This window comes from Lissotriton vulgaris, chromosome 9, assembly GCF_964263255.1.
Source record: "Lissotriton vulgaris chromosome 9, aLisVul1.2, whole genome shotgun sequence".
NCBI lineage: Eukaryota > Metazoa > Chordata > Amphibia > Caudata > Salamandridae > Lissotriton > Lissotriton vulgaris.
Genome location: NC_141697.1, coordinates 709679435 through 709823613, shown reverse-complemented (window position 1 = coordinate 709823613; position 144179 = coordinate 709679435).

The following is a 144179-nucleotide window of genomic DNA, read 5'->3' as shown; positions in this document are numbered from 1 at the left end:
GCGGGAGGTGGTTATCACCTCGCTTCTGAGACCGGATAAGGATCCCACCTCCTGCGACTCTTACCGCCCACTCTCCCTTTTGAATTGTGACGTCAAGATCCTCGCCAAGGTTCTGGCCACACGACTTTCACTACTCATGACCAGACTTGTCCTACCTGATCAGTCTGGATTTGTGGTGGGCAGGTCTACGTCTCATAATCTCCGCACCCTTTTCTCCCTGCTCCGCACAGTCCACCCTGATATCCCTGTGGCAGCTGTGTTCCTGGACACCTCCAAGGCGTTCGACTCTGTCGAATGGCCCTACCTCTTCTCGGTCTTGGCCAGCATGGGTTTCCCTAAAATGTTCTTGGCCTGGGTGCGCCTCCTACACACAGATCCCACGGCAAAAGTGCTGATAAATGGAAAATTGTCGCCACCCATCACCCTTACGAGAGGCACCCGCCAGGGGTGTCCGCTCTCGCCTCTATTATTCACTATTGCAGTGGAACCTTTGGCTTGCCGTCTACGCCAATTACACCGAGCAGGAGCGGTACAATGTCTGCAGCGGCAAATCGATGTATCCCTCTATGCGGATGACATAACGCTGTACGTCAAATACCCGGATCAACACCTTAATCCCCTGCTTCGTGAGTTTGTCCTTTTCGGAGGTCAGTCGGGCGTTCACATCAATTGGTCTAAATCGCAATTTTTTCCTCTCACTGATGCTGTGCACGACTTCCCCCATTGGTGTGGTGCCGTGATGATCTCAGATATCTTGGGATTCGTATCGCGCGCACCAAGGACGAGACACTCCGCTCCAATTATGGCGTAGCCGTGACCAAACTCACTGCCTCCGTTGATAGGTGGATCACGTTGCCTCTCTCCATGGCTAGTAGAGCTTCCCTTATAAAAATGATATTATTGCCCCGATTCCTGTACCTTTTCCTCAATATTCCCTACTACCCAGGTGCCTTTTTCTTCGGGACACTTCGCACGGAGCTGCGCAGACTTTTTTGGGGTGGTAAGTCTCCCCGTTTGAAGTGGTCGACATTGACCCTACCCTACGACCAAGGGGGGTTTGATGTCCCCGATTTCGAAACGTACTATTTATGCGCGCAGGCGCATTACGCCTATCATTGGATGGCCCCTACTCCCTTCATGCCACACATAGCGGTGGAGGACTGGATAGTACACCCCCTCCCGCTGAATGGCCTGCTGCACTGTCCCGAGACTTCCATCACCACTTCGAATACCTCGGTTTCCTGCACGCTGGATGCATGGCGTCGCATTGCTCGGCGACTGCTCTGCACGCTGCCCTACTCCCCCAAACTTCCTCTTAATTATCATCCACGTCTTGCCTTGCTATCGGAAATAGGGTTTCGGCACCTTTGTGGCAAGCTTCTTATCGCCTGCTGGGGAGATCTGTTCCACGACGGACTTTTCAAATCAGCCGATCAATTTTTTGGAACGCATAACCGTTCGTCCCTTGACCTATTTTACTATATCCGACTACGTGCTGGGATGCGTGACATTCTACCTGACTATCCTGATGAGCCTGCGACCCTGCCGCCACTACATTATCTTTTAGAGTCACAGGATGGGACCCATTTGGTCTCTGGGCTCTACCGCCAGTTTCGCGGGGCTGCTCCTTTACAGGCTTCTGCTGCCCGGTTGCACTGGACGGCGGAACTGGGAACAGATGTCTCGGATGACCAATGGAAATACTGCTGCGTATTAACTTCCCGCATCTCGGCCAGCTGCAGATTGAAAATAATACATTATAAATTCCTTCAGAGGATATATTACACGCCGGTCCGGAAATTCAGGTTTGGACTGGCCGATAATGATCGCTGCGAACGTTGCCGTGCTGAACATGCTGATTTTCTCCACCTGGCATGGTCCTGCCCCCAGGTTGCAGACTACTGGCGACAGGTCATCGAAGCCGTCGCGGAAATGGTAGATGAGGAGGTTCCTGCGGACCCTCTGGTAGCCATCCTTGGATATACCAAGCAATTACCTAGGGGATGCAGAAAATTCATTGACATAGCATTGCTCTTGGCCAAGAGACGTGTCGCTTGCCGCTGGAGCAGGGGCAGAGCTCCCAAGTTCAAGGACTGGCTAACTGACTTAACATACTGCCAAGACCAGCACACCACCTTTGCTGAGCTGCTGCCTCTCTCTTGCCGGCCTGGGAACATCTGGGATCCACTGGTACACTATTTGCTTAAACGCTCACCAGACGATGTGCAGTCAAGCGACGCACCCGACACTCCCCAGCTACAGTGACACTTTTCTAGACATTGCCTGTGACCCTGGATATACAGCGCTGCCTTCTTACCCCTTTCTGTGCCTAAGCGTCCTCCCTGTGACATAGGCGGATGGTCCCGCCTCTGGTAAACTATGTCCTTCATACCCTGCTGATCCTGAGATTGCACCCCGCGAACTTCCATTCACACTAGAAATCAAGACTAGGACAGTCACTTTCCCCGCGCAGCGCCACCTGCCAAGACGGCCGCGATACACCACTACCATACACTAACGCAACACAGTCATGCGACACCTCTTAGTTTGTTACCTCGTTGGGATGTTTCGTGGTTCTCGTTTCACAAACAACAAAACAATAGTGAGACTACTCTCTCGCTCAAAAAATCTGTTCGACTGCTGCTCATCCTCGCTTGGCCTGCTCCACCGGATACTGATGTGACACAGCGACACCCTATACTTTGCCGCCGGGCCCCCGGGATGCCGGCTCCCAGGCTGTGTATTGTTGCTTCTCCATTGCTGCCGGCCTCCGGGTTGTAGGCGATCAAAGCTGTGTATCCTACTACTTTTATCTCAATAAAGCAGATTTGAATACCAAAAAAAAAAAAAAAAAAAAAGTAATGGGCAATCTTGCCCCTATTTTAATCAACCCTCTTATTTCCATCTGGAATTCCTCCTTGACCCGTGGTCAATTTCCCTCAGTCTGGAAACATGCTAGGCTACTTCCCATCCTGAAGAAACCTGATGCTGGCCCTTCACAATTCAGCAACTATCGACCGATTTCGCTTTTGCCCAAACCTGCCAAAGTGCTGGAGAAGGTAGTTCAGAAACAACTGGCTCAGTATTTAGAAACAAATCAGTTGCTGCACGATTCTCAATCCGGTTTTAGAACCGGCTACAGCACCGAGACTGCGCTGCTGGAAGTAGCAGAGACTATTAGGGAATCAGTGGATAGGGGCGAGGAGGCCATGCTGGTCCTCCTCGACCTGTCCGCTGCATTCGATACTGTATCACACGACATACTTACAGCCCGTTTACAACAGTTAGGGATTGGTGGTACAGTCCTGGCATGGATCAAATCCTTTTTGTCCAGACAGTCCCAAAGGGTACTGCTGCACCCATTTGAATCAGAGGACAAACCCCTCATGTGCGGTGTGCCTCAGGGCTCCGCCTTAAGCCCTCTATTATTTAACGCATACTTGGCCCCGCTTGCCAGGGTAGTTGAGTCTTGGGGGGTCAGGGTGGTCTCATATGCTGATGATACTCAGCTTGTTTTTTCATTCAGAGACCATTCTGACTCCCTCTTCTCCAACTTCAGAAACTGCCTTGGCAATATCTGCGCATGGATGGCTGCTAATCATCTGGCCCTAAATACGGACAAAACTGAGGTTCTCTTTTTTAGTCAGAAATCGTCTCCCCCCGCAACCTTATGGTGGCCTACCGTCCTGAACCCCCCGCCCATACCAGTGCAGTCTACTCGCAACCTTGGCTTCCTATTTGATAACACCTTGTCTTGTAAAGCCCAGGTCAATAAAGTCACTGCGGCCTGTTTCAATAAGCTGCGTATGATCAAGAAGATTTTTCCTTATCTCCCCCAGACCTCCCGCAAAACGGTTGTCCAGGCACTTATTATGGCACATCTTGATTACGCCAATAACCTATATGCCGGCGCCCCCTTTATCTTATAGACCGACTACAAATCGTTCAGAACGCGGCAGCAAGGCTTATTGGAAACATCCCCTCCCGCAACTCGGTCAGAGGATATCGGGATGAGCTACATTGGCTTCCCATAGCCCGACGCATTGATTTCAAAATCCTGATCCTTGCCTTCCGGGCAATTCATGGAACTGGCCCGGCCTATTTGAGCAAAAGACTCAAAATATCGTCCTCAGTAAGACATCTGAGATCAAACAGCCTTCGCTTACTGAATGTTCCTAGATTCAGGCTTACCCGTAGTGGTGGCAGAACATTCACCGTTACAGCAGCCAAACTCTGGAACAGCCTACCTCTGGACCTTAGGTTCATTGAGTCTGAGCAAGTCTTCTGACGCAAACTAAAAACCTGGTTGTTTACCAAACACTGATTAAGAACTCCTCTGCAGCCCATGATCTTTCTTTTGGATGGATCTGAACCAGGCAACCCTCTCTTGTGATTAACCTGTAATCTTAGCGCCGGGACACCCCCGCTGGAGGTAGCCGCGCGCTTTATAAGCTTCTTAAATAAATAAATAAATAATAAATGGGTGTGAGTGGCTATAAGTGTGCGTGAGTGGGTGTGTAATTAGCTGTATGGGTGAGTAAGTGGATGTGAGAGTGGATGTATGGGCGAATGAGTCGCTGTGTGACTGGGTAAATGGGTAAGTGAGTGGTTGTGTGAGTGGCTGTATAGCAATCTTTGAGATGTGCCGCTGCTTGCACTGTTGGGCTCACTCTGTGTCACTAAAACTGCTGCACCCTGGTTACGCACCTGAATTTATTGCTGCTGGTTCTTGATATTTAGAAACCGCATGCTAATCTCTGTGAAGTGGCCTGCTCACACTCCTGGGTCCACTCCGGTGTCACTTGAGCTACTCAACCATGACTATGCAGCTGAATTTATTGCTGCTGTTACTTGATATTTACAAAGTGTTTGCTAATGTCTGTCTAGTGGGCTATTCGCAGTCTTCTACCCACTCCTGTCTCACTGCACCTGCTGCACCATGGCCAAGTATCTACATGTATTGCTGCTGTTACTTCATATGTAAAGGATTTGTAGATTTGTTTAAACAAATGTTTAAAACTGCGAATCTGTCACAATTCTTCCCGATACTTATAATCTGATAGGGCGAAAGGTTTGCAAAACCATTGTGTATTTTGGCACACTCAAAAACATATATAGACCATACAAATCTAATGTTTGAGGTAAGTGATTATCTAAAATAATATAGAAATGTATAAAGTAATTAGGAAAAATTGTTTAAATATATTTTCCGTAGTTGCTGTATCCCAAATCCCAGGTGAGACAGGAACAAATGGATTTTATTGGTTAAAGCAGCTTTCAAGCATTGCAGGAAGTTCCCTCCCAGTTTTTTCATCCTTTAGGAGTAACTGTCATAATTCACACTTGTACATCTGCATTCAGTTTTGTTTCACATTTGGTGTTTTTTTTGCTACTTTTTTAAAAACACACATTGGTATCTCCTACTCAAGATCCTTCACAGAAGCTTGGAAGTTCCTCTTCTGATGGAATTAAATTGTTTTTCAATTCCAAGGGGTGAGCACAAAGGGACGTCAATGGAATCATTCCTTCTACATCCTCGGATGTGCGTCATTTGGCACCAGGAGATATTTTAACAACTAATGCTCCAGCTACATCAATGATCCCGACAGGAGCTCCTAACCTTGCAAACATCAGCGCTCATTGCACAATCTGCAATTAAGTATTAACTGTCAATGAGCAATCCATCCCTGCCATTATTGATGCAGCAAAAATTCACAAGTGCACAAGTTGTGCGCCTTCTATTGCTATATATTTTTACAGACACTATTGCTGAATATTTAACTAAAAACACCAAAAATAAAATAATAAAAAAGAAAAAGACTATAAAACTAAAAACTAAAATGTTCCTATTGGAGCTACCTTTTCTGGTTTAAAGAAAGACAAACTATGTTTTCTATGTTTGTTAGTGTGTGAGTGTCTTTATAGGTGAATGAGTGATGGTGTCAGTGGGTGTATGGGTGAGTGAGTGGGTGTGTTAGTGGCTGTATGAGTGAGTAAGTGGTGTATGAACCTGTGAGTGGCAGTATAAATGAGTAACTTGGCGTGTGAGTGGCTGTATATGTGTGTCCTTGTCTATGTGTGTGGCTTTATGACTGAGTTAGTGGTTGCATGAGTGACTGTATGGGCGAGTGAGTGGGTTTGTGAGTGTTTTGTGAGTGGTATGTGATTGGCATGGGAGTTCCTATAATAGTGTTTCAAAGGATGGATGAGTGAGTGAACGGGTTTGTAAGTGCCTGTATGGCTGAGTGAGTGGGTGTGTGCTTGGCTCTATGGGCCTGGTTGGCTGTGTGAGTGGCTGCATGTGTGAGTTAGTGGTTGCATGAATGACTGTATGGATGGGTGAGTGGGTTTGTGAGAGTTTTGTATGTGTGAGTGGGTATGTGAGGGGCTGTATGTGTTGACTGAGTGGGTGTGTGAGTTGTTGTATGAGTGTATGAGTAGCTGCATAGGTGAGTGAGTAGGTGTGTGAGTGCCTTTATGGCTGAGTGAGTGAGTGTATTGTTGGCTGTATGTGAGAGAAACTGGTTATATGAATGAGTTAGTGGGTATATGAGTGAGTAGGTTTGTAAGTGTTTGTATGTGTGAGTGGGTATGTGAGTGGGTGTATGAGTCTGTCAGTTTATATAGGAGTGGCTATATTTGTGACTGAGTGGGTGTGTGAGTGGTTGTATGGCAGAGTGAGTGGGCATGTGGTTGGCTGCACAGGGGTTTGACTGACTGTCTGATTGGCTGTATGAGTGAGTTACTGGGTGCTTGAGTGACTGTATGGGTGAGTGTGTGCTTGAATGTGTGAGTGGATGTATGTGTTGACTTAGTGAGCATGTGAGTTGCTGTATGAATGTATGATTGGTATATAAGTGGCTGTATAGGTGTGTTAATGTGGATATTGATGCATTTGTCGACAAAAACAAACTATGGTCTTTATTAACAGAATCACTCATTCTGAACTCCACATCCATCTCAGCACGCAAGTAAGTGGTCAGTCAGGCCGTTAAAGGTGCATAGCTGGCAGGAAAAAACTCAAGAATGAAACTCTTGTTCAATTCCACAGCAACATTACAATTGTGAGGGTAGACTGCACCAATAAAGAACACTTGACCGCTGGGGGTACGTACTCCTAAAAAAACATAAAGTGAGATGCCACATGAGTTAGGAAAACATAGCCATTCAGGGTCTAGCAGACATAGTGATCACACGCTCCCCATGCCAGACATCGGGACAGATTCACCACTGGTCACACTGTGCCCACGCAGATCAAGACCCACCTGTAGCAACCATTAGCCATTATTTTATGATCATAAAGGCAACAACCAACATTCCTGACCATATATGCTACACTGTGAAACCTCTTATTTATATTGTAAATTTGTATATAAGAAACCTCAAACTCAATGCAAATTAAGACAGTCCTCAGACCTGTAATTGTTCTCCTGGTCGAACTGTTTAATTAAACAAACTGATCCTGTTTGGCCGAACACCTCTTGTCATGTGTTTTTAAAGGAAATTAGAGCCCGAGCAACATTTTGGCAAGCCAGATAGAAGGAATTGGGACTTCGTACCCTACTGCAGCTGAAGGAAGGTGACCCTGCCCGGAAGGATTCACTCTGTGCAATGAGAAAGGTAGGCAAACACTGCAAATGAATGGAAGTTCTGCTGAATCCACGGGCGGATGTCCATCCTGAAGCAGAGACTACATCCAAACCTGAAACACTGTCTTCTAATACATTTGGTGTATGGCAAACTAGGGAAAAGAGTAAAAAGATAACCTGAGCACCCTGCCACTGGAAGGGTCTGGCATAGTACCTATTTTATATGTCCCAAATGTATGATTCGTAAGGCTGTCAAGGAGGTGTTCCCAAAGAAGTCACCTGCATTCGATATCTGACCACTAGCTTAGGAGAATATTGTGCAAAGCTATGTATAGCCCATCATAAACTCCCAGGATGCTATTTTTCTGATACAGCTTTCCTGATTGGGTGTAGTGGTCACCTCAGTAACATAGTTTTCTAGATCAATGGATTTCTCTGTGCTAAACAGGGCTCCTAACACCATTATTATCTAAAAAGAGTGAGGGAGGTGCAGGTCGCTTGGATGTTGGGCGTGAGACAGGGTATAAGTTGGACCCCCTGGGTGTGAAATAGGGTGTAATTTGGACTTTAGGGAAAACTTGGACCAGGAAACTGGACGTACCTTCTGTGTGGCCAAGAGGGGCTAGCAGACATAGTCTTAATACATTTTATTGTCCTTGACTACCACCTTTGTCAAGGAGTGGATAGAGGCTTATTATTCTGCTCACATAGGAATCTGTTCCACGCTAATCTTTCTATGCTAGACAATACATTGCAATGAATAAATAAGGCCCTAATTATGATGCCGGTCAGTCGAGCAACTGACATGCATCAGTTTCACATCCATTTACCTAATGCAACTTGTGCAGTGGGCGAAAAGGGGCTGCTGCACAACCTGCATTAGGAAAACAATGTTTGGAAACATCCATGCACTGTGTGGCAGGCACTGGTGCCTGCCACAAGTTGCATGGATGTTTGGGTGGGCACAACAGGTGCCCCCCATGCCTCTTAACGGAGACTCCCCAAAGTCCGTTTTTTCTTCCCTTCTATGGTGGTTGGAATACCATGGAAAGGCAGACCAAAAGGGTTGCCTGAGCAGGCAAAACCTTTATGTAGGGATTACATTCCTACCACTGGGCCGACAGGCTCCTTGAGCCCTTCAGAATAACTGAGGTCGGTCCCTCCGCATGCTGCCTCTGCCCATCGCATCATAATGCTGCGGGCGGAATGCAGGGGCAGATGTTGGTCGAATCGCAACCAAAAGGCCGTCCGTTGCGATCTGACTGACATCATACTCAGGCCGTTAGTGTTTTTTGACAAAGTAATCATTTTCTGTCAACAGGTATTGAAATGTATTATTATATGTGATGGTATTACCTTGATTGTCTTTAAAAATTGAATCATTTCAGATTTAGTGCAGGTTTTATTCTAATGTACAGCATATTTGCTATGTGTTACCATACTACATATGCAGTCACATCTTGTTTTATTGAAAGCTTGTTCGAACTGTTTTGAAGTCAAAAGTGTAAGTGCTGAGCTCATATTAGATAATTTGCAAGAGTTCCCTACATATGAATTGCCCCTATGGTTTGACAAACTAAAATAGGACAACATCAATTGAATTGTACTATCCAACTTAATGAACTTGTCACAGATTGCCCACTAAGGCATATGGAAAATAGGTTCCCCAAACAAATACAAAGACTTAATACATTTTACCAAGAGTGGCATTTACACACAAAGGCACACACATATCCCTAGCCTAAGGAGGGAACCCTTGACACCAGGGAACTCATTTACAAGAAGCTTGCGCCTCCGTTGCAGCATTGTTTTTCATGCACCGACGGGGATTTCTTTGCTCCATATTCACAAGGTGATGCATCTAGGCAGATGTGTCACTTTCGTGGGCTTGCATCTGTTTTTACCTTTCTTGGAATCAGCTATGTCATGTCAGAATTAACATATGCAAGGTAGCCATTCCTAAGTAAAATCCCTGTAAAATGACACAGAGGTATTTATGACTTCTCTGAAAAGTGACTTATGACCTGGAAGTGGCTGCTGCTCTTGTATTGCATCTAAATTCCTATGCCTCTAAAACCCAGGCGTGGGAATGACGCATTGGCTGTGGCATAGTAATCTGCCCGGCTGAAGTCACTTCCAACAATGTAATGTGCGAGGAAATCATGACCCCTCCAAAGTTAACTACACACATAAGGTTGGTAACATAGTAAATGTCACACTACACAACATATATGACTTGTATCAACACCCATAGTAGTCTCACACAATATTTCACACATACATAGGTACAGTGGTACACAGAAGTATACTATGTCCACTTGTATGCGAGACATGCAGAACGAATGTAATAGAGTTCAAGGTGAGTTTTTCACCTTTTCACACTCTATCACATTGTTCCCCATATTGTAGGCTACTTGTGTCCGTCAATACTGACGCATCACCTCCGTTTTTTTGATGCATTGCTTCAGTTGAGTTAGTCTAATGTCCAAGACCAGCAATGTGCCACTTTTGGGCCTCATGCCTTGCAACAACCTCCCACAGATCTTCAGTATTTCTGATGCATCGATGGGTCCTTGTGCCATGGAGCCCCATATTGCAAATACAGACAGTGCATCCATGGCATCGTAAGGGTTTTTGCTGCAGGCACAAGTAATTTTGGGGCATCAATGCCCTATGGCAGCTATGCTTGATTTCTAGTAAATAAGGCCCCAGATAGGCAGGTCAGAAAGGACACAAAAGGGAGGCAGTGCAGAATTGTGGCCTATCTTTGGAGAGGGTCAGTCTGATAACCCTACAGAGCAGAAAGCAAGCAAGACACATGCACCTCTCCGACCATATGCTGGGATGGACGTGCTCCCCTACATTAGGGTACTCAAACCCTAAAGTAGTAAAGCCGACTAACCCTGCACCAAAAGAAGGTCAGACAGGTCCAAGCCTGAGAAATATAAAAGTAAGTAAGCTGTCAGCACAGCCCACATTTCTAGGCAAAGTCCCCAAAAGCTCAACTCCATGTCCAACAATCTTGACACATCAGGTAAAATACACATTCCCACTACTAGGTCAGGTGAGCGTAAAAGCATGTCAGGGGAGTTTGTGGCAATCCTAGACAGTGTTTCCATGAGCTCAGAGGATGGAGGAAGCCCCAGTCCCCCGGGAACTGATGATGAAGGTGGGGCCACTGGGTTTGCTGAGGGAGCCGAGGAAGGTTCAGAAAGTAAATTTGAGGGTGAGACACGAACGGAGGCTCAAGAGAGAAAAGGCATGCAACAGGAAGTTAGAGAGAGGTTACGGGGCAGTGTTTCAAGTTTCAAGTTCAAGTTTAGTTTATTATGTTTTGGCTCTCAACTGAGGGCCACATAAAACACATACAATTATACAATAATAGTTACAAAGGAAAACATAGGTTACAGAGTTAGAGAACCATAGCTTATTCACTGGTTGAGCAGTCAACTAGCTCTTCTCCATGAAACATTTAATAAATATCTAAAAACCCCTTGAAGAAATTAAAAATTCTAAAACAGAACATTTCATTTGGCGGACAGTAAAGTGCATGGAAAATAGTTTTAACATTTAAAATTCCCAGTTGTAAACAAATTGGTTTTAGCCACTTAGAACGCAAAGGGCGCAATACCGGACAAATAAACAAGACATGATTACGATCCTGTATAGCATTACTACAAAGGTTGCATATCGGGGATACACCATACCATTTCGCAATGAGGTTATTAAGGGGGAGCAGATCATGTCTTAAAAGGTACCACAATCTACGGACTCTATGGGGAATATTCCAGGTAAGATATTGTTGGGCCAGTTTTGATGTATATGTACTTAACAGTAATTGCCTTTCTTTATTCCCTTGTTTAGCGATCATGTCCATTTTGAAACTGAGTTCCCATGAAGCGCATTTTAATTTAGACTTTAGTTCAGCAGGAGTAAGTGAAAACAATGAGCCTTCATCCAACTCTAGCAAAACTACAGCTTTTCTAAAGTTCTTAACCAACATAGAGAACTCATTAAAGTGGCCCAGAAGTTCTTTTTTGATAGCATCCCGTAAGGTATCTGGGTTACTTCTCGCTAAACAAGCCACCCACCTTACAAGGGCAGTCAGCCCCTGTACCCAACAACTACTGAGTCCGAATTCCAGCCTGCATGCAGAGACTGAGCAAGCTGTATTTAAAGAGGAAATTCTTCTTAGCACCTTTCCTTCTATTTTTTGCAGGAATCCCCAATAATTTAGCTCCACTAGTACTAATCCATAAAGTAATGTGGCGGGGATCTTTGCTCTAAATACCTCTAGAAATAGTGTGAAGTGTCTCTTCCCTGTAGCGTTATACAGGGAACATAACCCCATACCATGAGCCAGTGCTTTATGTGCATTGTGCTCAATGTGGGGTTTCTCGCTTAAATTTGCTGAGATGATTTTACCTAAAAAGGTATAAGTTTTAACCACCTCGAGTTTTTGCCTTTCTATGGCCCAACAATAATTTTCAGATCTACATTTTTTCTTTCCAAAAATGCACATTATTTTACTTTTCGAGACGTTAATCTTCATATAATGTGCTTCTGCAAATTGATTTAATGCCTGCAGACGGTTGGACAAGCCCTTTGGAGTTAGATCTCGGACAAGGATATCGTCCGCATACATTAAAACCGATATCGCTGATTCTCCAATTTTTGGGGCTTGCCCCTCACAAGCAGAGATGAACTTAGGAAGGTCTGCCGTATATAAAGAGAATAATGTAGGGGCCAATATACACCCTTGTTTCAAACCATTTGGGGAAGGTATGGATTGTGAGAGACCTCTCTCTCCACCATACAACACCTTGCACCATGTGTTCGAGTGAAGGGCCTTCACAAGTTCAAGAAGCTGTATTGGCATACCTAAAGCTGCAAGCTTTCTCCACAGCGTTGGACGATCTACTTTGTCGAACGCTGTGGAGAAGTCTATAAATGCCACGTATATTCCACCACCTCGAACACGTACATATTTATCGGTAATCACCTGCAATGCTGTTAAATTATCTAATGTTCCATGATCTTTACGAAATCCAGTTTGTTCCAAAGGTAAAATACAATTAAATTCTATCCAATCATTAATCAAAGTTAAAAGATATTTAGCGAACACTTTTCCTATTGCATCCAATAAAGCTATTAGACGGTAGTTTGCTGGATTCTCCCGTTCTCCCTTTTTAAATAGGCGAATTAATATGCTTCCTCTCCATGAGTCAGGGACAGATCTAGAAAGGAGACATGCATGAAATATTGGAAGAAGGATCTTGCTCCAGGAGTTGACATCTTGTTTCAATAGGGACATGGGTAGTTCATCAGGACCCATAGCTCCGGAAGAGCGCATACTCTTTAACACAGAAGCTATGGTTTTCTCGGTTGGAAGCTCTATATTATTTTTGCTATTCAGAACTAAGTCCCCATTGTCACCCACTGCACCATTAGAAGCATACAAACCAGATATGAATCTTATCCAAATATCTTCAGCAATAGCAATGGGAATAGGGGTGGTTCTTACGCCACATCCCTTCCCTATTATTGACCAAAATTCTCTGGAATTTTTAAAGGCCAATGCTTCTCTTAACCTAATCCAGAGGGAATCTTCTTTATCTCTTTTTATTTTTATTTTCAGTCTGACCCTCCTTCTTCGTAGTAGGGCTAATTTCTGTGCATTTTCCTTTGTTCTACTTAGGTACTGAAGCCTCACAAGTTTATTTATCTCCTTATTTAAGGGTAATAGTATACTAGGAGGGGAATACGACTTTTTGATATTTTTTGTTTTCTTAGCTAACATAGTAACCTTTTTCTTGAAATTTTCAAAGTTTAGAAATTCCCTACCTTGCCATTCTTCTAATTCCAGAATGGTTTGAGCTAGTATATTTTGGACTTCCTTCATACTGGTAGGGTCCCAGAAACACCTTCCAGATTTGGAATGAATAGAGACTCCTTTGTTAATTATAGACCAGGAGTCTGTATCTGGAGGTTGTAGCGAAACAGTTAAGTTAATCATGTTATGATCACTTAAGGAAGACTGAGAAATCCTTATATCTTGAATAAAGGAATACGTATCATAGTCCGTGATCACGTAATCCAAGATGGATTCACCCCTAAATGAGCTATGTGTAAACTTGGCAGGAATGTCAGAAGGCATCCTACCATTTGCAATTAGACCCTCAAAATAGCTAAGTTCTTCGAGTAATATTTTTCCCCTTTTATTAGATTTGATGTTACTAGGAAAAATTGCTTGAGGTATATTATATGCTTCTTCCTTGTAAGAATTTCTAAACATATCTATGCTTGCATTAGAAACTTTGCTATTTAAGTCACCCATAAGCAAAATAAAAGGAGGCTGATCCTGCTCTAATAATTGTTTTACATAAGAAAACATTCGCTTCAAAACAACATTAAAAGTATCTTCAGGGGAAATATAAGCATTTAAAAGTACAAGAGAAGAACGATTTCCTACTGTCCCTATATTATTAATAGTTATGGACTGGAAAAGATTACTGCTGTCCTTGTAGTGGGAATACTGCCATTGTAATGTATTTAATAAAAAACAGGCGATTCCACCCTTTGCATGGCCTTTCTTTTCAGATGTAGCGGCAGCCTCAAGGACCATATAGTCTTTTCCTCCATATATACTGTTTTTACACCATGTTTCCTGTATACATAACACATCAACGTGCAAAGATAATACAAATTCTAATTTCTCAGAACAATTGTGTAAACCTGCGGCATTCCAGGATACTATTTTTAATTGACTTTTAAAGATGTTGAAACAGTCTTGGGTTGTTCGATGTATTATTAGACAGAACTCCTGGTAGCCAATTCCATAACTGATTATCTTCTGTAGGAGGCTTATCCGTATTCACAGAAAGGGGGAGTATCTCAGAAACCATGCGTTTGCCTCTGGATACCCACATTTTTAGGTCTTTACTGTAGGAATAATGATCTTCCTTCCCACAACCCATTTTAAAGGCTTCTTCTCTGGGAGAAAAACGTTTTCCGTTGTTAATAAAAGGTAGCACATCGATCCCTCTACACTGAAATGCTTCTGCTTGTTGGAGAACTAAATTGGCAATAATTTTGGAACAAAATTTTACTCGTGCTCGTTGTTCGCTTCCAACCCTTATTATAGAGACCAGGTCAATGTCACTAGACAGGATAAGTTTTTAACTTTCAATGTCTTTGAAGGAATTAATCAACCATGATCTATTCAAGTTTAGGTCAGAGTCAAATAAGGGAAGGAAGTCCAATGTCAAAGTATCAATACAGAGGTTAGAAGTTTTTAAGGGGACACAAGTGATATTTGTGGGTTCCTCAACAATGGGGCAAAAATTAGGAGCAAATGGGTTAAGTACCCTTTTTTCAATATTAGGATTATTTCTTGTGGCCTCCTATGCTGGTTCCATAGAAATTATATTGACAGCTTTAGAGTTTAATGGTCCCTCTTTCATGATACTGACAGCAGGTGGATCTTCTACAATAGAGTTAATAGCAGAAACAACAACCACATTGGAGGAAGTATCCAATAATGATCTATCTACAATATCTATTACATCACGGATTTCTGTATCAATGTGCTTTTGAAAAATGATTTGTCTCTGTTTTTTCTTATTATGCTTTCGAGTAGGTTTCCTATTTTTTCCCTTATACTTTCTACTTTTTACTTTTACCATCCCTTTAGACAATACAGTTCCTTCAGAATCTTTTACATCCTGATTAAAAATAGGAAAAAGATCTATCACGACAGATTGGTTGGCCTCTGCCGAGCTTACTTCCTTCAGAGATGGTTCGGGTTCTTTTCTCCTTTGTGAGGGGAGTAAGGGAGGAGCCACAGAGGGCTCATGGATATCAACCTTTAGCAACTTCACCATTTGTGCATTTTTACTCAATGTAGGATTACTGACCAAGTCCTTCTGGTCTGCAGCTTCAATATGATCGGTAGCCCCAATCTCAGAATTTTTAGCAAGCAATAGTTTCAATATTTCTGTAACCGAGTGCAAAATGCAATCAGAGCTCCCGACAAATTTACCTAATAGAAGAAGTATGGAGGCGAGTAAATGTTCGAGAGCTATCAGAGATTCAGAAATAGGTTTTTCATTTTTTGGTTGTTCGGATGCAATGAGAGAACAAATCCCAGATAGATTGAGCTGCGGGGAGTTCAAATTGCTCTGCAACGAAAAAATGTCATTTGATGTCATAGAAGGAGTGCTACTGTATAACAATAAACCCGATGGTGTTGCTCCATTTGGAGTTTTATTGGTTTTTGATTGTTCCGGTATTTTCTCATCCAAGTAGCGACCACAAAGTTCAAGATCGATACTAGATGGGATAGAGAGGTCATTTATATTCATTTCCTCATTTTCTGTGTGTTTAGAAGTCATGGACTGAGGAACTTTGGGATGTGCTTTAGTAAGATCAGAATTAGAGCCTTTAGATATCCCTACTAAGGGGGTTGAATTAGTATTTGGAAGAGAAGTAGATATATTTTTTTCTATAGTCAACTCGGGATTAGTAATCTTCACTGCTTCAAACTGTGTATCAGCCATAGTTGACGATGGATCGTTAGAAATAATTGGCACTTCCGTAGATTTATTCACTGGTTTTTCCCAAATTTTCAACAACTGCATCTGTCCTTTCAGTAGAACGCTATTTTCGTATTTATTCCTTAAAGAATTTGATCTAGTTTTTATACAGGACCTTCCACCTAGTACTCTACCGGAGCGTAATGTCTTTGTTGTCATAGTATAAAGGTAAAGTATAAGTAGCACAACTACAAAACACTTATCAGTTTATTGAGATCAAAACCAAAATAACGGGGCCCAGCCCAGCCCACCTCGGCCACTGAGGGCCCGCCCTTTGCCCGGGCTTAGCCCGGCGACGCCCGCGCGCGTTCCGCGATGCGCGGACCTTCAGCGCAATTGTAGCCAGGTGAGGGGGGCGTGGTGGGGAGTTGTTCCTGGCCAAGATGGCTTGTGGGCAATGTGGTTTCTCTCACTCTCCAGCCGCCTGCAACCCACACACGAGTGTTTCCCGCGAAGCGGGAAACGCGAGCAGTTCTTCACCAGCGCTGCCAGGTAGCGCTTTCCGAGTGACGGCGCTGGAAATATGTTCAAGAGCGTTTCACCAGCTATGCAAAATTCGCTACAGCATCCAATTCAGCAGCCTCAAGAGAGTTCTCCCGGGGCAGTGCACTCTCCTCCTGAGGAAAGCGAAGTCAGTTACAGGGCGATGCACGAGGAAGAGTCAGAAGTTAATGAAAGACCGTTAGCGGGGCTCAGAGCTTCAATACTCAGGCAAAGGAGAGGGGTTGCCAAGAGATAAGGAACGGGGCAGCTTGGTACTTACTCATCTGTGATGCGGAAATAACAAGATGGCATCGGTGCGCGCACAGAAGGGGAGCAGCAATGAGGATACGGTTTGCTTTTTATGGGTGGGCAACAAGGATCGGCAAACCCTGAGGAAAATAATAGCTAAGAGGGAAGGCGAGACCTTTGTGTACCCGTTTTGTGAATTGCTAGCTGAATCGACTGCGGCGAGTGGCCACTATAGCAGGTTTGTTTGCGGGAGCATCATTTGGGCCTAAAGACATGTCAGTGGAGGAGGAGGACTGCATCAGGCATGAAGGAGGAAACCCTAAGTGGGACTTCTTCTACATGTAGCGATGCCTTGTAAAATGAAAAATGCTATGTCGAGGGTAGACCCTTAGAGTCACCTAGTGTGAGAATGTACCTGTCACTACAGAAGTGAGCAGCGGGGATTATATACGTGCCATCGGCCCAATGAATAAAGAGGGCTGAGAACCATGGTACTGCCATTGCAAGATGGGGCAGGGGATGTATTATATGCTTCTAGAAGAACCCTGCAAGTTTTAATCTAGCGATAGGAGAAATTCAGAGCCTGCTAAGCAGTCTAATTGGGGAGCAGACTACAACAGTGTTCGTCGAGCTCGCATTCCAGAAATCACGCTAACAGATACTCAGCACAAATCTGGACCACATTGAGGGAAATATTTTCTGACTGCCCAGATGTAGGAGGGCTAATAGCAGAAACCATGAAGCCAGAGGAAAGCATAAACGATTTCGTGAATAAAATGAGGGAGTGACGGGAACAGGAAACCGGACAGCCGTGGACAGATGTGTTATGTTATGTGATAACTTTTTACACCGGTCTGTTTCTTGGCGCTAAACATAAGAGTAGCCTAGGTCCTGCTGAGTTATTTGTATGCCTGAACAAAAAGCCATGTCTTAAGGAGTCTCCTGAATGTCAAAAGGTCTGTACAGGATCTGATGTCAAATAACACCTAAACTAGTAATCACACCCTATATGTAGGCTAAGGTATTACTATAGATGGAGCAACATTCCAGTTACACAGAGCAAACCCTAAACTGATATATTTCATGTGATGATGAAACAAAAGTAGACACCATTAAAAAAATGTAAATGCCCAGGGTCACACAATGTGGTCAAGTGGAAGCTCAATTTGATACAGGCTTTTCTAGTTTCTGGTTGTACTATTTGGCCAGGGCATGGTTATCTCTTTCTTACTCCTACTTTAAATCAGAGGTTAATGCTTTGTGTTTAATTGTCATCCAATCTTGCATTAATTCTGCCACCTACTCTCTCTGCAACCATCCAACTGTTCATTAATTCACAGAGTCATGCCATCCTGTCTCCAAAGCCTATATATACATTTGATTATTGGAAAAGGTTCTGTAATAGATCATGCTGTGTAAAATTCACCGTATTTCCAAGTTTTATCGAAATTGGTATTGAAGTAGAAGCCCCCCCTCCCCTAAAAAACATAAAACGTCCCTTATAGTGTTCAGGCTTGCTGTCTAGAGCTGGGCTGGCAAAATTTACCATGGCTACTTTTTGTTTCTTGTTCGGTCCTGATTGCAACACTATTTGAACAGGCGTTCGTTTTGCTTGAAGTGAGGGCATGGAGCCCTCATGATACAACCATTCGCCTCCCCAACCACTATGTGACTCATCCCCCAACTCCTCCAGTACAACCTTCGCCTGAACCCACCATCACAACGCGAGTCAACACTTACAAAGTTGTGTTAAGAATTGAGTGTGCGGTTGCTCTCCCCATTTCTCGCAGCCCACCTCTTTGCCTGTTTCGAACACAAAATTCTGCTTGACTTTTAGCTTCTATTTTTGTCTACTTTGACCAGGCACGGTGGGTCCATTGGGGCGTGGGGGCGTAGCCCCCGCCCGCAGCTCCCTCTGCATCTCTGAACTGAAGTAAACTCTCAGTTTACTTAAGTTCAAATACGCAGAGGGAGAACTGATAATCATGTCAGTCAGCATGACGTCGGACCGCCCACCCCCTTCTGAGTGTGAAGGGGTGGGCGGTCTGGCGCCATGTTGACTGACATGATTGTCACCAGGGGCAACAGGCAGCAGCACAACACATGTGCGCATGAGTGGGGACGGAGGGTGAATTTTTAGCCAGTGCCCAGTCATGTGCACTTGTGTTTGTACTTGTTTGCGCATGCCCATTAGAAGCCCGAAGGCCACAGGCGAAGATTAACCGTGCTCTAAGCCAATCCTAGCGCTGCTGGCAGCGCCAGAATAGGCTGAGAGGGATAGCCAGTCCGCTACAGTTCATGAAGGCGCCAAGGGCAGCAGAGGGGGGGCGGACCGGCTGTGAGGTAAGTTTTTCTTCTTTTTTTTAATATTTAATTCCCTTGGTGCAACACGAAGGTGCCCCTTCTGAACTTCTGGGTTTCTATGTTCAAAATATTTTATTAGTTTTTGCATAGATACATAAACAAAGACAATACAGAAAACAGTGTTATAAATCAAAAATACCTAGAAATTTAAAATCATACAATAAGTAATTTCATCAATGGCTAACAAATACAATAGGTAATATAATATTCTAGAGTCCAATAAACATAAGAGGAAAGGGGAAACAGGGAACTTCTGGGTTTCTAACTAATTATATGTAGATTGTATTATAAATGTCCCATTTTTCCCCAGTTTGTTTTCAAAATTCATAGGGCGACCGCGCCCACACCCCAAACAATCTTCAAGGTCTTTAGGCTCGATTGTTTCACTAGTGTTCTTTTGCCAGTTTTAGAGGAAAAATACGCCACACCACTTTCAAAGTTCACCAGCCGCCACTGACTTTGACCAGTATGCTAACAGAAAATCTGCAAGGATTTCAATCAAAATCCTCTGCTGTTTTCTAGCTTTAAATAAAAAAGGAAGAAACAGGAGAGAAAAATACCTTTAATCTCATTAAAAACGATCTCGAGCGATTTTGCAGTTTATAAGAAATTAACGGCCCGCCTTCTGGTCAGTAAGATGAACACCTTGCAAGGACGCGATGTGTTTCTTTGTGGTGTGTCCGATGCAAGACATTGTCTCTAGTGCCTAATTGGGCACGGAAACCTATGTTTGGGATCTGGGGCTTATTTTTCATTCTCAGACTTTCACCCAAAGAGAAACTGAATGAGGAGAATGAGATTACAGGAAAAAAGAGTACAAAGGTTATTAAAAAGAACCTGCAGGTGTGAGATAAAGAAACACAAAACCTAGGTTGAGGGGGGAGGGGAAGAAAGAAGCACGAGGTGGCATGAGGCTATGTAGCCTTTGTATACCACATTCTGGGCAATCAGAAGCAGAGGTGATGGAACTTAAGGAAAACCTTAGGCGTTATATTTTTTAAATCAAGTATTGATTTCCTCACAATAACCAAAATGTGCTTCGACTTGCAAATTTTGAGTTTGCGATGACTCACACCTATGTACAGCTAGCACCATACTGTTTCTGGGGGGTTTTAATGAATACGGAATAGATCTTCGCTTCACACTGAAGTCTAAATGAGCGAATCTTATCATGCGTTATGCTTTGCGGTTGACTTTTGCAGACCACAGAAATAGTGCAAGTTCCTGACAGCTCTATATCTCGGCTGTTGTTGTCATTGTGACTGAAGGTATGGGAAGCCCGCTGTTTCATTACAATGTCCCGCAGAGGCATTTCTAAAAAGTTGACCGAGCCATTGTAAATTAAAAAATCCCAATGAAAAGCAGGGTCAGAGAGTCCCTGCGATTGTTTGCCAGTCATGGACAATGATTTTCGTACGGGTCTGAGCCTGGATACCCCAGTGCTGAAGCCCTAGCAGCATGACTAATTCACATCGGATACTGATAGTTTCTTCTGACAGACAGGCAGCCTTCAGCCTTCATTGTGCTCGGCTCCAAGCTCTTCAGAAGGAGAGCGTTTTGTACTAATACAATTCAACCTTTAATGAAGCACGGCTTTGGAAAAGGGATGCAGCACAAAAAGGAAAACTGCCAAAATGCAGTAGACTAGTGCTTCCCAAACTATTTAGAACTACAGCCCAATTTTTAGTACTACAAACTTTGGCGACCCAGACACGAGTCAGGTTTGATTGGTTTAATGCAATAGTAGAAAGGTTTTCCAAATGATGTACATTACCAACTGTGAGGAAATTATAGTTTTTGCCCTTATCACCCCCATTTTTCGACTGACTGATACTTGTGGTAACTGACTCTTAATGCACCCTGGTCTCCACTTTCCAGACCCAGGGCCAGTGCTCTGATAAAAAATGTATATGGTAATTGGTGTCAATAAAATTGGCACCTACAACAGAGTCCCAGCAGCTTTGAGACACTTAAGTGTGCACTGCTGTGTTGCCTGCTGTCATTTTAAAAGTCAGCCGGGCTTTGGAAGCTGCTTTTAAATTGAAATTACATTTGACTTTTACTTTGGATTTAAAGGTACTTCCAAAGTCCTAAACTATTTTATTTTTACATATGTCACCCCTAAGGTCTACCCTAGGTACCCCTCCCCTATAGTAGGAAGCTATGTAAAAATAAGCAGGGACATTTTCAAACATGCTTTGTATGCCCCAGTGGGGGAAAAACTACAATTTCATTTCCCCCCATAATAGCGTTTTTGCTCGCACTTTACTCACCATGCATGAACTGTAGTGTGATGGGGAGAAGCACATGTTGAGATAAATACTTTGTTAGACAACCTTAACATAGTACATGATCAAGCAGCACCTACTAGCTTCAAACCCCACTCAACCTTCTTTCCAAACATGCCATATTGCAATATTGATGAATTCCACCATACTGTCACCAGGAACCTTAAAACCTGGCTATTCGATAATTAATGCTCCCCCTCCCCCAAGCGCCTTGAGACCCTCTGGGTGAGTAGTGCGCTATACAAATTCCTGAACTTGAACTTGAACTTGAACCTCATTAAGTACAGACACAGAACATGGATTAGGAGCAATTTCCAACATGACCTCTCATTTGGCTGCATATTATCCATTAAATCACTAACTGAGGACACCAACATTATTATATGCCCAGCAGATAAGGGGGGCAACATGGTCCTACTCAGCAGCGAGATGCACACCAAGAAGGCTTTGAGGCAACCCAATGATACCAGGTATTACACCATTATTAACAGAGATTGTTACACCAACAGTATTATGGACATCTGGGGCAAACTGACTGACTGGAGGGACTTGAAATGTGAAGAGTACTGTTTGTTGAAATGTAATTAACCCAAACTCCCATACTCTGCTTGCTTCCCAAGGTACAGAAAAATTATTTCATATAGGGGCAGCGCCTTGGGGAATGTATCGAAGTACGTCAACCATTTTCTGAGAGAGCATGTCAACGCCCTTCCAGCCCATGTCAGGAATACCAATGACTTCTTAGCAAAACAGGAGGGCATACAATGGGAAACTAGATGCCAGTTCCCTTTACATGATCAACATTTTCACCCAACTAGACATGTGAGATATCTCGAACACACCAACATGATTTTAGAGATGATTAAACACTGCTTGCAGGACAATATGTTCATGTTCAATGGTTGTCTGTACAACAGGTCCTGGGGACTGCCATTGGGACCTGCTTTGCTCCAAATTTTGCCAAGCTATTTCTGGAACTATGGGAAGAAGAGATTCAGAATGACAGTACAGGTTTCTCAGCGGTTGAACAGGTCATCCTGTGGCTATGTTTCATCAACAACTTGTTCATCATCTGGAGCAGCACAGAGGAAGATGCAGTCAGGTTTATTGACAAACTCAACCACAATACCAAGCATCTCACTCTCTCACACAATATGAGTAGATATACTGTAGACTTTCTTGATGTCAGGGTCGAGATTACCAACAATAAAATACACACTAAACTATTCTGCAAAGCTACATCAGTCAACAGTCTTCTCCAACCCCTTAGCAGCCACCCTAACACCTCAAATGGAGTATTCCTTATGGGGAGCTACTAAGTGCCAAATGAAATTGCAACACCAAAGAATCTCTTCTGGCAGAAGAAAACACCATAATCTCAGGTTTATGACACAAGAATACCCCTTATGGTTCCTCAAGAAGGCTGGGGGAAAAGCCAGCAAAGTTAATAGAGCTACCAAATTGGCTGATCCACTAGTTGATAACACAGCAATGACTGAGAATGATACTAGACTTATTCTTACCTACAACAATAATTCACTTGATATAAGAAACTCCTAATTGCCGGTGACCCCATCATAGGGCACACTATCCTAAATAGATCTAGGATAATGTACAGGACGGGACAGAGCCTGAGATACATTATAGTCCAAGAGGATATCACAGAAACCAAACTGACGAACAAACCCAATGCCCTTGAGGCCACTGTAAAGCTTGCCGCAACAGCTGTATGAAAAAAGAATATTCCATACCTAAGGGATAAAGCAATAAAAAGATTTCCCAATTTCTTATATGCAACTTCCCATTCATCATATATATACTGGAATGACCATGCAATCTTAGATATGTAGGGAGCACCACACAGATGATAAGGAAAATATTTTTTGACCGTATGAGCACCACCAACAACAGGGAACCCCAATATCCGTTAGGTAGACATTTCCAGAACCATCATTTCTTTGTTCATAGTTTTCTTCTTAGATACTTTGCTATTGAACAAGTTCATCCTGATCCCAGGGGGAAACAAGGTGCTCAAACTCATAAAGAGGGAAATCAAGTATATCCTGGACCTCAAGACTAAAAACCCAGGGTGGCACAACTTGTAGGAGAAACTTGGTGTACACCTTCACGATGAATAACCCGTTACACACATTCCCATGATCCCCATGATTGGATTGTCGTTATCTGCCTTCTATTTGTAGATAGAACATGGTTAGTCCCCTCCTGTTCTCTACCTCTTTTGATCACTATTGCAAGACACTGTACATTTAATTTTAAGGTTTAATGATTTTAACTTACATGATGTTGTTTGTTTTGTTACAGGTGGAAAAGAAGGGGCTCACTGGGGTATGTTGGTGGTTCCCTACCCTTTTCTTCGAAGAACATGACTGCTGGGTGATATACCCCAATGAGGTGAGAAACCTTTTATGAATTCTGTAAGTTATGTTATGTTTCTGACTATTTCTAAAGCGCACATTCACCGGGAGGTCTCTTGGTGCTAGATATCTGATACCTCATAAATCCTTTGTTACTGGTATGCCTGTTTAAAGAGCCAAGGCTTCAAAAGCTGTCTAAATCTGATGTAGTTGGTGGTCTGCCTAATCTCCATTGGTAATGAATTCCATACTCTAGGGTAGAAACAGAAAACCTATGCCCTCTGGTCCTTTGTTTTTTAAAGGTGGGGATGGTTAGCAAGTGGAGGTGGCTGGATCTCAGTTCACTGGTGGGGCAGTATTTCGCTTTCCGAGATGTCAAGAAGGCCGGGCAGCTCAGCTGTAATGCCTTAAAAGTTGTACAGCATGCCTTGAACCTAGTTCTCTGCACCAACGGCAGCCAGTGGAGTTTCTTGGTCACCCGAGAGATGTGCCCCTCTCTGGGCAGGTGAGCTATCAGTTGAGCGGCCTGATTTTGAATTAACTGAAGCCTACGCTAAAGAAATGTCATGTGATCCAGAGAGAGAGAGTTAGCATAGTCAATTCTAGACGTAACTAAAGCTATGATTACTTGGACCAGAACCTTCCTCGTAAGGAATTTATTTATCTTTTTTATGCATTGCAGTTGGTAAAACCAGGCTGAGGTCACTGCACTGACCTGTTGTTTGAGTGAGAGATCCTCATCAATAATGACCCCTAGAGAGGAGGAGCTACGCGCGGATCCAAGATGGACGCGTGAGCACAGGGCTCCCGAGACCCTTTCCACCTCCCGCATTTATCCTGCCACATATCCTGATTTTCATGACGGGTTCTATTAGCTGATGCCCTGCTGGCATGATATCTCTTTTCAGAAATTGATTTGGCCACTGGGAACCGGACTCTCTGCATCTTGGAACTTTGTGGCCTATACCGACGAATCTCCGCGGCCTCGAGTCTTCGAAGTACCCAGGTGGCAATTGAACAACAACGGTCATTGAGATCCTTCCGTCGCCCCTGAGGTACTTTCGGTTTAGTTTTTGGTCATCATCTTCTGCGACTCGCTATCTGTTGTGACTGCTGGCCTGTGCCCTGCTGCTGGCCCTGCACCTCTTCTTCTTTTGCCCTCATCCCTGACTCTACTGGTCGGTTCTGCGGAGAGCCATTCTCATCAGATCTCAAACGGCCCGACTGGGCTCGCTACCCAACATGGCGGGCAGGTCGGATAGTGAGAAGAGGGCCACCAGGGGTGCATTCCGAGGGGGTGTCGCCCAATCCAATACTATTGATCGCTTCGCCCTCCCGAAGGGATCCCCTGGTGGAGTGGGTAAAGTCTTGGATGAGACTGGGGATGGCTCTCCTGTAACGGAAGACTTGACATTGCGGGATGTCATGGGCGCCATTGCCAGTGTAAAGACCTCGATGGGTCAGCAGTATGAGACCCTGGCTTCAAAGATAGACACTGTGGCGATTGAAGTCAATCCTTATCAGAACGGACCTCGCAAAGACCAACAAGCGGGTCAAGTCGCTGGACATTAAGACCGCAAGTCTCACGACAGATGTCTCTGATCTACAGGCGGAGGTTCGTAGTCTCCGATCATCAAATGACTTGTTTGCCCGTCGGCTGGACGACTTCGAAAGCCGGGCCAGGCGCAACAACGTTCGCATTATTGGTGTCCCGGAAAGTTCCTCGGAGCTCTCCACGGATCTTTTGGTGGAGGACCTTGTGCTGCATCATCTCGCGCCTAAGGGACTCAGCAACTTTTTTACCGTGGAGCGTGCCCACAGAGTCCCAGGTGGTAGGCCTAAACTGGGCGCCGCACCAAGACCTATTATAGCCAGGATTTTTAATTTTCGGGACAGAGATGCTATCCTGCAAGCATCACGCACCAATGGACCCACTAAATTTGACAATGAGTCGATTCGTTTTTATCCCGACTTTACGCAAGCGGTGCAAAAACAGCGCATGAGCTTCACCGGTGTGAAAAGGCGCCTCAGAGACATGGGATTAAATACGCCATGCTGTTCCCAGCTCGCTTGAGCATCGAATACGAGGAGCGTGCACTCTTCTTTGATCGCCCGGAGGTTGCCAGTGACTGGCTTTAGACTTTGCCGGCACACCGTGATCGACAGGAACAATCGAAGGGAGCTGAAGGTGGCCTGGAGGAACGGGTGGAGTGAGTCCCTACCGGTGTGCCACCTATATGGACTTGCAGCCGGGGTTTGACTATTCCTATGTGCATGAACTGTTGATTACCCGGGAGTGGGAGGGCTCGGGATTCTTCCTCCTCTAAGGGGTTTTTCTCTCTCTTTTCGTAAATTAGTTTATTAGGGCGATAGGCACACTGCAAGTTGGGGTGGCTTTCAGGTCTAACGCAGGGGTGCAGGGTAGGGGGGTGTGTCCTAGGGGTTTTCCTGGGGGTTGGGGGGGCTTTTTGTTTCTTTGCTTATTCCGAGGTTCTTTTTCGCTGCACACTTTGTCTACTGTGCCTGTTTCTTTATGGGGGGAGCACAACTCACGTTTTTGGAATGGGGGTAGGAGGCTGCGGGTGCTGAGTTGGAATGTTAATGGTCTGGGTGATAGGATCAAGCGGGGGATTGTTTTACAGTATCTGAAAAGTCTTTTACCTGATATAGTGTTACTGCAGGAGACACATCTGATAGGGAATGCTTGCCAGGCACTGAATAGAAGGGGATACCATTTGGTGGCACATTCAGGATTCACTACTGGGTCGAGGGGGCCGGGTGTCCTGGTCAGGAGTTCCCTCCCCTTGGAGATAGAAGATACTGTGATAGATGATAGAGGCCGGTACACGTCCATTACTGGTCGCTGGGAGGGAAAAACGATCTCTGTTCTTTCTGTCTATGTCCCACCGGGTTTACAGTCCATTACGTTTTCTGATCTGGGTAGAGTGGTGTTGAACTTCCCTCTGGGCATGTTGGTGGTTGGTGGGGACTTTAACTCAGTTGTTTGTGGTAGCGAGGATCGTAACCCCCCCTGGACTCTTTTGAGGTCACAGTTATGGATGAGCAACTTCCTGGATGCGCTGGGTTTAGTGGATTGCTGGAGGCACCTGCACCCTGGGCAGGCACAATATACTTTCTATTCGGGAGCACATGGGAGTCTCTCGAGGCTCGATTATATCCTGGTGCCAGCGCTGCAGATGGTCTCGGTGAGGGAAATTCGACATCTTGCTCTGGGGATCTCGGATCACTCTCCTCTCTGGCTTACGATTGATGTACAACTGGGAGCTGAGGGACGGGTTGCCCCAATTAACTCCTGGCACCTACGTAATCCGAAAACCTGGGCTGAGGTGGTCAAATGTGTGGACCAATACTTTGCGGAGAATGTTGGGTCTGTGTCCTCGTCGGTTTCCCTGTGGGAGGCCTATAAGACAGTTGTCCGGGGTCAAGCCCTTTCCCTGATTGCTAGCGCGAGGAAAAGCAAGAATGAGGAAGTGAAGTGGTGAGATTGGAGACTGAAATCACGGCTCTGGAAGAAGAGTTGGAATCTGGGGTTACACCCGAGGGTTTGCATGTTTTGGCCCTTAAACAGGCCGATTATGGAGCGCTGGTGACGGATGCGTATATCGTTGTACGCCGATGATATTCTGTTATACCTTACTTCCCCCCGTAAGTCACTAGGAGTGTTGTTTGACGTGTTATGCTCCTTTGGGAGGAACTCGGGTTTGGCCATCAATTGGGCTAAGTCCTGCATTTACCCGCTCACTGACGAACTGCCCCTGTTGCCCCGTGTCTGTCCAATACCAGTATCGCGCGACGGCTTTAAATACTTGGGGATTTCTATTTCCTTGGACTCAGCCATACGGTATGTTAGGAATTTGCTTCCGCCACTCCGCCGGCTTCGGTCGGACGTCACAGCGTGGTGCAGTTTGCCGCTGTCCCCGGTTGGGAGAGCGGCCCTGTTTAAGATGATGTCCCTCCCTCGATTTCTGTACGCCCTCCAAAACACGCTTGACTTGGTGCCTGCTAGTTATTTCCGGGAAATCGAGGGCCTCCAGAGGAAGCTGGTATGGGGCGGGCGACCTCGCATTGCGCTGGCGAAATTGACTTTATACTGGTACGATGGTGGCATAGCGTTGCCCGATATAAAACGGTACTACTGGGCATCGCAACTGAGTGCGGTCAACCACGCAATGTATGGTCCGGTTCCGAATCCGGCATTCAAGATGGATAAATGGCAGCTGCCGGGAGGAGACTACAATAAGGCGCTCTACTCTAGATCGGCGGGGAAAAATCTCACCAGTCCTACTGGGGTTGCGGTACGAGTGTGGGGCGCTGCGACTGCTGCCACGGGATGGACAGACAGGCTGACCAGAGCCACTCCACTTTATGCGGCGGAGAGACTGGGCTGTCTTTGGACGACAAAGGGATTTGACAATGGGATCTTATTGGCATTAGTAGGGTAGGAGACCTCTGGGTCAAGGATAGGATCAAAACCTTTGTGGAACTTCAACAAGAGTATAAACTGGGCAATAGAGAGCACTTCCGGTATATGCAGTTTCGTCATGCACTTGAATCCGTCTTCCTGGCCGGAACCGCTATCCCAGAGTCCTCTCCCCTGGAAGACAGAGTGCTTGACGGGTATGTCCCTGGTAGTACCATCTCCTTCATTTATAAAAAGCTCATCAATGACCGCTCAGATCTTCTTGTACAGCTTCGTGGGGCCTGGACTGGTGACGGGCTGGAGCTGGATGACGAAGATTGGCTGGCCACGATATCATCCCCTAAGGAAGTCGCGATTCCGGCACGTCTCCGGCTGGTGCAATTGAAGATTTTACACCGCGTGTATGTCACGGGTCCACGCCTGATGCGTACGGGTTATTCTATGGATGGGTTGTGTAGGCGCGGCTGCGGTATGCTTGCTACTTTTCTTCATATTTTGTGGGAATGTCCGGACGTAGTGGACGAGTGCATGAGGTTACCGAAGAGGTTACGGGTGTTTCGTTATTGCCTGAGGCCAGAAGGTGCCTGTTAAACGTGTGGGATCCGAATGATTATAGCATAGCGCAGACTCAATGGGCCACCCTCGGCAGCATGATAGCGAAAAGAGACATAGCCTAGCTGTGGGGGTCTCAAAGGGCACCTCTGGTTTCAACCTGGAAGGAAAGCATGGATTGGTGCATGTTCAGAGAAAAAACTGTGTACATCGCCCTTGGAAGACCTAAGAAATGGGGGAGGATATGGGGTCAATGGAACTCATATTGTGGAGAGATTTGCACCCCCCCTTTTGTAGAAACCAATGATATTCCTCTGTCCCCATGACCGGGCATTCCATACGTCTATATCCTATTGTACCTTACTTGCTTGTTCGCTCCGACCCCTTCCTTTCCTCCTCGTGTTTCCATATCCTTTTTCACATCAGCCTTTAACTGGGTCGCTCCCCCTGCTATCTGAGACAGCCACGTACTTTATAAATGTCACCTCGGAATTTTGTTGTTTTGTTTGTTTTTTAAAATATAAAATGTGAAACCTTTCATTTATCCTCCTATCATCATAAGAACATCGTATGGGCATATTATATCGCTGCCAAACCCCCGGGTTGTCGGCTGATAAGCTGTGTACTATTTATTGCTACTGGCCGGCCCCTGTAGTTGTAGGTCTGTATTTGTATTACTTTTTCGAAATAAAGGTTTTAAAAAAAAAAATATTGACCCCTAGGCTTTTTACTGTCTTTTTGGGAGTAGGAGGAGAACCCATCTCACTGGGTCAAAAGGAGGGGTTCCAAAGAACCACCCTGTTCCTAGTTCTTGGTTTTGTCCGAGTTGAGTTTCAAATGATTGTTGTTCATCCAATCCTGATGAACAGCATAGTATTTTGAAGATGTTGCCTGGCTATAGCTCTATATTTGACAGTGAACAACAATGGAATAGTTGCATAGTTTGTTTCCTGCTTTATACATTAGATTTAGAATACGGGACCTGTGGACCAGCCCTATTGATGTGGTGAGATTCCCATCATGGACCAATGCGATGTGTAACCTATATGCCCATTATGACAGCCACATGGAGTGGAGAAGTGTGGCTCAGGGGTTAGAGGCGGCAGACCCGGAAGCTGAGATCGGCCCTGGACCAGGGTTCAATTCCCCGCCTCGACGGGGGTTGGGCTCAATAATTCCATGGACTCGATAATTCTCGCTCCGGTGCCTACTCGACTCACGGGTTCACACTCTGCGACTCTGGGCAACAGCTTGCTTAATCTCCACAACGGCCCCTCACGGCGGGATGCCTGGCTTTCACCTTGTGGATACCCTGCCGGGGCTATCTCACAGGGGAATACCAGGACGGGTTCCCTAAGCAAGCGCATAGATGCCTGCGATGTGGGCGATTTGCGCTATATAAATACATGTACATTTACATTTACATCCCAACCCGTCTTGCCCATTCCATTCGCACTTGGACACACCCACTTAGGTACAATTATTCTGCGGTAATGTGTGGCATAAAATCATTCCTCCTACTACAGGACTGACACACACCCACTAGTGGAATGTACACAACCCAGTACCAGCCCTTTTATGCTTATGTTGCACCTATACCCAGGGGATGGAAGTCCTTAATGCAACATTATACCATTACACTGGATGATTAGTCTGATTATCAGCTGGGAATAGACTGCCTCTTTGCTGCTGGCCAGTGTGCTTTGAACCACGGTCCTGCTGTCCCCGTTCTAGTTGCTTGCTTTTACATGGGTCCATATGCAAGTTAAGAACGAAAGCTGATTTATATATGCAGTAAGATGGTTTTAGGCCCAACTTTCTCAAAACATGTTAACATACCCCAATATCAATTATGAGTATTTGAACAACATGTCAGTTGTCCATTGGTGTATCTACCCTATTGAATATGACATCGGGTATACACTAGCAACATTTATTTATTTGAAAGTTTTATAGAGCGCGAACAAGACCTGTGCGGATATCAGAGCGCTTTACAATCAGTGATGTAATTTATACAACAAAATAAAAGCAGGTTGATTAAGTATACATAACATATTGTGCAACGTAAAGCAATAAGGTGCAAAACAGGAAAGTCCTGTTGAGAGATGGCAATGGCAACTGTGGTGACTAGGTTGTCTACTTGGACTCATGTCATAAAAGGAATACTGGTGAAGGTACGAATGATTAAGGATTTTTAACTGTGCACTGCTAGTTTAACCAAGGATTTTGATGGGTGCCGTGCTTCCTGGGATTGCTCCCCGCTCGGGAGTAAATGTACAACTTTATGGATAGCACTGGCGCAAACTATGCAAGAGTGACTCCCAGGGCACTGGTCTGTAACTGCTGAAATCTTCAGCTCAATTTCTCAATAAAATTTGTCAATAAAGTTTTTTTCAACGACGGTTTCAATTATAAAAGAAACTTTTTTCCTTTGGTTTTTCCTTTAAGGTATTTTATTCATACTTTGAGATTTCATCAATGTTTTTGTAAATTACTATTGTAGTAATGTTTCACTGTCATATGTTCTCTTCATTATTCAATCATGAAATAAAGTTAACAATCCGTGAATGTTCCAATGCATTTCGCCCTTCGGGCTTCATCAGGGAAATCTACAACATGAAAATATATCTATCACCAATCAGCAATCAATGGCATATTCAGTAACATAAATCAAGGGTATTGTAAAACATAATACAATGAAATCTATTAAATAATGAGTACAATGTAATGCTAAATACTATGGTTCAAACAATGTTATCATCCCTTAGCATCTGAAGGTTAAATGTTGAACGGCTCTTACATCTGACATGTGTTCTTAATGGAGAACGCTTACAAACAATTATAGTGTTAGCGGTTATCTAACTTCACGTGGCGCGCTTTCATGTATATCAAGACCACTCCTAAACTAAATGTATACATGCGTCATGAGTACCATCTCGGTTAGTGATATATCCTAAAGCTTATAATTGCATTAATGCACATCTTGTTTTAACTTTTGTGCACTAGATAATACCATTTTCATACGTTAGTCGCTGTGGGCTCCTTTAGGGCTGCCGAATGACTAGTCTATGCTCTAATTTAGTGCAGAAAGGCGAGCCGCTTACGCGCATGTTACTAAAATGGAAAGAATAAAACAACTAAAGTTCGGGGGTCACTGTTCTTACCCGGAGTGTACATCAATTCACGCGCATTCTCTTGTGTGTCTCTAAGGCGTGCACCGTTTCTTCTAAAGCCGGCGGCGTCTGACGCGCTAACCGGAAATGTGTGTATTGCCGAACTCTCACGTATTTAAAGGGACCTGTACGCTATTCTGTGGTATGAAACATAGTAGCATTGGTTGTATTCCATGAACTTCTAATGTGAAATATGTAAGACATAAACACGGTTACACCTAATACCTGTGTCGATAATAAAACACAAAACATTTTAAAAGTTAAATTACATACATCGAGAATATTAATGATGGTGGCATGGCTCAGCACAAGTCCTTCAATTACAAATAACAACTGTATTCAACCCGTTCATTGATTCCGTGTGGGGTTACACTCTGTAGATAAAAAATCCAGTGGTTTTCATGCATAAGTAAAGTTTTTTTGTTGTCTTTGTCCTCTTTTTTATCGACTATTTCAAGAATGCAGGCTTTTATTTGATTTATTTGATGTCTTTGTTCCAAAAAATGTGTGGCTACAGCCGATTTCATTACCTTCGTTCTGATGTTACTTTTATGTTCTGTAAGTCTTGTTTTAAGTTTACGCTCCGTTTGACCAACGTACACTTTACCACAAGGGCATTTGATTAGGTAAATTATGTTTTTGGTGTCGCAGGTCCCAGTGACCCTTAATTTGATTTTATTGCCTTTCATTGGATGCATGATGGTGTTGCCTTCCATAATGTTGTGGCAGTTGCTACAGTTTCTGCATGGGACAATTCCACTGGGACCTGCAACACCAAAAACATCATTTACCTAATCAAATCAGAACGAAGGTAATGAAATCGGCTATAGCCACACATTTTTTGGAACAAAGACATCAAATAAATCAAATAAAAGCCTGCATTCTTGAGGACAAAGACAACAAAAAAACTTTACTTATGCGTGAAAACCACTGGATTTTTTATCTACAGAGTTTAACCCCACACGGAATCAATGAAAGGGTTGAATACAGTTGTTATTTGTAATTGAAGGACTTGTGCTGAGCCATGCCACCATCATTAATATTCTCTATGTTTGTAATTTAACTTTTTAAATGTTTTGTGTTTTATTATCGACACAGGTATTAGGTGTAACCGTATTTATGTCTTACATAATTCACATCAGAACTTCATGGAATACAACCAATGCTACTATGTTTCATACCACAGAATAGCGTACAGGTCCCTTTAAATACGTGAGAGTTCTGCAATACACACATTTCCGGTTAGCGCGTCACACGCTGCCGGCTTTAGAAGAAACGGTGCACGCCTTAGAGACACACGGGAGAATACGGGCGAATTGTTGTACACTCCGGGTAAGAACAGCGACCCCCGAACTTTAGTTGTTTTATTCATTCCATTTTAGTAACATGCGTGTAAGCGGCTTGCATTTCTGCACTAAATTAGAGCATAGACTAGTCATTCGGCAGCCCTAAAGGAGCCCACAGCGACTAAAGTATGAAAATGGTATTATCTAGTGCACAAAAGTTAAAACAAGATGTGCATTAATGCAAGTATAAGCTTTAGGATATATCACTAACCGAGATGGTACTCATGACGCATGTATACATTTAGTTTAGGAGTGGTCTTGATATACATGAAAGCGCGCCACGTGAAGTTAGATAACCGTTAACACTAGAATTGTTTGTAAGCGTTCTCCATTAAGAACACATGTCAGATGTAAGAGCGGTTCGACATTTAACCTTCAGATGCTAAGGGATGATAACATTGTTTGAACCATAGTATAAAGCATTACATTGTACTCATTATTTAATAGATTTCATTGTATTATGTTTTACAATACCCTTGATTTATGTTACTGAATATGCCATTGATTGCTGATTGGTGATAGATATATTTTCATGTTGTAGATTTCCCTGATGAAGCCCGAAGGGCGAAATGCATTGGAACATTCACGGATTGTTAACTTTATTTCATGATTGAATAATGAAGAGAACATATGACAGTGAAACATTACTACAATAGTAATTTACAAAAACATTGATGAAATCTCAAAGTATGAATAAAATACCTTGAAGGAAAAACCAAAGGAAAAAAGTTTCTTTTATAATTGAAACCGTCGTTGAAAAAAATTAATTGACAAATTTTATTGAGAAATTGAGCTAAAGATTTCAGCAGTTACAGACCAGTGCCCTGGGAGTCACTCTCGCATAGTTTGCACCAGTGCTATCCATAAAGAAGGTACGAATGATCTCATAATTTCCTTAGTTTATGTTCATGTGAATTTTGCCATGAAAATCACTTTTACTTCCTTTTTGAAAGATGCAGTACAGGAGTTAAGTCTGGTTTCTGAGGGTAGTGCGTTCCAAATCCTAGGTGCCATCCCTGAGAAGGAACGTTTATAAGTTTTCTTCTTGTTGAATCTGTGTGGCTTCAATAGTAGGTTTTCCGCACTTCTTGTGGATCTTATACCACCAGAGATTGTTAATTTCTTTGTGAGATAGCTGGGTACATTGGGATGTATGGCCTTATGAGTCATGCAAGCAATGTTCAGGTGAATTCTAGCTTTAAATGGGAGCCAATTCAAGGATTTTAAGTCAGGCGAGATGTGGGACCTTCTTTCCGAGCCCGTGATGAGTCTCGCTGCAGCATTAATGGAGGCTCTTAGTGGTGCTGTTGTCGCTTTGGGGAGGCTACAGAGAGAGACACTTCCATAGTCCACCCTAGGGATAACTAGCTCTTGAACTACCATCTTAAAATCATTGATCGGTAAGAAGGGTTTCAGCTTCCTCAGTGTATTTATCTGGAAGTTTGCCCCCTTTGTTGCCTTGCTAATGTGTTTCTGCATGTTGAGGTTGCAGTCAAGGGTTACTCCCAATAATTTTGCTGAGTCCACAATGGTTGGTTGAACGTTGAATGGTGTAAGATCTTTGAAACAGTCATGCATGAGGGGTACTTTCAAGTGTAGCTAACATCATGTTTGTTCTGTGAATGACACAATAATACACCACAGTATATTATTTTATATCATTTATATTCGGTTTTTATGCATATGAACATTGCTGAATTTGTTAATCTACAACTGAGAATATATTCATGTTACATACATACTATGACTGTGCTATGATGTAATCCCACTATTAGAGTCCAACTCCATTCCTTTTTATATGCTTATGAATTATGCTGATATTGTTCATACACGACTGAGAATATATTCATGTTGCATACAGACTATGACTTTGCTATCATGTAATCCCAGGATAAGAGTTTGGCATCCCACTACAACATGGCTGCTGCAATTGTAATCAAACTCACTTTGATATGCATTTGAGTCTGTCAAAACACATTATGAGAAGTTCGAAATATATGTTTACACTGCAATTTGACCAATCCTGAAATCCTGAATGTGCGCTTTACTGGGCTCTGTCTTGCTTATGGAGGCCCATCCAGGGCTTTGTTGCCGGCAGAAATATAGTGTGGCAATATTTTCCAGACTCTTGGTTCCCAAATGCCCCGCAGGCTCAACGGAGCAGCCCATAGGGGGCGTGGAATTTGGCAACATTTATGGGACTAAACCGGAGAGTAAGATGAACTGCGACTGGGAGCCTCTGAGGAAGAAGGCTGTGTCCTTTGAAACGCGTCAGGCTTAATCCCTATTTTACAGCTGTTTATGGAATCTGTAACAAGATGCCATCCATACCTGAATAAATGGGCTATAACGATGCTGGAGTGTGACTCATTGCTCATGGCTAACTGGAAGCTTTAATATATATATATATTATGTTGATATATGTTCATATATACACATATATATATTTATACATATATATATGTGCATATATGTATATATATATATATATATATTACCTACTGGCGAAACGCCAATAGGTAGTTATACTTAGAACCGAGTTTCCATAGGAAAAACATTTTTTGTTTTGCTTATAACTTTCAAAACCAATTCTTTGTTTGTATCAGCTCCTATGTTGAATGTTTGGGGGTGATTCGTCAAGGGGGGGCTGAGAAAAAAGGGGGGTCCCAAAACATGTTTTCTCCATGTTAATTTCCATAGGAAACTTTAGACAAGGCTACAGGTCGAACGGGTGTACGGAATTACCCCAAATTTGGCAGGGGGAAGGGACTTGGTCTAGAAAGCACACTTTTGTTTATTTGGTGTAGATCTGTTCAGTAGTTTTTTAGAAATATCAAAATTTACAGAAATAGATATTTGGGAATTCTGCAATCTGATTGGCTGAGGCGTTATGAGCACGAGCTTGCTGCTGATTGGTGGTGAGCGCTGCGAGCGGTTGCAACTAGGAAGTGTTGCCCGCCATTTTGTGATTCCGTTGAAGTACATAAGGGGATAAAAGGGCGATAAATGTGGGAAAGAGGAGGGTATGAGCACTGTAACCTCTGTGGGGTGTTTAGGGTGTGCTATAGAGGGGTTGCAAAGCAAAGTATTCACCTCTAGCGGTGTGAAAGTGGTGGACTATGGAAATTAGTTGAGGTATTGCATAGAGTCTGATGCTGGTAAGGTGAGGTGGTGCGGGACTCGGGGATTAAAGCGTGAGACCAAACTGTGTGTCTTATGCTGTGAAGTCATGTGCCCTGGCCACTGCACTACAGCTGTGAAAGTAGTGTCAGCATGTGTTTATACCTACTAGGATAAAGTATTGACCCGTACTGGTGTGAAAGTCCTGGGGTACGGAAAATATGTGAGGTATTGTCTAGAGTCTCATGGAACTAGGAAGTGTTGGCCAACATTTTGTGATTCTGTTGAAGCGAGTAAGGGGAAAAAAGGGCAAAAAAAGTAGGAAAGAGGAGTGTAGGAGCACTGTAACCTTTGTGGGGTATTTAGGGAGTGCTATACAGAGGGTGCGAGGCAAACTATTCATACCTACCGGTCTAAAAGTGCTGGGCGACAAAAATTAAGTGAGGTATTGCGTAGAGTCTGATGCTGGTAAGGTGAGCTGGTGCGGGACTCGGGGATTAAAGGGTGAGCCCAAACTGTGTGTTATGCTGTGAAGTCATGTGCCGTGGCCGCTGTACTACAGCTGTGGAAGTAGTGTCAGCATGTGTTTATACCCACTAAGACGAACTACTGATCCATACTGGTCTGAAAGTCCTGGGGTACGGAAAATATGTGAGGTATTGTCTAGAGTCTCCTGGTGCTAAGCTGAGCTGCTGCGGGACTCGGGGTTGAAAGTGTGAGCCTAAACTGTCATATGCTGTGAAGTCATGTGTTCTGGCCGCTGTGCCACATGTGTCCAAGTAGTGTCAGCATAAAGTTATACCTACTCGGAGGAACTTTTGTTTCGAACATTGTAACTTGTGTATGGTTCTTTGGGGGTGTTATATAGGGAGTGCGAAGGTAAATCTGTGTGTATGAAATGAATTTGGTATTTGTAAAGTGGAAAGCACTTACTCTTACGGGTCTGATGGCACTGGGGGCGTAAGCAGGGGTGCTGCTGGAGTTGGGGATAAAGCTGATGAACTACTGACCCCTATTGTGAACTTTTGACCTGCACGTGCTGTTAAATATTCGATAAAATGTTGCAAAAGTATATTGTTAGGTTACAAAAAGAAATGATGAACTTTTAACCTGCAGGTGCCATTGAATGTTCCAGAAAGTGTGGTGATAAAATAGGTTGAACTTGTGACCTGTATGTCGCGCGGAATATTTTAGTAGCTTTTCGTATGGAAAATTCAAAATTAACCAATGGAGATAAGTTTTGGAATGTCATTGAAGGAATGAAGTACTCTGATTTGTTCTTTACATGTATTTATGTGTGGAGCGACAGAGAAATTGTGCCATTCCTGGTTCCATTCTTGATGAAATCGGTGCTTTACATGTACTATGTGACAAAGAAAGAATTGTATGCGTGTGTGACATTTGAAAACTGCATACCAATTACTAAGGTGAGTTAGAAATGAACAAGGTGTGTTATGTGTTCTGTAGTAGTGATTAAGTATTTGAGGTGATGTTTTTGAGTTTGAAAGTATTTTTTATTTCAAAGTAATATAGTGTTAGTACAGTGTGGTGTTTGATATTGTTTTTAAAATATGCATACAATTTGACCTGTTGTTAAATAAGTACTTTATATATGTTTAGGAATTTTTCACAAAGAAGAAGTGTAGTTTGTCATCTTTATAGGACTGCATGGTTTTGAAAATGAGGTACAGCGTTATTTTGGGTTTGTATTGTATTCGGGCGAGATAAACAAAATGCTGCACTCTTGCAAATTATACTTTTTGTGAAAATAGTGGGGTGGTGGTAGTAGATGTATGTGTTATTAAGTTAAAAGCAATAAAACGAAACCCAGAAATGATATGTGGGCAGGTTGTGGTCTCATTTTTGACAGTGAGAGGTAGATTTGAATTTAAGTCGAGGTAGGTTGTTGTACTGTGAGGCCGTCTACAGTGTTTGGAGATTACATGGAGAGGAGATGGAGAAAGGAAAAGTGATACATTCCTTTTATATGCACGCATAGTTTGAATCATTTGATCATAGATTGAGATATAATATGAACATGGTTTCTGGTTTGCATTTGAGTATAGTTAATAGTTTTTTTAGTTTCCTACTAGTGATTAATAAAAAGGTAGATATACTAAAATATATGGTAGTAAACATATTAATTATTGTCTGTTCTTATGGAATAGAAGTGATTGGGGAGTGCTTCTTTAGAAGAGATGTTTTATACATGTGTAGAAAGAAAGGAAAATCTGCGGTATATTTCATGTATGACTTTGTTGACATTACAGAACTACATGTGATTTTAAGTAATACTATTTGTTAGGCTGTGTCTCTGTGCTAGATATATGTAGGTGTTGAAGTGGTCCTGTTTTACTGATGCTCAGCTTCACTATACCTTTTGAGACGCTCGTCAATTTATTAATTCCATTTAATGTCTTTAATATAGATACAGTAAAGGGACAGTATATCAAAAATTTGGTAATTAGATCTTTGTTTACTCTCCACATCCCCTGATATACACTCTACAAAGTGTTTAAACAACTTTAGTAACATATATATGTCTAGCTAGTAAAGGTGGTGTAGTTCCACTGGGCTCATTTATAAACCGCGCTATGGGATGATTTATATTTTTCCCCTCCAATTTGGATGTTTGAATACTTTTGCCTGATAAGTGCTCTAGCAGACACTTGTTAAAATTAGCGTTGTACATGTTTATAATGGAGGTACTGTGAATGGTGGGGGTTTCTGTTTGATTTCGTATGGTTAACCCAGGGTGGGTGTGCGGAAGGTGGGTATGTTGGTGATTAAAACACAGAATTTAGTAATGTGCAGATGTTGACCTACTAAAGGTAATGTAGTACCACTGGGAGCACTTATAAAGCGCCCTATGGCATGGAATATGTTTTACCAGGAAATGTGCATGTTTTAATACGTTTTGCTGAAGAGTGTTTCGGGAGACATCTGTTGAAATTAAGCCTCTTTATGGCTATAGTGGCACTTCTACGTTTGCTGGGGCTCTTTCTTTTATTGCATAAAGTTAAGCAAGGGCAGGTGTTGAGGTGGTGTAGTGGTACTGTGACTATTTATAAACCATCTTATGGTATGGTGTATGTTTGAGTTGCAAAATTGCAGGTTTTAATAGCTTTTTCTGATGAGCGTTCCGGAAGACACCTGTTGACATTAAGTCTATGAATGGCTATAGTGGAGGTAACAGGAGTGCTAGGGCTCATTGTTTGATTTTGTAAAGTTAAGCAAGGGCATGGGTGGGGGTGGAGGAGGTGGGTATGTTGCTGATTATAAGATGGATATTTGTACCGTGGGCATGTGTAGTTAGTATTGGTAATGTAGTTTCACTGGATCATTTATAAACCTTGCTATGGGAGGGTTTATGTTTACACGCCAATTTGCATGTTTGAATACTTTTTGCTAATAAGTGTTCCGGCAGACATCTGTTAAAATTAACCCTGTGTATGGGTATAGTGGATTTACTAGGAATGGTGGAGGTTTCTTTTTGATTTTGTACGGTTAACCAAGGGTGGGGTGGGTGTGTGGAGAATGGTATGTTGGTGATTAAAAACAGAATTTAGTAACATGCAGATGTCGAGCTACTAAAGGTCATGTAGTACTACTGGGAGCACTTATAAAGCGCCCTATGGCATGGTATGTGTTTTACCCGCACATTTGCATGTTTTAAAACGCTTTGCTCATGAGCATTCCGGCAGACAGTTGTTGAAATTAAGTTCCTGTATTGCTATAGTGCGTCTACTAGGTTTGGTGTGGCTCTTTCTTTGATTTTGTAAGTTTAAGGAAGGATGGGGAAGAGGGTGGGGCAGTGGCAGTATGCCCATTTATGAATCACTTTATGGCATGGTATATGTTTTTCCTGGCAAATTCCCATGTTTTAATATGCTTTGGTGATGAGTGTTCTAGCAGACAGCTACACAAATTACACAACATTTTTGTGGATAACAAATCTTCGTGCTGATAGACACTCTTGCACTGTGATAGAAGGCAGCCTTGGAGCCATTGTAGATGTCATTGGAAGTTTACACTGTTTCTTTGTTACTATGGTGTAGTCAAGGTTCTAAGTGGGAGGAAAAAAAGTGGGGGTGCTCTAAAAGGGGGGGGCAAAGCTGTTAAAGGGGTGTTGCTGTGCAAGTAGGGCTGTGGTCTAAATCAAGAAAAGTATCATTATGTGTTTCAGAAAATCCTCTCCAATTAGCCTACGTTCGAAAAAACATTCTTTAAAGGATTTCCCTTCCTTCTACAATGTGGGTAACCAGCATGATGTCTCCAGTTCTCAGTAGTGAGCAAAATAAGCATGCGTACATCGATGTGCATGCTCTCACTGCAGTGCAATGGAAAAAAAAGTTGTCTATTTTTCAGAGGGCCGAAAATAGAGCCCGATAGAGACCCGTTTGGAGGCTCCCTGAAAATAAGTGCCGATCATCAGCCCAATTAAAGCCCAACATCCATCCATCCTAAATACTGCGCCATTCAACCATCTTTTAATTGATGCATACATTCCTACTTATATACATACATACATCTGTTCCTGCACTTATCTTAAGCATCTATAAGCCCACTCACCTATAGTAAGCACTGTGCCATTCATACAGCCATACACCTATATATGCATAGATACATCTGTTCCAGAACCAATCCTAAGCATCTATCAGCCTACCCGTCTATCGTAAGTAATGGTCCTTGCATTCATTCATCACTTCATCCATCATACATTGATACATCCATCCATGTATCTATCTATTGATGCATCTGGCCATGTATCCACTCGCCCTTTATTCAACTATACGTTCTTATTTCCGTGCATCCTCTGCCCTCCGTTCCTAAATACGACTTATTATACTCATCCACATAGCCTCTTAAGGGGTTGAAAAGGCTTGTGATAAGCATTGACAGGCAGATGTTTCTAATAAGGAACAACAAAGCTTTGAGCTGCTCTTTGTGGAGCATACTTCACCACCCTTCTCTGGTGGTGTTTTAACCAAAGGTACATCTAGCGAAAGAAATGTAAAGGAGCTTTTCAGTGTAAGACGTTAATTTAGAAACATAGGGGCCGATCAGGATTGCGGTTTTTCCGCATCCTCGGGGCCGGCGGAAGCCACCGCCGGCCCCGAGGATGCGGAAAAACCGCAGCGGACTGACCAAGGACCCACCGCCACATTAGGATGGCTGGTGGGTCCTGGTTTCCGTCCGCAGCTTTTCCGCCGCGGTTGGCTTACAACCGCGGCGGAAAAGCTCTAATATGGTGACGGTGTCTCTCAGACACCGTCCACCATATTAGGATGGGCAGTGAATTATGCTTTTCCGCGGCGCGTTTCCCGCCGTGGAAAAGCATACGGAACTTCACTGCGGGGGCCCGTTGCGGGCCCCCTAGGTGAAGGGGGGGTGGGGGGGTGCACATGGGGGGTACCTATGGTACCCCCCTGCATTTGCATGCAGAAAGCGGCAGGCACCGCACGGTGCCTGCCTCTTTCTGCATGCAAAAGCAATGCGTGCATTTTTAACATTGCTGCGGGTGCAGCTTGAAGCTGCACCCGCCGCAATGTTAAAAATAGAGGATGTGACCGCCAGGGTGGCGGTCACATCCTAATTGCACAGGAGGGAACTCCGCATGCCATGCGGAGGTTCCCTCCTGCTCTGGGGTCGCGGACGGACGCAAGTCCGTCCGCGATCCTGATCGGCCCCATAATGTTTTGTCAAGTTGTATATAGGTACACTGTTTTAATGTAGACGTGACTGACAGATACTGAATACCTGTACTTCTTACATTTGAGAAAGTATACCAGAGAGCTAATTTGGGGTGGTGAGAACCTGCAGTTCTATATTTCCATGTGAAGCACAGTATAGGAATATAAAAGTAATTGCATAGCTTTTATGTTTATATTAAAGAGGGAGTGTGAGAACTAAGTGAGCCAGGCAAAGCGTATGTTTTCATAGCACTAAAACAAGACAGTGTGTTAGGTCAGAGCAGGGTCGTGCTGAAGTTGCCTGCTTGTGGTCGTTTTAAGAGGCGCAACCAGAGCGAAATTTCCGGGGAGCCTAATTATTTCAGCAATAGGCAGAGTGGGGATGTAGGGGCTGTAAAAAGGGATGAAAAAGTACAGAGTCTCATTTACAAAAAAATTATCTTTTGAAGACCTGTGAAGTACTCGGTGCGGCTTTGTGTGTGCACCCGGGAAGCGTCTCAGAGAGTCCGGGGCAATGGGCATTGCGCGCCTGGTGGTCTGTCTGTTAATCACCCCACGATGATGTTGCTCTGCGTTGAAAAAAGAGAAGGGAAATCCTGAGAGAGAATCGCTCTCTTTAAAAGATTTCACTTCTCCTACAATGCGAGTTACCTGGCATGATGTCTTCACTTCTAAATAGTGAGCTATGTGCATGCACTCACAGTCTCGCTGCAGTGCAATAAAGAACAAAAAACGGATTACCTTTTTGAGGCCCGAAAATAGTGCCCCATAAAGACCCGTTTCGAGGCCCCCAAAAATAAAGTGCTGGTGTTCAGACCCCCACAGACACCCACCCACTTAAAACCCTGGGTGCAGTGTTATGTTTGCGAAGTTGTAGATAAAATTGTTAGGCTAATGATGGTCAGTTTTGTGTGTTGTGTTTGTTTGATAATATCATCCTAAGTACATAGATTAAAATTTTGAAAAATACTATTTATAAAGTTGTCTGCTGTGGGTTGCAGAGAATGTGCTGTGAGGTGGTGGGGTGCGGCAGAGAGGTGAAAAGTATGAGGTAGTGCAGTTATATATAAATTGTAAAGGTGTATGTTAATAATTAAATAAATACTTGCTGTATGTTCTATGGCACTACTTATCATCCTAGTGCTCCTCTGTCGTGCTCCATCACGTTGCAGCACTGGGTCTGGAAGTCGATAGTGGAAGTTTTGTAATTGTATGTTATAATTTTACCATAGTGAACAAATGTGAAAAAGATTTGAATCTATTTTTTGTTTTTCAGAAAATTATTTCGTTTGGATTAAAATTTGGAAATGCATAGAAGAAGTAAAAAAAAGAAAAAAAATATATATATATATTTGAGCAAAAATAAAATCTTCAATTAGAAAAAAATGCGAGTAGTCCAGAAATAGTTTGTTCTACTAAAAGTAGATGAACATTTTTGAAAAAAATATTACGAACATTTAATGAAAAAAAATCACACAAAGCGAAAAGATGAATTTTTCAAGTAAGGTGAAGCAGAGTTCAAATTCAATTACCAGGAAAAGGAAACATGATAAAAAAATAGTATATGCTACTCGAAGACAAAAGCAATTTCAAGAAATTCGTCAGAGACTTTTTCGATCTAGAGTGATTCAGAATTTAATGAAAACATGCTGCAAATATAAAAGGAAAATGCTGCAATTCAAAGAGATGCAGCGTATTGAAAGTATAGTGGATAGTGCTTTCAATTTAAAACAGAAGTTTTTCATTCTGATTTTGAACAGAATCAAACTGTTAGATAAAATAGTCAAAGTGTTGAAAGAAAAAAGTAGAAAAAATAGACTTGTGAACAGAACCAAATTTTGTAAAATCTTTAGTGGACATTGGAGACATACTTCTACTACTGAGCCTTTTTTTAATGAGGAAAGTTACTCCCAAGAAAATAATTTATCATTTGCGGTTGATACTGGAGGTCATTGCTACAAAGTTCCGGATGGTTGTCCTCTTCCAAAGGAGGATATTGTTGGTAAAAGTGCAAAAGAGTTAATCGCTGAAGAAGTGCAAGGGAAACGTCCACAAGCTCCTGTGTATAAGTGGAGTTGTAGTAGCAATTGTAGTATTCAACGGGAATCCATTTATATAATGCAAAATTTGCTACGAGAATATATTCAGAAAAGTATTAAACAGAAGACTAAGTTGTTACAAGGACTAGAGCCATGTAATGTAAGAAAATATACTGAGTAGTATGGCCATTGTCTGGCTTGGCTTTCAAGAAAAGTTTGTAAAAGTGTTTTTCATCATTTGAGGATGTTAGCAGTACACCATTCAGAAATATGGAAGCTCGTAAGGAAACTGCACTAGTAAAAAGTCCTGCATCATGTTTAAGGGAACTGAACACAAGTCTTTTATATGGTTCTTTATCAGATGTTCAAAAAATGTGTGATGATATTTAAATGCAATATTTTGGTTCAGAAGAGCAATTCATAGATAGTGAAAGTTTGACAATTACAGAGGTTGGAGGAGATGAGAAAGTGATTAGCACTGATCAGTTTGTAGAAGAAATTGGAAAGTTTAATGTAGTGTGCTCTGAAATACCAAACTATGTTTGTGTTTGTTGTCGACGTACTCATTATAAAAGTCAAAGTAGGAATGTTGATTTGTATTTGAAATGTGAAAAGGAGAACAATGTCAAGTGGGAAGAATTTGCAACTTACTTGTTTGTTGAAGGTCGATTTGAGTTAGGTAGTGATCAACGTATATGTACATATTGTTACAACAAATTAGAAGAGAACAAAAGCAGTACATAATAACTTAGAATTAGTAGCTATTCCAGAGGAACAGTATGTGACATGTGAGATTCCAAGAGAAGAAGGAGATAGAAGCTTGAGACAGCAAGTTTTACATTTCCAAAGTCACAGTTGTGGAAAGTATTGCAGAAGAAAATACAAGTCTAAAGGAAAAGTGTACACCAAATGTCGGTTTGGTTTTCCTCCTCCAGTCTTTTGTAAAGGAAGAGTAAATTCATTTTTTTCTTCTGTAAGGCACACAATAACTCAGACATCTCCAAAGAATACCTACAACTTAAAAAGAACAGAAGTGTCAAAGTATACCAATGACTATAACCCAGTCATTTTGAAAAGGTGGAATGCGAACATGGATATCCAGTATGTTGCAGATAACTCAATTGCTTTTGCACGTTATGTTACATCGTACATAACGAAATCAGAAAAAACAAATGTGGAAGAAATTGCACGAGAGAATAGTCTTAGTAAAAAATTGTACAGCTTTACTTTGAAAATGCTTTCCCACCGAGAAATTGGATCCTTTGAATGTTCAGACCTCTTGTGCTCTTCAAGTTTATATTCAAAGTCACAAGGAATCATTTGGGTAAGTTTAGGTCTTGCCTGCAAATGAAATAGAATATTGAAATCATTGGAAGAAATAGAACAATTAGCAGCAAATGAGCCAGGCAGTACAGACATTCTTAAAACTAATAGTTGGACACATACTATCCGAAAAGGAGTCAACATCTGGAACAGCTATGTCTGTATGAAGTACTTCACATTACAGCTTCAAAAGAAATGTTAAAGAGAATTTAAAAGAAAGAAAGTTTGCAGTAGTTGGATGTCATGGTTGTTTAGTAAAACATGCAAAGGGTAATCTTATAAACCACAAGAAAATTAGTTGCAAAACTCCAGATAAGAGAGAATTTTAGTATTTAGCACTTCTGCAACTGTTTAAACCATGGCGTAGTGAAAGTGAATTACTTGGAGACTTTGACTGCTACGAAGATTCTTTTAATGCTTGTAATGATAGCATTGGATGTGCAATTTTCCCTACATATTTGAAAATGTTGAATGATGAAGTTGAACAGGAAAAGACTATTATAGCTGAAATAGCTTATAAAAGTTCTCAAGCTAGTCAAAGTAGTGGTTCATGTAGTCAAGATCCTCTTGGACAATCAATGCTGAAAAATGAAGCAGCGATTGCTATACATGAAGCCAAAATTGCAATGCAACAAGCACACAAGGATAATATTACACTGGAAAACTTAGAAGAACAGGTAAATGTTGAACAGAAAGAAATATATGTGCAAGTGAGAGAACGGATAGAACATGGTTTGTTGAATGGAAAAACAATGTGTGTGTTCATCTTTTAAACCTCTTCTGATGTACATCAGTGGTCAAGCTGGGACAGGTAAACGTTTATTAATTAAAGTTTTGACCAGTAATCTTCAAAAAATGAGGTTCACATTTATGTTGTGTGGTAACAGCTCCAACTGGATTAGCTACACACAATGTTAAAGGAGTTACTTTGCATAGATTATTAATGTTACCAGTTGAGCATGATATGATCTTATGAAGTGTCAAGAGTGCTGAAGAAAATGAAACTTTTAATTATTGATGAGGTGAGCATGGTTTCAAACTTAATGCTTGCTTTTGTACACATAAGAATGGAACAGGTATTAAAAACAGATTACGACGTTCTCTTTTGGGGAAAACAGTTAATTGTATTTGGATTTCTGCTACACCTAACCCCTGTAAAAGGAGAACCAGTGTTTAAAACTCTTCTACATTAAGACGCTAAGAATTCTTTGGGAAGTACTGGAAATGTGAATCTGTGGTTACATTTTGAATATAAAGAACTCACTCAGAATATGCGACAATTGGTGTTCCAAGCAAACATGGTAAACAAGCTTTTCAAAGTTGTCTACTAAAGAACTTGTTTACAAATGAAAACGCACCTGCAGAAGTAATGTACAAGAAAATGAAAGAAAAAAAATCTATAGTTTGCTTAATGCCTACAGTGGAAGAGTGTTATACATTTAATAGAGAGCTTATGCAATTGGAAAATCAAGAAAAATTCACATTGAAGATATTGATAACATCGAGAATCAAGGAATAACAAGTTTTCTTTCAGAAAAACTACAAACTAAATTGGACTCTTTGGAAAAGTCTGTATCAAAAACTGCTGGCTTGGATTTTTTTAGAAGGTTTAGTGAATGGAGCAATGGGGAAAGTTGTTGATTTTGTGAAATATCCAAATAGAAATGGAATATAATTTTTGAAAGTTACATTTGATCAGATTGCAGAGGTAAGACAGATTGCACGTTCTGCTATACGTTTTTTGCTTGTAAAATACTTGTATGTTCGTAGAAAACAGTTCCCCTTCTGTTTAGCATATACAATAACTATACACAAATCACAAGGTTTAAGTGTAGATAATGCTTTGAGCAATGTAGGAAGAACTGCGTTTAAAGAGGGAATTGTATATGTTGCATTATCTCGAGTTAGAACATTGTCTGGTTTGTATTTAATTTTTTTGATGAGAACAAGGTTAGTGCTGATGTTAATTATGTAAGAGAATATAATCATTTGATAAGGTGTTACGCTCCCCATTTAGGTGAATATCCTACTTATGACAAACGTGTTGTGTGTTCAAAACACAAACATGTTGAAGAATTACCTATGGTTGAAAAGCAGAAAGAAAATCAAGAGAAAAGAAAAGATGTTAAGAAGCAGAAAATGCAAACAAGTGATGACGTTGTCAGATACTAATTGGAAAACGCTTGTGGTGTCAACTGCTATGGTAATGTTTTACTAAACGTTATATTTTATCTTGAAGATGTTTGTGGTGAAATTATGGAAAGGCAGGAAAATACGTTATGTTCGGCACTTTACACTGTATTTCAAGAATTGAGCACTGAGAGAAGTAAGATCCATTCTGCTTCTGGTATTCGCCAACTGTTGGATACATGTACTAGATCTTTTATGTTCAATGCTAATATACAGCAAGATGCACAGGATCTTCTGATGGTTATGCTTGGAGTACTAGAAGATGAAGAAATTCAGATTGAGAGTTTATTTGGACTCAGTTACAAATGGGAACATAAATGTGAACAGTGTTTATTAAGTTCAAGGACTATAGTTGGCAGAGAACGATTTTTATATTTAACAATACCTGACTGAAAATCTGTACCATTTTCCAAATTAATAAAAGAAGCTGATCATGAGATGATGTGTTCTTGTTGTAAATCAAGAACTCTATCTACAATATGCCTACAATGATATGGAAAATATTTGATTATAATGCTGCAACGCAGTAGACCAAATGGAAGAAAAGTGGAAACCAAATTTTTTTTTTTTATTGCTAATCAACTATCTATTTCTGGAAGAACTTTTGCAACAGTTGCTATTGTTTTCCATGCTGGAAGTACTACTACAAGTAGACATTATACAGTTCATTTAAAGTGTAATAATGGTTGGAGTCACTAACAATACACACTTGGAAATGAAACCGAGAATGCCTTATGAATTACCCAACTCATACTTGATACATCTGAAACAAAGATTTTAGATACACCATTCAGCTTCATGGGAAAGTGTAAAGATCTTTAAGGAGTTCATCCTGGATGCTTTCAAAGCAAAATTTTTGATACATTATCTGGCGTATTGGGAGAATGTGCCCAGAAACTATGAAGTAAAGGTAAGATTTGAACATTTGAAGTAGTATTGGATGTGTTATTTGTGTTGATTTTGTATTATACTTGCGAGGATTAGGGATGGAGGTTTTTTTAACAATCTAGTTGATTGTTTTATTTCCATGCTGTTTATGATGAAACTACACTGACATCACTGTGAATAGTGAAGTTTAGTAGTAGCTGATGACAGCAAAAATGGGAGAAAAATGATTATCTGAATGTTAAAATGTTTTGTAACATTTAAAAACTCATTGTAATTTTTTTAATGTTTTACGTTACATAGCACTTTTGCAGTTTATTTTATGTAGAAAAACAATACTAATGACAAATACACTATATTAGTTCGATATTTTAAAAACCTTTGAAATTCACTGAAAAAAACATAGAGGCATATTATCAAGGGGGTTTATCTCCGCTTTTTTGGCTTTAAAAGCCAAGAAAGCGGAGATATAATTATCTCCCTATTACCTAGCTGTCGCTAACACCAGTTGGCGACAGCTAGTAGGAGATAGCGACCATCTTGGGCCCCACTTTGCATGTCAGTGATATTTATCACTAATGACATGCAAAGTGGGCGTGCCAAGATGTTAGCGACTGAAAACAGTCGCTAACATCGCTATCTCCTATTACCAACTTTTGGAGATATTCGCGCTAAGCGCGAATATCTCCAAAAGCTAACACCTGCCCTGAGCAGTTCTTAGCCATGTTATCCAATGGGAGGTGGATAACATGGCTAAGAGCATTAGCTCGCTAATGCATGAATATCGCTGACTTTTCAGCGATATTCATGCATTGCGGCCGATTTTTATCGCATTTGCGATAAAGCTTGGTAATACCAAGGTTTATCTGCGATAAAAATCGCCGCAGCTCAGCGTTAATTTTTTCACGCTAACCAAGCAATAGCGATAATTATCGCTATTGCTTGGTAATATGCCCCATAGGTTTCAGGGATGATATAGTTAGAAATTAGTAATTAAAACACTTTAGAAATTCACTGAAAAAAACATAGGTTTCAGGGACATTATACTTAGAAATTAGCATTTAAAAAACCTTGGAAATTCACTGAAAAAACCATAGGTTTTACAGAAGTATTAGTTAGGAATTAGTATTTAAAAAACCTTAAAAATTCAATGAAAAAGCATAGGTTTCAGGGACATTATAGTTAGTTTGACATTTGACTCATATAAAACCAGAGAAATTCGCCTGTTATAGTTAGTTGAGCTAACTATAACATGCGCACCCGCAATGCACTGTTGATGTTGTCACATATTACATCACTCATGACATGGTCAGTGACATCACTGATGACATCTCAAATGACCTCAATGATGACATCACTCGCGACATCATCCATGTGATAATCTGATACCCATACTGATGAAGTAATATAAACTTTGATACACCCATTCTAAAATACAGACTACTATTTTGTAAACCTTACACACAGGAATGCCTTATACTACATAAGACTGACTATTTTCTAGGTCTACACACACATCCACTCATTTACACTTGTAGTTACTCATCAATACAGGACTAAAATATGCACTCATACATCTATACATGTAGTCACACTCTGCCACTGATCCATTGAGTTACAAACACCTAGTCAGTAAAGCAAATAATCAATCACATACCCATTTGCTCATGTATACAGTTATATACACTAACTTTGTAATTTTTAGACATAACACATCACTTATTTATAAGATACTAACACATATTTACTGTCTTATACAATCACTGATAGAAGCAGATACTTATTTATACACGCACTATTCAAATAACTTAGTCTCATGTATACTCATTTATATACTCCAACACTTACATATAGTGCCTTAAAACATATGTAGTTAGCCACAGATATACCACTGAGACATTCATTCATTCACTCACCAACATACCCATACACACACTAACTCACCCATACAGTCCTTCCCAGATGCACTTTTTAATAGATACAGCCACTGATTTACCTACTCTGACATCTACGTACAGACTCATACAACCCCCCACGCACCCACCCACACAGACACTCAGGAACCCATACAGTGTACTCAGACAAAGAATCAATAACCTATATAGACACTCGTGTAGCCATTCAGCAACCCATGCAGTTGCTTACTCACCAACGCAGAGACTAGTACAGACTTTTACACAGTTTAGTTACTAAACCATGCATTCAGTAAGACACATTCAATCACTAACTTATACAGTCAGACACGCACATACCAAACAATTCCTTAAGGCAATTGTAAATGCATTCCTTCTTCAATACACCTTGGCATACATATATAAAACATATTTAACCTTTACAAAAACACACAGTCACTGGATGATGTCATGAGTGATGTCATGAGTGATGTCATTTGAGATGTCATCAGTGATGCAATCAGTGATGTCACCGACCATGTCATGAGTGGTGTAATATGTGACATCATCAGCAGTGCATTGCGGGCGTGCAAGTTATAGTTAGCTCAACTAACTATAACAGGCGAATTTCTCTGGTTTTATATGAGTAAAATGTACAACTAACTATAACTTCCCTGAAACCTATGTTTTTTCAGTGAATTTCTAAGGTTTTTTAAATACTAATTCCTAAACATAACGTCTGTCAAACCTATGTTTTTTTCAGTGAATATATAAATATATATATATATATATATATATATATATTACCTACTGGCCATAGCCATTAGGTATATATAGTTAGGACCTAGCTACCATAGGAAATCCGCAACATTCTATTGGGAATAACTTTGGCGCCAGTTGAGGAATTTGCGTGTAATTTTCCAAAATTTAGGCCAGCTCTGCTCCGCTTCTTTCTTGGAAGTTTCGGGGGGATTCGTCATGCGGGGGCCGAGAAAAAAGGGGGGTCCCAAAACTTGTTTTCTCCATGTTAATTTCCATAGGACGAATAGACAAGGCTACAGCCCGAACCGCTGAACGGAATAACACAAAACTTTGCAAAATTGTAGGGACTGGTACGCAGAAGTGGTCAGCAAAGCAGAAAGGTCCATAGATTCCCAAGTTTAAACAACACTTAAATAAGCTCCTTTTGTAACTGGTTGAAGACACACTCGAAGCTCTGGACCTCTTGAGCTTCATAAAGGAAAACAAGTTTGAAAGAAAAAGAGTGTTTCCTCCAAAAGAAATCAACAAGTACTTGTTTGGATTAATATCCATTCTTTGCAATTGTCATACAAGACCAGAGCTACTTTGGATTAAAGTGCAACATCTTTATTATTTGATGATGGAACATGGACAGCCGACACGTGTTTCGCCCCCCATTGGCGAGTTGCGCCGGGGCTTCCTCAAGGCTATTTTCACATATACAACATATATTATTTCACGCCTGGTTCCAAATTGACAAGTTCCAAAAACCAGAGTTTAAATACTCGGGGAGCAGAGTTCTTCTGGCTGTACATCCTCCGGTCCTGGTGTACACACTCTTTTTCTTTTGAACTGGTACGCATAAGTGCCTTTTCTATATTTGGTGAAAATTGCTCCAGTGGTTTTTATGAAAATTAACTTCAAAAACACATATATATCTGGGCGGAGCCTAACCACACATCTCATCGTGAGATCTGATTGGCTGTCAGCACTTCATCCAAGAAGTGTTGGCAGCCATCTTGGGACCAATATACATGATAGCACCTCATTAAAAAGCATTGTAGTTAATAGTTACATTATAAATCATTTGTTGAAGGTACCATACTCATTTTCAGGAATTGTGGTGTGTTCTAAGGTGATTTTACCATGTGAAAAAGCCTTCTGCTGGGATATCATGAATCATGTTTGAAAGAAAACTATTATCTCATGCTTTTCCCACAGTGGTTTGGAAGGAAAACTATAAGCTAAACTGAAAGCATATTTTCTGTAAATTCACATTATCTTTCTCAGTCATGTGAGAATGAAGTCTGACATTCTCAGTAAACATGTACATACAGCAAGGACAGACACTGTCAGTTGATTCCTTTGTGTTCTACTGCAGCCTCCTGGAGTGTTCTAAAGAACAACTAGAGCGCTAACAGTCCTACTTATTACAAAGGTATAGCACACCCGAAGCCATCTTGATTGGAATAAAGTGGTAACTCTTAAAACATTTAATTAAAAAAGGAACAAAATGAGGGGGTATATTTTGCCATAGAAAGTATGATTAGTGCTGCAGAAAAAATAATTTGGGCACATTTTGAGTGACTTCTCAAATCCTCTTCTATTTCATAAAAAAATTCTGACATGCAGTCTTCCAAGATGGCCACCAGAGACAAAAGAGCCCAAATGTAGCCCAAATATCACCCAGATGTAGCCCAAGTATAGCCCAATGACAGAATGTCCCAGAGTTTTCTAAAGAACAACTAGAGCGCTAACAGTCTTACTTATGACAAAAGTATGGCACACAAGAAGCCATCTTGATTAGAATGAAGTGGTAAGTCTGAAAACATTTAATTTAAAAAGTAACACAACGAGGGGGTTCATTTTGCCATAGAAAGTATGATTAGTGCTTGAGAAAGAAAAATTAGGCCACATTTTGAGTGACTTCTCAAATCCTCTTCTATTTCATTAAAAAAATTCTGACATGCAGACTGAAACATGCACTTTGAAAACCAGCAGCAGACTTCCCTGGTGAGCAGTAGCTTTACTACAGTGATCTAATGAGCAACTAGAGTGCTAACATTCAGAATTTATGGCAAATATGTGACACATCTGAATGCCTTCTTGATGGAACCAAAGTAAACAAGCATTGAAAATGCAATAGATCTCGCCCTCGTTTAAGTTAAAGCCATTCTGTTTGTAATGAGGTGGCTTTTTAGCTTTGCTTTTATTAGTGTTTTTAAAACTTTCATGTAAATAACATGCATATGTATACTTTTTTTGTATGTATATGTATGCATGCATTTATGTTTGTATTTATATAGATATGCAGATTATATATGTTTATATATGTATGTTTATATATATACACATACATATATATAAATGCATATACATATATATGCATATATATATGTGTATATGTGTATGTGTAGAGAGAGGTAGAGAGGTAGAGGTGTAGAGGTAGAGAGGTGGAGGTAGAGAGGTAAAGGTAGAGCGGTGGAGACTAGTAGAGAGAGAAGTAGAGAGAGGTAGAGAGTGAGTAATAGAGAGTAGAGAGTGAGTAGTAGAGAGTAGTAGAGAGCAGTAGAGAGAGTAGCAAAGAGTGAGTAGTAGAGAGTAGTAGAGTGAATAGTAGAGTGAGTAGTAGAGAGTAGTAGAGAGTGAGTAGTAAAGAGTAAGTAGTAGAGAGTAGTAGAGAGTAAGTAGTAGAGTGAGTAGTAGAGAGCAGTAGAGAGTGAGTAGTAGAGAGTAGTAAAGAGTGAGTAGTAGAGAGTAGTAGAGAGCAGTAGAGAGAGTAGCAGAGAGTGAGTAGTAGAGAGTAGTAGAGTGAATAGTAGAGTGAATAGTAGAGAGTAGTAGAGAGTGAGTAGTAGAGAGTAGTAAAGAGTGAGTAGTAGAGAGTAGTAGAGAGTGAGTAGTAGAGAGCGAGTAGTAGAGAGTGGTAGAGAGTGAGTAGCAGAGAGAGAGAATATTAGAGAGTTGTAGAGAGTGAGTAGTAAAGTGAATAGTAGAGAGTAGTAGAGAGAGAGTAGTAGAGAGTGAGTAGGAGAGAGTAGTAGAGAGTGAGTAGTAGAGTGAGTAGTAGAGAGTGAGTAGTAGAGAGTAGTAGAGAGTGAGTAGTAGAGAGTGAGAAGTAGAGAGTGAGTAGTAGAGAGTAGTAGAGAGTGGGTAGTAAAAAGTGAGTAGTAGAGAGAGAGTAGTAGGAAGTGAGTAGTAGAGAGTAGAGAGTAGTAGAGAGTGAGTAGTAGAGAGTAGTAGATAGTGAGTAGTAGGGAGTGAGTAGTAGAGAGAGAGTAGTAGAGAGTAGTAGAGTAGTAGAGAATGAGTAGTAGAGAGTGAGTATTAGAGAGTAGTGGAGTAGTAGAGAGTAAGTAGTAGAGAGTAGTGGAGAATATTCCAAAGTTTGGCACAGCACCACTTGCACAATAAGTCCAATCAAATCATATCACTTAGAGTCCTTATTAAAGCGCTGAATCTTGGTGTATATTCAAATGCTTTTATTTTCCTTAAGTTTATGTACCACAGCCAGCCGACGTGTTTCGTTCTGTACAACAGAACTTCTTCAGGGCGTTCTTATTTCCTTCAAGTTATGTCGGTATCCTGTTGTCATATAATTAGATATTTCTGCCAAATGTTAGACGAGACGTAAGTACATTCTTATTCAAAGTGACTAGGTATCAATTTTACCCACACAATTCGGGCAGACTTGAGTAATTTATAGCATCCTCAAAGTCAGTCTTTCAAAAATTCCAAAGTATAGGACATGATAAGTCAAATCCAAATGTTTCTCAAGAAAAGTCATTTTCAATCGTTCGGAATATCGCCGTTTGGGCAGATATGACCCAGGGACCCCCAGTATGCAAGGGGAATTAGTCCCCCCTCTGCAAACGCGAAAGTGGCCTGCATTGCAGAGAGGTGTAAAAATGGGGCATAGCTTCATTACACCCCTGTGCAATGCAGCCCCCTGGCGCATACTGGAGGTTCCAGGTGGGCTAGTTGGCCCCCAGGGACCCCCAGTATGCAAGGGGAATTAGTTCCCCCTCTTCAAACATGCACGGGGCTGCGTTGCAGAGCGGTGTAAAAAAGGGTGTGGCCTCATTACACCTCTCTGCAATGCAGCCCCCTGGCGCATACTGGAGGCTCCTGGTGGGCTAGTTGGCCCCCAGGGACCACCAGTATGCAACGGGAATTAGTTCCCCCTTTGCAAACGCGCATGGGGGCTGAGTTGCAGAGAGGTGTAACAAGGGGCATAGCCTCATTACACCTCTGCAATGCAGCCCCCTGGCGCATACTGGAGGTTCCAGGTGGGCTAGTTGGCCCCCAGGGGCCCCCAGTATGCAAGGGAAATTAGTTCCCCCTATTCAAACATGCACGGGGGTTGCGTTGCAGAGAGGTGTAAAAAGGGGCGTGGCTTCATTACACCTCTCTGCAATGCAGTCCTATAGCGCATACTGGAGATTCCTGGTGGGCTTTCAGGTCTTATATAGTTAGGAATTAGCATTAAAATAACCTTTGAAATTCACTGAAAAAAACATAGGTTTCAGGCCTTATATAGTTAGGAATTAGCATATAAAAACCCTGCAAATTCACTGAAAAAACCATAGGTTTCAGGCCTTATATAGTTAGGAATTAGCATTTAAAAAACCTTTAAAATCACTCAAAAAACTATAAGTGTTAGGGTTGTTATAGTTAGCTGGACATTTCACTCATACAAAACCATTGAAATTGCTCCTATATAGTTAGTTGTACTAACTATATTTCGCGCACCCGCAATCCACTGCTGATGATGTCAGATATTACATCATTCATGACATGGTCAGTGACATCACTGATGACATCTCAAATGAGATCACTGATGACATCACTGATGACATCATCCACATGACAATCACATACACCTTTTCATACACTAGTAAAATATTTCATCACTCTTTGTAAAATACAGAGTATCATATTTGAATCCATTGTTACAGCAATACAAGTATCTAAAAACCCACTCAGTGATTCATAGATGTATACACACATCTAATCACTTACCTGTAAATTCACTCATACATGATGTCAATGAACAATAGAACACTATAAAAAATACTTAAACACCTAAATCGACATTACACACCAACACACATCCTATTCACATATGAAGTCATCCTACTCACTTATGCAAACAATGGATCATACTTACATATTTACTTAGCTACACACTTATAAAAACACAACTTCATCTATTCATTTAGATAGTAAGTCATACTTAGTGATGTCACATATTACATCATTCATGAAATGGTCAGTGACATCACTGATGACATCTCAAATGACATCACTGATGACATCCCTGATGACATCATCCAGTGAATGTGGTTTGGAATTTCTAAGGTTTTTTTAAATGCTAATCCCTAACTATGACAGGCCTGAAACCTATGGTTTTTTCAGCAAATGTCAAAGGTTTTTTTTAAATGCTAATTCCTAACTATAACATGTCTGAAACCTATTGTTCTTTCAGTGAATTTCAAAGGTTTTTAATTGCTAATTTCTAACTATAATATGTCTGAAAGGTTTTTAAGCACTTATGTGTCTGCAAACACATGAAGCACCCAAATGCTTCTCTCACAATTTTCCCAAATGCACACTGACTCACAGTGTGATTTTAGACAAATAACAGTATTCCTTACACTTTAACAAAAAACATTTACTAGTCTTTAACAGGTGAGATGACTGCACATATTCCACATATTTTAGAACTGCACTGTACTGTGGAAGCCTTACTCATTTTACAATTACATAAACAATGACTATCTTCTAATGCTACTAAATCTATACATCATTACAAGTTTTAAAGCAGTTAGCTGTCAACAAACACATGAAGTTACCAAATGCTCCTCTCAAAGCGGTTCCCAAATGTACACAGACTCACAGTGTGATTCTAGACAAGCAAGACTATCCCTTGGACTTTATCAAAACGCATTTACTGATCTTGAAAAACTAAGGTGATTGCACATATTCCACATATTTCGGTACTGCATTTTAGTGTAAAAGCCTAACTCATTTTGCAAATACATAAGCAATGACTATTTTCTAATTCTACCAAAACTTGACAACAAGAAAGGTTTTTAAGCACTTATGTGTCTGCAAACACATGAAGCACCCAAATGGTTCTCTCACAATTTTCCCAAATGTATACTGACTCACAGTGTGATTCTAGACAAGTAACAGTATCCCTTGCACTTTACCAAAAAACATTTACTAGTCTGGAACAGGTGAGATGACTGCACACATTCCACATATTTTAGAACTGCACTTTACTGTGGAAGCCTTACTCATTTTCCAAATACATAAACAATGACTGGCTTCTAATGCTACTAAAACTTTACATCATTACAAGCTTTAAAGAAGTTACCTGTCAACAAACACATGAAGTTACCAAATGCTTCTCTCACAATGGTTCCCAAATAAACACAGTCTCACAATGTGATTCTTGACAAGCAAGACTACTCCCTGGACTTTACCAGGATAAACACATTAAACTTATTAAAAACAAACACACCCCGTACAACCCCTCACAAATTAATAACTCACCTTTCAAATTGATTTGTTGATTAAGAAGTATGTCAGTCACACACCAGATTTTCTTATACAGAATCTCTGTACTGTACTGCTCTTAGGAAAACCAAAAAAATGGCAAACTTTCCCTCTCATTCTGCTCACATATATATGTAAATATCAAATCACATTGCTTCCCACAATAATTCAAAAGCTAACACACATTTCTATTGGTTACACATTTCAACCCTTTCCAATAGACATAAGTTTGAACCCTACCCCCAATCTGCTTACTGCCTGTTACCATGGTAACAGTTTATGGAACACTCAACTGAGCACACAGGTCACAAGTTCAGCACACAATGTTGCTAATCCAAACAGCAAGTGTGCTTGACTTTTCAAAATATCACCTTATCCTATGTAATTTTCCTTTCAAACAGTTTTTCTTAACCAATAAGAAACAAGCTTTTAAAAAACAGAAACATGCAGCCTACTTTTCAGACTAGAATGTTGTCAAACAGCCAATCATTTAGTTTCTTTATTCAAAACTGCATCTTACCCACCATTTTAGAAACATATCACTTCTCAAACTGCCATTTCACATACAGACACCTTCTGTGTGCATCCAAACCTCCCTTCAAGATGCTTAGAGTGTGGATTGTGGGATACAGCTATATTTTCTAGAGCCAAAGGTATGCAGAAAATAGAGGCATTGACAAAGACCTAGCTTTGCCAAATGTAGACATTAAATGGATTGGACAGGAAGGGTTAAAGTGGCACTAGTTGATGCTATTAGTTAAATCATTTTTGCATCTCCAACACCCTGACCTCATAATTGTGCACAGTGGTGGCAATGACCTAGGCACTTTGACTGGGGTAGGTCTGGAATTGCAAATGAAGGACATCTTTAGAGAATTGATGTCACTTTTCCCCCAAACTCCCTTTGTCTATTCTAACATATGCCAAAGGCAGAAATGGAAATGGTCCAATCAATTTTGTCCACAGAATGAGAAAGCTAGGAAACAGGTCAATAAATCTGTTTCTGCTTTTCTCTGAGATTATAGAATGGGGTCCATTTCCCACAACAATCTGCGTTTCAATATGGATGGCATCTATAGGAGAGATGGTGTCCATTTTACAGATGACGGTAACAGAGTCTTCCTCATCAACTTTAAATTCTACATAGGTACTTTTAGGTACCAAAATCTCTCAATAAACACAACAGCTCTTTTTAGAGCCAACCAAGAACTAAACACATAAGCTTAATGTAGATCAGAAAAATATTACTTTTTTTTTGCCTGGAGTCGTGCACCCAACGGGTAGAAGTCGTGCACCAAACGCGTACCCTACACGTTAAGAGTCGTGCATCCAAGGCGTGCACACCAGGGGGCTGCGCTGAGCGCTGCGCTGGGTGAGCGACTGTAGCGGTGGCATGGACAAAAGGGCTAGTGTCATACTCACCAAAGCAGCTATGTGGCTTGTGTAATAAAAGTGTACATGCTCCAAGCCGTAAAAACTACAACTACCAGCATGCTAAGGGGCTGGTGAGTGGAGGAGTGAGGCGGTTCTTACATAAGCACCTCCTTTCCAACAGGAAGGTGCTTGTCAATTAATCCCGGAACGTTTTGTATGGCGGATGGTGTTCCCCGCCGGATTTCAGCAAGAAGATTGAAGCCTTCGTGATCGTGAACTGTGGAGCCTTATTTTTTGTGTTTTGGAAAAGACGTGGAAGACTGTGACTGTGATTAAGGTCAGAGCCGACCGGAGAGCGGGCTCGCCTCCGGCGTGTGTAAACCTTTTTGAAAACTCTTTCTGATTTTGTAAAACTTAGTCGAGGTGCCTCTTAGTCGGGTCCTGCTTGTATTTAGCAACCCGTGTAGGAAGAGAAGAGCAGGGAGCGCAACTGAAAGTGAAGTCGCGCTTCATTTCTTTGTTTTTTCCATCTTCAAAACAAACATTTGTTTAAAGCAGGAGTCGTGTCATTTTGATACCGGAATGCAAGACAGCCACACGAGATAACTTTTCATTAGACAGTGAAACGGATTCCCAGGGTGGCATGCAGCTGGCTTGAACTGGTGGTGTAACGGAGGTTGCACATTCTTTTTCTTGGGTTTTCCATGATATCGTTTGCAACGTGAATACAAGCAAGCCTCTGCATTTATTTGCGGCTTTGGTGGTGTGACACTAATGTGAGTACCGTAAGGATTAATTGCCTTTTACATACTCAACCCCTCCCTTAATAGGGTCGTTAATAATCATTGTGTCCCTTCCTTTTTTGCAGTTTGGAATCCCCTATTTGAAGTCTACTAATCTTGAGTCCAGTGATAGGAGAGATCCCCAGACATCCATCCTGCCTTTATTCTTTTATCCACGTCCCTTTTTCCAATCTGAGCACTTCGCCACACAGAGAGTTCTACTTTCCCTGTGGGGGTCGTGTTTTGGTCGGACTGGGGGGATAGCTTCTTACATCGTTCCTGCTGGTCGTCTGATAAGGTTAGTGGCGATAATTGTGCTTGCGCTGCTGCCAGTCTTGACAGATTGACAAGCCCAAGTATACTCGCCAGCCTGAGCGATGGATACAGATACGGTGTTGTCCTCTCTGGTGGAAAGCATGGCAGCTTTGCAGCAGAAAGTGCACACTTCGAGAGAAGAGAATCAGGTCCTCTATAAGGAAGTGGGTACATTGCGTAGGGAGGTAGCCGGGTTGTCACGGAAGGGTACAGGTGGAAATCCCTATATTAAACCTGCTACTTTACCCCCTCCAGTCTCCTCCACACATACACCTTCATTGGGAGTGGAAGGGGCTGGATATTTTACCCCACAGGCTGTGGATCCTCCTTCTACTTCTACCCACGTGGATCCGGTACATACAGTACATGTGGTGCAAAATATGGGTATTCCATTGGCCCCACCTTAGAGGTTTTATGGGGACCCGAGGAAGTTTGAGACATTCCTTAATCAGTGTAGATTACACTTCCTCTGTAAACCCGGGGTGTTTCAAGATGATCCCGCCAAGACAGCTTTCATGATGTCCTATATGGGTGGTAATGCAGCAAGTTGGACCATTCCTTTGCTGGAGAGAAACGACCCAGTGTTGCACAGCTTTTCTGATTTTTGTATAGAATTACGAAAACTTTTTGACAGAAAATCCCACATGCTGACCCTTGACAGGGAACTGTTAACATTACGTCAAGGCTCTCAGGATCTTTTGTCCTATATAACTTCGTTTAATCGGCTAGTGGTTGAAACCGACTGGCCTCCTGCAAAACGGATATCTTTATTCTATCAAGGCTTAAGAGGAGAACTTAAGGATGTTCTTGCCCAAGTTGTTCAACTACCTGACACATGTGAAGAACTTATCGATTTAACAGTTCAGTTGGACCATCGTCTTCTTGAGCGAAGAGGAGACAAAAGTAAAGGAGAAAATCGTCCTTTCTATCCTCGCTTCAGGAGTCCAATGGAAGAACGCCCTAAGGCGGCACATGGCATAGAACCTATGCAGATTGGAGGCATACGTGGTCCCCTTTCCCAGGAGGAGAAAGATAAGAGACGACGTTTGAAACTATGCCTCTATTGCGGCAAGGGAGGACATTTTATAAAGGAATGTCGAGCCAGGAACGCATTATCCGGGAGATCTTTTGTACCTCGTGTTCCGGCCTTAAGTCTGTCTGAAAAACCGTCGGAAAACTAGAGAACCCAAATCAGGAGGAGGTCTCTGTCTTGGGTTATATGAATCAAACGATCTCACCCTTCCTTGCCAATACCTTGCATCCGGCGGTAGCACATATGAATCTCAAGGTCCTTTTATGGGTTACCGCACAAAATGCTTTGAATATAGATGCCTTGGTGGATTCAGGAGCTACCAGAAATTACATAGACCAAGAGTATGCCATGAGAATCGGAATTGCCTGCGAGAAGAAAGAAAAGCCAGAGCTCGTAAAGGCAGTTGATGGTACAGTTCTGTCTTCAGGTCCTGTGGCGTATCATACCTGTTCTATGTTAATGCAGACTAACCAAAACCATCAAGAATACATTCAATTTGACATCATTGATGCCCCCCAATTTCGTCTAATACTGGGCATGCCATGGCTGACGCTTCATAATCCCTTCATTAGTTGGGCTGCGCGTACTATTACTCTGTCGTCCGACTATTGTAAAGAACATTGTGTTCCAGAAGCTTCTCCTGGTAATACTTCTGTCATGACTCCTTCAGTATGTTTAGCGACAACCTGTGTGCAGGGAAGATTCTGTTGTGCTGTAGTTCTTCCGGAGGAGTACAACGACTATTTACCAGTGTTTGACAAACAGCAGGCTACCAACTTGCCACCACATCGGTCCTACGATTGCCGAATTGAATTGATGCCCGGAGCAGACATCCCTTGTAGCCGAGTGTATGCTATGACCGAGAAGGAAACAAAATACCTACAGACATATATAGAGGATAACCTTGCAACTGGCTTTATTAGACACTCGACCTCGCCAGCCTCTTCCCCTATGTTTTTCATCCCGAAGAAGGATTGTGCCGAATTAAGACCCTGTATTGATTATAGGGCTATTAATCGCGTTACCATCAAGAATCGTTACCCTCTCCCCTTGATTCCTGTACTCATGGACCAATTGAAAGGAGCCCGTTTCTTCACCAAACTTGATCTTCGTGGAGCATATCATTTGGTCCCAGTACAGAGAGGGGATGAGTGGAAGACGGCATTCCGGACTAAATTTGGATTGTTTGAATACAGGGTGATGCCTTTTGGGCTGTGTAATGCCCCTGCGGCATTTCAGTTCTTCATGGATGAGGTGTTGCGGGGGTGCTTGGAATCGTACTGTGTCGTCTATATAGACGATATTTTGATTTATTCTTCTACCTTGGGTGAACATGTTACTCATGTGAAAACAGTGCTGGACAGACTACAACAGCATTCGCTTTATGCTAAATTAGAGAAATGGCTATTTCACGTGCAAGAAGTCAGTTTCCTTGGTTATGTGATCAATGCCCAAGGATTCCAAATGGACACTAGTAAAGTGGATGTGATCACGAATTGGGAGACTCCTCGGAACGTAAAAGCCGTGCAAAGTTTTCTTGGCTTTGCGAATTATTATCGGAGGTTTATTAAGGATTTCTCTAAGATCATACATCCCATCTCCAGTCTGTTGAAGAAGAACCACCCTTTTGTTTGGAGTACCGAGGCTGCAGAGTCATTCTTGTTCTTGAAACAGCAGTTCACCCAGGCTCCCATCCTCCGTCATCCTGACCCTCAGTTGCCGTACATTCTGGAAACGGATGCCTCTCAATTTGCCGTGGGAGGTGTGTTGTCACAACGACATCCTGTAACAGGCCAAATCCATCCAGTTGCCTTTTTCTCAAAAAAGTTAATATCATGTGAAATTAATTATTCCATCACAGACAAAGAACTTCTTGCAATTAAAAGAGCATGCGGAACATGGCGTCATTATCTCCTGGGTGCAGAACATACAGTGGAGATATATACGGACCATCGGAATCTGTTATTCTTGAAGACGGCCAAGGCGCTTACCCCACGGCAACTAAGATGGACATTGTTCTTTTCTGATTTTGATTTCATAATCAAGTATAAGCCTGGACCACAAAATGGGAAGGCGGATGCCCTTTCCCGTGTGGGCGAAGTGGAAGCTCCTGATGAAGACGAAAGAGTGGAGCCCCCTTTTATCCTGACAGAAAAGGATAGTCCTCCTTCGGCTATTGCCTTGTTGTCTTCACACATCTTTTTGGAAGAGGTAAAGATTGCCCTAGCTCACATGAATTTGCCGGAATGGATTCAGGAAGATCCGGAGCATCGGATAGAAAGGGATGATCTTGTTTATCATCATACTGCCTTGTTTGTACCGACGGAAGCACTACAACAACAAGTGCTCGCCTGGACCCATGATTCCATGTTGGGAGGTCATCTAGGAATGTACAAAACTATCGTGAGCGTTGAACGTTCCTTTTGGTGGCCAAGATTGCGAGAAGATGTCCGCAATTACATCAGGAATTGTTCTGTTTGCACACAAGGAAAAGCTCTCCATACCAGACCTGCAGGCCTTCTTCGTCCACTGCCTATTCCTCCTAAACCCTGGCATACACTTTCCATGGACTTTATAGTCGAAATGCCACCTTGTGATGGAATGACAGTAATCCTGGTTATCGTGGATCATTTGACAAAGATGGGCCATTTCATTCCCTTGACCGGGTTGCCTACCTCCGCGGAACTGGCTGGTGTATTTCTCCAACACATCGTGCGAGCTCATGGTATACCTTGTGTCTTGATAACGGATAGGGGAACTCAATTCACGTCTCACTTTTGGAAAGCTTTATGTAAATCCCTAAACATCGATACCCGGCTATCCACCAGTTATCATCCCCAGACGGATGGCAAGACAGAAAGCCTGAATCAAACCCTAGAACAATATTTGCGATGCTTCACCTTGCAAAATCAGTTGGATTGGACTACATTGCTATGGACTGCAGAATTCGCATACAACAATGCTGTGCACACTACCTTGGGTTGTTCTCCTTTTTTTTGTCTCCATGGTCATCACCCCAACATGCTTCCTTTTGACTGGCCCGTTCATACTCCTCTGCCTAGTATTAACGAACATCATGCACATCTTCGAGCAGTGCTGATAGCAGCAAAAGCTAGTTTGGGTGAGGCTCAGTCTGCCCAGAAACGTTGTGCTGATAGGCGACGTACTGTGGAACCAGACCTGAAGGTGGGAGACAGAGTATGGCTTTCTACCAAACATCTACACATCAAGGGGAATTCTAGACTTATGCCTAAGAATGTGGGTCCTTACAGCGTAGAGAAGGTTGTGAATCCTGTGGCAGTGCGACTCTCTCTTCCTGAGGCATGGCGAATCCATCCCGTATTTCATGTTTCCCTCCTTCAGCCTTGCTTGCCTGGTACGAGACTTTCAGACAAACCCCTTCCGGTTGAGGTGGATGGTGTGGAGTATGAGGTGCAGACCATCCTAGATTCCCGCTTGGTCAGGGGTCGGGTTCAGTATCTGGTGGAATGGGTGGGCTATGGCCCTGAAGATAGGTCATGGGAACCAGTGGGTAACATGAACTGTCCTGAGCTGATTGAGCAATTCCATGCCCTGTATCCGGGTAAACCAGGTCGACCGCCGGGTCGGCGGTCCTCGAGAGGGGGTTCTGTAGCGGTAGCATGGACAAAAGGGCTAGTGTCATACTCACCAAAGCAGCTATGTGGCTTGTGTAATAAAAGTGTACATGCTCCAAGCCGTAAAAACTACAACTACCAGCATGCTAAGGGGCTGGTGAGTGGAGGAGTGAGGCGGTTCTTACATAAGCACCTCCTTTCCAACAGGAAGGTGCTTGTCAATTAATCCCGGAATGTTTTGGATGGCGGATGGTGTTCCCCGCCGGATTTCAGCAAGAAGATTGAAGCCTTCGTGATCGTGAACTGTGGAGCCTTATTTTTTGTGTTTTGGAAAAGACGTGGAAGACTGTGACTGTGATTAAGGTCAGAGCCGACCGGAGAGCGGGCTCGCCTCCGGCGTGTGTAAACCTTTTTGAAAACTCTTTCTGATTTTGTAAAACTTAGTCGAGGTGCCTCGTAGTCGGGTCCTGCTTGTATTTAGCAACCCATGTAGGAAGAGAAGAGCAGGGAGCGCGACTGAAAGTGAAGTCGCGCTTCATTTCTTTGTTTTTTGCATCTTCAAAACAAACATTTGTTTAAAGCAGGAGTCGTGTCATTTTGATACCGGAATGCAAGACAGCCACACGAGATAACTTTTCATTAGACAGTGAAACGGATTTCCAGGGTGGCATGCAGCTGGCTTGAACTGGTGGTGTAACGGAGGTTGCACATTCTTTTTCTTGGGTTTTCCATGATATTGTTTGCAACGTGAATACAAGCAAGCCTCTGCATTTATTTCCGGCTTTGGTGGTGTGACACTAATGTGAGTACCGTAAGGATTAATTGCCTTTTACATACTCAACCCCTCCCTTAATAGGGTCGTTAATAGTCATTGTGTCCCTTCCTTTTTTGCAGTGTGGAATTCCATATTTTAAGTTTACTAATCTTGAGTCCAGTGATAGGAGAGATCCCCAGACATCCATCCTGCCTTTATTCTTTTATCCACGTCCCTTTTTCCAATCTGAGCACTTCGCCACACAGAGAGTTCTACTTTCCCTGTGGGGGTCGTGTTTTGGTCGGACTGGGGGGATAGCTTCTGACATCATTCCTGCTGGTCGTCTGATAAGGTTAGTGGCGATAATTGTGCTTGCGCTGCTGCCAGTCTTGACAGCGACTCCTAATTTTACAGTAAAAAAAATGCAGCTTTCACTAATTTTTATTATCCCCGGGGTCCCCATCCCCCGGGGCCTATATGGAACGTTGGGGACCACGGGGGGAGCCCAAATGCCCCACACTCCCTGCCGGCTCCACGCGTCCTCGGGAGCCGGCATTGCTTTTCAAAATGGGGAGCTGCTAACATGCAGCTCCCCGTGTGGAAAAGCAATATGGTTTGGATTTTGAAATCCAAACCAAGTTTGCTATGGGAGGGCGGGAGCCGCAAGACTCCTGCCCTCTCATAGCAAACAGCAGTGTCACGGGGGTTGGCACCTGGTGGAGGAAGAAAAGAAGGGGGACAGAATGAAAAGGAACAGTGTTTCGAATTTCATCTCCAGTTGAAATCATTGGTCTCTACCGCAGAAACCAGCCCTGAATGGAATTATACCAACTTGGAATGAAACTAGATCTTTAATCAGGGAATACTTTAGCTCTGCCTGATTAAAATCTGCTAATAGTTTTTGAGAAATTACCTTTACAAAATGAGTCAGGTTTACTTCCTAGGGTTAAATGTTAGAGCTATCTAAATAGCTGAAAAGTCATTTTTGATGTAACTATATTTTAGGGAAGGTAAAGAATATGTTCAAAATGGGGCTGTCTCTTGGCATATTTAGCTCACTTCTGAATTTGTGTTGATAGGTCAAGTGGGGCACCATTAAAAAAGAGGGCAAATAAGGAGCTCATTTACTAATAATGATGGCACTTTTGACAAATGTACCAGAAAATTGCTATTTACCTTGTGTAGTTGTCTCTGCGTGGAGGGGGTCAAACAATAATTAGTTTGGTAATAACTTTTGTCCAATTTCACAATCAATCAATCAATTAATCAATCAGGTGTTTGTTAAACGTGACTACTCACCCGTAAGATTCTCAAGTCGCTGGGGGTAGGGGAGATGCAGATTCCAGTCCATTAAGGAAGGGGTCTGTCAAAGAGCCTGGTTTTGAGGTTTCTTGCGAGGATGGGAAGCAATGCTGTCTGTCGGAGGTGGAGTGGAAGGGCATTCTAGGCTCTGGCCACGAGGAAGAAGGAGCAGACTCCCGATCTGGTCTTTCTGATGTGGGGGACCACAGCATAGGAGTGCTGGGCTGATCATAGGGACCTTTGGGGTGGGTGGAAATTCAGTCGGCTGTTCAGGTATGCTGGTCCGGTGTGGTGGAGGGCATTGTGTGCGTGGGTGAGCATCTTGAAGGTGACTCTGGCCTCGATAGGGAGCCATAGGAGTGTGCGCAGGTGTTGGGAAAAGTGGCAGTGTCTTGGCAGGTTGAGGACCAGTATTGCAGTGGCGTTCTGGATGTTCTGTAGCTTGCGTTGAGGTTTTTGTTTATTCCGGCGTAGAGTGTGTTGCAGTAGTCGAGTCTGCTGGTGACCAGGGCGTGAGTGAGTTTTTCTGATGAGACAGAGTTTATCTGGTGGTCCATTTTGAGCTCCGAGTCCAGGATGATTCCCAGGTTGCATGCATGGTCTATGGGGGTGGGCGGGTTTCCGAGGGCGGGGGGACACCAGGTGTCATTCCAGGTGTCGGGGTTTGGGCCCATGGTGAGTACTTCTGTCTTGTTGGTGTTTAGTTGTAGGCAGCTGTTTTTCATTGATTTGGTGACAGCTTCTATGCCTTCCCGAAAGTTGTGTCTGGCAGTGTTGGGTTCGTTGGATAGGGAGAGGATGAGTTGCCTGTCGTCTGCGTATGACCTGATGTTGAGTCCATAGGTTCTGACAATGGGGACGAGTGGAGCCATGTAGAAATTGAAGAGCGTAGGGCTGAGGGAGAACCCCTGAGAGACTCAGCAGGTGGTTGGTGTAGGGTCCGAGAAGGAAAGGGGGGAGCCTGACCCGCTGCGTTCTGCCGGAGAGGATGGAGCGGATCCATTCGAGGGCCTTGTGCTGGATCCCTGCGTCGAGGAGTCTGCGTATTAGGGTGCTTTGAGAGACTGTCTCAAACTCCGCTGAGAGTTAAGGAGGATGAGGGCTACTGTTTCTCCTCTGTCCAGTATGGTTCGGATGTGGTCTGTTGTGGCGAGAAGGGCGGTTTCTGTACTGTGTTTTTTTCTGAAGCCAGATTGGGAGGAGTCGAGAATTTTGTTCTCTTCAATGAATGTGACGAGTTGGCTGTTGAAGGCTTTCTCAATTACTTTTGCTGGGAATGGGAGCAGGGAGATGGGTCTGTAGTTTTTTAGGTTGGTGGGGTCCGCCAGGGGTTTCTTCAGGAGGGGGTTGACCTCAGTGTGTTTCCAGTCATCAGGGTACGAGGCGGTCACCAGGGAGCGGTTAGTGGTGCGGCAGAGTATGGGTGCAATGGTGTTGGCGGCTCTATTGATGATGTGGTGGGGGCAGGGGTCTGGTGGGGCCCTGGAGTGGATTGACTTCAGTGTCTTCAGTGTGTCTTCGGTGGTGAGGGCTGTCCAGTTGTCAATCGCTGGTTTCATGTTTTTGGGGGTGATTAGCAGGGGTTCAGTGTGTTGGTTGTCTTTGTCAAAAATGTCGTAGATGCTCTTGATTTTATGTTGAAAGAAGTTGCTGAGTTTGTCGCAGAGGTCTTGTGAGGGAGGAATGTCCGTTGATTCGCTGGTGGGTTGGGCGAACTCCTTGATGATATTGAAGAGTTCTTTGCTGTTGTGTGCATATGTGGATGTCTGTCTTCAATCTATTTTTTTTGTTTTTCTGATGAGTTGGTGGTGGGCGTTGGTAGCGGCTCTGAAGTTGTTGTTTGCTTCTGTGGATTTGGAGTTCCTCAAGGCCTTTTTGAGGTGACTGCAAGTGTGTGGACTCTCGAAGTTTGGTGGTAAACCATCTGGATTTCTTGGCGTGATTGCAGGTTTACCCAATGCACTCAAAAGTAGATCACATGTTATGTAACATTCAAAACACATATACAATGAACAAAGCGACAGAGAAATGGAGGAATCTCCAGTGGGAGAGTGGTCCGATGGAGTCCTTTATTTTGTAAAACAGCCAGCCGACACGTGTTTCATCGCTATTGCGAATCCTCAGGGCTATATACGGCTGTGTAGCAACAGAAGGTCGCTCAGCTGGTGATAATTCCGACCCAGCCGGGCCCGTGACCGTAGGTGAAGAAACATGTGATCTACTTTTGAGTGCATTGGGTAAACCTGCAATCCCTGTAAGTTGGTAAATTTGCCACCAATTGTTGAGTGGTTCTAGGGCTCTCCACTCACCCAGTTGTACCACCTTATATGCTAATTAGTATCCAGTGTGTCTACTTTCGGTTGTGCACCCAGTGTTTTCTCTGACAAAAAGCCTTTCGGTTTCGTCCACTTTCTTGGCGTGAGTGTTGTTGTTTTTCTTGAGGGGAGCTATGATGATGGCGCAGTTAGAGATCCATCTGGGGTTGTCGTTTCCCGCAATGGTTGGGGTGGAGGTGGTGATTGAGGAGGTGAGCTGGTCGTCGGTGATTCTGGTCCAGTTTCTTCGTGAAAGCAGGTGCTGGTGTCTGTGGATGGTGGGTGTTCTGAAGGTGAAGTGGAAGCATCAGTGGTCAGTCCATGGGAGTCTGGTGGTGTGACCAAAGGTGATGTAGTTTCCTGTTGTGAAGAGGGGGTTGAGAGTGTGTCCTGCTGAGTGCGTTGGTTCAGTCACGATTTGGCAGAGTCTAATGTTGTGGAGGTTATCCAGGAGGGATGGGGTGTTGGGGTCCAGTTGGTTGCCGAGGTTGAAGTTGAGGTCTTCCAGCAGGTTGTAGTTGGTGGATGCAATGCATGCAGGGAGATGATGTCCTCGATGGAGTTAGTCAATGGTCTGTGTGGTCCAGGAGGTTGGTCGATGAGGGTTCCTCGGAGGGTGGTGGTAGGGCTGGTCAGTATCTTGAATTGAAGGTGTTCCATCAGGTCTGTGGTTTCATCGGGGAGTGTGCTCAGGCAGAGGATGGATTTGTGGATAATGGCGATTCCTCCTCCCGGGCGGGTGGGGCAGGACTTCCTGGAGATCTTGTATCTTTGGCGAATGACGATGGCGTTATTTGGCCCTGAGGTGGTGTTGATCCAGGTTTCGGTGAAGAACGCTACGTCTGGAGCTGTTGAGGAGGTCCCAGATTTCCGTGGCGTGTTTGTGGAGGGATCAGATGTTGAGGAGGATACTTTGCAAGGTCTTCGGTACAGGTGTGTTCTTGCGGTCGGGTTGTGATGGGTCCATGTTACTAGCGGTGTTGCATGTTTGTTGGTAGTGGTGACAGCTGAAGGGTCCGTGGGTGTCGGCTGATGAGGCTAGTATGTAGTTGTTGTTGGGGCCTGGTTTGAGTGCGTGGAGTGCTGCTGGGTCATAGCGTTGGTTACTGGCGCTGGTCATGGTCAGGTCGCAGACGGGCGCATACGGGCTTGCCTTTGGTGTGCCAGCGGCGCACCAGCTGCGCGCAGCCGACATTAAGGAGGGGTCTGGGAGGGCTGAACAGCTGGGAGGCGGGAGCGAGGAGGGGAGATGGATTGGGCCAGTCGCGCTGGTCATGCTGGGGGGAGGGGCCACGGTGCAGCAGCAGCAGGGAAAGCGGGCAGGAAAGGAGGGAAAAGAAGGAGTAAAGGAAAAAAGAAATAGAGCAGAATGGAGCAGAAATGCAGAAAAGTGCAGAAAGGAAAAGAAAAAGAGGGTACATAAACGAGTGAAAAACAATTGAAAAAATGAGTGAAAAAACGGAGGTGGAGAAATGAGACAGAGGTCCACTGGACAACCAGGGATGAGGCACAGAGAAACCTGCAGGTGGAGGAGGACCTCGAGCACCAAACACTCGAGAGTGCAGAGGCAGGCCTCACTTAATGGTGGAGCTGTGAGGGAGGGGGAGCAATTTCACTGACAACAAGGTCTTGCTCGCCTGTCCCCAAAGCGGCTGCCAATAAGTAGGAATCAGAGAGGGCTGGACAGCTAGGAGGCGGGAACTGGGAGGGGAGATGAATTGGGCCAGTCGTGCTGGTTGTGCTGGGGTAGCAGCAGCAGCAGCAGGGAAAGCGGGCAGGAAAGGAGGGAAAAGGAGGAGTAAAGGAAAAAGGAAATTGAGCAGAAAGGAGCAGAAATGCAGCAAAGTGCAGAAAAGAGAAGAAAAAGAGGGTAGAAAACGAGTGAATACTAGTGAAAAAATGAGTGAAAAACAGAGCTAGAGGAAGGAGATAGAGGTCCACTGGACCATCAGGGATGAGGCGCAGGAAAACCTGCGGGTGGAGGAGGGCCTCAAGCACCAAACACTCGAGAGTGCAGGGGCAGACCTCACTTAATGGTGGAGCGAAGGGGGGGAGCAATTTCACTGACAATGGGTCAGTGGTCTTGCTCACCTGTCCCCGTGGCGGCCACCATTAAGTAGGGGTCAGGGAGGGCTGGACAGCTGGGAGGCGGGAGCGGGGAGGGGAGCTGGATTGGGCTGGTCGTGCTGGGGGGAGGGGGCAGCAGCGGCAGGGAAAGTGGGCTGGAAAGGAGAGAAAAGGAGGAGTAAAGGAAAAAAGAAATAGAGCCAGAATGCAGAAAATTGCAGAAAGGAGAAGAAAAAGAGGGTAGAAATACGAGTGAAAAACCAGTGAAAAAGAAGTGAAAAACGGAGCTAGAGAAAGGAGATAGAGGTCCACTGGACCACCAGGGATGAGGTGCAGGGAAACCTGCAGGTGGAGGAAGGCCTCGAGCACCAAACACTCGAGAGTGCAGGGGCAGGCCTCACTTACTGGTGGAGCTGCAATGGAGGGGGAGCAATTTCACCGACAATGTATCAGTGATCTTGTTCGCCTGTCCCCAAAGCGGCCACCATTAAGTAGGAATTGGGGAGGGCTGGACAGCTGGGAGGCGGGAGCTGGCAGGGGAGCTGGATTGGGCCAGTCATGCTGGTCATGCTGGAGGGAGGGCCTGTGGGGGTAGCAGCGGCAGGGAAAGTGGGCAGGAAAGGAGGGAATAGGAGAAGTGAAGGAAAAAGGAAATAGAGCAGAAAGGAGCAAAAATGCAGAAAAGTGCAGAAAGGAGAAGAAAAGTTTGTACAGAGGTTCCGTCACAAGGACACGTCAAAATAGAATTACTGTTATATGTACCAGGAGGGAAGCAGAGACTGCCCCATATTGAGCCCAATCGATACCTTGTGAGCAGGGATCTCTCCCAGGGAATTTTAACCAAGGTAAGAAAGAGCTCTGGACCTGGAGTGGTTTGTATAATCTTACAGGCTTTTGCTATCGTTCTTTCCAGGGCCCTAGATTCCCTTATTTCCATAGTTTGTCTCATATATTTCTCCTGTATCCTCTTCCCAGCTGCTTTAACAATAGATTGAAGAGCTTAATACAATTTGGGATGTCCTATTTCAGCTGTTACATTTTTTACATATGCCAGCCATGGTATCTTTTCCCCCAGATCATAACCAAGACAGTCCTTAATTACTTATCTGTGAAAGGCTGTGTGAACTCCACTCCAGAAAGAGATCCAGAGAAGTAATGGAGCTAATTTAACAGCATTGTCCACAAATCCCAGACCCAACTCATCATGCATGAAGGTACTAGGACTTGTGGGACCAACCCCAAGTAATTTTCGACAAAATCTATTATCCTCTCTCTGTATTTTTAAACAATTACAATAGCCCCAGGTGGCTGCACCATACATAAGACCGGCAGACATTTCATCCTATAGATCTGTAAAAGAGGAACTATAGGTTTGTTGCCTTAAATGGTTTCATTTAAATATGTCAAGAGGGGCACAGTTAAGGAAGGGGTCGAAAAAATGCTCACTTGCTGGTAACATTGACACTGTTTCATAAATCTGCATGGAATTTGGATGTTGTCAAGTTAATCCGAAATTAATCCCAAAGCAGGGATTTCAGATTTCAATAAGATTGATAAAAATGGGAGAGAGGGCAAAGGAAAAGAGTTAGCTCATGTAATCTTTGACTTGCTAAAAACTTGTATGCCATTTTATAGATGTACACAATATTTTGGCAGACAGGTAGCATATTTTTCATACTTCTAATATGTTGAGTTTCTATAAGATCCATCAAGAGGACATGGTTTCAGGGGCTCAAAAGGTATCCATTAGTTAATAACATTTACACCCTTTGACAAACCTCCACAAAATTTGTCAACAATTTACATGTTTCGTTTTCTGTTGGTGTGTCGAGTTAAGCACTGTGCAGGTATCCTAGGTTTCATAATATGACAACAAGGGCATAAAGTAAAAGTGATGGGTATCAAGAACGCTTTTGTGTGCTAATAACAGGGGCACTATTTAATGGGTTTCATAAATGACGCTTTTTCAGAATTAAGTTCAACTAGCAAAATGTATGTATAGCAGATGACAAACCATGTGGATGGTTTGTTACATGTGCCATTCCACCATTCCATGACTAAAGATAGACTTTGATAGAATGAATCCTGTGCTTATTCTGGACCACAGTAAAAGTGATCTGAAGTTAAGATATACCACAGCTAGGGCGTGTGATAGAGAGTTTGATGTAGAACGAAAACAAAGTGTCATTACCTATTGTGAACTCCCTCCTGTGATGGGCGCACAAAATTATCTAACTTTGGTAAGAAACACCCAACATAGATTTTACCTAACCAGGCTGAGACTTTGTACATTACATTACATAACAGCATTCCCTAGCATGGAAAATTAGTCTCATAATCTTCCGAACTGTCCGTGTGATGGAAAGACCCCCCAGTCCACGTTGCATTTTATAATCTTTTGTAGTTTTTATAAGGACATCCGGAAATCTTTTTTAAAATCACTTTTTTGAACTTTCTAAACATGCTTTTAACTTTTTATGTAGCCTGGATAATATAAGAATTATTAATTCTGTTATTCTTTTTATACAAAAGGCAATCATAAAAAGAAAGGATTTGTCACATTTGGGTGCATTAATATATGAAAAACCTAAAGACTGTATTTAGGTGTGTCATTTATATGTTATTCAAATACAAATTAGCACTCTGATCTTAAGTCTTTTTTTAATGATATAGTACACTTTGCACTTTATTCCTATTTAAACACACTCCACTTTATGTGATATGTATCCTCTTTCCCTGATATATGACAGAATTTTGCACATATTGTATTCTTATGATGTAGGCTATTTTTGCACCCAGATGCATTATAAAACCGTATACTCGATAATGATGTATAGAGTGACATGAAAAATTGGAGCCTTTTAATTTGCATGGATTTGAAAACTGTCTTTTAATATGAAATTGTTTTATGTTAAAGAACAAATGCACAATTGTACTTCTCTGTTAAGTATGCTTTTATGATTGTACATTTTACACTGAATAAAGCTGATTTGATTTAACTTGACTTGACTAAAGGCTATTTACGGGGGCTGGGGGGTCACAGGTAGAAGACTGGGTGAAAGTGAGGAGTGTGAGCCAAGCTGAGCTAGTTTGAACCTGAAGGTTGCCGGCGACGGGCTGGAGTGCGCAGTCGATTTGGGGAGGTGAGCCTGCCTTACGATGTTTCGGCACCAGCTGACACAAGCTGTTTTACGTAATTAGAACAGATTGGAGGAGTGTGTGCTTCGTCTGCCTGAGATCTGCCCTTCCTTCTCTCTTTCTCCGGGGAGCTTGGGTTCTTGTGTTAGAAGCCTTCCCCCCTACGGGACCAGATCTCTGGGGTTGAAACCAGGATTAGGACCAGACCAGTACTTGTCTGCTCATTATTTAGTAATCACTTACTAATTGGGGGCATTGAATACCGTGCTAACTTGACTAAGATCCAGGATTCAAGGAGGAAAGAAAGAAAAAAAAAGGGAAAAAGGGGAAAACACCTAAAACAGACAAATGCCACATCAAAGGTTGACTCTGCAGCTTGGTTAAAAGCCAAAACTTGCTTAGCCCAGGCGAAGGCAATATCTTTGGTGGCCAGAGCTGAACAAACATCAAATTGACCTGGCCTCAAGTCTAGTTTTGAGAGCTCTCACGAAGAGCCACCCAATGTGCAGCCATACTCAGAAGGGGCCAGCAGATGCGCTATTTGGCTCTTTACAGACCTCACCTTCATCACTACGAGCTCAGACGCTTGGGCAGGCTCCCTCTACCGTTGCTCTGGTGGTACAAGAGTCTAGTCAACCCTTGGATGGGCAAGTTGTACCTTCAACCCCAAAATCAACAATGTCACAGACTCAACTAGTTCAGTCATCTCTTGAAGATACTATAATGCCGCAACCAGAGGCTCAAATACAGCCACAGATCCAGTCCCAGATGCCTGGAAGTCCTGACTTGAAATCACCGGGCCAGCCTCCTGGGAACCAGAAGCTAGATGAAAGAGTTCAACAAGACAAATCCGAATCCTCGATAGAAGGAGCTTTTACTCAACAGACCGATATAAAGACCATGCTGAACCTTATCTTGGAGGAGATAATAGAAATTAAGAAATCCCAAGAGAATGAGATAGCTTCCATCCATCATAATCTTGGGAAAATCTAAGAGGCGGTGGCTTGTTTTCAAGCAAAAATCCAAGAAGCTGAATCAAGGATCGACCTGTTAGAATATCAAATGAGTAATATGCTTTCAAAAGTGAATGAAGCTGCAAAAGATAAAATCATTCTAGAGAATAAACTCAAGGAACTTGAAAATCACCCCAGATGGTCGACCTTACGATTAGGGGGGGTCCCCAAGGGGAGTGATGACTCCCAAACTCTTCAATGAGCCGACTTGTTTATTAAGCAGAAGATTATGCCCACATTTACTGGAGACCTCACAAATACAAGGGCGCATAGAGTTCCCTCACGCCCTCTGCCCAATTCAAAGATCCCATGTACCATTATGGTTATTTTTGCTGACTATCATATTAAAGAGAGGATTCTGGCCAAGGCAATACAGCAGAAACAATTTTCTATCAATGAAATCTCGAAATGTCGCATATTTTCTGATATGTCTGCCATCGTCGCACGCAGGCGAAAGTAGATTGTTAAACTTTTATATCTCTTCAAAGCTCCGGGGCGCAGGATTCAATAGCCCAAGCAATCCAAGCTTTGTGTGCTTGTGAGGGGAAGATTTCATATGTTTTCAAATATAGAAGATGCTCAGGGTTTCCTGAAAGAGATCTCTTCTCAAAATTGAAATTACATAGAGCGTGATATAAAAGCTCTCTATTGCCGGGGGAGAAGGGTCACCCAGGATGTAGCACCATGACACCCAACAAGGAAGTAGGGGGGGCGAGATGTGGCTAGTGTGGCTAGCGGGGATTCCACATTTTAGGGTGGATTCTTCAGGGGGTGGGGGGTAATGGGGGTGTATAGCAGTAAAAAGAGCAGTAACAAGTGGGGCAAGGAAAACAGGGTTTTGAGTTTAAATGATTGGGCTAGTAAATGTTGTATTATGTTGGTAAATGTTAATGGGATGTTAAACAAACAAAAATATGGAGGGCTCATAAGGTGGCTGGCCTCATTTATGCCGCAAGTTTTATTTCTTCAAGAGACCCACCTCAAAACAGACTCTCCTAAGCTGCTTCTCTGCAGAGTTTTTTCAAGCGGCTTTTTTGCATCTGCTGGGCTGCCTAAGAGAGGTGTAGCTATTTACTTCTGTAGAAGTATGGGGGTTGTCCAAGTCCAGCGAGACCCTCATGGAAGATGGCTATGGGTTGTGGTTAAATTAAATGGGACGTTATTACATTTTGTGAATTACTATGGCCCATCAGCTTTAACAAAGGTTAGCGAGCAACTTAGGGGCAGAATATTGTAGGAGGAGATTTCAGTTTTATCCAAGACATTACTAACAAAAATAAGAAGCAATTGAAGCCAAAGACTAAAAAAGTCTTGGATGCCATAAAACAGGAGTATCAGTTGATAGATCCTTGGCATAAAGCCAACCAGATAAAACATGAATATGAATATACATGCCACTCCCGTCAATTTCAAATTGCTTCTTGCATCAACTTTTTTTAACATCCCCGTCTTTGAATTATGTAGATGCAGAAATTGGGGCTAATTCATTCTCCAACCACTCCTGTGTAAAATTAGATCTGGAAATTGAAGAGGGAAAGAGGACGAGATCCAGGTGGTAGATGGATCGTCTCCTCTTTCTGGATCTTCAATGGGTAACTGTTTTCAGAGATCTGATAATGAATTATTTTAAGATCAATGAAGGAACGGCGGAACCATTTTCAGTTTGGGAGGATCAAGGTGGCTATACGTGGGCAAATGATTGCCTTTTCGGCCGCTCAGTCAAAAGTACGTTGCACCAAAATTGCCAAACTCCAGCAGGCTGTCTACAGTGCCTTGAATCAGAGAAATGCCCCTCCACATGGAGACAGGGTAACAGGGAGTCAGCTTGAAAGGGCTAAAAAGCCGCTCAGGAATTTATTCTAACTGAAGAGATAAATAGCTCCCAGACTTTCCAACAACGTGTGTATGAGGAAAGCCAAATGGTTAGTAAATTGTTAGCTGGGTTAACTAAGACTGGACAGGAAGCAGCCTTAATTACTGAGGTTTTAGATCCCAAGACTAGAGCTGCAGTAATGGATAGGGTTAGAATTTCCCAAGTTTTCATGCAGCATTATCAACAGCTCTATGCCACCAAATATGCGGTTAGGCAGGACTCAATTCAGGAATATTTTGAGAGCATAAATCTTTCGAGTTTATCTAATTCCCTTGTGGAACAGATTCAACTCGAAATATCAGGGGCAGAACCTTTGGCAGCTCTGAATTCCTTTGTGGGAGTAAAAGCCTGTGGAAATGATGGACTGCCTATGGAATCTTATAAGGCATTTGCTAAGGCATTGAACCCCTTCTTAACAAAGCTGTTTAATCATATTAAGATGGGTGGTGACGTCCCCTCAAGCTTCAAAGAGGCTATAATTGTTAGCTTTGTCAAAAAGGGTAAAAGCTCCCAGGATGTCAATTCCTATAGACCGATTAGCCTTCTAAATGCCAACTCAAAAATTCTAATGAAACTTTGGGCCCAACGTTTCATTCCCTTAGCATAGAAAGTGATTCAAAGACGTCAGTCTGGGTTTGTCGCCGGAAGGTCGATGTCCTCTAATACCGGGTTTTTAATTCAGGCTCTTGACTTTTTTAATAATAACTTTATTCCAGCGCTCATTATGATGGTGGAGGCCAAAAAGGTGTTTGACCTGGTTAATTGGGATGCACTCATTTATGGTCTGGGAAAGTTTGGTGTCCCTTTCCAGGTCATAGAAATGCTTAGGAATATTTATCAGGGGGCCCAGGCTCAGCTGGGGATAAATGAAAACCGAGCAGGGATAGTAAATGTCAATTACGGGACCAGACAAGGGTGTCCGCTGTCCGCCTTATTGTTCAACTTCTTTATTGAACCCCTGGCTATAAAAATCAGTGACAACTGGGAGATCAGAGCGCTGATACCGGGTATGGCGAAATTGAAGTTGTTCGCGGACTATATTATTTTATACTTAAGTCCTGAGAGCCTGAATCTAGATCAGATATTAACTGAATTCAGTCAATTTGAATTGATCGGGGTCTATAAAATAAATCAAAACAAAACAGAGATTTTAACTTTAAATACTGACTGATTTTCTTCCCTCAAATCAGAAACTTCAGGCTTTAAAATTGGAACCACCACGCTATTTGGGGATATTTGTTTCTAATCAATATGGGCAGCTATTTAAATTGAACTAATGCGGGGTAAAATTAAAATATTGCTGGATTAATGGTCACTTTTACCTCTAACGTTGATAGGCTGTGTAGCCCTCATTCAAATGTCCACACTCCCTTTACTCATTTTTATTTTTATAAATATACCCTTAAAAATTACTTTAAAGAGCTAGAATCTATGTTTAGAGAGTGTGTCTGGAGCAAGGAGGCTTCCAGGGTCAAACTTTCAACACTACAACTAGATATTAATCAGGGTGGGTTATTACTGCCGAAAATCCGAACATATTATGAGGTGGCTATTTTAGATCTAACGGCTCATTTACTAGAATCAAATGGATTATTAGATAACTTTTTTATGAACAAAATGGTACAGGAAGCTGGTTCGCAAATCCTGATATTTTAAGAAACATCTAAACTCCCAAAGAGGACTAGATATAAGACTCTGCAGGATCATGCCTCTAAACTACATTTCTTTTTTAAGCAAGCAGGGTATTCTGGATTCCACTATTTAAAATTAGGGGAATGCAAAAGTTTGGGTCTTCAAATCCAATCCAGTCACCTTAGGATTTGGAAGGATTGTGGTTTAGAAGAGCTGGGGCGCTTTTTTATGCTGAATAAAATAATCACCTGGCAAGAGGTTCAGCTTTTTTGAATATTTACAGATTATACATTTTTTAAACGGATATATTCTTTGGTCTAGTGGTGCCTCGACCAAGTTGGTGACCACTCTATTTTGAGCCAAACTAAGAGGGATGGGTAATTGGTTCTCCCAGCTGTGCAATCAAAATGAATCTCAACTGGTTAAGAGATTTCTAGAAAGAGTAACCCGGGAAACCAATTGTACTCTGTCAAGTCAGGAGTGGCGATCTATATCCCAGTTAGGGAGTAAGGCATTACGAGCTGCCAATTTTAAAAGAATGGCCTTCTTGTCTCGATTGGATGGCATACTATACTCCTAAAATGCTCAACAAAAAATATCCTGAAGTGGAGAATAGATGCTTCCACTGCTTGGCAGAAGGGGAATGGCCTTGGCTGTAATTTCACTGACTGAAAAGTGAGTGATTATTAAAACCTAAAAATATCAATCTGAGATGCTTGAGAGAGTGTGAAATTAAACAGGGGTGTCAGGCACAGGTAAGTGTGGTGGGGTGGGGCTGGGTGGGGGGAGTTGACAGACGAAGGGAGAGGCAAAATTAAATAAATAAAACCACTTACCTTGTGCTGGCTGCAACGCCGATGCAGCAATCGCAAGGTAACTGGTTTTATTTACTTTTTTATTAATTTTTACCAAGCCTGTCATCTGTCGACTTCATCCACCCACCCTGCCCCTCCACCATATCGATCTTACCTGTGTCGGCCACAACTGAAATTAGATAGTACAGATACATGCGATGGCACACACCTAATTCAAAATATGTTTTTCTATCACATACTTTCAAAAATATATCAACAACAGGAGTAAGTGGAAATGAAGCATATTGGCCCACATGCATCAAAGCAAAAACCCGTCGTAAATGGGCAGATTCTCAGAATCTGCCCCTTTGCTACTGGTCTTTTTGCATTTGGGATGCATCATCCCAAATGCAAAAATCGCAATTTAAGTAACCTCTAAATTGCGATTACTTAAATTACCATTGCATTTAAGGAATCGCAAATTGAGATTCCTTAAATGTAATGCATTTAAGTAAAAACCAGCGATTTCGCTAATAGGGGACGCAAATTACCATGAAGTTGAACTTCATGGTAATTTGCAAAAACTTTCAAAGTTCCATTTTACACACACACATGCCCTTGGAGCATGTGTGTGTAAGATGTACTCATATGCAGATTTCAGGGGTGCAACAGGGTGTCCTTTTGACACCCTGGCACCCTTGAAATTGCATTCTCAATTTGCGATTCTCTAATTGAGAATTGCAAATTGAGAATGTCTTCCTATTCATTCCCATGGGCCTCTAGGCCCATAGGAATGAATGAGGAAGTATTCCTTAATTGCGAATCGCAATTTGTGAGTCGCAATTAAGGAATGTTTAGAAATCGCTATTTTTTAAGTGATTTCTACATGCATAGCCTTTTGCTATTCCTCATTAGCGAATCCTTAATTTTCGCTAATAAGGAATCGCAAATGTCATTGTTGATGCATGTGCCAGATTGTCTCTTAAAACTGTAGTGACACCTGTCTCTTAAAACTGTAGTGACCCCACAAGGTAATATTGTTACTATGTCTGCCAAAATATTTAACAGTTTGATACGTGCTTTATTTTTATTTGAAATCAACAACTCCATAACACTGCGTTTTGTAAACTGTTAGACCTGACATCATTGGCTTGAGTCTCTCCTCCATTTTTTTCTGTTTTGCCTCCACTGTTTTACGATGTTTTGCTGGTATATGCTTTGGGCGCAGTGTCACTGCTGATCAGTGCCACAGCGCAAGTGCTCCCTATGTTAAATTGATGTATCTATTGTATCCATGTTTGGCTTATTTGGTTTACTGTCAGTCCCTAGTCTAGTGCACCAGGAGTGCCGGGGCTTGTAAATACAAATGCCGCTCGTGGGCTTGCAGCACGTGTTGTGCCACCCACAGGAGCGGCCTCGTAAAAGAATGTCTACGGGTCGGTCATTGCGAGACCCACTTGCAGCCTAGTGCTGTCGCGCAGGCTGCGCAAGTATACCTACTTGCCAGCCCCTCAAACCTTCCCTTGACTTCATGTTAGTCACCCCTATGGTAGGCCCACGGGCAGGGTGCATTGTAAGTGTAAGGTAGGACACGCCTGACCAAGTTGGCATGTCCTAATAGTGAATTACCGCCATCTTCGTTCTTCACTATTGCGAGGTGGCCTGCCCTCCATTAGTTAGAATGGGCCGCCGGGATTATTAACGCTATGATCCTAGCTGGCTCGGGGAGCATGGTGCAATGTCGAGTTTGGTATCCCTGAACTCGGGGTTTAATTACGCATCCGTTGGTGTGGATGGTTTTTGGACTCTGGGTTCGAAAATAGCACTTTTAGAAAGTGTCTATTTTCTTGTCTAACCATATCTGGTTTCTGCTGGTCTTGCGTGTGTGTGACAGGAGCTGGGTGGCTTCACAGGTCTGGATGAGTCAGTGTGGGATGAGTGGGACATGTGCGTTGAGAGTAGGAGGAGAGTAGTTGTTGATAGCCTGCCCTGCCTGGTACAATGCTGGCTCCACCTCCTGCCAAGCGGCTGATGGCTCTGTGCCTGCCATGGACGATCCTAGCCCCACCTCCTGCCAGGAGGCCGATAGCTCTGCTCCTGCCAGTGTCAATGCTGGCTCCACCTCCTGCTGGGCGTCTGAGGACCCAGCCCTGCTCAGTGAATAGGCCAGGTGCTTCTGCCTGGCTCCACCCACAACAGACCCAGGATGTTGGGAAATTCCCCTGCATGGACAAAGGGATCAAAGCCGAAAAGGGGTATAAGAGAAGGACCCCTGAACCAAGAATTTAGATCACTTCTGACAAGGAACCCTGTAACCAAGGACAAGAGGCCTGCTGATCTGAGGACTTGCCTACCCCTTCTGCCAGTGTGCTGTTGTTGGGGGAATCCTGCAGTGCTTCTTTATTTTTGCCAAGGAACCAGGAGAGAGGAACTGTGTGTGTACTCTCACGCTTGCTAAGAAAATCTCCAAGGACTGGAAGAGTGCCAGTCTCCTGCCGAAGTCACAGGGCTAAAGGACTTCACCTGCTTTAAGTGCTATTTGCTGGAACTGTGAATCCAGCACCTCTGAAAGAACCAGCAATCTAGACGCCGACGGACGTCGCCGAATCCAGCTCGACATAGTGGGTAACGGCCCCAGTGTCCCGCTTCCTCGACGACCGGCCGCCGGGCCCGACCGACGCCAGCAGCAACGCCAGTGAGTAGGAGTACGGCTCTAGCTCCAAGGGACCTCGTGTCTGCACCGCTGCTGATCGCATCAACTGTGTGCCCTCTCGACGCTGTGAGCGCTGCTCACTCTGTGCAACCGCATCATCGACGACGACGCCTGCTGAGGCCTGATCGACACCGAAGACGCGACGCCGGATTGCTCGACGCCGCTGATCATCGTGTGCTTCATTTTCCTAAAGGTACTGTGTCGTTGGGGGTCCGTGTGACTCAGGGCTCGACGTAGCGCTCCTCGCGGTCGACGCCGAACCTTTGGATTAACTTTGCCTCGACGTCGTGTAGCCCCCGTGTGGATTACCCTGTTGCTAAGAACTGTATTGCCAAGAAGAAGATTTGCTTTGATACTAAAGACTTTTGTGCTAAAGAAGAAACTACCTTTGAATTATCCTTTTTCCTTCCCAGAGTATTTATTACGATTGTGTACATTTTTGTCGTTATTTGGTCTTGTGCTAAGCCTTATATAAAAATACTTATTTTTATAATACTACCGTGTCGTGTCCATTTGTAGTGTATTCACTTTATTACTGTATGTGGTCATAATTGCTTAACACACAGCCTCTGAGATAAGCCTGTCTGCTCTGCCAAGCTACCAAGGGGGTGAGCAGGGGTTATCGAAGGGTGTGATCCCCTTGCCCTGACTAGAGAAGGTGTGTCCCTATTTGTCAGAAGTGTATACCTCTGCCAACTAGAAACAGCCGGTTCTAACATTGGATGCAGCGGTGAGGATTTGGGCCTTGCATTTATGACCCATGTGCAGTGATTAGTGTGCGCTACATAGTGAAAGCAGACCATAACGCAGTCACAATCTAATTTGGAAGGATCCTATTTTTGGTTCTCCGCTTTTCTGAAGCTTGATTTTTTTTAACACTGCCAGTTTTGACCATGAGTGACAACGGAGTCACTACCCCTGTTGTTGTTGTGGAGGAGTTTGATAAGGAGAAGATGAAGACATACGAGAAGAAGCAGCTGCAATACTTTTGCAAGCAGTTTAAAGTTCCTACCAAAGGCCTCTCCAGGAAGCCAGAGTATTTCAAAGCTTTGGAGGCCTGGTTGGAGTCCAGAGATTCCTCTGATGCGGTGGTGGTACCCACAGAGGAAGGGGATGAGGAGGTGCCAGTGAATGGGCCTGTGTCCTCTCTCGGAAGCAGTGTTTCCTCCAAAGGTCTTTCCCCTGAAGAAAGAGAAGAAAGGGCGAAAGAGCGAGCTTACAACATGGAAATGGCAAGGCTAAAGATAAATGGGCAGTTGGAGTTAGAAAATGCAAGAGGTAGAAGAGAAGCTGATTTGGAGATCAAAAAGTTAGAGTTTGAAAGAGAGAAGTTAGCTTTGGAGCGTGAAACCAGGTTGAGGGAGCTGGATATCCAAGCTAAAAATTTAGAATTGAATCCCTCTGGTGGCAGCATTCCATCTGGGCCTGCAGAAAGTAAGTTTTACTTTCCCAAAGATGTGATAAAGGATTATCATAAAAACGAAGATTTTGGTCAGTGGTTTAAGGCATATGAGCTAGCATTGTTGGCCCACCAGGTCCCTGAGAAGAATTGGGGAGCGGGGTTGTGGGGTCGCTTTGTGAATGAGGGGAGAGATACCTTGTTAGACATGCCTGTTGTGGATAGGATGTCGTATGCTCATATGAAGGATGCTTTAATGTTGCGGTATGGCCTAACCCCGAGAAGTACAGACAAGCTTTTAGAGAATGTAAGAAGTTGCCTGGTACGACGTGGGTTGAATATGTGTCTTATTTTTGCAGAGCCATGGATGGTTGGGTAAAGGGCAGCAAAGTGGAAAGTTATGAAGCTCTTTATGATTTGTTTGCTTGGGAGCATTTGTCTAATAACTGTTTTCCAGAGCTGCGCCAGCACCTGATTGATAGCAAGATATCTAACCCTAGAAAACTTGCTGAGGAGGCGGACCGCTGGGTCAGTACCAGGGTCCACAAGGGTCCAGTGGGAGACTCAGCCAAAGGTGGGCAGGGTCGCCAGCAGAAGAGTGGGGGGGACAAGGGTAAACAGAAGGAGTCTCAGAAAGGGCCCCAAAGTAATCCCCAAGGGAACCAAGGGAAAGGTTCCCAGCCTCCCCCTGAGAAGAAGCCAGGGGCCCTGACGGGTAAACCTGTTCATAGGGGCCCCCTGACCTGCTACGGTTGTGGGCAGGTGGGACACCGGTTTTATGACCCCCAGTGTCCCAAGAAGGATTCGAATGCACCGCCGCGTGCACCCCCCCGTCAGTTGGCGAGTGTAGCCTTGGGAGGGGAGGCGATGGTTGTCCATGGTGGGAGGGGTCCCGCAGAGATGTCCCTGGTCTCGCTAGGAGACATGCAAATGGTCCCTCCACCCCCTCTGCCTAGTAACACTAGTAAATATAGGCAGTGGGTGACCATTAATGGCCATAGAGTGGAAGCTCTCAGAGACACCGGAGCTAGTGTGACAGCTGTCAAGTGTCACTTGGTGTCCAGAGAGCAGGTGGTTCCCCATGCATTCTACCCCGTGATAGCTGCCGACAACTCCCAGAAAGAGTGTGAGGTAGCTCAGGTTTCCTTAGAATGGGGGGGGGGTTTCAGGTACTCTTCAGGTTGCTGTGAGGCCCGCCATGCCTGTCGATTGTCTCCTGGGCAATGATTTAGAAGACTCCCCTTGGGCGAAGGTGGAGAGGAGGCGCACTTGAAAATGTTGGGCGTGCCAGAGTGGGTGTGTGCAACCACTCGTTCAATGACAGCGAGTAAGGGTGTTGATGGGGTCCCGGAGCCTGAAAGTACGGCCCAGGACCCAGCTGTGAAGAGAAGAGGCAGGGGGCGCAGGAAACCGTCCCCCGTAGTTCCCGTGGTCCAGGAGGAGGTAGACCCTGAGGGGGATGCCCTGGAGCCCACAGGGGAACAAATTGCCGAACTGGGAGACTTGCCCGAGCTGACCCACTGGCAGCAGGATGGTGGTCCCTCCAGGGAGGAATTCTGTGCGGAACAGAAGGAGTGCCCTTCTCTTGTGGGCATGAGGCAGCAGGCCTCAGCCCAATCCTCAGGTGATCAGTCAGGGTCACATTTTGTGTACTGGGAGAACGACCTCCTGTATAGCGAGCCTAAGGCTTCTGAGCCTGGGTCAGCCCATGTGCTGGTGGTACCCCAGCGCTTTAGAGCCTTCCTACTGGGTTTGGCTCATGACGTTCCGTTAGCTGGACATCTGGGGCAGGACAAGACCTATGACAGGCTTGTCACCCATTTTTATTGGCCTCAGATGCATAGGGATGTAGACATCCATTGCAAGACTTGTCGCACTTGCCAGGCAAGTGGGAAAAGCGGAAGGAAGCAGAAGGCTCCCCTTCAACCTTTTCCAGTGGTCAGTACCCCCTTTGACCGGGTGGGTATTGACATTGTTGGGCCCCTGGACCCCAAGACAGCCCTGGGCAACAGGTTCATCCTGGTCTTGGTGGACCATGCCACACGGTACCCGGAAGCCATCCCTCTCCGAACAGTGACGGCCCCCGTGGTGGGACGGGCACTGATGGGTGTTTTCTCCCGGATGGGGTTCCCCAGAGAGGTGGTGTCAGACCGAGGCACCAACTTCATTTCGAACTATATGAAGTCTCTGTGGAAGGAGTGTGGGGTAACCTACAAGTTCACCACTCCTTACCACCCTCAAGGAAATGGGCTGGTTGAGAGATTCAACCGGACCCTTAAAGGCATGATCATGGGTCTTGAAGAACCAATGAGGCGGAAATGGGACGTCCTCCTGCCATGCCTGTTGTTTGCTTACCGAGAGGTGCCGCAGAAGTCTCTAGGGTTCAGCCCCTTCGAGCTCTTATACGGTCACCCGGTAAGAGGGCCTTTGAGTCTGGTCAAGGAAGGCTGGGAGCAATCTCCCAGGAAACCTCCCCAGGATGTATACAGCTACATGCTGGCCTTTCGGAACCAGACTCGGCGCTTCAGAGAACTTGCTCAGGCAAATCTGGAGGCCAGCCAGGAGGAGATGAAGCGTTGGTACGACCGGAATGCCACTCTGGTAGAGCTTCAGCCTGGTCAGGAAGTGTGGGTCATGTCCCCTGTGGAACCTTGTGCGCTCAAGGACAGGTGGACTGGACCGTTTAAGGTTGTGGAGAAGAAGAGCGATGTCACCTACTTGGTGGACTTGAAATCTCCCAGGAACCCCTTGCGGGTCCTGCATGTCAACCGTTTGAAGCCCCACTTAGAGAGGTCCGAAGTGGGCATGCTCCTAGCTACAGATGATGGAACGGAGGAGGAGAGTGAGCCTCTTCCTGACCTCCTGTGTGCTAAAGAGCAAGACGGGTCAGTGGATGGTGTGGTCCTCTCTGACACACTGACCCTTGAGCAGAAACAGGATTGTCGCCACCTGTTGGGACAATTTCTGGATCTGTTTTCCTTGGTTCCGGGTGTCACTCATTGGTGTGTCCATGACGTTGACACCGGAGACAGCCCTCCTGTGAAGCACAAGGCTTACAGGGTGACTGACAAGGTTAGAGCATACATTAAGGAGGAGGTCTCCAAAATGTTTGCGTTAGGGGTGGTTGAGTCCTCTAGCAGTCCTTGGGCCAGCCCAGTGGTCTTGGTCCCGAAGGCTGCAGTGCCTGGTGCTTCACCAGAACTCCGGTTCTGCGTGGATTACCGAGGACTCAATTCGGTCACGAAGACTGACGCGCACCCCATCCCCAGAGCTGATGAGCTCATCGATCGGTTGGGGGCTGCCCGGTACCTTAGTACGTTTGATCTAACGTCTGGGTACTGGCAGATCGCCTTGACTGATGGGGCAAAGGAGAGGTCCGCATTCTCCACACCAGATGGGCTATACCAGTTCCTGGGAGGAACACTTGCGCCACCTCCAGGAAGTATTGTTGGCCCTGCGCGGAGCAGGCCTCACAATCAAAGCCAGTAAGTGCCAGATTGGGCAGGGTTCGGTGGTGTACTTGGGGCACCAAGTAGGGAGCGGCAAGGTTGCCCCCCTGCAACCCAAGATTGATACCATCCTGGCTTGGGCGCCGCCCAAAACCCAAACTCAGATGAGAGCCTTCTTAGGACTCACGGGTTATTACAGGAGGTTTGTCAAGGATTACGGTAACATTGTGCACCCCTTGACTTCGCTGACTTCCAGGAAGCAGCCACGAAACGTGATCTGGACTGATGCCTGTCAAACGGCCTTCGACACCCTGAAAACTGCAATGTGCACAGCACCTATACTCCAGGCACCCGACTTTTCAAAAGAGTTTATTGTCCAGACGGACGCTTCAGAGCATGGCGTGGGGGCTGTTCTAGCTCAGGTGAATGAAGAGGGCCGAGACTTGCCTGTAGCCTTCATCAGTCGGAGGTTACTTCCCAGGGAAACGAGGTGGAGTGCAATAGAGAGAGAAGCGTTTGCTGTGGTCTGGGCGCTGAAGAAGTTGAGACCCTACCTGTTTGGGACTCACTTCCGGGTTCAGACAGACCACAGGCCCCTCAGATGGTTGATGCAGATGAGGGGTGAGAATCCAAAACTGTTGAGGTGGTCCATTTCCCTACAGGGGATGGACTTTACGGTGGAACATCGCCCCGGTACAGATCACGCCAATGCTGATGGTCTGTCCAGATTTTTCCGCCTTAGTGATGAGGACTCCCTAGGTCAAGGGTAGTTCTCCCCACATTTCAGCTGGAGGGGACACGTGTTAGACCTGACATCATTGGCTTGAGTCTCTCCTCCATTTTTTTCTGTTTTGCCTTCACTGTTTTACGATGTTTTGCTGGTATATGCTTTGGGCGCGGTGTCACTGCTGATCTGTGCCACAGCGCAAGTGCTCCCTATGTTAAATTGATGTATCTATTGTATCCATGTTTGGCTTATTTGGTTTACTGTCAGTCCCTAGTCTAGTGCACCAGGAGTGCCGGGGCTTGTAAATACAAATGCCGCTCGTGGGCTTGCAGCACGTGTTGTGCCACCCACAGGAGCGGCCTCGTAAAAGAATATCTACGGGTCGGTCATTGCGAGACCCACGTGCAGCCTAGTGCTGTCGCGCAGGCTGCGCAAGTATACCTACTTGCCAGCCCCTCAAACCTTCCCTTGACTTCATGTTAGTCACCCCTATGGTAGGCCCACGGGCAGGGTGCATTGTAAGTGTAAGGTAGAACACGCCTGACCAAGTTGGCATGTCCTAATAGTGAATTACCGCCATCTTCGTTCTTCACTATTGCGAGGTAGCCTGCCCTCCATTAGTTAGAATAGGCCGCCGGGATTATTAACGCTATGATCCTAGCTGGCTCGGGGAGCATGGTGCAATGTCGAGTTTGGTATCCCTGAACTCGGGGTTTAATTACGCATCCGTTGGTGTGGATGGTTTTTGGACTCTGGGTTCGAAAATAGCACTTTTAGAAAGTGTCTATTTTCTTGTCTAACCATATCTGGTTTCTGCTGGTCTTGCGTGTGTGTGACAGGAGCTGGGTGGCTCCACAGGTCTGGATGAGTCAGTGTGGGATGAGTGGGACATGTGCGTTGAGAGTAGGGGGAGAGTAGTTGTTGATAGCCTGCCCTGCCTGGTACAATGCTGGCTCCACCTCCTGCCAAGCGTCTGATGGCTCTGTGCCTGCCATGGACGATCCTAGCCCCACCTCCTGCCAGGAGGCCGATAGCTCTGCTCCTGCCTGTTTCAATGCTGGCTCCACCTCCTGCTGGGCGTCTGAGGACCCAGCCCTGCTCAGTGAATAGGCCAGGTGCTTCTGCCTGGCTCCACCCACAACAGACCCAGGATGTTGGGAAATTCCCCTGCATGGACAAAGGGATCAAAGCCGAAAAGGGGTATAAGAGAAGGACCCTTGAACCAAGAATTTAGATCACTTCTGACAAGGAACCCTGTAACCAAGGACAAGAGGCCTGCTGATCTGAGGACTTGCCTACCCCTTCTGCCAGTGTGCTGTTGTTGGGGGAATCCTGCAGCGCTTCTTTATTTTTGCCAAGGAACCAGGAGAGAGGAACTGTGTGTGTACTCTCATGCTTGCTAAGAAAATCTCCAAGGACTGGAAGAGTGCCAGTCTCCTGCCGAAGTCACAGGGCTAAAGGACTTCACCTGCTTTAAGTGCTATTTGCTGGAACTGTGAATCCAGCACCTCTGAAAGAACCAGCAATCTCGACGCCGACGGACGTCGCCGAATCCAGCTCGACATAGTGGGTAACGGCCCCAGTGTCCCGCTTCCCCGACGACCGGCCGCCGGGCCCGACCGACGCCAGCAGCAACGCCAGTGAGTAGGAGTACGGCTCTAGCTCCAAGGGACCTCGTGTCTGCACCGCTGCTGATCGCATCAACTGTGTGCCCTCTCGACGCCGTGAGCGCTGCTTACTCTGTGCAACCGCATCATCGACGACGACGCCTGCTGAGGCCTGATCGACACCGAAGACGCGACGCCGGATTGCTCGACGCCGCTGATCATCGTGTGCTTCATTTTCCTAAAGGTACTGTGTCGTTGGGGGTCCGTGTGACTCCGGGCTCGACGTAGCGCTCCTCGCGGTCGACGCCGAACCTTTGGATTAACTTTGCCTCGACGTCGTGTAGCCCCTGTGTGGGTTACCCTGTTGCTAAGAACTGTATTGCCAAGAAGAAGATTTGCTTTGATACTAAAGACTTTTGTGCTAAAGAAGAAACTACCTTTGAATTATCCTTTTTCCTTCCCAGAGTATTTATTACGATTGTGTACATTTTTGTCGTTATTATAAATACTTATTTTTATAATACTACTGTGTCGTGTCCATTTGTAGTGTATTCACTTTATTACTGTATGTGGTCATAATTGCTTAACACACAGCCTCTGAGATAAGCCTGTCTGCTCTGCCAAGCTACCAAGGGGGTGAGCAGGGGTTATCGAAGGGTGTGATCCCCTTGCCCTGACTAGAGAAGGTGTGTCCCTATTTGTCAGAAGTGTATACCTCTGCCAACTAGAGACAGCCGGTTCTAACATAAACGAAAAGGCAAGTCTCCAGTATTATTGGTATACATGACATTTAACGTACATAATGACTCTAATTTAGAGGTGCCAAACATAAATATGTGCAAAACCCCAAATTAAGCAGATACTACAGCATAACAGAGAACATTTATATCGTTACCAACATATTCCCTGTGACAGTACCAGAAAGAGCGAAAGATAGCAGGATAAAGAGAGAGGGGAGAGAAAGACACTCCCATGATCCTACAATCAATGTTCTAGTTGCATCAAGCTATTTCATGAAGAGCACCCAAAACCCACAAGAGGCAAAGAACAGTAACTGGCAGCCACGTTAACACCTTTTCTTATTTCACATATTTGTGTAGAGCAATGCTTGATGGAGGTTGGGATAGATCCTGTTCTCTGGAAGGTGGAAGGCTCCACAACATAGTGGGATTTTGTGTCCAGACACCAGTTCCCAGGTCTGTCATACTCTTCCCCTATCCAAACTGGTTTATCAGTCAGTAGCCACTAGCTGTTTCTGGGAATTTTGTTTTTTTGCACCAAGAGGTAATTTTGTTGAAGAAGGGTCTTTCTATAAATCACAATATCATGCCACATTACATTTTTGTAATATATTGGGGAAATGCTCTACAAAACGCCCTACTGGACACCATTACTCTTTCACGCTATCCTGTTGCTAGGTGTTGGGGTATTTGGTACGCTTACTTTTTAAATAGCACTTGGATTATTCCAACCCTTGTGACTTTAGTGAAGAGATGCCAAGGATTAGCACCTCCTCTGAAATGTGTTCCAGCACCAGGAATTGTAACTGATTTGCAAAGCAGATGCTGTCCTAAGTGGACATCCTTCCCCCTCCCCCCTCCCCCTGAGAATCATGTTGGGCTGCCTCAGGGAGAGCAGGCAGTGTTCTAGGACACCACTATCTGCTTATTTGATGTGTTCTCAAGGGGGTTAAAAAAAATTTCAAAGCAGCACATGTCCCTTTAATGAACTTGTGCTGCTTTTAAAAAATGGGTCCATTCAAAAAATCAAATGCAAGGATGGTATTCTGTTGTCGCTGGCAGGCCACATTCCCTGCAGTTATGTTTATTTGTAAAGAGAGGCACATTGCATACTTATTATTCATAAGGCCGGTCGCTTTGTGAGTCTTCACATATGTGCAATTTTCAATGCGTCCTGTTAGTACAACGACTGCATTGTAAAGTGTATACCCATTAGCCGACCAGTTAGTGTGGAAATTACACATTTTGGCTTGCAAATGGGTCTTTCTATCGAGCCTTAAATCCTGTGGTAATATCCAGATGCGGTCATAATATTATTGAATGGTCTTATTGTGGATTTATTGTTCTGTGTGAAAAACGACTTAGTTTAAATGAATATTACGGTTAATTTTTCTGGATTTATTTGCAGATTACTACCACCAAGCTGTTGCTGGCGGTATCCCAGGCTGCTTTAGTTGTCTCTTGCAAGGTCTTATGTGATGATACATAGCCATGGCATTTTCGGATGGTTATAGTGTGCTTATGGGTTAACATTATGGCTTTGGTAACAGGGAAGGTATTTCTTACTGCAGGTGCAACCGGCACAGACTCGTCAGCAACAGGTGGAGCTTCTGCAGTCCTCTCTGGGGCTCCACAGCAGGGACTCACAGCTCTGCCAGCTGGATGGCCGGAGCCACACTGAGGTGGGTGAGGGTAGAGTGGGGTGGAGGAGAGCATGAACCCCTTTATTACTGCTTGGCCCTGCTAAATCTGAGCCCACCATGCTGTTAAGTGAGCTTTAATGAGGGGTTAAATAAAGTATCAGTTTGTGCTAGCCAACCTTTTGTTCTTAGGTATTTATGGTTTAAATATCACTGTGGGGTTCGATGTGACTTTAATCTCTTCAGAGAGGGTGCCCTGCACGTAGTACCTATTGCTGTGCCATGTTGATCCGACGGGCAGACACTATGGTGCCACACAGTCAACAAAGCTGGGGTGATATTGTAGAAGCTGACAGGAGCTTTATTGTTCGCTTCCCATCCAGCTGGACTTAGGGTGGTTACTGTCAGCTCACGTGCCACTGCTTTACTCAAAAGTGCTATATATCAGAAACATTGGTTCACGTGGCACTTTAGTTGTATAATTAATCAATATAACAGCCGTTACTTAATAACATTTAAAGAGGGTTTTAAGAGGATGTCCCAAAGTGAAAGAAACTGTACACATTAAGATGTTTAATCATCATTTATATTTCATTTTTTCAACTCATCATTTGAATTTTTCAATCAAATTTACATTTATGCACATATAGTGTTTTAAGTACAAAAGTGCAGAAGTGACCCAAAGTGTATTAGCAGAACCAAAAACAAACATAAAATAACATTTACAAGGTGAATTATATAGGGTTTCTCAGGGGATTATTATACAAAGGAATTAGAAAAACGACCAATTATTTGATGAAAATGACAAGAATATATGTCCCAGTGACTATCATGAATCCTAGCCACTGTTTATAGGGTTCGTTTTCTAACGGCGTCGACGGCGTTTCGACCTGACCCAATTAGTATAGTGGGTCTCGTCAGGACTGGAGAAGTGTAGGGGACTTCTGATTATATCAAGGCACGTTGTCAAACTGATGTTGGGATAGGGATAAAACACCATATGTGATGAAATAAATAAATACACTTACAGTTAACCCAGCCGGGTACACTGTAGTGGTGTAATTAGACAGTCTCTGGTTGGATGAAGACTGGATAAATCATTATGGCAGTCAAGGCGGCACCCGATATTACAGGTATGCTCATATCTATGTTAATAGTCCACTGCCAAGTTGAATTTAGGAATTTCGTGGTTGCACAATGGCAACATCCAAACGGGAATGAAGGAATTTTGTGGTTGCACAATGGCAACCTCCAAACGGGACGATACCCGATTCCCGTGTCAGGAAGGGCGAACAGGCGATTGTGCTTGATGCTATCGGGTATCGTCCCGTTTGGATGTTGCCATTGTGCAACCACGAAATTCCTTCATTCAACTTGGCAGTGGACTATTAACATAGATAAGAGCATACCTGTAATATCGGGTGCCGCCTTGACTGCCATAATGATTTAACCAGTCTTCATCCAACCAGAGACTGTCTAATTACACCACTACACTGTACCCGGTTGGGTTAACTGTAAGTGTATTTATTTATTTCATCACATATGGTGTTTTATCCCTATCCCAACATCAGTTTGACAACGTGCCTTGATATAATCAGAAGTCCCCTACACTTCTCCAGTCCTGACGAGACCCACTATACTAATTGGGTCAGGTCGAAACGCCGTCGACGCCGTTAGAAAACGAACCCTATAAACAGTGGCTAGGATTCATGATAGTCACTGGGACATATATTCTTGTCATTTTCATCAAATAATTGGTCGTTTTCTAATTCCTTTGTATAATAATCCCCTGAGAAACCCTATATAATTCACCTTGTAAATGTTATTTTATGTTTGTTTTTGGTTCTGCTAATACACTTTGGGTCACTTCTGCACTTTTGTACTTAAAACACTATATGTGCATAAATGTAAATTTGATTGAAAAATTCAAATGATGATTTGAAAAAATGAAATATAAATGATGATTAAACATCTTAATGTGTAGAGTTTCTTTCACTTTTTGACATCGTCTTAAAACCCTCTTTAAATGTTATTAAGTAACAGCTGTTATATTGATTAATTATACAACTAATGTGCCACGTGAACCATTGTTTCTGATATATAGTCCATACCCTGGTTCTCCTGTGAGTAGGGTTTCCTTGTCTCTGTTGTTACTCAAAAGTGCAGCAGAGGGCACAGCAACACAGCGTGCCCAGCATATCTATGTACCAACGTGGTTGTGCAGGCGTGCCTCATTATCTTCTTGTGCCTGACCTATCATGTCACTCGTAACTTTCAGATCTCTGAGTATAGCAGGCGGGGGTTGGTCGGCGTGGGGGGCATTGGAAAGGTACTTACTGGACCACTAATGGGGAAGGCGAGGGCTAGCATAGCCCGCAACGCCATTTTGGTGGTCGCACTAGTCCTCGGATTTAGGAGAGGGGGGAGGCAGCATCAGCAATGACGCAGCACTCCCTCCTACATTTGTGACCAATAGGCAAGAGGCGGCACTGTTGAACCGGAAGCACTTCAGTGCTTCCGGCCCAAACGTCCAGCCTGCGCCCAGGTAGACCGTTCTGGTCTGGTCAGCCTGGGAGCCCTCTTTAAAAGGGTGAAGTGGGGAGCAGAACAGTCTCTTGTTCTTGCTCCCCACAGGACTATGCACCGGGCTGGCTGAGGGCCCGTAATTGTTTTCTTTTCTTTCCTGTACAGATCGCTGTGGTAATTGGTGAAGTGATCGGGGGAGCGGTGCCAGAGTTTGCGGAGAGAAGCAAGAAGCAGGAGTTGAGGGCCTGTAACAGTTGTTCCTCCCTTCTCTTTCCTCTGCAGGTCACCGTGAGGCTGCAGTGATCAGGGAAGCGGTGCCGGAGTTTCGCGGAGAGGAGCCAGGTCCTTGCTCACGGGTCGTGCTTGCTTGGCGGACTGGGAGGTTTTCCGGCGTTTACCTGCTTGCACCGGAGGAGTGGAACATAACATCGGTGCGAACACGGGCGAACAAAGCAGGTACAGGTGTGAGGGGCTGCAGTTAGCGGTGTGCCCTGGTGCCCGGGGGACAGCCACAGCGTGGTATAGCCTCAGGGGGGAGCGTGCAGGTTGCTGGAGAACTGGGCCGGGACAACTAGCAGCAGGATTAGTTTGAAGTGTTTACCGCAGGGAGTCCACGTAGCAGCAGTCTATTAGTGGGCACGCACCCAGGGCCTATATTAATACAGCTGTTGAGGGGCAAAGTGGTCTTGGTCGCATCGCGTTTGGCCTGCACATTTATCTAAGTGGCAGAAAGTGGTCTAGAAAATATCACTAAGGTGATTGCATCAGCCGTCTCAGCTGTAGTTTGGAGCGCGCTAACAGTGCCAGCAGGAACTAAGAAATTTGTTTTTAGCACGTTGGCCGGTTGGGGGCGACTCTAAAAAGGCAAGACTACAGGGCACATTCAGCTAAAAGGTGCCAGTCTGCTGTGGCAGGGGATTAGTGGGAAGGCTCTGTGTTTCTTGTTGGTACCAGGTTGGCCTTGTAATTTATTTTCTGTCTTTCTTGATAAAAGTGGGGCCTAGTGCAGGCCTGGTAATTTATCTGCTGTGTTACCTAATATTAAGTGGGGCCTGTTGCAGGTGATCCTGAGGGGGAGAGTTTGAGGTGCTCGCGAGTGACAGACGCAGGGCCTCGCACAGCGAAACCAGTATTGTTTGTTTTTTCCACAATCACAGCGTGCATTGCTGTGAGGACGAGACTGTTCATAGCGCAGAAATGTCGCTGGTGGTCACTGGAGGAACCTGCCTGGGTAGCACGGCTATTCAGCCTCTCATCGCTTCTGGGAGCCTCAGAGGGTTTGAGCGGGTGGCTCACCTGAGCCTACTGAGTTAGCCAGTAGGTCATGACTCTGGTTGCGTGGGTGCAAGGGTTGGCTGGGGCTGCTGCTTCTTGGAGGTAAGAGGTGACACGGTCATCTATCTGGGGCTACGGTCCACATGCATTACAGGTGGCATACGTGCATGTCCCATATAAGTTAACCTCATTCGCCATGGCCCCTAAGGTGCGGCGGAATGAGAAGCGGTCATGCACGGAAGTCATGCTGGAGGCTTTAATGCAGCAAGTCCAGGTAATGGGGCAGACCTTCAACAGGTTACAAGATAGGGTGGAGGGTTCAGGGATGCCAGAAGGGAGGCCCAGGTGGCCTATTTCCCGCCAAACACCTACTCCCCACCACCGCCAAAACGGAACAGGCACAGGCCCAGTTAGAGGGGGGCTGGGGGGAGTGTGGGGATGGCACCAAGAGATGCGGTGCAGGTTCCACCTGCACCTACGCCAGGCGCTCAGGGCGAGGGGGCTCAAGTGGCACAGTGCCCATGGGGCTAACAGAGGGCTGAGCTATTGTCCCTGTGCCCCCCACGGGCAAGGGCCAGTAAGAAGCCATACCGGTTCGGCCCAACATAGCATCCAGTCTGTTGGCAGTGATCCCATGGCTGGAGACCGTGGGGAACTGGTCTCACGCCGCAGGGACGACCTCCAGGAGGGGCGATGCAATCGAAAGGGCAAAGAAATTGATGGCTGAGTTAGGTAGAATGAAGCAAAGGGAGGTGCCGACAGTCCCGGCGGGGGATGCAACACCCATTGCCACAATACCGGACCCTGGTGGCGAAGGCGTCCTGGTAACAATCAATGAAGCAAAGAACACAGACGTGCCCAAGACGGCTGATGCAGCAGTACCAGCAGGTGCGAGTGCGACATTGCCTCCACTAGGTTTGGGGGAGATGCGCTCTAGGAGGGAACATTTGGAGCTGCATTTGCCTCAAGAGACTAAGGAAAAGATCTGGAAGGGGGGAATATTTTAGCATGTTTTTCCTCCTGATAGACGAGGAAGAAAGGGAAGAGGCTATGAAGAACAAGGAATGGACACATCACAAAGAGTGGTCAAACATAATTCTGAAGTACAGAGTAGAGGAGACTGGCCAATTGGATACAGGGCTACACTATATGCATGGCTGTCATGTTGGAGCATTTCCCAGAGGTTGGATCTGAAATGGCATGTTATCAGAATAGGATCACCGTCGCACATGCTACAAAGGGAGGTGATGGGTGGGAGGAATATGACAAAGAGTTTAGGAGGGCTAAAGCACAGGATCCAACTCTAAGATGGAACCAGACTGACATGTTTATTCATTTGAGACATTTGGTCCAGGGCACAACATATAACTTGCGGGGGCAGATATCGGACATCATTCGGTTCCAGCCCTTAAGGCAGGCCCCGCCGGTAACACGGGGGGGGGGTCACTGGAAAAACAGGGAACACAGGTAGAAGAGGCATCTGTTGATTATACCAACAGAACCTGCAGTAGAGCACCAGGTACATGTAGGTTCATGCATTCCTGTGGTTACTGTGGTAACGTATCCCACCCGAGTCCAGGTGCCACAAAAAATACAGAGAAAAAGGGGGCAAAAAACAAGAATAGTGAGGAACATTTAGGAAAGGCTAGATCCCCAGTGAACGTTAGCTCCATGATACCCTGGTTAGAATTATACAACTGCCCTGAAGCAGCCAGGATGATCAGAGAAGGGTTTGTTGAAGGTTTCAGGATACCAGCCCAGGGCTACAATGGGGTGGCACACTGCAGGAATCAGCTTTCGGTTTGGTCCAATGAAGGCATAGCAACAGCAAAAATCCAGAAGGAAGTAAGCATGGGTAGTGTGGCAGGGCCTTTTGAGGATGTCCCAATGAAGGATTTTGTATGCTCACCTCTGGGGGTAGTTCCTAAGAAAACGTCAGGCGAATTCAGACTGATCCACAATCTTTCAGCACCAAGGGGCAGTTCTGTGAACTATGCCATTTCAGACACACTGTGTAGTGTGAAATATGCATCTTTTGACCAAGCAGTTGACATGCTCAGGTCAGGGATCTTTACTGGCAAAAGCTGACATCCGCTTTTAGATTACTGCCAGTCCACCCTTCAGATTTTCACTTGCTTGGCTTCCAATTTCAGGGGAAGTACTACGTGGACAAATGTATGCCAATGGGTTGCTCAGTGTCCTGCGCCTACTTTGAAAAATTCTGCTCCTTTTTAGAGTGGGCATTCAGGAGGGACTTGGGGTATCAATAGGTGCTGCATTACCTGGATGATTTTCTTTTTCCAGGTGCACCAGGTTCAGGGGAATGCGGGGCAGCTCTGTCGAAGTTTTGTACCCTGATGTGGGATTTCGGTGTGTCTTTGGCACCCGGTAAGACAGTGGGTCCGAGCACAATGATTGAATTCCTGGGGATTGAACTAGACTCTGTGCAAGGGGTGTCTAGATTACCAGCAAACAAGGTTAAAGATTTTGGGGTGGCGTTGCAACACTGCCTCAACAAAGATAAGGTTACTCTGCACCAGTTGCAGCAGGTGGTAGGGCAATTGAATTTTGCACTACGCATAATCCCAATAGCGCCCATTTTGCCACACTATTGCGCAGGCCATGTCAAGCCTCAGAGAAAAGCATCATCACACCAGACTGTCTGGCGTAGTCAGACAGGACATGCTGATTTGGAAAGCATTCCTGCATGAATTTAATGGGAGAATGGTGTGGCCAGCCCGGCCTGTGGGCTAGACACTGCCGACTTCGGGACTCATTCTTTTAGGATAGGGGCAGCCACCGAAGCAGCAGTAAGAGGGCTGGGGCGATGAGAGTCTCAAGGTGTGACTGCCCGTTTTTACATACAAATTGCGTCTTCCCTTCATCCTGTGACTCAGAGAGGAGGGTGTAGTCCACTATCAGATAGTGCTATGTGCAGTTTGTGATGTGTTCAGCATGCCCACGTGGCAATGCATTTACCTTGGCTCTATTTTTTCCACGTTATTTGCAGTTTCTTCATTTTGCGATTCAGGGGAGTAGCCTGCACTCGTTTGCACTCATAAGCCACAGCACCAACTGGAAGATCGTCAGACGACAAACTTCTGGCAAGCAACAGAAGTGATGGCACAAGTTTACTCTTCGCCCCAGGAATATCAAGATATTTGGGTGGTGGTACATTCATATATCCGCCTTTTTAAAAAAATTCTTTTCAGGGTCTATCAGGACTATGGCCCATCAGCTGGGGATTAGGTTATCATTTGTTGGACAGGGTGGCTTGTGCGTAGGTCAATTCAGGGAGCTGGTGAACCGCACTTTGAAAGCAAGTAAGGGACCACCCGCAATCTGGATCCTGCACCTAGGGGGTAATGACTTGGCCCGATTGGGCAGGAGGGTGCTAGTGGAAGATCTGATCAAAGAAGTGGGGTGGCTAGCGAAGCAGTGTCCTTAGTCTACAATTGCATGGTCTCACATGATCCCTAGGTTCGAGTGGAGGGGGGCGAGTCAGTTAGAGCATTGAATCACGCAGTAAAGCGAATCACCAACAAATTTGATAAGTTATCAGGGGGAACAGTTTTTTCTGCAGGATTGGGTGCACCTCTCACATTGAGGCAATCAGGCTTTTATGGAGGACATCCTAGCTTGGGTCGAGAGTATGAGGCGCAGTACATGACCTTCCTAGTGGGTGATGGGAAAGCCAGGTAGTCGGGCAACTGGGCTGGCTTGTGGCGGTAAGGTCATGATTAGTAAGCATATTCTTCGGTCCTTAGCGGTCATCACCATGTAACTCCAGGGGTAGTGACAGCTGGTAAGTAGGCTGCCGGGGTGCGGGTGCAAGGGGAGTCATCCTTCCCAGTGGGCCTGGGGCCACCCCGCATGTGCATTCGCAGGCGCATCAAGGCACCAGTATGCAGAAGTCTGCAGCCCCCGTAATGGAGTTTAAGGCACAGGGCGTAGGGGGGGGCGGGGAGAAAGTATCCGTTCGATAAGCTGTACCCCCTGTGCAACCTTACTCCGGGAATAGTATTGGTAGTATACTCAATCAATCAATCAAGGACATTTATAGAGCGCACTACTTACCCGGAGGGTCTCAAGGCGCTTGGGGGGGGGGGGGGGTGCTGCTACTGCTCGAACAGCCAGGTCTTGAGCTTCTTCCTGAAGGAGAGGTGGTCTTGGGTCAGGCGCAGGTCGGGAGGGAGGGAGTTCCAGGTCTTGGCGGCCAGGTAGGAGAAGGACCTTCCTACTGTTGTCGTTCTTCGGATGCGGGGGACGGCGGCGAGGGCGTGACTGGCTGATCGGAGATGGCGTTTGGGAGCGTAGAAGTTGATGCAGTTGTTGAGGTAGCTCGGGCCTTGATCGTGTAGGGCTTTGTGTGCGTGGGTGAGGAGACGGAAGGTGATTCGTTTGTTGACGGGGAGCCAATGCAGTTCTCTCAGATGTCCGGAGATGAGGCTGTGTCGTGGGATGTCGAGGATGAGTCTGGCTGAGGTGTTCTGGATCCGCTGTAGTCTCTTCTGGAGCTTGGCGGTGGTTCCGGCGTAGAGGGCATTGCCGTAGTCCAGTCGGCTGGTGACGAGGGCCTGGGTGACCATCTTCCTGGTCTCGGTGGGGATCCACCGGAAGATCTTCCGTAGCATGCGCAGGATGTTGAAGCACGACGAGGAGACGGCGTTGACTTGTCTGGAGAGGGAGGAGTCCAGGATGAAGCCCAGGTTGCGTGCGTGGTATGTCGGTTTTGGTGCGGTGCCCAGGGCGGGGGGCCACCAGGAGTCGTCCCAGGCGGAGGGCGAGGCGCCCAGGATGAGGACTTCCGTCTTGTCTGAGTTCAGTTTCAGGCGGCTGGTCGTCATCCACTCGGCTACGCCTTTCATCCCTTCGTGAAGGTTGGCTGTGGCGGCGGCGGGTCGTTGGTCAGGGAGAGGACCAGCTGGGTGTCGTCAGCGTAGGAGATGATGTTGAGGTTGTGCTGGCGTGCGATGGCTGCAAGGGGATCAGGGAAGCTGCCAGTCATTGACCATGCCGTAGGCTCTAGATGGGACACGCAAAAAGTAAATATATGTATTGTTAGATTTACAGTAGGAGTGTCTTGTGTATTAGACTATGTTAAGGTTAGCCCTGTAACAACATTTGTCTATCAATGTATCTGTACTTTCTGAGTAAATTTTGTATATAATCTTTTTTTTAAATGTTTAATAATTATTAGTAAATACCGTCGGGGGTTAAACCCCCCAATCCAAAAATATAATATTTTGATGTGGTTTCAAATGCTGTAGCCTGTGGGAGGGAGATGCCATCCATACCCCATAATCTATATCGTCCAGAAGTTGGAGAGGGGACCTAGGTGAGTACCAGTCCATATGCAAACAGAAAGGTATGAGTATCTGAGTCCGTGACAATCAAGGGAAATGTCAACCCAACATTTCCCTAACAACAATTCACTTCACTTCAGTGCTAAATTCATGATCACTGATGCTTCAAAAAAAGGCGGAGGAAGAAGGCCCAGGTATTAGAATGATGAAAATATTTTGGAGGGTTCTGAGAAGGAATTCCATCAGTGGGTGGAAGTTATGAAACCTTAAAAAATATGTATTGTGCAAGCCTTTCACATATACCTGATGAAGCCTATTACATCACCTGCCCTATTTTGCCAATCGGTGTAATGTTTTGTTTTTCTCTCCATCTATGGCAGGAAAGGCTTTGTCTCTTGTGGAGTGAAAAGTTTGAAAACCTTTGGTGAATGACTATCAAAAGAAATGGCGAATATCCACTAACGTTTTTGTACATTGAAAGGAACAACTGTGAAGTTCCTTTCAATATACCACCTGTCGAAGGAATTGCCATCTGCCAAGCCATGAATCAGGTCGTTAGTACCTATTGAACGAATCAGGTCCATGGAATTGGCTGGGAGATGGGAGTGATCGAGGACAGAAGAGATGGCTGACGGCAAAACAAGGGTAGCAGAAAAACCAAATATTCAGCCAAACACAATTCAAGTGAGAACCTGGGCAGAACCATGTCTGGTAGTGATTTAGCAGACTGTTTGTAATGTCATTATCTTCTGTAAATTACTTTCATTAAAGTATCCTACTGGCTTTATGGACTTCTATCAATATAAATGCGCCTTCGCGCTGTGAGATGGCCGTGGGGTTCAGGTAGTGGCCCAAGTCGTCTCTCCTCTGTGCCTTCATTTTAAGTGAACACATCTGTCTATAAATGTTAAATCAGTCAAACAAACAAGTAAAACCACCTTCTCTTGGTGGAAAGGTTGAGAAGTACTATTTTAAATGTATTCATTTCTCCCTATTCAATTTTTACATAGCCATTAGGGTTTGAAGTATTTTAATCACTCCTTTCATATTCCCTGTCCTGCAGTGTATTCAGGTTTAATGGTTAGATTGAAGGAACATTTTAAAGGTTTGAGGTGACAGGGTGCTGTATGTTAGGTCCTGTTTATCCTGGTGGAAAACCTGACACAGACATTGCCACAGACAAATCAGGGTCCCCTGACCTAATCTACCAACTGATGGCCTCATTTATGAGGTTTTGATGCAGGGTAGCGCCGTCAGCTTGCAGCGCTGCCCTGCGTCAAATAAGGGGCTGAAATGTGCTGTATCTATCAGATACACCACATTCCTGTCCATTTTCCCTGTGCTGGGCACAATGGGCTGACATGCGCCATTGCAGGCACCCTTGAACCATAGTGCAAGGGTGCCTGCGTTGCAGGGATGGTTGTTTTTGTGCAGGAAAGGACACCTTCCTGCATAGAAACAATCACAAGAGGTGTTTTCCTCTTTCTATGTGTGCTGCAAATGCAGCACACATCGAAAATTCCATTCCATGTGGTTTTATGACCAGAATATTCAGTTTCACATGGTATTTTCAGTTCAATTCAGTTTTACTTGTAGTTGCATTTCACTGGTTCAGAATTACTGCATGGTGATGCCAAAATTGCACATGACTTAACTGTTACCCCAGTGTACTGTGCAACTTGTAATCAGCGCCTTCATGGTTTCATTATTTTGAGACGGGTACTATAATGGATGCCCAGTGTTGGGTACTTTATTAGAGGTCTGAGATATTAACACTTAGGCAGGACTGAATAATGCATATTCCATAGGCAGTGCAATTTTGAGGATATCATACTGCTTATATATTATAGACTGCACACTTTCAATACATAAAATAGAAGTCTACCTGATTACTGTGCCCATGTGAAAGTGCACCATGTACCTATTGGGTAGGTTGCTGGAATTACCACACGTCATCGATCTAGTGATAGCAAAGCAAAGCAAAGATGTTCCAAGTAATCTTGGAAACAGGAATTGTACCAGAAAGTTGGAAGGGTGCAATTATAAGACCAATTCATACAAAGGGTGATCACAAAATACTGAAAAACTATAGGTTAATAAATCTCCTAGATATAGGGGAAAAATCTTTGCAAAAACCATACTGGGTATATTAAAAGACTGGGCAGAGGAAAATCAGATTATACCCCCAGAACAGGGGAGGGTTAAAAGAAGGTCATTCCACAATTGACCATTGCTTTGCTCTTTGGGCCATAACACGGAAATCGACGGAAATGAGGGGAAGTTTATTTTGTTGTTTTGTAGCTGTTGCGGGAGGCCCTAATCAGATATGGAATCCCAAATGATCTGTTACGTCTAATCCAAATGTTCCATACTACAAACTGGGCCCAGATAATTTTAGATATAGATGGTAGTTTATCTGGGAAAATAGAGATTGGAAATGGGCTGCGGCAGGGATTTGTATTGGCTCCCCTGCTGTATTCCTGTTTTCCTTGTTCTTAGCAGTTTTGCCATTGACCTTGGGGAACGTCATCGGGGCAAGCCCGAAACAAGATGGTAAGCATATTGCATGCCTACTTTATACTGACGATCTGGTGATTATGGACCAGACCGAAGTTGGCCTGCAAAGGAAATTGAGTATATTTAAAGACTACTGCTCCAAGAAAAAACTTGTGATTAATATGGATAAGACTAAAACCTTGAGCTATGGCCGGAAAAAGGCTGGGTTCACATGGTGGAAAGGGACAGAGAAAGTGGAATCGGTTACTGAATACAGGTATTTGGGGCTATGGTTTGAGAAAAGTATGAAATGGTACACTCACCTAGAGGCGTCAAAATTAAGAATCTCTGCATCGATTAGTGGCCTGGGAGGGGCGTGGCTTGGAAGCCGATGGAGCTGGCCGTGTGAGCGCCGAGCTTCATTTCCATCCCCGTGTAATCCTGTATTTACTTGGCCCCCTGGACTGCCCGTGATCAATGTGTGTCTGCGGGGGGGCGCGGAGCTGCCTGAGTTCCTGATTCCAGACTGCCGACCCGTGTGCTGCGCGATTTCGGCAGGACTCACCCCAGGACAGTCTGCAGCAGCAAAAACCAAAATGGTGACTGAGCGGATGGAGAACAAAGGCCATGGATGTGGACCTGGCTGGGGCTGTTAGCCGGAGACGCACAGAGAGAACCGGCAGCACAGAGAAGCGGAGGGCCGCGGAGGGACTGCCTGCTGCAGAGCCCAGGAACCCTGACGGCCCGAGAGCCTCGCGATCCAGTAGGCGGGCTGCAAAGGTGGATTGCCATAGGCCGCGGCTGGCCAGTGGGAACGCGGGGCCATGATCCTCGGCCTTCGGAGGGCAGTCCCGACAGAAGGGGGACGGATGAGTCGCGGCTCGGCAGCGGAGGCCACATGAATGAGAGCCGGACCGGCGCTGCGCGTTAGACAGGGATCTTGCTCTGGAGCACCAGAAGTGGTGGACATACACTGCAGGTAGCGGTGATCAGGCGCAGGAGAAGGCGAGGGCGGAGCGGTCCCGTGGCGCGGAGCGGAGGAGATGGACCGGGTGGCAGACCAGAGATACCTCGCTCCTGCGGCGGTGAGTAGGGGACGGCCTATATGGCGGCCCCGGGCGATGGAGGCGGAGGCGGCCGCGGGGCTGCGGGGGACAGCCACGACCTGAGTGCTGCGGTGGGGGTGAGGGAGAGGGACTTGGTGGATGGAGAGTCTCCGTGGCCCTGACCAACAGGTTGGATGGCAACTACCCCCTCTGCAGGAAGAGGAGCACAAAATTTGCCCTGGCCATTCTCTGGAGCTGATAGAGCAGGGCGAAGGGAAGCCCAACCCGGGCACACCATGGACAGGGAAGCTGTACAAGGGCTAGATTAGGTGGATCGGCCCAATTAAGGCGCCCAGATGTTGCAGGAGCAGGGGAGCGAGCACGTACATCCCATTAGCTGTGGCGGCATGAGAAAGTGGGAGTATTGATCTGCTGACCGACTGTGGCGGAATAAGTTGAGTGGTGTACTGAGACCGTCAAGAAAGGGTGACTAGAGACCCTACGGTGTGAGAACTTTTGGACTTGTTGTTGTATCGTCTGTACTGGCGTGAAGAACCCGGCCTGGCCTGAGGGGCTTGAGGACCACTGGTATTACATCTGGAACATTGGACATTGCGTGATCCCTTACTCATCAGCCCACGCTTCAGTACCTACACTATGGGGAAGCCAAGAGGGAAAACAGGGGTGGGACAACAACCACCGGACGAGGAGTCCAGATCGCAAACTGATACATAAGAAGTGGGCCCGTCTCAAGACCCTGGGATGCAACAACAGTTTGATAAGATATTGGCAGCTATTGGGGACTCATGCACGGCCCTGCGTCAGGACATTGCAGAGGTGGCAACGGGTTTGGGACTCCTGCGAGCTGACCACTCCAAGTTGATTGATAGAGTAAAAAAAAACAGAGGACGCGCTGCTGGAGGTGGTGCCGGCCCATAAGGAGTTAAACAGCAAAATGGCGTACGCACTAGAGCGCATAAAAGCCTTGGAAAAGAGGGCAGAGGATGACGAAAGTCGGAATAGGAGGAGCAACATCCGAGTCGTGGGTCTGCCAGAAAAAGTGGAAGGGGCAGACATGGTGAAATATCTGGAAGAATGGCTGCGCAAGGTGGTGGCAGCGGAGGGGCTCTCACCTTTCTATACGCTGGAACGGGCACACAGGGTGCCGGCCAAGCCCCCGCTGCCTGGGCACCCCCCTCGCCCAGTGGTAGCCAAACTGTTGCACTTCCGGGACAGAGACCTTTTGCTTCAGAAGGCCAGAGCAGATGGTCCATACCAAGTGGACAACAGTAAAGTGACAATATTCCCGGATTATACGTGGGAGATCCGGTGCCGTCGAGCCTCCTTTCTGACAATCAAAAAAGAACTGAGATCGGAAGGCATTTAATATGCGTTATCGTTCCCAGCAAAGTTAAAGAGAATGCTGGATGGCACCACAATGTTTTATGACACTCCGGAAGACGCTTGGGCATGGCTCAAGGCTTACAGAGCTGGAACGGACTGTAATGAACAGCGCTACGACGGGTAGGGTGGAGGCCTCCCTCGGCGGCAATCGCGACACCTCCAACATAGGCGGCAAGATCGACGGAGGCCTTCCCAGGCACATAATGCAATGGTAAAACAGGAAGCGCTTGATGCAGTGCTGGCTCTATCGGGCGAACCAGTGCTGCAGTCTCCGGAGGGCACGGACACAGAAAACGACGGGGTCCAGTCGGAGGCGGAAAGTATTAGATTGCCACAGGTCACTCCGGCGACAGCGGATGGACTCTTGGATGAGTAATGGCCCACTCCACGATGTTGGGTGGGCAAAACTGAGGCCAGGGATGGAGACTCATTAGCAGGCATTGTGTTATAGTAGAGTGGATGCTGGACGGAGACCTGGGAGATGTTGTCTGGGTGGTTGGGCTGGGGTGGGCTGTCGATTTGGCAAGCTGCACCTGAATTCTCCTGACACAATGCAGGGGTTTTTGGGGTGCTACCTGTTATTGTTGGAGGGGTGGAAGCGGGGATAGCTCAGTTTGCAGGGGTCTCCCGTTTGCTCAAAGTCCTCCCCATTGCCCATAAGGCATGCCTACAGTGACTACTGATAGGCTTAGGTGTGAATCACGAGTTGAAAAGGTTTGGATGGGAGCTAGCAATGTTGTTCTAGGTCCTGTTCTTGGGGGGGGGGTCGTTGGGGTATGGGGGAAGGGTGGGAAATGTTAATGGTCGGTGTGTTCTGTTCTTTGCGAGTAGAGGAGAGCCGATTGTGGTATGACAATGGGGGCAGCACCTGATTTGCGTTGTATCACATGGAATGTACGGGGTCTCCACACGATGTCATGCCCTCACAAGATACGTGCATATTTAGTTAGGAGAGGGGTGCACATAGCTTTGCTTCAGGAAACGCACCTTACTAAGGCAGAGGGACTGGCATTGCAGCGCAGATGGATAGGACAGGAATTCAGTACCTAATATTCGGCATTTGCGAGGGGGCCACTGATCTGGGTTAGGGTGGGAGTCCCATTTCAGGTGCTCAGGCAAACAATAGACTCTGAGGGCAGATTCGTAGCAGTCGAAAGGCGTCTGTATGGTAGAGAGGTAGCGTTTTGCAGTATGCGCGCCAAATGTGGACCAGGCACGTTTCCTAGACAGGATTTCCGGAGTGTTTGCGCAATATTTGGCAGGCCCGATAGTGCTAGGTGGGGATTTTAACTCAATAGCAGATCCCTTATGGGATAGATCGAACCCCCCCTTGCTCAATTCCCCGGTTCATAAGCTATCGAAATATAGGCGAGATTGGCTGACTAAGTGGAACTTGGTGGATGTATGGAGTGTTCATCACCCACAGGATAGGGATTATTCATATTTCTCGTCTCTGTATGAGCTAATCGTCCGGCTGGACCCGGTATTGTGTTTGCCGCCGGTTGCGGCTGCTGTAACTAATTCAGAGTACCTTACTAGGACACTATCTGACTATAACCCATTGATGGTTACCATGCACTGGACGAGGGAAAGATCGAACGCTCCGACTTGGAGATTATGTCCAGAAACTTTGGAGGATCCTGTGTTCCAAAGAAAAGTGGGCGAAGGGATTATGCACTATTTTGCTGAAAATGCCGGCACAGCTTCCTACAGATCTGTAGCGTGGGACACCTTTAAGGTGGTGGTACGGGGAATCTGGATAAGCAAATATGCTGGAGTACGGAAGACACTGCACAGGATGTGGAAAGGGCAGAACTAAAATTGAGATTGGCAGAGCAAAAGCGACCAGAAAGACCGGAAATGCAGGCCGAAGTGGCAGAAGCTAAGGAGGCTGTGGCAGTGGAGGTAGAGAGGCTACGCTGCTTTGATTATAAGAGTTACCTTGCAAAGACTCATGTAGAGTGAGACAAGGCAGGCACCCTGCTGGCATGGCTGGCCAACCCGACGCCTCGGGATTCACCGATAATGGCACTGGCAACAGACACTGGGGGAGTAGTGTACTCGCAGAAAGAGATAATGACCAAGTTCCAGAAATATTATGAGACAGTATATGGGAGTAAATTGGAGGCAGGGGAGGAGGAAATTGATTCCTTCTTGGGGACTCTGCAGCTCCCGCATTTAGAGGAGGAGCAGGCAACTTATCTGGGCAGAGCTATAACGATTGAGGAGATTCGGAGTGCAGTTAAGGGCATGGCCCGTAATAAGACACCAGGGCTTGATGAGTTACCAATAGAGTTTTATTTAAATTATATAGATTTATTAGCACCCAGATTATTGGAAGTTTATGGAGAAGCCCGAGAAGTGGGACACTTGCCGCTGTCAATGAGAGAGGCACTACTTGTTCCACTGCTGAAGCCGGGAGCGGAGGGCATGGATTCGGCTGCATATCGGCCGTTATCCATGCTGTCCACGGATTATAAGATTCTCAGTAGGATCCTGGCTATGCGCTTGATGCAGCATATGACCAGCTTGATACATGAGGACTAGGCAGGATTTATTCCAACTAGAAATACCACCACGAATTAACGGATGTTGATAAGAGTTATGAGGGCAGCCCGCATTACATCACCTATGGCGACAATATTGTCGGTAGACGTGGAAAAGGCTTTTGATAGTCTGGAATGGCTGTTCCTTTACAAAACAATGAGGTGTTTTGAACTGGGAGATGCCTTTGTGGGCTGGAAAACAGTGCTATATACATCTGCAGTGGCCCGAGTGAAAGTGGGGAGGATAATATCGCCCCGATATGCAGTGGCGCTCGGGACTAGGCAGGGTTGCCCATTGTCCCCGCTGCTGTTTGCCTTGGCGATAGAACCACTAGCGGTGTGCGCCCGGCTGGGACAGTGGTATGAAGGCTTACCATATAGGGGAGAACTACAACACATCTCACTATATGCAGATGAATTGTTAATGTTCCTGGCGGATGAAGGGAGAGCGCTAGCGGAGCAACGAGATTGTTGGTGAATTTTGGTTGCATGTCCGGGTTAATTGTGAATTGGTCCAAGACTTGCCTGTTCCCAGTAATACTAGGGAGAGCGGCACCGGAGCTACCACGGGCCATATGATGGGAACCAACCTGTCTGAACTATCTAGGGGTACGGGTCTATCATGAAGCAGATGATATTCTGGATGGCAACATAGGGAGGTGTATACGTGCACTGAAAGGGAGCATAGCTTTCTGGAGTACTCTGCCGTTGTAGGTGATGGGGTGGCTAGCCCTATTGAAAATGGTCGCCTTCCCTAGGCTGTTGTATTTATTTAGAACATTACCAGTGTGGGTTCCTGGCTCATTATTCAAGTTGTTGCAGTCCATGGAGGTGGGGTTCCTCTGGGGAACCGGAAGACGTAGAGTAGCGCTGAAGATACTGATGAGGCCAAGAGCAGAAGGAGGGCTGGCGGTTCCGGATCTGGAGCTCTATTACCTAGTGACACAGCTTTAGCTCCTTACACAAGCGTTGTCAAAGGAATTTAGGGGACCGGAGGCCCTGCGGGGCAGGGGCATACAGAGGCATATCCTATCCTTCATAGTTCTACAGCAAAGGTTAGACCTCAGGGATCTCTCCCTAGAGGAAAAGCCGCTAAGACTGTGCTGGAATCGGAGTCACCGGGGTGCAGGTGTCTATCACCCTTATGCCCCTGAAATCCCTTTGGGGATGATTATGGCATTGCCCCACGGTGGAAACTGGTCATCCTTGCAGGACTGGGAGGAAGCTGGAATTTAGGTGCTTGGGGATCTCTATGAAGACGGTATGATGCTCTTGTATCAGGCATTGCAGGGACGATATGACCTCCCTAGGGGTGGATTCCTGATGCATGCAGCCCTGGTCTGTGCGTTGCAAAAGCATTGGAAGGGGGGACTGGCAGAACCTGCAACGGCGATGGCGTGCCTATATGTGGTAATGGCGGCAGGTACTTTGAAGGCTGTTTCATGCTATTACGCGAGAATGCTGAATGAGACATTGGTCCCGCTCGACAAGCTAAAACTAAAATGGGAAGCGGGGATTGGTAAACCTATTCCAGACACAACGTGGGGTCAACTATTGAACAGAGCATGGAAAAGCACCAGGAACGCGCGGTTTCAGCTAGTACACTTTGTTATAATACATAGGGCATATTTGACGCCGGGCAAGATAATGAGATATTTTAATGTTGAGCAGGCGGTGTGTCCCAGGTGTGCTGGAATAGGAGTGGAATTGTTATGGGAATGTCCGAAATTGGGGAGCTACTGGGGAGAAGTAGGGGGTCTCCTAAACTTGGTTACAGAGCGTAATTTGGAATTTGATATTGCTACGTGCGTACTACACTGGTTTCCACACACCCCCAAAATGAAAGTGACGAGTAAATTTGTAGACATGGGCCTGGTGCTAGCGAAAAAAGAAATAACAATGCACTCGAAGTCCAGTGAAGGTCCCAGCAGCAAGAGATGGAGAGCTGAGTTGTTAAAATGGGCTACCACAGAGGATGAAGTCAGGCTTAGGCTGGTGCGACGCATGAATAACGAGAAGGCATTTGACACAGCACGAGCATGGGGAGAGCTGGTCCGCTCTCTGGTGGAACTGCAGTCACGAGAAGATCAGGGATGACACAATGAAACGCAGGAAGACACTGACACGCCCGAAGAGGGGGAATCCTGAGTAGAGGCCACACACTCCATGTGAAACATATCCGTTGACAGTTAGTAAACACCGACACCAGGGGGACAGGGAGGGGGGAAGGGGAGGGCAGCGAAATAGGAGGTTGGGGTTAGAAGGGGGAGAGGAGATGTAGGAGCTGAATGTAATGAATGGTTGGGATTGTTGGCTGTGATATATATAGGAGCATAGGCTATCTGAGGATATGTTGCTTGGACAATCAATGATGGAAGAAAATTTGGTTTCTATGGTGATCCTCTGTATCAACGAGGGGCTGCTTGGGGGGTTCTCTCTTTGAGGGGATAACAGTAAGATGTACGGTTGTTGTGCAAAATATCAATAAAATGTATGTTAAAAAAAAAAAAATCGATTAGCGGCCTGAAATTGTTTAATAAAGCCTATGGCGCTATGTCAGATAGACCAGTGCTAAAATAAAAGTTTATTCGGCCATGGTCCCCCACAATTTCTGTATGGCACTGTATGGCACCATCAGCGCTAAGGAGGCTCGGGTCGCGGCAGGACTCTAAGCTCAAGCCTCATCACCATGACGTTGCCTACTCTTACATATCAAAGGGAGGAACTGCTGGCCATCAGAAGTCGGGTTATTAACTGTGGCCATAGCCCTGTTGGCCCGCTATGTGGTCCTTATCTGTGTACATGCGGAGGCTGGTCTTTAGACACTCCTGTCCCTATCCGAGTGGTGGAGACGCCACTTTCGCACAAGAGCACGACAGGATCGCGCAAACTCAGTATCTGGAACCTAAATGTTAGATCGCTGGTTAAAAATCATCAGGAGATATACGACCTTATCAAGGACGAGTCTCCTGATTTATTTTTCGTGACAGAAACCTGGCTGCAGGATACGGATACTTCCATCCTCAACCTGGCCTTCCCCCCGGAATATTCCATCTTCACGCTTAATCGTACTACCAGGGGTGGAGACATTGCGATGGCCATCAAGTCGTGTTATCCGTGCGAGTGGAAAGTCGTAAAACTCCCAGAAAGTGAGATCGCCCTCTTCAAAGTTTCGATTAGCCATCACTTCACCTTTTCTGGCATCTTGATTTATCGCCCTCCTGGCTGTGATTCTGCTTTTAGGGCAGCTCTCCCTGATTTAATTAGCACCTTGGCACTAGGATGTGCTAATTTCAGCATTCTCGGAGACCCTAATCTCCATTTTGACTGCATGACCTGCCCTACTATCAGTAGTATTCTGGCCGACTTAGAGGCCGTGCAACTTACCCAGCTGGTCACATCTCCTACGCACATTGGAGGGCATTTCCTTGACCCTTTTTTCACCAACCTAACGGGGGCTAGGGCTTTATGCCCTACTCAGATTGCCTGGAAAGACCATATGTTGGTGAAAATGCTCTGCCCCACTCATTAGCATCCTTTTAAACCTCAGGACAGAACAGTACTCAGGCGACACTGGAACAAACTGAGAATGGAGGATCTCTACCATCTGCTGGAAGAGGCTCCGTTGGGCCCCATAATCGATGCGGAACACGGATATGATCTCTTCTGTGAGTGGATTACCCACGCCCTCGATTTATTGATCCCCATGGTTTGTCTAAGTGTCGCACAAAAGAACCCAGCCCTTGGTATGATAGTTCTCTAGCGCTTCTGAAAAAAGCCTGCAGACAGGCGGAGAGGGAGTGGCGGAAATCATTTGACCCTAGAAAAAAGGCATGCTACTTCGCCAAAATCAAAATCTACCACAGGGCGGTGTGTAGAACACGAGCAGCCTTTTATAGAATAGAATAGAATAGAATTGAGTTTTATAGAGCGCACATAGCTGCCCTGAGGCGTCCAAGTGCAAAGATTACCAACTTAGGCTTAGGAAGCGTTTTCAGCTGTTTGCGGAAAGAAATGAGGTCGGGGTTGGACCTTAGATGCTGGGGAAGAGCATTCCACAGCTTGGCCACATTATAGGAAAAGGAGCGGCCTCCCGATCTTGATTTCTTTATTTTCGGCACAATGGCCAGATTGGCAGAGGTTGAGCGCAGCTGTCTGGCAGGATGCTAAGGTGTAATAAGGGGGAGATTAATTACTGGGCCTGAAGACCAGAAGGCCTGATGTGCATTGCAAAGTGATTTTAAATTGACTCTTTCCCTAACGGGAAGCCAGTGCAGTCTCCTTAGGCCGGACTTTACTGATGATCTTCGGGGGATTTGTAAAAGAGTCCGTGCGGCACAATTCTGTATCAACTGCAGTTTGCGCAGATTGAAGTCTGGAGCTCCCAGATATAAAGCATTCCCGAAATCCAACCGTGATTGGATCAGGCCCAGAACCACGGTCTTTCTTGCTTCGAAGGGGAGTAGAGGGAGGATCTTTCTGATGACTCTAAGGATGCCGAAACAGATGGCATATAATCTTATTGCCTGCTGGTCAAATGACAGGGACCTATCCAGCCAGACACCAAGGCTTTTAATGGTATCTTTAGGTGCAGGGGCAGGTCCTAAGCTGGGTGGCCAAAGAGTATTGATGGAAGATGGTGCGAGACGACCTAGGAGCATGAGCTCAGTCTTGTCTCCGTTGAGTTTGAGACAAGACTTTGTCATCCAGCTCTTAACCATCTCCAGGCAGCCTGCAAGATCCACACACGCTAAGGATCCCCCTTCCTGTGCCAGAGAGACCACCAGCTGAGTATCGTCCCCGTAGGTAATTATCTTAATACCATACGGATGGACGATTTCAGCTAGTGGCCTCATGTAGACATTAAATAATGTCAGGCTCAACGATGATCCCTGCGGGACTCCACATCCCAGAGGCTTACTGATGGAGGTGACATTGCCCTCGTATACCTGGAAGGATCTATCATTCAGGTAGGACCTGAACCACTCCAGGGCCTTGTCAGATATTCCGGTGTCCAGGAGACGCTGCAAGAGGATATCGTGGTTAACGGTATCAAATGCAGCGCTCAGATCGAGGAGGATGACTGCCACCGATCCTCCCCGATCTAAGATCCTCCTGGACTCCTCTGTCACAGCCAATAGTGCAGTCTCGGTCCCATGCTTGGGGTGAAAGCCTGTCTGGGAGGGATCGAGCAGCTGGTTTTGTTCGAGAAAGGTTGTTAATAGGCCGTTTATGTATTTCTCCAAGATTTTAGCTGCCCGAGGCAGCAAGGAGATCGGGCGAAAGTTGTTAAGATTCTTGGTGTCCAAATTAGGTTTTTTAACAAGGGCCCTCACCATGGCCTGTTTCCAAGCCACTGGGACTGTGCTGGTGGAGATCGAGGTGTTAAGTACTGCTAACAGTGTAGGGAGGATGGTCTCAGTAGCAGAGACTAGAATATGTTGAGGTGCTGGGTCCCTAGGGGAGCCTGATTTCACCTGATGCATGACGGAGGTGAGATGGTCCGCATCCATCTGGGGAAATTCCGCCAACACTGGAGGGCAGTTGGATATGTTTTCTTGTGGGGGACATAAAGGTGTCTCCTTCAAACTAGTCTGCTCTGAGGATGGAAAGGAAGAGTACATGAGATTAATTTTCTGGAAGAAGAAATTGGCCAGATCTTCACAATGGAGCCGAGGATTTTCATCAATAAGTGGAGGCGTTGGGAGGTTGATAAGACTTTTTACAATTTTGTAAATCTCCTTAGAGCTGGAGCTGGCCTCTGCTATTTTGTGTGAGTAATATAAGGTCTGCGCGCTCTTTATGTCTTTTTTATATGCTCTGATAGCCTCTCGATAAATAATTTTGCCTGCTCCAGCATATCCTAGTCGCCATTTGCGTTCTAATCTCTTACAGTAGCACTTTTTCTCCCGTAGATCATTCGAGTACCAGGGAGCTGAAATCCTAGATCTTTTTAAGACAGTTTTCTTCATAGGGAGCGTGGCATTTAAAGAGTTGTTTATCCATTCATTAAACATTTCATTGGCCAGTGAGGGAGTCTGACCAACTGAGGGAATTGAGTTTATGCCCAAGAATTCCAAAATAGCTCCAATCCGTCAAAACTCGTCTTTAAGGTGCTAAAGGACCTGATGGCTAAAAGGGCAACGGCGGCGGAAATATGTTCGGATTCCCACTGCGAGGACCTGGCCTCCTTTTTTCTCGAGAAAGTTCAAGCCACTTATCGAACCTTCTCGAATGGTGCTCACACCTCGGAGCCGGTCATCTGTAGTCTGGGTGGATGTGAGCTTCTTACTAGCCTGCCCTTTCTATCAATTGAGGCCTTCAACACTTTGAGCCTTAAAATCAAATCAGGATCCCCTGCAGATCCGCTGAAACCGGCTCAGTTCAGGATTCTGTCCCCGTTATGTCGTACTCCGGTGCTCTCTTTGATTAATTTGTCTTTATCTTTAGGTGTAGATCCCAGTAGGTGGAAACAGGCTGTAGTCACACCTATTCTGAAGAAGGCTACCCTTGACCCCCTCAAACCCGAGAACTACCGCCCTATTTCCCTGCTTCCTTGGGCTGCGAAAGTAGCCGAGGCCCATGTGAACGGAATTCTTTCTGACCATCTTACAAGGGCTAGCAGCCGCGATCCCACCCAGAATGGTTTCCGTGCGGGTCACAGCACGGAGACGGCCCTACTCTCTATGGTCGAACATCTGCGTTCTGTGCTTGATGCGGGTCGGACGGCGGCACTATTGCTATTAGATCTTAGTGCCGCGTTCGACACGATCTCGCACAGGATTTTGCTCCAGCGCCTGGAAGAAGTAGGTGTCACGGGCTCCGCCCCCTGTTGGTTTTGTTCCTTTCTTGCCGAACGGTCTTTCAAGGTTGCGATCCCGCCCGGCCAGTCTAAATAATATCCGTTGGAACTGGGTGTCCCGCAGGGCTCTTCGTTAAGCCCCACTCTATTCAACCTTTACGTGAGGCCGCTGGCTGCGATCGTCAAGCAGTGGGGCTTGACGATGGTCTCATACGCAGACGACACGCAGCTGGCAGTCACGTTGAGTGGGGACTCTGACATGGAGGCTCCCAGGTTCTGTGACGGACTACGGGCAGTGGCCAACTGGATGAATACTAACTGTCTCCAGTTAAACGCCAAAAAGACCAAGGTCATCGTGGTCGGCAAGCAGGCGGAGCTATGGGGTGACTTGTGGTGGCCTCCTGAACTGGGTGTGACCCTTACCCCAGCATCGGAGATAAAAAATCTAGGGGTTTGGCTGGATCCGACCCTTAGTTTCATCTGCCACACTAAGAAGGTGGCGGCTACCTGCTACGGCATTATCCGAGGTCTAAGACCTATTCTGAAATTTTTCGATGCGCCCACCAGGCAGCTAGTGGTTCAGGCGTCAGTGTTGTCCCGGCTAGATTATGCTAGTTCGCTTTTGGTGGGAATCAATCAGTCGGAAGTCATCCGGCTGCAGCAAGTCCAAAATGCTGCAGCCAGAGTGGTGATTGGCCTGCCAGGGCAGTGCTCTGTTTCAAACACGCTGCACTCTCTCCACTGGCTTCCTGTGAACCAGAGGATAAAATTCAAGGTACTTTGCCTTGCTTTTAAAATCCTCAAGGGTTCATCTCCTCAAATATTGGAGAATCTGCTGGTGCCATATGTACCCTCACGAACCCTCAGATCCCTGGGCCAAAATCTGGCAGTTGTCCCGCGTTTTATGTTGAGCAAAGTTGGTGGTCGCTGGCGGCGAAGTTGTGGAACTCTCTCCCCCCTCACACCCGGGCTCTTGAAGACCTCTTGCTGTTCAGACGCGCCATCAAGACTATTCTATTTGTTTAGCCTATACCTTTCTGCTTCACTGTTGTTCCATTTTCTGGCCTTTTAACTGAGTTGTGTTTTGTGTACCTTGCAAAGCGCTGGGATGCCCCTTTGCTGGGGCAGCTGAGCGCGGTATAAGTGCAGATAACATAACATAACAGAACAATTGTTATATTTGAGTGGCAAAGAAGACTGGGATGTCGAGGAAGGTAAAAATCTAAAAAATCTATTTACACTTCCCTTATCAGCAATGGTCCAGGCCGTAATACTGGAATTAGGACTGACTTCATGGGGCATTTTAGCCAGTATGGCCCTACTTCGCTTCTGGCAATGCCTAGGAGTAGGCAAAAACACCAAAATATCTCAATGGTGTAAAAACAAAATACAGAATAGCGAACTAAAATGGGCAAGAGAGGCTAGGGTGATTATGATGAAGCTATGTCATATGATGGAGGTTAATTTGGGCCCCACTATCTCTATGGTTAGCATCGACAAGCAGAGACTTAGGACGTTGGAGAAGGAGATATCTAATGCACATGACCAAAATTATCTTGCAAACAAAACCTCAGTGCATTTTATGACTGCTGCATGGAAAAATGATCAATGCTTTTCCTATATTGATAGGTTACACGATTACCGTTTACGAAGTGAGGTTTTTAGGGTAAGAATTGGGGTGAACCCGTGTTATATAAGTAAAGTGGTAACATGTGCAAGGATTGATAAGACGGGAAAAATGCACTTGTACTTTGGGCACCTCATGTGATTTGCTACACATTTTAATAGATTGTCAGAAGTTTCTGGAATTACAAATTATGTTCTTAAAACCAATATTTAAGAAATATGAGATTAAAACAAGGGCCAAGGCTGTAACCTTGATGACGGAAATGACCCATTTAGATATTGCAGTTGCTATTGGGAAATTTATGCAAAGAGTGAAGTCACTTTTTTATACCTTTTTAAATGAGTGTTAGTAAATAGCTTATCCGTAATTTGGGTAAGAGAGGGTTTTTATCATGGAATGTGTTTTAAGATGTATTTTAGCGTGTTTAATGAAGTGTTCTTTTAGATGTATTTCTAACAAGATATGTATTGTTTGTGGACCAATGGTCCAACTAAACTGATTTAAAACTGAAAACTAGCAAAGCTATTAGTACACAGAAAGCTCGTAGGGGGTCAGGGTCTGCTGGTCGCTGGCCAAACATTTAAGTGACAGATTGTATAGCGTCTTGAGATCCTTACGGGTGAGTAGTTGCACTTTACAAGTCACCTGATTGATTGATAGTAACAACTTGAAATGCTAAAGATCAAGTAAGTGAGAAAGATGGGGAACAATATTTTTCAACTGACTCCTTCTGATGAGTGATATTTTAGTAAAGAGACACTAACAAAAACAATGATTTTAAGTATTTGATGCAAGGTGGACATAGCTTCAAGGAGGAGCAGAGGGTTTTGCAAAATATATTTTTGTTGTAGCAGGAGCATCTATAGCATGAGCTTCTCTACATAGAACACCATTATATTTGGGGACATCTGTTTTTGTGATGGGAAGGATGTGGGACACTATAATTAGGAGCATACTCTGTGTATTCGATCTTTTCATTTGCAGATGTTTACATTGTAATTCACATGGAGGAAAGGGTATTCTCTCAGTGGAGCTCTATACACAGTGCAAGCTTGGGTGTGTTGGCAGTGCCAGTGCTTGTTGCCAAAGGAAGGTGTGGGTTCTGTACTTAGGCCTAGTACATGGTACAGCGTCTGTTTTATTTCAGCAGCTGTTTTACATGGACACACTACTTTTTCAGCATCAGGGAATGTAGTAAATCTAGATAATGTTTTGATTTGGAAGGATTACCCAGAACACCAGCTAACAGAAAGTTCAGCTTTAATTGAGAAAATAAACTGTGTCTGGAAAAAGGGACAGTACTCAGAAATACCGAACTGGGTTTCAGAAAAAACAAACAGAGCAGATAAACTTTAAAATGTTCACCATACTTTCCACAAAAATAGTAACACATCACATGTCAGCGGGGAGATAATTATAGACATCCCCTGGCCTCCAACAAAAAGAACTCCATAGATCTATCCCTTATGATTTCTTAAAAGTAGAGAAACAAATAACAGCATTTGCTGTTAGGGTGTACATCCTCTGCAGGGCTCTGAAACAAGGAGCCAGCATGCCCTTTTCATATTTTGATTTACTTGATGTTGTAACCAACGAGGACTAAATAACCTGTGAGCCTCCTGGAATTTTCCATTTTTTCAGATGTAGGCGCTCAGCAGCAGAGCTTAGCTCTGCTGAACAGGAGTGCACTCAAACTGTACCCCAGCCGCAGTGGATGTAGCTGGAGTCCCTTCTTACCAAATTAATAGGCAGCTGGCAGTGCTAGCAATGAGTTGTACTTCAGGACTGCCCACCTACACCCCAGTTGAGAGGTTATCTACTTCTCTTATCTGTAAAGATCCAGCCAGTTCCCTGCCAATGGGATCCTTGCCTGTGCATATCTTGTGCATATGTGTTATAGGTATATGTGGTAGAGGACCTTTATGGCACTGGTGTTCCGATTTAGCCCCTTGGGCGAGCTATGTAAGATAGTAATTTTCTTGCAGTTTATTCCTATTCATTTGGACCTGTTAACCTGTCTGTCTAATAGCAGGGCCAGGGCAAGTCCAGTGGGAACTGGTCCTCGGGACTGTTGCAGGTAAACACTTATTATAGCTTGTTGTGTCCCTGTAGCTTTAACAGGAGGTCAGCCTTATGGCTCCTCTCAGGTCACAGATCAGGGTTAGTTCTCTTCTTATCTTCCTCAGGTTTCAGTAGTGTTCTGAAGAGGATGCTAATCAATGCCACATTTATACCTGGTGTTAAATTGTGGGTGGGCCCCTTCTGACCCAATGGTCACATTTTATAAGGGGCAGTCCTACCCACGTTTGCAGCAGTGCCTGTCTGCCCAACTGCAAACAATCATACAGTTCCCTATATCTGTAAAATCCCAAATGGTGAAACTCTTTTCATACTGTGCAGAGCATATGTGCACACCCAGAGGTGTGGCCAGGGCAATGAGCTGCCACTCCACTGTGGCAACTCCATATTAGTTCTGGGGGCAACTCACCTCCCTCTGGGATTGGTGCCTGCCCAGGTGTCATCTGACAGCTGCCTGTGATAGGAGAGACCCCTTTGAAGTGAATGAAGTACCTGGGCACAGTCCAAACGGTCTTCCTGGTGGAGGAACAAAACAACCTCCCTGTACCCAGGATTTTGTTTCTGATCTGGGAGCAGATTTCACACCTCATTCAGGGCCATTCACTCAGAGAACTGAAGGTGAAGTTTGTTGAAAACTGGAGTAAATTTGAGGGGGTGAGAAACCACCTCAAATAATAATCACAATCCTTATCAGGGTGACCCACTAAAGTCACTAAATAAGTCTGTAAACTCTCTAGTAGCTTGGTACAAATGCAGTCAGGCTTAATTTAGAGGCAATTTGTATAGTATTTATGTAGTACTCAAACAATAGAATTCACCAGAAAAAATCCCAAACAAATTTAGAAGAACTTAGGGCATCATTAGGATGGCGGGCGGACAAAGCCATTCGGATGGTAAAAGGGACCACCTACCATATGTGCGGGGGTCCCCTGGGTGACATTAGGATGCACCCGTCACACTGGCGGGGGCATCCTGCATTTTTAACATTGCAGCGGGCAGTGCTTTCAGCACTGCCTGCCACAATGCCAAAAATGCATATCATGCATGTGCATGCACAACGTGGCCGGCACTGTGCAGTGCCTGCCATATTGTGCATGCACATGTAGGGGGGTACCATAGGTACCCCCCATGTGCACCCCCACCCCTCCAACATCCTGGGGGCCTGCAACAGGCCCCAACCTAGAAAACTGCATACCTTTCCGTGGTGGCATCGCCACCACTGAAAGGCTCCCTCCCACCTGCATCATGATAAGGATGGCGGTGTCTAGTAGACACTGCCACCATATAAAAACCCTTTTCCACCCGGTCGACTTGTCGACCGGGCGGAAAAACAGCAGACAGTCTTCCTGTCTGCCATGCCATAATAGTATGGCGGGGGACATGGGTGGCGGGCATGCTCGGATGTCGGGCGGATCCACACCTCCCACTAGCCGCAGTCATTTAATTGCGCTTGACCAAGATAAAGTAAAAAGTTAAGACCAACCGCAATGGAACTCGGGTCCAGGTAAAAATGTATCTTTTGACTTAAGTAAGGCCTCATTCAAGTTTTGGTAGATGGTATTTTGCTCTTTCAGGATGACTGTGTAAAGTACCCAGTTGCCCTGAGGGAGCATCCTCCTGCCAAATCTTTAGATGTCTCCCAACCCAGAGGACATCTCTAGCACTGGCAGGAACCTCCATCCCACCGGTTCCTGTTAATTCATTGTAAGTTGATGGATGGCTCCTTCAACTTAACCAAGCTGCACAGCAAACTTACAATGTTTTTTTTTGTTTTACAAAACAAAAAGCTGAAGTGGGATTTTGTTTTTGAAAATAAAAAGATCAATGCCCCCCTCAGAATGGGAGTTTTCTCTAATGACAAGGGGGGCATTTTTCAGTTTTTGGAGGTGACAAACAATGAAAACTGGCCATATGTTTACCATCTCTAAATCAAGTCAAACCTCTGAAGGCCCTTACTCTGTCAGTGGTTTCCCTAAATTAGATGAACAGACCTACAGTTTGGCAAAGAGGGTGCTCTGTCACCATTTCAGTGGAGTACCCTTTCTGCCAGACTATAAATCAGAGCACACAGAGGAGTACAAAGTTCCCCAGGGATCGTGAAACAGTGTGGAGAGGGGAGTTAATATGAAGGATCAAGGAACTAGGAAGGTTCCCTTGTCGGAACTAGAGAGCCTCACACACCCAGAGCGTTAGGTGTGAAACACACCCTGACTGAAGGATGTCCAGTATCATCATCGGCTCACTGCCCCTCGTCAGACCGGCACTGCAATGTCCGACGGAGTCCCCTAGGGTACTCTTTTGGCGGGGATCTTTTGTTCCTTGCCGATGGTGAGTGTCAGTGAGGATGAAGTGGAGTGTAGTCAGTGCAAAGTGAGTGAATGTTAAAAAGGGTAGTCAGTCCACAATAAACTTTATTGACGTGGCTGATTCCCTAATTAAAAGGGGTGGGAGGGGAGTTAGAGGCTGAGGGGGTGTACAGACATCTAACTCAACCCCCTGGTGTGGTCAACATGTTTCTCGCCAACCGGCGATTCGTCAGGACCTAAAACAAGGTACTACACAACAAAACAAAACAGTGGCGTGCTCATGCACTAAGTAAAGAGCAAATACAACCTCTCAGGGTCGGGTGCAAAGAGGGCCACAGGGTCCTGCTCTAATTAGGTGACCCTAAGGGAAAGTAAAACGGGCCTCGCAGCATGCTCCCGTGAGGCCAGCACTGTCTGGTGGGTAAACCTCAGTGTGGGCGCTGGCACGGCGGAACACCTACCCCTCACGCTCGCGGCACCTGGTCAAAAAAAAAAAAGACTAAGAGGGTGCTCTGTCACCATTTCAGTGGAGTACCCTTTCTGCCAGACTATAAATCAGGTCCTTAGTCTCTAGGATAGAAGTTAAAGGTCCTCAGTGGCGCAAAGCAAAAGGCTCTGTCTGAAGAGGGCTCCACATACTCGGATAGCTGCTGGATGAGGTCTCATTGAAGCCATTGACATTTGGCAGGAAAACCTCAAACAGGAGAAATTTGAATTTCGTGCCCAAAGAAGGTCCTGAGCTGACCCAATACTTTTCAAGTCTTCCCCTGGTGAAAATTTCTACCTTAGTCAATTTTTGGAGCTGAGATTCTTCTATGGGGGCAAGGCCGCAGGCTGTAGCTGAAGACAGCACCACGAAGCCAGACAAGTTCTCAGCGAAGTCCCACTAGATTAGATTTTCTGCTGTGCAGAAGAACATAGCAGGAGCAACCTGAACTTTTGCCCGGAGTCAATGCATCTTCGCCGGATAGTCTTGGCATATTGGCCCCAGTCTCCAGTCGGTTCTCAGAGCAAAAAGATGGCAATAACATCGAAGTCCAAGAAACTTGTGGAAATTTAGGAGGGTCCCAAACTTTGGGGACAGCACTTGAAGGTCAAGAGTCACCCTATCAGAGGTTAGCAGCAGGAGACTGAACTGGTCATGTTGGTACTGGTTAGTTGCAGGAAAGTCCTTTGGAAACTTGTTGTGTCCCTGTAGCTCAAAGCAGAGGTCAGTCAACTGACCCTTGAGTGCATTTCTGGGGTCCTGAGTTCAAGGCAAGCAGGTCCAGTCTTTTTTCACAATTAAGACATCAGTGAGGCCTTCTTCATATCTGCACTGGTCCATGAGTGATTTTTGCAGCACTTCCTGTTTGTTGTACTGAAGGTTATCCCACAGTGCCTTTCTCTACCTAAATCCAACATGGCAAAACCATTTTTCCCTAGTCACAGCTCCCGGTGAACACCATGAGTGTGGCGATGGTAGTGGACAAACCCTCCCTGGTGGTCACTGCAAACCAGCTTTGGGAAAGCTTGCCCATCCTTTGGGTTTGGAGCCAAGCTGACTAGGAACACAAAAGGTGGCAGGCCTGGATGTGAGGTGTGAGCTACATCTGCTAGTAACAAGCTAGTCATCCTTTGGAACTAAGGAAGGGGCTGGCTACAACCTGAAGACTATCCCGCTCAAGAAAGAAAAGTACCTCTCCACACCCGCCTTTTGTCCCCTGTCTGTGAGCAATCCATATCCCACCACAAAATAGCCATTCATCAGTCAGGTGACACTGGATGCTGACAGAAAGACACATTTACCTTAGGCAGGAAAATGTCATCTTTCTAAAAATATAATTTTTAAAACAGTAATATAAAATCCGACTTTAACATTAAGTTGGATTTTGAATTATTATTAAAATTAGTCCGTTATCATTTTTCTAGCTGCTCTCAAACCGGAATTAAGCTTTATTGTTTGCTATAATGTAACCCAATGTTTCCATATGGGAGAGCCAGCCTTGCTACAGTGAAAGGCATCTTTGGAGGTTTTTCACTGCCAGGACATGTGAAATTCTAACTATATATGTCCTACTTATTGCATTTTATGGACCCTGCCCTATTCAGGCATTAAGGACCTACTGTAGGGGCAACTTATAAGTATTACAGGTAGGTTTGGGCATGAAAAAAGGTTTATTTTGTAAGATTGAAGTGGCAATTTAAAACTGCCCCTCCAGACTGCAGTGGAAGACCTGAAGACACATTTTACAGTTTTATTGCTGCAGTCCATTAGTCTCATATAACATAACAGGCCATGGGTACATGTTGTTCCTTTTACTAAGAAATTACATGTAAATTAAATGTGGCAATTAGGTATGTGCTGTTTTTATATGTTTAAAAAGCGGGAGTACAAGTACTTTACCACTGTCTTACAGGAGTAAAATGTGCAGCGTCTTTTGGGCAACAAAAAGGAGTTCAGTGAAAGATTACACAGGCCATGCAAAATAGTTTATGTGATCCCTATTTGCATTTAAACTGGAAACTAGTTACTGAAGGGCAAATGCATGAAGTGCTACAGTGAGCAATCAGTCAATGGTAAGACTGAATGGTGTTTCTGCCCAGATGGGGGATAATTCCATGCATACTAGTCATCAATCAACAGTGATGTGAAAACAATGTTGCTAGGAAGAGTGTCAGTAGCTGCCATCAGTGTGGCACAAAACACAACCTAGTTTAGTCAAAAGGTTTTGCATTATTCATCCACACAGAAAAGGCTCCATCAAGTATACACACAGTGCAACAGTATGCTTATAATTATTTTGGGCTGTGTGTCCATTCACAGCAAGAGTGCCACTTTGTAGGAAAGCACCTCTTTTTGCATGGTTAACCCCCACTTTTTGCCTCACCTGATTTCGAAGTATAAGTGCACTTGGTCCCTGCTAACCAGGTGCCTGGTGTCAGATCTCTTTCCCCAAACACAGTACCATGATTAGCACCACTGCAGCTAACCCAATGCAAGTCCCTAGTTAATGGTACCCCCGGTACCTGGAGCATGGGTACAGGAGAGGGTCCACTGGAGCTGCAGCACTGGTTGTGCCTCCCCAGGGACCCATTACCAAGGCCATTGAAGGCTGCATGTCTTGGTGCAGAGAAAGCCGAAGAGGGCGCACAGCCCTGTATTCCATGCCTCCTATTCACTGCATATCATATAGGTAATTCTACTGCAGGCCTTTAGTCTTAAGGCAGGGTGCACTATATCCTATGTGAGGGCATATGAGCATGAGCAGATATGCCCCTACAATGTCCAGTCTATTCTGAGCTGTTTTAGGTGCGCAGGGAACCCATTAAGGGTACATGATTTGGATACTAGTAAACACAAGTTTCCTAGCTCTATTATGGCTTCACTGATTCTAAGATGTTTGGTACCAAACATCTTGTCTTGATAAATCCTCACTTGTGCTAGTGTTGGATTAATTAACACAGTCACACAGGAGACCCTTTTAGATGGTCCCCTGAAACCCTACCAAGCACTAGTTTGATCCCTGACGTGTTTTTGCCAGTCTGCCACCACCAGGCATGTTTCTGACCTCATGGAGTAAGAGCCAGTGCTCTCAGAGGACACAGACAAGGGGGCTTATTACAATGGCGGGCGCACATTGCCCGCCCGCCACCACAACGGAGCACGAGACGGACCAGCGAAGGTGCGGCATTCCCGCCAGGCAAATTAGAATTTGCCCGCCACTCTGGCAGGCACATCCTCGACTTTAACATTGCGGCGGCAGGCTGTAAGCAGCACCCGCAACAATGTTAAAGCCCAGGCTATGCATTGCCTAGCACAACATGACATGCACTGAGAAGTGCCAGCCACCTTGTGCGTGACAATCATGGGGGGTACCATGGGTACCCCTCAGTGCAGCCACCCACACCCCTCACCACCCAGGGGCCCGCAATGGGCGCCCACAGTGATTTCCTGCATGCCTTTCCATGGTGGAGTCTCCGCCATGGAAAGGCATGCATCCTAATATGGATGGCGGCGCCTGCAAGGCACCGCTACCATTAGATGTGCCTTCTCCGTATGGCTGGCAATTCAGCGGTCAGAAAACTGGCGGACGGTCTTTCCATCTACCGAGTTGCCCCTCGCCATCCCAATATGGCGGGGTGAGAATGGGTCATTTGGCGGGCGGATCGCCACCACCAGCCCGGCAGACGCGATCCGCCTGTGATCATAATAGGCCCCTAAGTCTGCTCTTGGGTGCTTCACAAGTCCTCCAGGGCAGGATGGACTTCCTGGGCAGGAAGCTTTCAAAGAGATGTTGTCTTTTAAATCTAACCAGGGAACACCCAGATAGTGGGAAGAAGCCAAGCCCTCTGTGCTGCTCCAGTTTTGGGGGGCAGAAAGGCAGGAAAATTAGGTAGATTTGAAGGAAGATCCCCACTTAGCCTTCCCAACCACCACCAGGCAGGGCCGGCAAAGTGAACCCCTCTCTGTAAACAACCTATCAGGGCCAGGGTAGTGTCCCTTCTCACAGAAAGTGGCCACTAGAGGGTATAGACTCCCTAAAGGTAAGGAGCCCATTGGCTACTACCTGTCTCCAGTTGTAACACCCCTAAATTCAGTATTTAATTGGCACCCCGAGAACAGAATTTCAGATTCAATGGACAAGAGAAGACCAGGACATCGAAGACCTGCCGTACAAGAACTGAAGCCCTGCTGCATAAGAAAAAGACGCCAAACCCTGCCTGCTGCTCCAACGGTTTGACAGTCGCTGCTGCTGTATCGTCCTGAAACCAAGAACGCCTAGGCACCTCCAGCCTTCAAGAAATCACCAACAGGCTCCCTTGAAGTGAAGGTATCACTCCCTTGCACACCGCAGGCACCGATCCCATGCAGTCTGGTTTGTTGACTTACTACTCCCCAATGACCTTGATGCAGCACCGAAGAAGAAAATGTACAACAGCTCCAGAGCGTCAGATCTGACTTACCACCAAGTTTGGAGTAACCAAGACCTACTGGTGCTACGACGCACCAATACAGGTACCGAACCCCGAACAATTAAAAAACCAAAAGGTAGTGTCCACACCGGACTCCCAAAGCACCAGAAGCAAGCACCCATCAAAAGATTTACGACACCCAAGACCCACTTCCTGAGTGGCCCAGCTGTCCTGATATCACCTCTCCAAGTTACCTGCTTCAGATTGCGGGAACCTCAAGCCTGGCTGACCTGTTCACTCTGCACTCGGCCCCACCGGCCCAAGCACCATCCAATCAGTTGTGTCTCATGGTCCCCAAGCCCTTGCAACCTTCTCCCTCCAAGGAGACCCACTGACTTTCCTCTAAGTCCTCCTGTGCAATGTGTTTTCAAATGGCCCCCTTAGACTTTGCGCACCAGCTTCCAAGGCCCTCAGCACTCTGCTTCTGGCTGAGTCGGGACTCTCCCAAATTTCTCCTGCTGGAACTTTGGATCTGGACTCAACATTGATTCAAAATGAGAAGTAGGCCTGGGCTTAAAGCTCTTCTCATGGAGTTCCGCAACTCTGCGTTCCGCATAGAACATGGAATTACATATTAACTCTGCACTCCGCAACGGAGCAGAGTTTTTATTGGCTAGTGCGCTAGAAATGTCCTTTTGTATGCGCCGGAACAACTTGCCAGGCGCTCATGAACAACAATGAGTATTTCAGAGCCTTTCGCAAGTGCCACAAGATTTGCTAGCCGGCCGCATGCCCCAGAGAGATTTTGAGGTTGCCAATACGTCAATCGGGCACCCAAACGACTTTTGAGTGGATGTTTTCTGACGTATGCGATCAGAATGCGCCTGATCTACCCCATATTCTCCCATCGAGAATCATCAAAATGTTCCCGAAATGATGATTTGGAGTAAAAAATCTCCTCAAAGGACCTTTGGCATTGGTTTTATTATGTGATAAGTCCTTTTTTTATTACTTTATTTCATACTGGAAGGAAATGCCCCAGAATCTGCAACTTCCTGTTCCTGTCCCGCAGACTCCTACCAGTGCTTTGTCCATCTCCTGGTCACTTTTCATTTGGATTAGGAGCTGGAAGGATCACTCTTTGTGTCTGCTGTATATACCATTGGATTTAAGGACTTTGTATTTGAGATTTCACAAGTTGAAAAACTGGAGTTGTTTGTTTGATTGGGGCCATGCACCTGGATTTATTTGCACTTTAAATTGCACAGTTAACTACATTTTCTCAATTTAAAAAAAAAATACATTTGTAATATTGATTTAATTCCCTAAGTGGCCTAGTCTGCCAATGGGTCTTCCAGCCAGTAGGCGAGGTGTAAGTAATGGGTGGATGCAACAACAGTTTCTGTGGTGTCTGTTGAATTGAAACATCATTTAGGCCATGGACGGACTTGGATTAAAATACAAAAAGTGTTTTGTTTTGGTGGTATTTCATGTTTTTCCCCTGCAAACAGTATTTAGAGCGAGGTAGCTAATGCCTTTGAAAGATGTGCATTGTTGTATTCAGTTTATGGCACTGCTAAATTAATGCTGTGTAATCTTTACCATGGCCCCTTTCTCTGGCGATTATGTGAGTGTGTTTTCCAAAGGATACCAATTGTCTTTTCTCCCCATGATGCCAGGGACCATATTGTATAGTCAATGTCCATAGGCCTGAATCTGTTCTTTGTTTTTACAGGCCTCCTGCTTGTTGTTGTGACCATGTGGCTGGTGGCCATTTTGGGTAGCCAGCCAGTGTGATTTTGCCATAGGTCTGCCTGTCTTCTCTTTGTTCCCCATGCCTTCTTGCTTGTTGTTGTGACTATGTGGCTGGCGGCCATTTTGCTTGGACATCCAGTGAGCTTTTGCTATAGGCTTGCATTTGTTGTTCTTCTATCATTATGTTGTGGTGTGGCCATGCCTCCTTGCTTGCTGGTTCACTGTGTGGTCGGTCAGTGGCCATTTTGTGTAGGCAGCTAGCTTGCTTTTGCCATAGGCCTGCATGTCTTCTCTTTGTTCCCAACGCCTTCCTGCTCAGTGATGTTGTTGTTGATTACCATGTAGCAATGGCAGACAGCCATTTTGTTTGTCCAGCCAGTGTAGCCATTTGCCATTTGCTTGTATGGATGGTGAGCAATCAGATTGGAGTTTAATAAATACAAGTATATGCTTGAAGTAAATTTAATGTATTTGTAATTTTAATATTTTTTTAATTGTAATTTTGTTTTATTTTTAAATGATTTTTCAAATGTTATTTATATTTTTAGATGTTTCTTAACCATTTTTTTTCAACATCTGGCATCAATGAATCAACCCCATGTCTTCTATAGGTTCAGAACAGCATTCATTGGCTAGGGATTATTCCACTGTCATTTGTCAGTTGCAGTTCTCTCAGTGCCACATCCCACATGAAGTGATGGACATAAAGCAAACAGTTACATCTGTATGTTTTGCTGTTGTTGCTCTTTATTATCCTTCCTGAGTTTACACCATGAAAGTTTATGTGGGTGTGGTTTTCCATTTTACTAATGGATACACTGTTTTGTTAATTATTTATAATAACTCAAGTAACCAGTGAACACACTAAATGGTATTGTTTTTGTACTACGGATTGAACTGCAATAATGCCATGTTTCACTGATGTACTTCTTGCTTCTTTGCTTTTAGGTGCACACGAGAAAAGACATTAACAGTACTGCCAGAAAGAAGGCCTGTGCACAAGGTAACGCGTGACTACACATCACAGACATCTCTTCAACTTGTAAAGCTAAGTGCCACTGATGATTGACAGCTTCAAGATGTGCCCCAAGAAAGGTGCTAACAAGAAAGTGGCCATTGAGAAGAAGGAGCTTACCACCTGTGATATGTCAACCCAGACCTTCTTTCAGAAAAAAAGACTGTGGGGCAGATTTACAAGCCACTTGCGCCCCTTTTATGCTGCCGTTGCGTTTCTTTTGTGACGCAGCGGCGGCGCAAAAGATACGCCATGGCGTGGGGTACTTACAGCGTGACACATCTGGGAGATGCGTCACGTTGTAAAGCCCTGCGCCAGAATGAGGCATTCCTGTGCAGGGGGCGGGGGGGTACTATTCCAGTGCAGGAACGCCTCCTAAAAGTGGCTGAGTGAAATCTACAAGATTTCACTCAGTCACTTTGGGGCCCATCCTGCGTCAAAACCCTGTGCCTGCTTGAAACAGGCATATGGATTGATGCAGCATTACAAGATAGGGCCCGAGAGCCTTGCTGGAGCTGCAACTCAACTACAGCAATGCGGCGCCTTTACAGCACAGACGCGTCACGCATCTGTGCCGTTTTTGCCCATTGTATGCAGCGCAACAATGGTGGCGGAGGCATGGCGCACAATAAGTGGCGCTTCCCAGCTGATATGCAGGGATGCGCCACTTATTGTAAATCTGCCCCCTTACCTGCTGCACCGGTCTCTGGGGAGAAAGCTGGGAGAAGCACCCCTGAATCAGCGGACTCAACCCAACCTGGGTACAATCAGCGGACTTACCCCAAGCCCATATCTGTCACAGAGGCAGCCAGTTTAGTCATGGCAACCCCGATGAGCAATGATGTTTAAGTTGACTTATCTCTTTCGCAAAATAGTACCCAATCATTGCAGGAAACTCTGAGGAGCGGGCAACAACAGCAAAAGTCGCAGCAATCAATAGTAGGAGCAGTTCGGGAGATTGAGCTTTATGCCGAGAAAGTAGAGGAAGCCACTCTTTCAGAAGATTCATTGTCTTCCAGATCTCTGGTAAGAAAAAGAAGGGTTAGAGCATTATCTTCTTCTTCGAACCGCCCTTCTGATGATCTAGACCCCACTTTGATCCTGCCTCAGTCTGAGAGTGAGACAAGCCATGAGAGGCTAAGGAAAAGGATGGATCCTGAAAGCCTTAGACTTATGGGTGCAGATGTAGAGGAGGATGACGACAAGCCAGTCATCATTTATTTATTTATTTATTTATTGACATTTGTAGAGCGCGGCGAATACCCGTGGGCGTCTCGGCGCTAATTAAGGGATGGATCAGCAACTGGGGTAAAGAAGATATACAAGGCTATTGGTCAAATAACCACATCTTTAGCTGTTTGCGGAATGTGAACAGGGAGGGACTTGCTCGGATATGTGCAGGAAGGGTGTTCCAGAGTCTAGGGGTGGCAACCAGGAAACGCCTGTCTCCCCAGGTGACTGTTCTAGTGCGAAGCACAGCCAAGAGGTTCTGAATAGAGGAACAAAGAGATCGGGTTGGGACATGATGGAGAAGATTCTGTTTGAGAAAGTGGGGACCTTGATTATTGAGTGACTTGTAAACAATACACAGCGATTTGAATTTGATACGGCTGCGTATCGGGAGCCAATGGAGATCCCTAATGATGTTTGTAACTGGTGCGAACTTGGGGATCCCAGCCAGCATTCGTGCGGCTGCATTTTGGATTGGCTGCATCTTATTTGTCACTCGGACTTGGGCATTTAAGAATAGAGCGTTACAATAGTCCAAGGAGGACAGGACTAGTGAGCTGACCAGTGTTTTCCCGGCCGTGTTCGGTAGGAAAGGTAGTATTTTCCTAATCATTCTCAATTTCATATGAGCTGAAGTCGCAGTTTTATTCGCATGTGCCATAAAATTGAGGCCAGCATCGAAGATGACGCCTAGATTTCTCACTTTGCTAGCTGGACTCGGCGGGGGACCGAAAGATGGTGGCCACCAGACAGGTGACCAGCCCAGGGAGAGGTGACCGAAGATGACCACTTCAGTTAACATGGGTGTTAGACCAGCCCCAGTGAAGACCCCATCCCAACTTCCTGTGAGGGATGTGTCCCCACAGATATCACCACCACCACCACCAGCTGCCATATTTTCAAAGACCCGGCAGCAATCCACATCCACAATGACCTTAGTAAAAGTAGGTACTGCAAACAGTCAACATCGAAATGCCCATCTATTGCAAGTTCATCGGACATTAGAAGTGGCACCAGTGTCAGAAAGTTGACATCCCCTATTTGGGACTTCTTTGCAGTTAGCAAGAAGGAGGTGAACCTTGCCATATGCTCCATTTGTAGAGCAAGTGTTAGTTTGGGTAAGCTTGGTACAAACTATGGTACCGGTGGCCAAACAACTCATTTGAGAAATCATCATGTTATCCAGTTGGAGGCACATCTTAACAGCCAAAAAACTGTAAGTGTTGTTGGTGAAGGGGGTAAAAGGCTGAGCAGGGAATCCGAATGTATCACAGTGGAAGGTGAAGAAGAGAGAGACATTTTTGTTACGCAAAGCAGCACTGTCCTCAGCAGTGCAGTAATATCACCCACATCAGCAACATAGAAATGGCACAAGACACTAAGGCAAGAGAGTACAGTGATGGCCCTGCTGAAACGCACATTGAGCTGACCAACGTCTGTTCTCAAGAAGTTACCTGCATCAGTTGCACCAGAAAAGAAAAAACTCCAGGCTACTATTCCTGACATATTTAGGCAGGAGGGCCAGTATGAGCACAACCACCCAACAGCACATTTGTATAATGAAAAATAGCTGGCTAAAATGTTAGTGGTAGACCTCTTCCTTTTTTTCTTTTGTGGAAGGGGTGGGTTTTATTGAATTTGTGGCCGCCATCTGCCCGAAATGGAAGGTTCCCAGCCAGTTCTATTTTGCCAGAGTTGCTGTTCCAGTGCTACATCACGATGTGTTTAAACTGCTTGGAGCAGATATACAGCAGAGTGTTGTTCACACTATCCACATGACGACAGACATGTGGACCAATTGCCAAGCCACTGATTACAGTAGCCATGTTTTTCCATGGTGAAAACACATACTGCTGAAAAGATTTTAGAAGACTTCAACAGCAAGGTCTTTAAATAGCTGCTACCAAGAGGGCTTAATATTGGATTTGTTGCCATGGACAATTGCAGTAATGTAGTTAAGGCCGTGGCTATTTCCGGGTCCTATGTTTGGAGCACTGCATAAACATCATTGTACAGGACTTTCTAAAAAAAGAAGACCAAAAAGCAACTTTCTGTCCATCTACAGAAGAATCTGCACTCATATCAGCCATTCTGTTAAATACCAGCAACAGATGAGGGTCATTCGTCATGATTATAGAATGCCTGTTTGAGCAGTACAGACCGATCAATGAATATGTCATTCAAAGAGGGAATGCAACTGTGAAAGTCATGATCATTGAGGTGAACCAACGAGGCTTAGTTTAATACCTGACAGAGATGCTGCTTCCTTTTGAAGTGTTCACAAGGGAAGTCAGCAAGGAGGACAGTACCATGGGCCAAGCAATCCCATTGTTGGACATGTTAGAGGAATAGCTAAAGGTCTTGAATTCATGTACACAGGAGTGGAGGTAAAAAAAGATGTGTATGAGTTGTTGGAGAGATTATCCTTTGCTTATCTGTTAATGCAAGGGTAAAAAGAGACTGTGTTTCATCCAAATATTACATTTGTGCAAAAATTCTGTCGTGTAGTTCCTACAACTCTATATAGGCTCTGCACATTTAGACAACATAAACTAGGGGATTGATGTCCAGACTGATTCCAGACATCCCCAAAGGATATGTTAGTCTGTAGACCAACTGGTTCACAGTGGCACTATGAGCCCCTCTTACCAATGAGCGAATAGCTTCTGGCAACTATCGAACATGACAATTCTGATCTGTTACACTTTGTGCTTCTTGCACCCTGGCTTGGTGTAACTCACTCCCAACTGCAAATCCCACAATGCATTCTTTCTAGAACTCCAATTAGCCTTGTTTGTGTATTGCCACAAGATCTAACTGGAATCTAATTCACGTGTGATTGACCAGAGATAAAATAGGGCCTCTCACATCTCACTGTGCTTGGCTTACTCATTTGAGGTTTTGGACTACGGCCCCCACCTTGATTCCCTCTCTCGCGATCCTGAATCTTGTTTTCTAAACACCAGACTTCCACATTTCCTGGGGAACATACAGCATCCTTGATAGCGTTATGCTTCTTGTCCCATTGGAGGATTATTAGCCCATTCTTTGTACCGAGTTCCAGGAAACACGTTTCACCTAACTGCGCTTGTGCATGCGGAAGCTTGAGGCTGCCTGCCTCCCACCTGCTCAGTAGCAGTGGACGTTCAGAGGCATGTCAGCTGTTTATCTGCTTCGCCTCACTGCATTCGTGTATGCGGAAGTTCGGGGCTGCCTGCCTCCACCCTGCTCATTAGCGGTGAACGCCCGGAGCCGTGTCAACTGTTTGCTAGTTTCCCGATTCTCTCTCCTGCATTCGGATACTTTGTTTCCTAATCTTCTGGCCCTGTAAATCTTCACACTGACAATTTGACTGTGGCAAACATAAGCTACAGTTTCTTTAAAGAAGAATCTTTTTTAACTATTAGCACTGTCAGTGCTCAAATACAAAATTATTTTACTTAGGAAATACCTGAAAAGACTTTTTTTTTTTTGGATTGTAACATCGTTTACACTCTCCTGCAAGAGAGGTCAAGATCTCTACCTTCTCTTATCATAGTGAGTATGTGGTGGTGCCCAAAGAATGTGTAAGGGAATTAGTTAGACGCTTGCTTATTGCTTGTAAGTCTTTCTTGAGAGATAAATTATTATGTATTTTCTTTCTCCCTTCTTTTGTTATTTTCTGTTTATGCAGTGCTTGTGTCACAGTATTGAGAAACCTTTGCTGTATCTAACAAGCTCCACTGATCTTCATCCCCTGGTTGTCCCTTCCATTGTTTCTCCTCTCCCTGGAGGAAGTAGCCGATACTTGAGAGATTCCTAGATACTCAGTTTGGCACTACCTTAGGGGAGAGAGGGGGTACATCTTTGCTCCTGTGGATTCGCTCTCTTCTGCAAGCCTGAGTTTAATCTTGACATGATCCCTCAGGGATCGTGGAAACAGTACAGTGCTTTTCGCTCAGTCACTTGTGCTTACTTTGTCTCAGTGAGATGCACAGAATAAACAATGGGGATGTTTTCAATAGGGATTTATTGAACCAGGGTCATTCTAGTATAAAATTTGTGCGCTGCAACAACCATGAGACAGGAACAAATATTTATGGTTATAAGCACTGGCAGAGTAAAGAAAAGGTAGAATTCTACCATCGTGCTGAAACAATAAATATATGCAGGCATATAAATACATGACAGAAATAATGCGTACTCCTACGATGCAACACTAACTAGTTGTACCTAAGTGTACCTACCATGTATGTAGGTGTATAGCCAAAAATCCCCTTAGGATAAAGGCAACCCCACCATCCCCCATCACCTTTTCCAGGAACCCAAAATAATGTAATCACTCTATACGATGTAACAGCAATGAATGTAGCACGACGCAAGCAATCCAAGACCCTCCAACTCGATCCAGCTCCATCAATCGAATCACGTCAGGGGTAGCTAGAAAGAAAAAAAAGACACATTGTAAACAATGCTTGGGTACTGTATGCCCAAATTTTTTTTACAATTATTTAGTGGGTGGCACAGTAGCAGTATATTGATGGTCCCCTAAGGTCATTAGATTTGATGTGATTAGAGTCACAGCCACCATTGCCCACTCTCATAAAACTAAAGGGAAATGTCAAAAGCTCTAACTGTCTGAAAGCAATTAAGGCAGAATAAGCACTACAATACACCAGTTTGATAAAAATTGCTATATTTTATTATTTTGAAGGGTTTCCTTTTAAAGTCCTTAGTTGGTTTGGGACCTCAAGAATTAGGCTATGGATAGGTATGATCAGACTTGAATTTTCTTTTGACATCTCTGTTCAGACCTTTTCCATTTGCATATTTTCCTTGGAAGATCAGTCCACTACAAACTGTTCAAAGTGATCAAACCTTTGTCTCACTCTCAGTGGGGTTTGAGAAGCCTGATGGATCTTGGGTCAAGGTATTTAGATGTTATCTTAATAGCTGATCAGAAGCTGTCAACAGGGATGGCCAAACAAGAATCCTTGTTTACTATATGCATGTTAACTTTGTTATCACCTCAGGCCAATTTAACCTTTAACTCTCTCAGCTATTACCTACATTCCTTTGAGGAAGTAGCCGGTGGTAAAAGTGATTTACTGCAGTTCAGTCAGTGAAAGGATGAAGGACTGGGATGTAGCTTTGGAATGTTCATCACAGATTATCCTATCCAAAGAAGTTAATAAAATAACATTATCCATTCAGCATTGTATAGTTCTTCTATTTAATCTTCACCCTTGGCTTTGATATGCACCATATATGCTTGACATTCTCTCATCCACTCTTTTGCCATAGAAAACTAGTCAGCATTATCCAATGAATCATCCATCCAAACATAGCTTCAAACAAACCTTTCACCAACATCTATTTACACAGCCATTCATCCTTGCTTTCTTTCACCCATTCCATTCACCAACCTGCTTTGCCTTAACCCACCCAAGCATTCTTTAGTTTCAACCATCCTTCACCCAGCAATGCAGGGTGATTAATATCATCATCACCCACCTACCATCATTCCTGCTACACATGTATCCTTTCACTCATACATTACGTACGTGTCACCCATTCTTTCTCCTTGCATCCTGTTTTGTCTTTCACATCAACCCATCATTCTCAATGTTAATTTAAGAACCTTTGTCTGCTGAGTTGCAGATAGTAAAAGACATAATAACTACTCAAATAGCACTGTATCTGCTAAAACGGGGTGCTGTCCACAAGTCAGTCAATGCCCTGGCAGTGAGTGAATAACTATTTGTCAATAAGAAAGCAATGTGACTTACCACTGCCCACCCCTGCTGCTGCTGGTTCTCCCCCCTCACTTGTGACCACAGCAGTCACGTCCTCTCTGCTGGCGCCACCATCCCTGGCACTGGTGGTCTGTGTGGCCAGAAAAAAACACTACCCATTTATAATTTGAGATGCCAAATAATCCTCCTTTGTTTTTTAGGCAAAATATTATCACAAAACATTTCTACAGTTTGGTTACAGTTTCTTAATCGTGTATCAAAATGCTAAACATCACGTTGGGCATTTTGTTGGTTGGCAATCATTGAAAAGCCAGGTAGTCAAGCCAGATAAAAACCTTTTGCAAATAAGGAGGGGCAGAGCCATAATGAATCTCAGTTATTGAAGCGCAATGAAGTGATTCAATAATTGGTCAATGAAGGGCATATGGTCTAAGTTGGCAAATGCAATGGGGCCATCCTCCTCATCATAAATCCACGTTCCAGCAATGCTACATGGTCATTACCTTCTGGTGAACCATTAACAAACATGCACAACACTGGGGAGTGTACTATGACCATGGCCACTCTCTCATATTACAGTACTGTTTGAATATGAGCTGGAAAAAGAAAGCTTTCTCAACAAACATGTATAGAATACCTTAACTGAATGCAATCTTCACAGCAGAGTACCTGACCTAAAATGGGGTCACTGAGTTTTACTGTACCACCAGTCTATAGGGGAAAGGGGAAGTTTACTGACAAAGCAGAAGAAAAAGGAAGCTAAATTCAAGTACAGAAACTTGAAATATAGAGATAGCGATTTACTGACAGAATATCAACACCTATAATATCCCCGTACTAAAATATTGTGTCATAAATATCAAATAAATATTATTGACGTATATTTATAATGGTAAGTACGAAAACATCGTAAAAAATATCTATGTCAACAATATAGTTGTACAAAATCATTTTTAGACATATGTATATATACATACATATATAAAAAGAAAAAGGAATGCACTTCTGTATTTTTTTAAATTAATTGATTCAATTGTTTATTATCTCACCGTTTGCACATGTATTGTCCTTTTTATATGTAGTAAATTGCATTTATAATGAATTAAGAAAAATAATTGCCATGAAAAAAAGATGTTATAAAAATAAAATATCATAATAAATTAGCACTAGAGTGTTTCTAGTCATTAGTTGGTTAGTTTTCTCTCCCCTTTTCAACCAGGCACATAACCCGGTGCACACTTGCTCTCCTTTTACCCCTATATACATACATATATATACACACCAAATAATAAATATTAAATATATTAAATAGTAACATTAATAAAAAATATAGATTTAATATACATCTTAACAAATAAACTTAATTAAAAGAAGATGAACACAAATATAAAATAATGAATATATACATATATTTACTTTAAAACAGTTATCAAACTTATAATTGGAATGTTTTTATAAATTAAAAATGATATAAAAAATATAACAAATAAATGAATATACATATATATATATTCACTGAAAAAACCATAGGTTTCACACCAGTTATAGTTAGGAATTAGCATTTAAAAAACCTATTAAATTCACTGAAAAAACCATAGGTTTCACACCAGTTATAGTTAGCTGGAAATGTTACTGACATAAAACCATTGAAATTCCCACGTTATAGTTAGTTAGACTCACTATAACTTGCGCGCCTGCAATGCACTGCTGATGACGTCACATATTACATCACTCATGACATGGTCAGTGACATCACTCATGACATCACTGATGACACCATCCAGTGAATGTGTGTCTTTCTGAAAAATAAATGTTTTATATATGTATATTTAAAGGTCGATGGAAGAATAAATGTTTAAATAAGTGTCTAAATGGATGTTTTTTTAAAAAAAATGATTGATTAACTGGCTTATTAAGTGTATCTTAGTGAAAACATTTATTAGCGAGTAATGTTTAAATATTTAAATATATGTATCAGTGTTTCACTTTGTGTTTAAGTGGCTGTAGTAGGATTTTTTTTCTATAGGAAATCCGCAACATTCTATTGGGAATAACTTTGGCGCCGGTTGAGGAAGCTGCCTGTAATTTTCCTTAAATTTGCCTCGCTGCGCTCCGCTCCTTCCCTAAAAGTTTGGGGGGGATTCGTCAAGCGGGTCTGAGATAAAAGTGGGGTCCCAAAACGTGTTTTCCCCATGTTAATATCCATAGGGCGGTTGGACTCACTTTTAACCCGAACGGCTGAATGTATTTCCACAAAACTTGGCAAAATTGTAGGGACTGGTAGCCCGATCTGCCTTTGCTATGTCTCAAGATATGTGCTCCAGTGGATTTTGAGTAATTTAGGTTCAAGAAAATATATATATCTGGGCGGAGCCTAACCACACATCTGATCTGATTGGCTGTCAGCACTTCATCCAAGAAGTGTTGGCAGCCATCTTGGGACCAATATACATGATAGCACCTCATTAAAAAGCATTGTAGTTAATAGAGGGTTTTAGGACTTTAGTTACATTATAAATCATTTGTTGATGGTACCATACTCCTTTTAGGAATGGTGTGTTCAAAGGTGATTTTACCATGTGAAAAAGCCTTCTGCTGTGATAACATGAATCATGTTTTAAAGAAAACTAATATCTCATGATTTTCCCACAGTGGTTTGGTAGGGGATTTATAAGCTACACTGAAAGCATATTTTCTGTAAATTCACATTATCTTTCTCAGTTATGTGAGAATGAAGTCTGACATTCTCAGTAAAACATGTACATCCAACAAGGACAGAGACTGTCAGTTGATTCCTTTGTGTTCTACTGCAGCCTCCTAGAGTGTTCTAAAGAACAACTAGAGCGCTGACAGTCCTACTTATTACAAAGGTATAGCACACATGAAGCCATCGTGATGGGAATAAAGTGGTAACTCTTAAAACATTTATTTAAAAAGGAACAAAATGAGGGGGTACATTATGCCATAGAAAGTATTATTAGTGCTGCAGAAAGAAAAACTAGTGCACATTTTGAGTGACTTCTCAAATCCTCTATTATTTCATTAAAAAATTCTGACATGCAGTCTCCCAAGATGGCATCCAGAGACAAAAGAGCCCAAATGTAGCCCAAATATCACCCAGATGTAGCCCAAGTATAGCCCAATGACAGAATGTCCCAGAGTGTTCTAAAGAACAACTAGAGCGCTAACAGTCCTACTTATTACAAAGGTATGGCACACCTTAAGCCATCTTGATTGGAATAAAGTGGTAACTCTTAAAACATTTAATTTAAAAAGGAACAAAATGAGGGGGTATATTTTGCCATAGAAAGTATGATTAGTGCTGCGGAAAGAAAAATTAGGGCACATTTTGAGTGACTTCTCAAATCCTCTTCAATTTCATTAAAAACTTCTGACATACAGTCTCCCAAGATGGCCACCAGAGACAAAAGAGCCTAAATGTAGCCCAAATATCACCCAGATGTAGCCCAAGTATAGCCCAATGACAGAATGTCCTAGAGTGTTCTAAAGAACAACTAGAGTGCTAACAGTCTTACTTATGACAAAAGTATGGCACACCAGAAGCCATCTTGATTGGAATGAAGTGGTAAGTCTGAAAACATTTAATTTAAAAAGGAACAAAATGAGGGAGTTCATTTTGCCATAGAAAGTATGATTAGTGCTTCAGAAAGAAAAATTAGGGATCATTTTGAGTGACTTCTCAAATCCTGTTGTATTTCATTAAAAAAATTCTGACATGCAGACTGAAACATGTACTTTGAATACCAGCAGCAGACTTCCCTGGTGAGCAGTAGCTTTACTACAGTGATCTAATGAGCAACTAGAGTGCTAACATTCAGAATTCATGGCAAATGTGTGACACATCTGAATGCCTTCTTGATGGAACCAAAGTAAACAAGCATTGAAAATGCAATAGATCTCGCCCTCGTTTAAGTTAAAGCCATTCTGTTTGTAATGAGGTGGCTTTTTACCTTTGCTTTTATTAGTGTTTTTTAAACTTTCATGTAAATAACATGCATCTGTATGCATATATGTATATGTATGCATGCATTTATATTCGTATTTATATAGATATACAGATTATATATGTTTATGTATATATATATATATATATATATATATATATATATACATATATATATATATACATACACATACATATATATAAATGCATATGCATATATATGCATACATATATGTGTATATGTGTGCGTGTAGAGAGAGGTAGAGGTGTAGAGGTAGAGAGGTAGCGGTAGAGAGGTAGAGACTAGTAGAGAGAGAAGTAGAGAGAGGTAGAGAGTAGAGAGTGAGTAATAGAGAGTAGAGAGTGAGTAGTAGAGAGTAGTAGAGAGCAGTAGAGAGAGTAGCAGAGAGTGAGTAGTAGAGACTGAGTAGTAGAGAGTGAGTACTAGAGAGTAGTAGAGAGTACGTTTTAGAGTGAGTAGGATGGAGGTCCCTTCTGGCGAGAAAATTTGGATGCTGTAGGTCGTGGTGTACTAGTTAACTACATTGATGGTGGTCCCATTGACACGTCGCCAACATCACGCTCAGCAGCATTTCGGGATAGGGTAAAAATGACGTGTATGATGACTGCGTCATTGTCGTGAGAGTCTTCATCAGCAGGAGTATACGCCACTTCTTGTTCAGTGTCATCTTCACACTCCATAACTATGAGACTTTTGGGGACCTTCCTTTTACGCTTAGCTACCTTTGTCAGATCATGGTGTGCCTCACTCTCAGACGACAGTGGTGGTTCCCAATTTTCATCCATATCATCAGAAGGAAGGGGGCTTGAAGAAGATGTAGACACCATCCTTGATCTTTTCCTTGCTGGGGATCTGGAAGACAATGAATGATCAGGAGGAGTGGCTTCCTCAAATGATACCTCGGCTTGAATGTAGATTTCCTGATGTGCCCCTACTACGGGAGGAATTAAACAACAAGGGGTGGTGATGGACAGAGTTTCTGAATTAAGCAGAATACTCTCACCCAGTCAAGAGATCAGGGCTTAATCCAACACCGTTTTTTAGCTCACTGCACCATCCCAGCTCAGAACCTGGCTATATGCAAATTAGTCTGTCCCTGGCCCAGTGTGTCATGAGAACAGGGCAAACCAAACTACCAAGCCAATTCTTTCACTGGGAAGAAAACAAGCTACCGGGTCCTGTCCTCGGATGCTTGATTCTGGTCTGGGAAAGATATGGCTGTTGTAGTTCGGACTGGACTGTTCCCATGGGGCACAGGGTCAGAGCTGATTTGCATAAAGCCATTATCTGACCCAGGGTGGTGTGGAGTGCATAAAACGATGGATTTAGGCCCAGATCCTTGTACTGGGGTGAATGTAAGACATTGATCTACATTCTGTCCATCAAATTGTTTTTTGTAATTTTCTCCCTACTACGGGAGGAACAACTATTGTGGGCACTTGTGCCGCTCCATGCACCTCTGCTTGCACCTCTCCTTGCGCTGCCTCTCCTTCCACATGTACTTGGGCTTGTACTTGCACATGTGGTTGTTGTTGCGGCTGTGGTTGTTGAACACTCGTCAGATGAGTTACAACAACCTGTGTTGATTGAGGGATGCTGCTACTTTCTTGCGATGAGCCAACATCACTGGTCGATGGTGATTGATCAACTATACTGGCTGCCTCTGCAGCACTCAAGGGCTTGGACCTGAGTTGGCGTGGTGGTGGTGGCACTGAGCCCAATGGAGTGGAGGTGCTGCTCCCAGCTTGGTCCCCAGCAGACCCCACTGCTGCTGCAGGCGTACTTTTTTTTCCCCAAAAAATGTGGTGGTCGGCACACCAGTCTCCTTGGTAAGTGGCACCACTTGCTTCTTCTGCTCCTTACTGGCAACTTTCTTGCTAGAGGAGCTACGGGCAACTTTTTTTGGGGCCATCTTCTTCAGATGTCAGAACAGCAGGCCGTAGTTGCACAAGTTGCAGAGTTGTCTATGGCCGCACGTGACGTTGTGGTGCACACACTGCAGCAGGACTTGTTCCTGGCACTGATGAGGAATGATGAGGTTGATGATTCTTCTTTCTGCACCTAAAAGAAAACGAAGCCAGAGGAACATCAGTTAAATAAATGTTGCATATGTAGCGCTTCAATTAATAGTTTGCAAGTAAGCATTATTATTATACCCACCCCTCAAAATGGAAAGACCAATAAAATGCACCACTGACAGAGTACCCCTGGGTATAATGGATGAAAGCATGGCTGACTGGGTGCAGGCCTATGGCACAACAAAGCACACTGCCTGGCTTCAAAATAGCCCCTAGACCCCCACCCACATGGCCAGGCCCTGCCTGGTCGAGAATCAACAGGAGAGAAAGGGCTAGAGTTGACACTCCTATACCCCAAGTACATTTTTTATAAACAACTAAGGAGTGACTAAGTGTACAAAAATGAAATAACAAAAAACACATCCAAATTGGAGGGTGGGGGCCTCAAAATGGACCCCATCCATATGGCCATGCCCCATCAACACCCCAAAAAATCGAAAAACACACAGAAATCACCACAATCCAATGCCATCCATGCCCTCCATGATGTTTACATTAAAGAGACCCCACAGAACGGCTCAGTCCATGCACCACTAAGTACCCCTGGGCAAAAGGCCCCAACAACAGCCAAAAAATCGAAAAACACACAAAAATCACCACAATCCAATGCCATCCATGCCCTCCATGATGTTTACATTAAAGAGACCCCACAGAAAGACTCAGTCCATGCACCACAGAGTACCCCTGGGCAAAAGGCCCCAACAACAGCCCAAAAAATAAAAAAACACACAAAAATCACCACAATCCAATGCCATCCATGCCCTAAATCATGTTGAAATTCAACAAAACAGTTGTATCATGCACCCATAACTAACCCTGGTCCTACTAGATACTGGGGCTACCCACAATATATTTTATTTAATGTTCTGAAAAAGTTCCAAAATTGTAGTTGCAGCAACTGTAATGCCCCAAACAAACTTACTTGTGAAATTTCTAATCCAAAAGTGATCCAAAGAAAGTCAAAAAGGCCTCAAATCCAAATATCCAGCAGCATCCACAAAAAGTATTCCTTCCAGGTCAAGATCCAAATCAAAGTGACCAGGACATGAACAAAGCACTGGAAGGAGCCTTCTGGACAGGAACAGGAAGTTGGAGACTGTGGGGCACTTCCTTCCTCCCCCCCCCCTCCCAAAATGGACTCTTTGCAAAAAAAAGTGCAGGCAAATGTCATCCTGAGGAGTTATTCTGATAAAAATCATCATTTTCAGAAGGTTTATGCTGCCTGCTGGTGAATTTCTTGTGCAGAATTGGAAATTTTGCAATTTCGCAAACGCGAGATTGTTGCTGCCCGCCGCATCTACGTGTTCGCAATTGTTTACTCCTGCGATGTGTGATCACAGGCCTTTATGACGTACTCGCGTTGACAAACTCTCGCTGTGCAAGGTGGCAAGCCGCGATGATGGGATCCCGCAGCAAGATGAAAAATGCCGCAGCACACGCAAGCATGGAGAAAAACAACTCTTCAAACGCTGAATGACGGTAAGTGAATGCCGCGCGCCGCAATATTGTATCACCAAGCAAAAAAATCCGCTGCGTGCGAATTTGCGAATTTTTGGCAAATTTGCGAGAATTCATGGATCGGGAATTTGCCGAAAATCCCCAAATTCCGCGAGCGGAACGGATTTCACGACTACTTAATCTATAGTTAGCACCACAGAGCTACGTTGCAGAAAAAATAGGCATGGCCTGGACCACCTCCCTGCAATTCAGCACAGCAGCGCTTACTGGAAGCACCTGGCGGACTAGTTGCCCCCATGGGCCCTCAGGATTGAATGGGAATTATTTCCACAACTTAAAACGCACCATGGGGCATGTTTGCACACATCACCTCAGGCCCCGTCCCGTCCCTTCCCCCTTGTGTAAACACGCCCTGTGGCCATTTTAAGTTGGGAGATTAACTCCCCTTG